Genomic DNA, 126,121 nt, shown 5'->3' on the forward strand with positions numbered 1-126,121 from the left:
AGTGTATTTAGCTGAGAGAACTCCACTCAATATGACAGTATGCCTGAAACATTGGTTTTGACCATTTACACTATTCTAATTATTGTACAACTTATAAGAAAACATCTATCTATACATACAATTAGTAAGGTAAAGTAATCCAATGATATAGATTGACTTCAACATTATATCAGCCACTGTTTTACTTGATTCCTATGTATGATAAAAAATGAATTATTCATAAACAAAATATTGGTACAATAAAATACTGAAAAGGGAACAAACTAGTGCTAGATTTTATAAATTTGATATTGTGAATTCATGCACCTAACCTAAAGTATGTTAAATTAATCAATGGCAATATAGTAATCCAGATATATTTACATATTTGTACAATATGTATTGGAAAACATTTCTAAAACTTATATAATTCATCTAGCATCATCCAGTACCTGAGTTAGTTAAATTTCTTACCTAATATTCTCTCCAAAATCGCAGATAGGTTAACGATAAAGCAAATTTGTGTAATTTCCATTAGAAGTTCCTGTTCCAATAGTTGCCCTTTGAACTCCAGCTTTATTTGTAGGGTTAATCAATGAGCAAAGTCTAAGTGATAAACTTAGTAAATACATTTGGAGTACCTACCATAATGAATGCTGTAGATAGATATAGATCATTTTCAACAACAAAAAAATGTGTTAAAGATAACTGAAATAACTGAATGTTTTTACTGCTAACTAATCTACCAAACAAACAGCCATCAGAACCCAACCCAACTAAAGTAAACAAATGTAGGCAATCCACAAGCAACATCAACCAATAACAATATCTAAAAAACTGCTCAAATCAGGTTGGAGAAAATATATCATGCTGTTTTATTATTACACTTTTTATGTATTTTTTTACATGTTTTTACACGCAATTTGGCCACGAGATGTAAATTGGTTAGTATTTTTGAAATAAATATCAGGCAAATAAATACATTAGAAATTAAACACTGATCAGATAAGTTGCATAAAATGATGGAAAAATAAAAAAAATATATATGAATGAACGTACATGAAGTAAACAAGAAGCATGCAGTAACAGTTTATGATACATTATCATATGGTTTAACAATTTGTATTCTTGCAAACAATTTTGAGCTATTGAAGCAAAATAACTGTTTAGATTAAATAAAACAGGGATAACTCCAAATATATAGACAAGAATTCAATGTATTGAACTATTTGATCAATTTGAAGAATCTGATGAGTGCGGTTCAACTCTTTTGATTTGCAAACCTAGAACTAAATGTTAATTCTTTATGTGCATGCATGGACATTGAGACAGACGCTTCCACAGTCAAGACAATGACGCGCATATAGGTTCTAGGGCAATGCAAATCAAAAGCTTCGTAATACAGTCAACTATCCCAATGGCGGACACTTTTGGGCTGGACAAATATGTCTGGTTTTCTGGAAAGTCTGGAATTCAGAATGTGCTTTAGATGGTAAAGAGGTATTTGGGACATTTTGGACTTTGAGAAAATTCTGGTTTGGGGAGAGTTTCTGGTTTTCAGAGAGTCCGGTATTTGGAGAGTTGACACTATAGGCCTATTTATAAATATATAATATAATACACAAAAATGACAAATTAATTTTGAATTTGAATACCGCAAATTTGAATACCGCAACATTATATATAAAGAAGATATTCATGTAAGCAACTTTGTAATTTCAACAAAGAAAAAATATAAACTGCAATTTAATATGAATGACTTTGTAACTTTATTCAAACTGAATCAGATTGTCATTAAAATCATTGTCAGTACAAAAATCAACAAGTGTTAGTAAAACAAATACAAAATATTATGAATTAAACAGAACAGCAGACCTGTTAACCAAGACTTTTTAAAAGGGTTCCCTGAGAACTACTGTAAGGACAGGATATAACAGTATAGAAGGCTTACAATATTTGCAATACATTAAAGTCACCAAAAACTTTTTGGATTGCCTCCTTGTTCTTGATTACAAGCCTAAAAAACATGTTATTATTCTTTTAAAGATGTATTGCCCTCAACAAAACATGAAAAATGATAAATAAAATCTATAAAAATAGGCCATTTTGCAGTTTTAATAAAGTTTTCATTTCCATAGGAAAAAACCCAACTAAAACAAGGATTTCACGTATAAAAAGTCTAAACACACGGTTACATTTATCAGACAATTTAAAAAAATTAAAATTGCAGTTTTATTAAGTTAAATAACTTTTTTTTTAAACCAATTTTTGATCAAAATAAATAACTGTTATGTGACATTAAAATGGCATATTCAATTCAACCAAATTTTATATTTTTCAGGGGACAATATATCTTTAATAAAACTCCAATTATGGACATAAAATATGAGAGTGCAATATTGATTTACTTCGTCCACTATATTACCTTCACTCAAAGCTTAATTATAAAATTCTATATTTTATTTAGTCAAATCTTTATTGATTCCCTCATTTGGTATTCTCTGTTTCTCTGTCTATTCATAAATAGTTAATTATGATCATTATTTGTTGATCAAAAATAATTTTGAAACAATATTAAGTTATAAATGATTTATTATTTGAAAACAAAATTCTTTCCTTTTTTAATCTATAAACCACCAACAAGTTGTGAAAGTGTGCTGACATGAGAAGGTTTGATTTTACACATGCATAATTTTATGGTGCTGTTTGTACCAAGTAAATGGAATAATAACATTTTTTACCTTAAACCATAAACTTTAATGACAAGAGAAGAACATGCATTGAAAAATGGAGAGAATTTTAGGGTAAATAATGTGGTAATTTCAATGATAAAACCAGAACTTTTGAATTTTAATATGCATCTTAAAGTGTCAATTATTTTCAATCAACAATTAAGTATTTTATATAAAAAAAAGATACTTCAAGTCCTCTAGTACTTAAGTGAAGAGGATAACACACAGAATAACTTACGGTTATATGTGTTGGTATCTGGACTATTAATTATTGTGATTGGGACAGAGGTACAACGGTTCTCGTCAGACCACCGAAGTTAAGCAACGTTGGGCCCGGTCGTTCTGGATGGGAGACCGTCTAGAAATAGCGGCGGGTGCTGTATATACCGGAGAGTGATGGTGTAATTATAATTTCAGACTAACATGTGATAGGTTATCAGTACCATACTAATTGCATCATTAGACAAGATGCTTTACTCTCATTGCCTTACCCATATGATCAGCAATTGCTGGATGGATCACCCTTATTAAATATGGTAAAAAAAAAAAAAGAGGAGAAAAGTGAAATCAATAACCTTAAGGACCTATAGTTATATGTGTTGGTATCTCAGACTATTAAGTATTGTGATTGGGACAGAGATACACACAAGCAGGAGAAAAAGAAGTGCAATCAATAATGCTGTTTGAGATTACAAGACTTTTACAAGCCTGCACTGTAAACACAATTATATAATGCTGCTGTGGCTGAAGTACTAGAGTTCACACTCTGATATACAGTAGGTCATATTCTTAAAATAGTATATTTTCTGTTATTACAGTAATTTGTTTTATGCTGATACAGACAGAAGGTCCCAAGTAATTATCAAGTACAGGTTTGTTTGTTTGTTTTGTTTGTTTGTTTTGTTTGTTTTATCTTTATACTGGGTGACCTCTTCAGTCAAAGACTGATCTCCCAGAGGGCCCAGTTGGTGATCAGTGGCTGTGATGTACTAATACACCGGGGTAACCCCCTACTCGTCTCGAAAGATGTACTAGGTTCTTTAAAGTGCACACGAGCAAGTTGTGTACACTGGACCTACGGTTTATAGTCCTTATCCGAGAAGACCCGTTCTACCACCAGAACCATGGAGTGAGTGAGCCTCGAACCCCTGCCGATGTTATGGCTACGTGATTACGGTTCCACTGTCTTAACCGCTCGGCCACTCACTCATTCAAGTAAGTAAGTAAGGTAAGTATGATAATATAAGTATACCAGTGTTAACTAACTTTTTTGGGATGTACTGTAGTACATTCTACTAATGTAGGCCTATATTAAAATGGCTTTCCACTCCAAAATCTCCAGGGCCGTAGCCAGCATGAGGCAAAAGAGAGACTTGCCTTGTCTGAAATGTTCACTACCCACCTCAATTCTCCAACAGAGATCAGAGTCATGTTTTATATTAATAATTATAATTAAAGCATCTTTGACTTGTCTGTTTTTGACTTGTCTGTTTTTAACCTCTCGCTACGGCCTTGGTCACTCATCACATGTAACAACATAACTCAAGTGGTTATCGAACTTGACTATCATAAAGAAATACCTGGGTTTATCTCATGATAATAATGACTTCCTGTCTGCTTGTGTGTGAATGAGTACCTGGTTGAAAAATACTGAGAAGGTGGGGAAAATGATCTAGCCCCCCTCCTCCACCCCCTCAAATTCCAAAGTTTAATTTGCTTCTAACATTCCCCTACAAGACTCACATTTACTTTACAACAAATAAAGTTACATGACAGTCTATGAATAAACTTTTAACCCTAATAATACTTAAACTAAAATTAATAGTAACCATTATCAATTATAAATTCATAAAAAGGCTTATGTATTTAACTCATATTTCTTTTTATCTACACTATATTTAAACTTTTTACAATTCCACATTTTTACAATCTCAAAATATTACAATATAAATATTTATATCTTCATATACTTGTAAGTTTAATTTGTAGGAGCAATATTTTAAAATACAGGGAAACTGTGAGTACAAAAAGTAGAAGCAGACATACATCCCTCCTAACTATATCCCAACAAACAAATACTATCTAATTAGTACTAATTAATTAATTGCATCTTTTAGTCATTATTTAATAAAGAAGTCTGTGGTCAAAATAAAAATCTGTTATAAAATATTGATACATTTTTTTAAAAACATTTTCTTTTACAATAATAAGTTTTTTTTATTGTATTTTAAAAGATAAAGGTGTCCTTAGGGAGATATTAGGGACTTTACGAAACATGACGGGAAGCCATAGGATGGCCTTAACAAAGTGGGTGGAACTTAGCGTGAAATTTCATCGTCTTAACTTTTTGAGAACGATAAAGTTGCCATTGCCAACGACTAGAAAGAATGTATCTAATTAAAACCTTAAATATACAGTTCAAATTACACTTAAACGTGGAATTTTCAAAACTCTAAATAATATTTGAACTTCTATTTTATTTGTTTAATGAAATAACATTTTTATAGGGTTAAAATGGCTGTGTTAAAAGCGGCGTTTAAATGCGAGGCCCTAGCTAGGAAGGCTATATGCCTATATGCTGTATCACCAGAGCCAAGCGATTCAGAAGGGCCCCGCGCCACGAGAAAGGGGAGGGATCGGAGAGATATACTGTCGATCGTCGTCTTCACGCAAGGGTGCGTAACTAATAAAACAGCTATGTTGACTGTTTATGATTTTACACTCTAGTGAACACAGGATATTCGTCGTCCTCCCATCGTGTTTCGTAAGTCCCTAATTGTATTAACGTTAACATGGATGTTTATAACGCTTACAAATATTTTTTTTTAAAACAAAAATATCAGCAGGCTTTATGAAAGAATGTGGTGAAGCAAAACAACATACTGCAAATTTCAGTTAAAAATAATGTGAAATATAATAATTTTAATTAATTATTTACAAAATTAAATATGCAAATAATATTATTCAAATATGAAATACAATTAATAAATTGACTATAAAATTTGGAAACATACAAAATTTGGATATAAAAATTGCATAGCTATTTTTTGATGCATAGATTTCAATCCCGTAACATTTTCCATTTAAAATTCATATCAATAACGGTCAGAATTATCCTGTTACTAACTTTCCATGTCAATATAACAAAATTAAGAAACTTGAATAATATAATATTAAAACTAAACATCTATAGGCTGCCTAAGGCCTATCAATGTGCAATTTTGGATCCAGGATTAATGCAATAGTTGCAGTTCACATCCCTGGTTTGGGAGTGGGGTCCTGGGGTAGAATCATGGGCAATTAAAGTCTTCTTTTGTCTCATTACACCCTTGACCTGTCACCATGCATACAGACAGAAGTGATGAGTTAATAACAGGGTATATCAGCGAAATTACAATTTTCATTTATTCATTTGTGCCTCCATTTGAAATGAAATTGAAATTTACGTCTCCAATACACATAACACAAAAATAACATTTATAAAATTAGGTCATTTTCGTTTGAAAAATTTACCAAACTTTGCCATGGGAGACTTAGCTGGTTCATTCTGTTTATTGATCTTCTTGCGCACATTCTCTCGATATTGATCATACCTATGAAGAGAAAGCCAATTATTATTATTAAACGATTGACTTGTATCAACAGATTTTAGCCAGGAAGTTCAGGATCTTTATCAGTGGCCCCCGGTATACCAATCCTAAGCCCTCCAACCCTGGGTAGTTGCTCATGCTCTGGGGCCCCTTAAGCCTTGGGGCCTCTGGGTTTAGCCAGTCAGCCACGACACTGATGATATGAGTCTTTACGCTATGTTATAAAATACACCATCTAAGTCATTGGTTTTTGTCACAGACATTTAAATATTAGTAAACAGAGTACAATAACCATCACCTCCTAAGAGAAGACCAATTGAAAAGGTAATAATAAATACTGGTTTAGTTAAATACAGTTTTTGTAGGTATAGATTTCATAAACTTTAAATCATAATAATTTAAGTTTCAACTCATTTACATATGAATTGGTGTCAATCAGTTTTAACAGTTAGGCTCGATTGTCTACAAACTTTATGTGACAAAAACAGGGGATGTGCCCACATATATAGATATGATGATGTAATATTACTACCATATTTGAGCATATCACTACCATATTTGGTCACAAACTAGTTTGATAGTGTATGTAGACCTTTAAATAAGTGTCACCTGCCCTCACATTTTGTATTTGTGTCCCATGGGATTATTCTAGATAAAGAGCTTACCTGTGCTTAATTTTCTTGACCTCATTCTCCTCTTCTTCTTCGAATTTGTTTAGAATACCTTTTAAAACCACTTCAGAGAGATTCACATACTGCGCAACCTGACAAAACAAATCATTCAAACATGACTGTTGTAATGCAAACAAAGGGGATCTTGGTGATGTGACGAAAGGGACAAATAATGACGTCCAAAATTAGTTGCGAGTGTACAACATTTCCTAGTCATCATATCATTCTGTTTAAAACCTATGTGAACTGTCTCTACAACTGTAAAATGATCATCACCAAAATATATAATCTTTTATTTCTAGACTACTGCTAATAAACTTGTAACAAACAAAATTCTGTTTGAAATAAGTTTTACTTTAACTGTGAAATAACAAATATTAGTTAATGAGAAAATTTTAGAAAGAGCCTTACTTCGGGGGAAACTTCATCACTTGAGCTGAGGATGAAAATTTTGGCCACAGTCTCATCAGGTCCTAGCTTCACCCGTTGTATCAGAGGATAGTCTGTGGGTTTTAACTCTGTTGCTTCTACAAAAACAAAAATGATGACAATTAATATTAAAAGAATATCTTATAGATATATTTTCTTTATCTTTCCGTGCATTATTCATATTTTTTACATACAATTTTACTTTTCTTCCCAATGCTGCAGGCCTCCGAAGACTGACCTCTCTAAAGCACTTATGTCTACACTATCAAACTTTCTGTGACAAAAAATGTGATGTGCCCATATATGGACATGATGATGTCATATCACTATCATATTTAAGCATATCACTACCATATTTGGTAAACTAGTTTTATAGTGTAGACAGAGCTTTAAGAATAATAGCAAAAAGAGAAGCTAAAAACAGAATATCAGTTGTTAAACATACTATATGTTTAAACTTGGGATGTGTGAATATCAAGAATGGAGACACAAATGTCCATGTTGAGGCAAGTTTTTCTCTTCCGCTGACTTTTACTTTACTTTCACTGCAAATTAACAATTGCACAACATATTTCTCTCCTTCTTTTTAAATTCATTGATTATTTTGATTTTTAAAGTACAACTTACCACCACTTTGCCGTAAAACGTACAGATGGAAATCTGACGTTGGATCTACGATGCAAAATTTTCTTAACAGCAGATCCAATACATCAGTAGTTTGCATTAAACTTGTAATCGTTACACTTGATTGCGTTCCATACTTGGGTCTGAAAACAGCAGTCTAAAATAGACAAAATTAAATATTACTTTTGGTTTCATAAAGTCAATTAAACTAATTTAATTAATGTACAGTATTTATATACTGTAATAAATAAATATTCACAAACAGAGTGTATGGCAGCTTCATCTGCAATGCAAGATCATGTCTAAAAAAAGGGTCAAATCTCTCTATATGAATTGTCCTCAACATACTGGCTAAACCAAGGGCCTATGGGGACCCCTGAGCAGATCCCAGGGGAAGAAAAAAAAGGCATTAAAATATGTCAGTATAATTAAAGTGCTCACTGGCTAAACCAGGGAGGTATAAAAATAATAATTATTTTTATACCTCCCTGGCTAAACTATCCTGGAGCTTATGGAGGAAGAAAATGGCATTAAAATATGTTGAAAAGGCTAAAACCGCCTGAGGCCTCCAGCGTTAAGGGCCATTCAGTATAATTCAAGATTTAACTACCAATTATTGCAATGTCTTTCTTAATAAAACAAACCTTTCTTTTGTACATATGACCACTGAAAGAGGATGTCCTTCCACTTCTTCTCATATTCCGACGTCTTTCAACAACTTGTTGCCTTGTTTCTTTTTCATCTTCGTGATCATGTCCATTTGTTTTCTCATCCTCTCTGTTATCCGTAATTCTTCCATTCTTGTTTCTTTCTACTTCTTCATTAAAGACCTCTAGTCCATTATCACTTGAGTCAATAATCAACGAGTTGTACATTCGTGCGTTGCGATTCGAATCAACTGCCTTTGATCTCTTACGATCATCCAAATTATCAATTCCTGGACGAAGACTCATTCGTTTCCAACTATGATCTTCCTCCTGTTTTAAATGGATGAGTTTTTGAACACCCCAATACAAGCGAAGTACTCCACTCAAGATTTTAACTCCATTTTGCTAGAAGAAAATATAATGTTAATTTAATTAACATAATTGTATGCATTAATTTCATATCTGTTAAACTACAGTATCATTGTGTTAGTACACTAGTAGTAGTCTATCAGTGTGGACATCAACAGATTACTCTTAGAAGAGATGAAAAAGAAATTTTCTAAACATTCCTATAATTAAATGGTACAATCCACAAATCCTTCTAGATATTTCCATAAATAGTATGTTTTATTGTCTATAATACTTTCATAATCTTATTACAGTGCATCAATTCTATGATTATTGTTGAAAGAAAACGACCCTTTGGTCGACCTTTCTGTAATTTTAGAAATCAAAAATATGTCTTTCAATTATATTTCCATTTCAAATAGAATCATTTTTGTATAATTATCTTCAAGCATGTGAAAATGTATGCAGAAATCATTGTAAACCTCTACAGTCACTTTTCCAAAAACGCATGCCAGTCAGTATAGCGTACCATACAAGAGTAATGTGACACTTTGTATTGTAGTTTTATTTATCTGTTTTTGTATACAGTATCTCAGAGCAAACATAATTTCTATGTATATTTTATATGCAAATGACTGTTGACAATAAATGGAAATAATTTCCCACTGATGAATGAATGCCTATAGTTTTTCTGAAAGCTTACATATACACATTTTTTTTAAAAACAGCCAATACAGTACCTCAGTAACCGTTATACGTGAACTTGAGAGTGTGTTTGATTGGTACTGTTCATACACCTTCAGCTGAGATGCAAATATTTGACTATAAAATGAAATAGAAAATTATATTTAAAATCACTTTATTTGATATATCAGCTACAGTTAATTGAGACTATTATTATAAATATCAGACATACTGATATTTTATATTAAAGTCTGTCTCAAATGTGTCTTTTTTAGAGTATTCCTACTCACTAAAGATACATTCACACTTCTGCGAAACGGAACAAGTGTGAATGCAGTTTAAGGCAATACTGTATTGTACTATATAGTACATTCGTATTATTTATACTGGGTCGATGAATGAATACTTTCTTTCACCTGTAGCTTTTATTTATATAGTATTTCTTTATACTGGTTGACCTCTTTCAGTCAAAGACTGGTCTCACAGGGCCCAGTTATGATCAGTGGCTCAGTTATGATCAGTGGCTGTGATGTACTACTGTGGTAAACCGGGGTCACCCCCTTCTTGTCTCGAACGATGTACTAGGTTCTTTAAAGTGCACATGAGCAAGATGTGTACACTGGACCTATGGTTTATGATCCTTATCTGAGAAGACTCGTTCTACCACCAGAACTATAGAGCGAGTGAGCCTCGAACCCTTGCTGATGTTATGGCTACGTAATTATCGTTTGACTCGGCCACTCGTTCACTTTTTAATAGAGTTTGCAATAAAATAGGTAGTGTTATACAGTACCTGCCCACAAGGTCCTGATACCTTTGATCCATTGTTTCAATCTCTTATCACCATGTTATAATGTGTCCATCTATAAAATAAAACATAGAGGAGCATAGTAAGATATACTTATTACAATATAATATATTGCAAAAATCTGTTATGGAATACTGCAAATATAGGTACAGCAAGCATACACTAGAAAAAAGTCTACTTCAAGTCATGTTAATTGAAAATGTTCATCTGGTTTGGAGATACGTTTCTATTTTGTCAAAATATAATTTGTATAATAAGGTATACATGTTTATTGATTTTTTTAGACTTCTCCATTACAGGCCTATTATTATTATTATTATATTGTTATATGAGGCAATATTATACAAGGACAATGAGTCCCAAGTGCGACACTGTCATAATAAAACTTTACAATCAGTGTGAGCTCCACAACATGTTTGTTAATTCATTATACAGTAAATTACTCACAATATTGTAGATATGTACAGAAGCCTTCTAACTTCCAAAATGAACAAAGAATGAATTCATCAATTTTTTCTATATCAATGTATGATTCAAAACTGCTTTTATAACCACAACTGAGGAAGGATGTGTTGCATTGAAGTGCCATTTATAATCCCTTAACTGTGAAGTTCAGTCACCTCTGATACTTAAAAAATGTGTAGGTCTATTCATTTTGCTTCTGGTGATCTGAGTGCTTTTAAATGAAATTATTTTGTTATGCCTTTACTTACATTCAATCTAAATCTTTTTTTATTAACTTTTTTTAATTCATTTTATACTGTAACAGAAAAATCCTTCTAATAGGAAATTTACTAGGGTAATCAAAATTTCTGAATCAGTAAATCAACTAAACTGATTTGTCTTCTATCTTTGTATTTTTAGTTTTGTTCTACCGTAAAACAAATGATTAAATCATTTTTTTAATGTACTGTATGTATATATTATCATTTCTCTAGACTTGCCCCAAGTATGTAGTTAGTGTCTTTTTTATGTTAGTCCACCAGCAGTCGACTGTATTTCTATTTTTGTAAGTAATTGTGAGCATTATATTATAAATATGAAACGCCATACTGTATGTGCTAAAATATTTATCATTACTAATAGTAAATACATGCTAGAACCGAATATAGTCTTGTCATTTCTCGAAAAGAAATTTTAGGATCCTAGTGCATCCATGGAAATGAAGGACTAATACATTTGGTCATGGTAAAAATTATCTGCTGGGAAATATAACATATAACAATAATATGGCACGGAAATAAAAACCTTGTATGGTTATACTGGTACACAAAAGCATAGGCATATATTAATTAGAGGAATATGGTACTATTTACATAACACAGCTAAAACTATGACACAATAGTCTACTTCTAGGCCTCTTTGGACAATACTGTAAAACTTCTTGACCTTTATAATTACAAAAATAGTACTAACTATATCTACCTTGAAATACTACTTGCCTACCGACATTAATACAGTACATCTGTATATTTCCAATGATAATTATATTTTGATTAAGGAAGTAACATAAATAATTATTACTGTTGTTGGCACATATCATTCAATATACAAAAGATTAATTCATTTTCATTTCATTCATTTTTATGGCAAACTGGTACAATTAAAGATATTGTCATTCTTTTATTAATCAAAAATACTCTCATACTTTTGTTTTGTAAAGTTAAGGGTAGAATTGTGTTAATTCTTATTCATTATAGACTGAGACTGTATAAAAAGATACTATACAGTAGTTGGTATAGTAAGTATTGCATACAAAAGATTTGGAAAGTTAATACAATGTACAGTACAGTACCTATTCTTTTGCATACAATAGATACTTGCTTAGTTAGGGTTCAGTAAGTTCTGAATACAGCAACTTCAAAGAGGAAAATTGTATTAAATTCCCATTTACTGTATGTGTATTTCCTTAAGATAAAAAATTAAAATATCATTACCAACTAATTTAAATCACATCCTCAGGAAACAAAATATAAAGTTATTTAGAAATTACTGAAGTAAAGTGTTTAATGCATGATTTGTACTAAAATGAAAGGAATTTAAAAATATTTTAAGCTGACATCAGCAAAAAAAAAAAATATTTAATAGTCTCCAGTAAAAGTATATTTGTAGTACAGGTACAGTAGATATATTATCAGGATTTTGAGCCCCTTCCAGATGGTTTTGGAATTGGTACACTACACCACTTCCGTTGTGGGGGTGGGTTAAACAAAGTTCACTGATACAGTATACTACAGTAGACATGAAATATAATAACCATATGTCCATTATTTAGTAGTTTAAGTAGGTTCAACTTCTTAAATTTCATATAGTAGTAGTCATTTAACCTATGAAAATATTAAGACAGTAGGCCTACAAATTTGTTCTACAGTACTTTAAGCATCCTGTGTTATTTTTCATCTTCATAGGATCAATTTCAGACTGAATGCGTCAATGCTCGATGCAGTCTCCAGACAGACTCATTGAAGACAGAAGAAGAATCCTCATAAAGTATTCTAAGGTGGTAGAAGGCATCTACAATTGTTTTTATCATGTACTGTACCAAATACTAAAGAAACAAATAACTTGTACAGTACTTTACAGCATGCACTGTACCAAATACTAAAGAAACAAATAACTTGTACAGTACTTTACAGCATTTACCGTACAGTAGATGCTAACTTAATTACGGATATTATTATTATTGGCAGCCAATATAAAAAACCATTAACATTGGTGAGGGCGTGTGGCGCAGTGTGTTGGACGTTGGACTACTGATTGTGAGACCGAGGTTCAAATCTAAACTCTCGCCGCATTGCTTGTATCTGTAGGCAAGATACTTTACTTACGTTTGGTTGCCTGTCTCCACCCAGGTGTATAAATGGGTACCCGGTTAGATTAAGACACAACTTTGCACTGATAACTAGCTGCGTATGTTTCCATACGTGTTTGATACAAAAAAATGACCAGGGTAAAAATGAGGGGTAATAATGTTCAGTGCTTAGAGGTTTCACAACATTAGGCGCTATATAAATCCAGGATATTATTATTCAACTAATGTATTGAAATAGTATAAAATAATATATATAAACAAAAATATAAATTTTTTTTTAAATTATTGATCTGTTAAGAGAATAGGGAGTAAGACTACACATTTGATTTAACAACAGGCCTTGTCTTTTAAGGCGAGTGAGTGCGATCACTCGCCTAACACACTCCTAAACTGCTCTTGAGGAGTGCGATTTACAACACGCCTAAATTTGGTAAACTTCTACACATCAAAATACAAACAGCACACCTACAGCACCCCTGAATGTATTGAGGAGTGCAATTTGTAGCACACCTATAATTTTTAAAAGACAAAGCCTGTAACAACAACATTTTTAGTTTACATTACATCTTAAAATGTTGCCACACTGTGTGTCTATTGATTTTACATTGTGTGACACAATCAATAGAACATTATGGTATGTTAGCCATACAGGTAGTTTTACACTGTTATATTTCTATGGATACCAATGTAATATAATCAGTAATAACCTAAGGATATAGACACAACATCAATTAATTATTATAGTGATGTACAGTAAAAGGCTTTGTCTTTAACATTAAAGCAAAAATCATCAGTGTACTTTACCCTCTGTGTCATATTATATCATGGTGGACCTCCATGATTTCTTTTCACCACCAGTATGAAAAATATTGTACAAAAAGGTTTTATTTATGAGGCAGTAGGAGAGGATTCCAGTGGGAAAAGATGGACACTTTCTATTTTAAGCCTAATTAATAATATCCCACAATCTGCAATAATAAAGTAATTGAGTGACTAAAATTCACACATTAGAAAACAAGCAATCCAATTAAATGGCACTTCCAAATGTCTACAGGGTCAGGGGTTCCTTAAGGGTAAGGTTATATACAACAAATGATGTAATTATCAAGCATTATCAAAATATCCAAATAACACATCATCTAATTAAAAACATGAAATACAAATTGGCCATACTGTACAGTAGGCTACAGTGGCAGATCCAGATTTTGTATTATAGTAGGAGAGAGGGGATAGGAAATAACATTTTACAATGAATTGCTGAATTACTGTATCATCATAATATCATAATGCTGTCATTTTCAACCATTTGAATCTGCATATGAACTGTCTGACATGGTCTACTCAATCCAAAGGCTACAGTAGTGACAGTAGACAAACACTAAATTCATCTTTAATTTATATATTTCTGTTTTTGTTGGGTGCATCAGTTATTTGTGCTATAAATCCATTAAAAATAATATTACTGTACTGATATTATTTTTTTTCTCATATTATACTAAATTATTGCAATGGCCTCTGTAACATTAATGCAATTTCATAATAAAATTACCGATTAATATGAAAAAAGACCTCATGAGAATTTGTCTGTCCCACAAAATTACTCAGAAAATTAATTTAAATTTTTAACTTATTAAGTTCATCAAAACACAAGATCAAATTCTATGATACATTTCCTTCAAATTAGTATTTTCAATGTCTAGTAAACAACAGAACAATATTACTCATCCTACAAAAAATTTATAAACACAAATGAAATAATATTAATATTTCTTATAAAATTATTTTTTTTTAAATAGAGAATATTGTTCATAAAATGGAAAAGAATTTTTTTTTTTAAAGACAAAATGAATTGACAAAAGCATGAGATGAATGTACTCAAGTTTAGCACATGGGTTGTCGAGAATGGCTTTATGGTGATGGATTTTATCATAGATACAGTATTATTATATAATATCTTTTAGAACATGGAGGGAGGTACTGTAAAGGCTTTCATCTTCTGGTAATACAGAAATGGCTGCTGCAATCAAAGTTAAATCAAAATCTGATGAAAATATCTATAATCTAAATGTTGTTGAATATCTTTGGTATGACATTAAATAATATAATATCCCTAATACAAATTATAGTATCCAGTTAGGTCCATCACTTTCAGCAGGCCGCAAACAAATTGATTGCAACTTAGGCCTATTCCTACAGGTACCAACGGTGTCCACATATCACCCGCTAGGCTGGCTGTCAACTAATTAATCAATCAAGTAAATAAATACTGGACTGGTGGACCCCTGGCCTGGCTTGTGACGTCTGGTTGGGCCAGCCTGAGGTGAGTGCCAGTGTATCTGTACTGCCTGAAACTGTTACTATTTAATATAATAAAATGTATTAACTATGTACATACCTATAAATACGAATAACAACTAAGTTTGCTTCTTGTAGGCCTCAAATTTTGTGGAAACCACTGCCAGCTTCCAACACGCAAGTTCACTTCCGTGTTGACTTTATACCGGTTGGCTTCACACACGTACTTAAATCGCAGTTTCCGTAGTAAAATCAATATACAGCAAAGCTACTGGCTTTTGAATATTCATAAGATTACGTCACAGAGAAAGATACATCATTTGCGTTTGCCCCCTCATTACTTGAAACTTCTCGCCAACCACAATTATTTTAATCCAAAATGCCAATTTTGAACTAAAAACTCTTTTGCTTGGATAAGGTTGCTCCAGTAATAAAAATTATGTCAAAGTCAGGAAATAATAGAAAAACGCATTTTATCAGCACAAGCCAAATAACGAAACATTTTTTCAGCTTTGTAGGGAACTTACGGTTTGCGACGAGGTGAGAAGCGAGGACACACATGCCAATATCTGCAGATGCTCACAATGAACTAGCATGACTTAGTTTGGTCGTCGCAAATCGAAAGCGCCCTAATATCTTGTATCAAACATCTTTCAGTAGCTAGCAGTATCATTCAAAAACAAAAAATTAAGACAATACATTTTTTTTTTCAAAAATCTTTTATATATTTAACTTATTCATAATTTTTGACAAGATAAACACATTCTATTTATTTTTATTTTATTTTATTCAGTTGTCATAATAATCCTTTCATACATAAAGTATTATCATCAACATTACACTTATTTGACAGGCTATATCTGCCTATTCACTGAGGTTAAGTACTGAGGCAAAATGTACACCCAACATTATTTGGATTATTACCAGAATAAATAACTGGTAGTATTGTTGTGAATACATTTTTTAAATTTTTTTGGAAACAATTTTATACCATAATATAACATATTGTTACAAGTTCCCCAGAAGCCATAACAATCAAACAGATTGTAACCCAAATAAATAATTATATTTCAATTTTGGTATTTTCGCTTATATCCTGCCAATAACTTGTTATAAATAGAAGGCACAGTGGCATACAAATTATTTTAAACTAGCTAAATTAAATACACCGTTAGAATACACCATAATATAGTTATAATACTTTAGTATTTTTAAGTTATAAATTGTATAGAACAAGTACACAGTCGAGATAGCTCACACTGCACATGTGCCAAATTCATACCAGGAATTAGGAATTGTTTAGACATGATTTTACTTTTCCATATTAGGGAGGTTTCGCAACCTTACGAATACGATAACGAAAACGGATACGTCATACATTTGTGAAACTTTTGAGCTGATCCCCATTTCATATTCGTAAAGCGTATTCGTGTTGACGAATATCACCAGTCATATTCGTAACTACAAAACGAGTATAGTTTTTGATCTATTTTGCACATTTTGCATTTGAATCAGGAATTATTCATGATTATAATATAATTATAGATTTATTGAAAGTAATTTACTAAAGTAATTTACTAAAATGCCAGGTCAATTTTGATAAATAGCAGTTTTTAAAGTCCTCACTCGCTTTGATGTTACGCTAGGCCTAGGCAGCCAAGCAACACGTACCTACGCTTCGCTCAAATTTACCGCAGTCATATTTTGGACGCGCCTCAATATTTCGTTGCCATGCGAAACAGATTTTTACTGGCTTACGAAAACGAATACGTGCGCGTGACGTATCCGTTTTCGTTATCGTATTCGTAAGATTGAGAAACCTCTCTATTAGTATACTAATGAACATGAATGTTTTATACTTGATTATCAATCTACAGACATATTTAGCAATCATCAGAACTAATAAAATACATGTTTTTCTTATGTTGAACAGAAAATTGATGGAAAAATCAATCTTTGAATCTAAACATTCTTTACCTAAAATAATTATACAAACAAACTGTATTATTTTAAAGGGGTGTAATGAGTTTATATAGAGTTGTATGACATTAAATTTAGAGTATCATTTTAGTCTAAATACGACAAAAAACTTTTTTATTCTATATTTGGACGTTTTAATTACTATTATGCTGTTTATTGAATATTTAAAATATGTGACAAGTGTTCACAAATACTGTACAAATCAACAATTATTGCACAAAATCAAGAAAATAAACCGCCTAGCTATTAACTAAAAATCAAACTTAATTCAATGATTTAATTGATGATATCGTTGATTCACACAACTTGTTAAGTTCTGTCTACACTATCAAACTAGTTGACAAAATATATGATATGCCCAAATATGGTAGTGATATGACATCATCATGCCCATATATGGGCACCTCACATTTTGTAGTCATATAAAGTTTGATAATGTAAACATAGCTTTAGGCCATGGCAAATAGATCACATGTGCATGAAATGCTGCCCCACATCATAAAAGTTCATCATCAGTCATTTTTTTTTTTTTTTTAAATAAATTCCGAGATCGATGGTGACAATATTTAACAAATACATATCCTTCTGTTTAAATATTTCAGAAAGAATTTTTAAAAATTGCAGTGTATATATGTAGTGTTAAAAGGGTGCATGCCAATTTTGAGAGGGGCTGACGAGAACCATACAATGTATTTTCCCTGGCCTTAACAGCTAGTGAAAAAGTAAGTAGTACACACAGAAATATTTTCATAATTTCAAACAGTTGTAAATACATATCTTTTTCATATTTTGTATTGTATTGTTTTTACCAGGTTCAATCAATAATTGAACATAAGACTGTGTAATAATAATATTTTAGGATACGTGTGATTAAAACCCTAATAATTCTGTGTAAAAGTTTGATTAGGGTATTTTTGGTTTAATAACTACAGTAATATGTTTGATATTTCATCAATCCTAAAGACAGAAATATACCACTATTTTCTGAATACTCTAAAAGAATATAAAGAACGAAAAATGTGAAATTAGTAAATCTTAAAATACACTTAAATTTCATAAACATAATTCTAATTAATTAATAATTAGTCTTTTAGAAGAACAATGAAATCTTAATTGCCTGCAATTAAGATGCCACTATTAGTTAAATCTATCTGTTGCTTTGCAAGTTTAATAAATCGCCACTCGGTCAAATAACATAAATCGCTAGGGTCTAGGTGTCTTATCTACATGACAGACAAAACCAAGAAGAGAATGCTAGCAAACACTTATTTATAATATTTGTGAGGAAAACAGTTATATAGGATTGCAGCAATTGTTTTATTGAATAATAATGAATATTCAGAAGCACATCATTAATATTCATAATCATATTCTGATTATAGACCTGGTTTATTTTTTTGTACTTCATGTTATGCAATACTAACTGCCGTTCAGGTCAACTTGATTGTCATCTAATGGACAATACTCAGATGTTTAAAAAAATGCTTGGGTAGTTAGCCAGATTTACATCAAGGCAGCCAGATTGACACAAAGGTAGATTACTTCAATTATTTGCGATCTTAAACGCCAGATAATTTTGGTAAGTTGATCGGCAGCAGAAACTTGGCATAATATACAGTAAGTTTATTATTTCCTCCATAATTTTCTTGCTTTCTTTAAAAATTATCCCTGAGATTCTTCGGTAGTTGATGATGGTTGAACCTGTTGCTGCTGGTTCGAGCTCCACGTTCTGCAGTGATGTTCATAGACAATGTGGGATGAGTGAACACCAGAGACGGATAGAAGAAGAGGTATATCACTTTGGTCTATTGCAAGTCGGCTTTGTATCTCGTCAATGCCTGCCTTGCAGTTACTTTTCAGGTAGTCTGTTAACAATGTACTTTTGAAGTAGATTTCTTGCAGACGATCTTCAAGATGCATTAGACACTGAGAATATAAAAATTACAAAATAAGAAAAGGCAAATATAGAAATATACAAGTGAAAGCACTCAGAAACTGAGTGAAGCACTCAGAAACTTAGTGAAACACTCAGAAACTGAGTGAAGTACTTGCCAAGATAAAAAAAAAAATAAATGGTAATATGGTAGTAATAAAAAAGGAACTTTCATTTCAGTGATGAGCAAATGAGACTAAATTGGGTGTAGTTAATAATATTATAAAATTGAATAATAATAATTTTATATATTATTCTTGCGTACTTAAATTTGATTGGTGAAATACACTTACAGAATCTGGGGCTAACTTTAACTGCCATAACTCCTGGATGGACTTTAGCAGGTTAGAAACTAGCTTAGAGGGCGGTAAAACAGCTGGCGCTCTATTCTCCATATCACTGGATAACAATTCCACTGTCCATTTATCGGTATCAGCCACGATACACATACTGCTAGCAATGGGCTCATCCAGCACAGAATTCTATAAAAAAATAACACAGTATGAAATCAATTATTAGTCATGTAAAGACTGAGCCGTTTTAAAAATATATTTTCTCCCTTCCTCTGAAAAAATAAGTGCACATTTTGATGTCACATAAAAGTTATTCACTTTCAACAAATGCTGGGTAAAATAAAAAATCATTTACCTAAAAAAACGTAACCTAAAGAATAAAATAAAACTGAAAGCACTTTGTCTGGAAATTTATGGGTTTTTGTCAAAATTTAACTGTATTTATTATGTCTTTAATAAGCAAAATCATTACTGCTTCTAAATATCAACAATACTTTAACTTCTATCTGAAACTTATCAGTATAAATTTATTTCAGCAGCATAATAGATAAAACTAGAGGGTACTCCGAGAGTACAAACCTCCGCCTACTGTAAAATTCCCCTACATAAAATGCCCCCTGAATATTTTTTTTAAACATTTATTTTTATTAGTTCCAAGTGTAAATATGTTAACTGCACACTACAAAGTTGTGGATGACAGTGTGGTGTAATGGTTATGTATCCAGCCTCTCACAGTTGAGATTGCTGGTTCAAGTCCCACTGAGGGGTTTTTTTTTTTTATTATTTTTTTATTTTATTTATTTTTTTTTTGTGGACCTTGATCTTTGACCCTGACCCTTCAAAATTTAACCACAATTATATGATGTGTCATTGATCATTGTGGCTAAGTTTGATGAGAATCGGATCAAAACTGTGGTCTCTATAGGCAGTAAAATAGTTTTTTGTTAGTTGTGACCTTTCCCCCTCAAATTCGAACTCGTCCGAGCTTTTTGGGCATAGATCATTGTGTCCAAATTTGGTTAGAATCGGATAAAAACTGTGGCCTCCAGGCTGTTCACAGACACACACACAAACACACACACAAATATACAGGGGTGAAAACATAACCTCCTTGGCGGAGGTAATAATTGAACATAAGTGGTGTGGTGGAAAAACGAATGTATACCTGTGTGCTTAACTTGATTTCACTTCTCAACTTTGATTTATCTAGCTCTGGTAGGCCTTGAAGTGCAAAGTCTGGGAGGTAGTTTGGAGAGTAACCTCCAAGTAAAGAACGACCAAAATTCTCCAAATGACTACACTGAGGGGTAATTGAATTTCCAATAGACAATGTCCTGAAAAAAAAACACCAAAAGTAGTGAGCATACCTGTAGTAATAATAGTATGGGTTAAAAAAAGTGACAAAAAAAGAATGAAAATGAATGTACTGTAGTTGAAAGATTTGTATGCTTATTACACCATTTTCATCCAGCACAATAACACAAAGGTCCAAAACTTCTCCAAAAACAATTAGTCAAGAGGTTTCAAACTCACAACATATAAAATAGGATGTGCACATTTAAAAAAAAATTTGTATAGAAAATAAATGTTGGTATTAGCCAAATACCAAATACAAGTTGTTTCAAAAAGGAATTCCTCTATGGCAACACTGGTATATTTCAAAACATTTGAACTTTATTGACAAATATTAACTTACGGCATAAACGGGAGTTCTTCTGGGTCCATATTGCTGCTTCCGTTGGATATTGTTGATTTATTCGACAACAAAGAAATATCAGATATTACTGAATTCCCACGCTCAACTAATCTTGGATCGTAACCGCAATTCTCACTATAACTTCGATGCAAATGAACCTTTGGTGTCGTCAGACTTTCGGTTACTGGTGTCAAATTATCGCCAGTAAATTTATCAAGGGTGGGAGTAGAGTTCCCAGAAGTAATTTCATTAGTATCTTTATCTACAACAGTATCCTTGTCCACGTTAGCTTGGCTTGCACATGAAAGTGTTTCTTCTACAGGACTGTTAATAACATCTGGTTTTAATACCAGTTTTGAATGGTCTACCATAGGAATATCAATTTTATTTACATCTCCACTGTCAACCGCATTAGTAAGATCAGGATAAAGTTTAACTGACTTTGACAGGCTATTTGGTGGTGGTACATACCCAGATTTTAATAAATGTTTATTTAGTTTTAACGCCTCAAAATTTAATGTTTTAGTTCTTACTGGAGCTCGACCAACAGCGACAACATTTTCACATTTCACTTCCAAAGGCATTTCACTGTGTGTGCAAACAACAGATGAGTCTTTCGTTGTAGTGTTTCTTGTATTTACGCATTGCACGGAAATTTCATTTTCAGTTTTTTCTGGAAAATTAACAACTGGCAAGCATTGAACAATTTCAGTTAGTTTACGATTAGAAATTGGTGATGTGTGTTTGGAATCATCACTACTACTAGAGTAATCACCCTCACCTACAGTGTATCTACGATCTTGTTTAAAGTTCTTTAACTTTGCGTTTGAATTACTCTGTTCCCATTGCACATCAAAATCGTCTGCGTGATCAAAGCAGTCCGAGCTATGTTCTATAGAGGACGCTATACCTGAATCTCGCGTTTTGGTTTTTACAGAACTTGATCTATATAGATTATTAGAATCGTGGCTGTCAGTCTCAAGATCATTAGATTCTGTATTTGACAGATAACCGGATCCTTCTGCATGATCTCCAATTGCACTGGCCGCCAACACTTCATCGCTCATTGTACAACCATCCAGATGACTGTTCCGTGACTCGTAATCCTGATCTGATGGCATCAGGACAAACTCTGCAACATCATCAAAGCTGAAGACTCTTTTATATTCCATTGCTATCTCCTCTCTCTTCTCTTGTTTCTCATACACTTCGCTGCAACGGATGAAATAACTCAGAATAAACAAAAACCGACAGACAGTCTCTGCCTTTTTGCCCACTATCACAGTTTTCGATATGTTTACAGGATAGCCAATCGAACCATACAAGTCGCTGTATAAAAAAAAAAAATTAGGAATTCATATTAGATGTGACAAATTATACATGCACATTAAATAATAAATAATGGTTTGGATTATAAAGTATTGTCTTTTTCTTTAAACATTAAAATTAAGCATAATCTCCATAATAAACAGCAAACCATTCTTCTTCTTATGAAGTTAATAAAATCAGTTTTTATGCACACAGGTAATAAAGTATATTTCATATAATAGATAGCTTACCCAAGCTGTGCCCAGAGTGGGTTGTATGGATGGGACTTGGCAAGGGTGTCAAGAAAAGTAGACGAGTGCTTGTCAAGGTAGGCCCTGTTTGGTGTTACTCCAGCTGGCATCACTGTTGGTACCCAGGCAAGATGGTGGGTTAGCACACCAGTTAATAGACAACTAACAAAACTGAAAAAGAAGAAGTTTTAATATATTTAAAGTCTTTTACAAGTGTGCATCAATACCAAAATATGCTACACGTTTGTGCCGGGAATACAACCAATTTATACCAACTACCAAGTAAAGTAGGCCTAAAATCTGCACCAAAGACATTTGATACACTTGATCAGAAAAAGTACGATGAGTAGACTGGGATCTACCAAGAGTGGCTGTTAATGAATTATGCCTTGCACTGCAGAGGATATTCCTTACAATATTCCTTGAGCGGCCTAGCAGATATGATGGCATGACAAATTCACTTACAAGTTTGTGTTAAGTGTATTATGCTGATCCAATTCTGACATCAATTCCTTGAGGAAATGTTGGCAGAGATGACTTCTTTGACTGGGATAGCTCATCAGATCCAACCAGATTGGTTTTTGAATACGTGGAGCTAGGTATAAATTACAAATAGAATTCCGGAACTCCTCCAGGCCCTGGATGAAGAAATATATAAATTTTCATGTAACTTTTAAAACAGTCTAAATTTTCATTAAATGCCTTATGCTATTGATTCTCACTCGTAAATTTTAGTGGTATTATACATGATTAAATCATTCCATTTCCATTTGAGAATGAATATTACTTACTTCAAATAAAGGTGTTATGTAAGTTCTTCTTTGGAGTGTTAATGCCTTTTCAACGACCAGCGTTAACTTTTGAAAGTGTGATTCAAAAAGTGAGAAATGCGAGAAGAAAAATCGCTCAAACTTGTCAGCTTGTTCTTCACTGCCATCCTTGCCTTGACCAATAACAATCGCTAACCCAATCTTTGGATTTCTTCTCCTGGATACAGGCTAAGTATAATAGAAAACAAAATAACATTAACAGCACAATACACATGTATGATAATTTAACATGACATTAATTGAGAACTACTTTGTGTATATACAGTATATATTTTAACAAAAGAACTTTTTATATTACATACTACTTTAAAAAAAAACATTAGCAGATCTGGTGTACAGTAACAATCTGAATACTTACAGCATTTAACAAACATAATAATAGAATAGAAAAATAATCATTGGCTATATAAATATTTGTTTTAAATTTCAAAATTCATGTGTAAACTATCTTTAATAATTAATCATTTCAAGTTGTTATTTTTCGATAATCCATAAAGCTCAAGAATTAAATCTATTTGATTTTCAAAAGTTTCAACCACGGCAAACTTACAAGGACACGGTAGAACAAGGATCTGATTAATCCTAGCAGCGCCATCACAAACAGGAAAAACAAGGAGTGTATCAAAATGACAGAGGAAATAATGTTCATATCTCCTGTCACAATCACCTAACCTATTTAAGTTAATATTTTAAAATTGTGTGGGATTTTAGTCCTATATTTTCAGAAATGTGTTCAGTATGTTTTGAGTTTATTCCACAATGAAACCAATTTAGGTTAGAATATAGTTATAGGATATTCTAGTAATCAAAATAATATAGTCAAGATAATAGAGTCAATTGCAATATAATTGGGTCATTATTAAAGATCAGAGTTTATCAATATAATGCTAAGCTCTGTCTACACTATCAAACTATATGTGACAAAAAGATGAGATTTGCTAATATATGGACATGATGATGTCATATCACTACCATATTTGGGCATATCACAACCATATCTGGGCACATCACACTTTTTTTCCAAACTAGTTTAATAGTGTAGACCGAGATCTAAACTTTGTATGAAATAGAATACATGCCTCATCCTGGGTGGTATGTCCACTATCCATAGATGATCGTCTCCGACCCAGATCGATGTCCATTCTCATTGTCTGACTGCGCAATACTCTTCTAGAGAAGCTAGATGAGGTACTGGACACACTGCTACACGGTGATGGAAAGGGTGTAAAAAAGCTACTTGATGATCCTAGTATTAAAAAATAATAGTATAGAAAGTGAGTGCGATTTGCATCAATCTATAATTTATTATATTTTTATCAAACTTTACAGTCCAGATTTATACAAACTCTGCACCATGCTCAAATTTATTATTGATCGAAATGTCGAGAAACTCAACAGTTCATTTCAGTATAACTATATATGCGGTGTACCGCAAACTTTGTATCAACATTTGATTTCGCTATTGCTAATCTCCAAACAACAAATTTATTTAACAATACAGTGAATTTTATTTGATGTCAGCACGCCCAAATCATGAATTGATGCATGACATACGACATGTCCATCACATCAAAAAAGCACATTAATTTTATAGTAGTACTGTATAGTAAACTTTATTAAAAAGATCCCAAACAAAAAGTGATTTGCATTGCATTGATAAAAACTCAGATAATATCTCTTTATTAATTTAATAAACTTATTTATAGACAACATTTCAGAATAACACTTTTAGAATAGAGAAATTAGCAAACAATAAATCCAAAAAATTCATGGACTATACCATTTGTGGAAAGGGCATTCAATGAAAACTTCTACTTTTCGAGTTATATCTCGCTCTTCGAGGAGAAAGGGCTATTGATGGTTTATCCGGGTAAGCTAGGCACGAAATAGACTAGCAAACAATAAATCAAAAAAGGGAGATTCCATTATTCATATTTGATCTGTATTTGCAATTATATGAAATATTTGATGTCGTCATATTTGGTTGCAGAAGATAGGCTGACTAATCCTCAAAGATGATTCCAAATCATGTGCTTATGACAAGTCAGTTAGACAAGTCAGTCGCTATAGGTTCAAGGCGCTGCACTCTACGCATATGTGCTGTTACAACTTATCAGTTAACAGGTGCAATTTGATCACTTTAAATTATTAGACAACCTAGTTCAGTGACCTTGTGTTGCATGACACCGTAAAGATCTCTATGACACGCAACCGAACCTAGCCAAGCATAAATCCTTGTACGCAGCCATACAGATTAATTTAACCTCTTATCACGTAATCTTTACTATTGTGTTAATTCTATATATATAAACAAAACTATTAGGATAAGCTGAAGACATCCATTAAACAACAAATAAATCCAAGTTTAAACATCAACCAATGTTTATAAGTTCTTTGGTACATCTCCAACTGAATGTTTACAAAAAGGAAATAAAATTGACAATGTCTCAGTTGTTGCACTACAATACCGAGAATGTTTGGCAAGAGATGAGTCGAATTTAAGTAGCACAGTCTAAGGTGAAGTCATCACAAGGGAATATACTGCCAGGGTGTAAGTTAACAATGTCTTAATGTTTAAAATGTAATTCCATATTAATAAAAACTCCAATTTTGAAAAGATGGGCAAATAGTTGGCAAAATGCCATATGAACAACCAAACTGCTATCTTATTCATTTCCTGAATGTTATACTTTCCAATTCCTGGTCTCCCTTGTTAATAAATGTGTCTAGAGTACAACAATGGTTTTAATAACTTAGCGTGTTAACATACCTTGAAATAGTCTATTATTTGAGGGCTTTGTTTTTAATAACCTAATAAACAAAATCTGTAGGCCACTTCACTTTAATTTTCTATATATAGTACCTGTGTTACATGCACTATTTTCATCAGAAAGATGGCCTTCTATTTATTCACTCTTAATAGCAACTATTAATATAGTGCTAACTACCATGAAGCAACAGAGAGAAATTAAGTGCATCTTACACCAATTTTCTGGTAATTGTGATAGTTGATGCAACTACCTCAATTTCAGAATTTGAAATTGTTTTAGAAGAACTGGGAATTTATCAGAATTGTGGTTGGTTTGTAAGCATTTGTAGAAGTTGTTCACTCTTCATTGATTTGTTTTTATTTTGGTTTTAAATCATGATGTGCCACAATACACAAATCAACAGTGGTGTTAATAGTATAAGTGCCGCATACCTGGATAAACCGACATTAGCCTCGCTCTTCGAAGAGCGGAATACTTAAATAAGAACATTTGTATACATTAAAATATCACACCCCTGTCGGATAATGGTATAGTTCGTATTTATTTACCTGACATCCCTGCAATGCCACTTTCTGAATCTTTACTTCTGGAAGGTGAGTTTGGAATCGCCATTGGAAGACTATGGGCTGCACAAATAAAAATCACATTTACATAAATTTATATATAGATTTGAAAAAATCCATTTAAAATTGGAACAAAGAAAACTTTAGCTAATTATTGTGGCTATATTTAGTAAATGATTAGTTTCCTATCTGTGTAAATCCTGGTAAATGTTGTTCAACTGTATATTATATTACTCTTTCTCACAGTTATTTTCGGCATACACTGTAGACAGTATAAACCTACTTTAAAGCCTTACTTACTACCAAACATTTTATTTACAATGTTCATAATGTATTATATTACATAGCCTATGTAAATACGTAAACGTGATTGGTTGAAACTGCATCACATGACTACCGCTGCGAGGATCGTAAATCGTATCCTCGAGAACTCGAGAACGATGATATTGATTGAGTAATTTTCGTGTGACAATGCTCGCGATTGCCGATAGATAAACAAAAGTCATCCACTGGGTCTTGAACTCGCGATGCAATTGTCACTCCATCACAAGACAATGCTTCATGCGCTGCGCTACGGAACTTGCTTGAAGAAATTAATCATCTAAACTATTTAAACTCTGCATATATAGCGCCCTCATTTGTTATTAGTCCTCCCTAGATGTGATGAAAGACCGTTTGTGATTGGTTAATACTCACAGTATATTATATGTTTCTGGGTTTATCCCATTATGTATTATTATTATTTTAGTGTCTGCAGCAAGAACCTGTAATAGCTATGTAATTGTACTACTTTCTATGTATTTCATTAGTACTATACTACTAATACTGTCTACACTAACAAAATTCATGTGACAACAAATGTGTTGTGCTCATCATGATGATGTCATATCACTAGCATATTTGGGCATATTACTACCATATTTGGGCACATCACACATTTTTATTGTCAAACTAGTTTAATAGTGTAGACAGAGCTTAAGAGTAGTTCTTATGTTCAGACTACTTAACTGTATGTAGCAAAAAATGTGATATGCTCATATATGGACATGATGATGTCATATCACTAGCATATTTGGGCATATTACTACCATATTTGGGCACATCACACTTTTTTGTCAAACTAGTTTAATAGTGTAAACAGAGCTTAAGAGTAGTTCAGAGACTACTGAACTGTTTGCATTTCTTAGTATTTGCTAAGCAAACCATTAAGCAGTTCAACGACCGTGGCGGGTATTATCAAATAATAAGTGATATGACACTATATCATCCAATCAAATTACAAGATTCTACTCTTTATTAAAGGCATTTAAAAAATAAATATTAAATGATAAGTTATAATCCACTTACCTACTGCACTTTGATTTTTGGTAGATGAATCTATAGTCTTTGGTGAGCTAAGATCCACCATTGATGAATTATGTTCAATACTATCCTGATCTCTGTTGATACAAAACATAATTCAATTAGTAAATAAGTATTTACTGTACTGTACCTCATTCTCAATCATGTTAAATATTGCCTGATTTAAATACAACTGTGTAATTGGTACATAAGGGTGTGTGGTACAGTGTGTTGGACTACTGATCGTGAGATCGTGGTTCAGACACAACTCTCGCCGCATTGCTTGTATCCTTTAGGCAAGATACTTTGCTTATGTTTGCCTCGCTCCACCCAGGTGTATAAATGGCTACCCGGTTAGATCAAGACACAACTTTGAGCTGATTACTAGTTGCATTATGGGAGTATGTTTCCATACTTGTTTGATGCAAAAAATGACCAGGGCAATAATGTTCAGCGCTTAGAGGTTTCACAACATTAGGCGCTATATAAATAAATAAATAAAATCCAAAAAATAAATCCAGGATATTATTATTACAAGTATTCAAGGCATTGATTTGAGTTCAGTATTCTTGAAACATGTCACGGTATTTTAAGGCAGTTTGCCCGTTCATTAAATACTTTACTATTTTGATTTTAAATAAGTATTAATAAAAAAATTATTTTACAGTAGGTACACTTTTATATAATAGAACACAATTTGAAATGTTATATTTAATTGAGAAATTACATCTTGTTTGAAGCTGGAAACATTATTTAACATAATATAAATTAACAGGCACAGAGTGATATACTGAATATTAATTAATTCATTTTGAAGCTATAAAGAATGATGACATCTGTGAGAATAAAGTATTCTAACCATTAGACCAGTGGGGTTTTCATAGTATTGTTCAAATTTGATTTTGACAGCGACCCTTTGACATACTATAAACATTATCTGTGATTTGGAAATAAATGTCAGATCAGGGTTTTCTTTGTCAAGTAGAATAGCGCACAGAATTGCGACAGAACAATCTAATGTATCATAATGTAATACACCCCACCTGTTTTGTCACATGTTAATTCCTTATAGCCTTTTTATCATACTCAGTTTAGCTAATTAACATAACGTATGTTGCAATTGTATTATGTAAATAATGACATTATGAAAATGAATGCAATGCCAAATAGAATTTTTTATTTACAATCCTGCCATATTCAAACAATATATTTTAGGGTGTGTGTGTGTGTGTCTGATCATGTGATTCTGTCATTATCTTAATAGATATATTTAATTATTACAGTAGTAGTTATTAACTATATTAGTAATTTAGCTTTGGAGAAATGTTGACTTATCCACGCGTGACAGAGATAAAAATCAATGCAAGTCAGCACTGTGATTCAAATTTATAACACAATCTCAGTCATGTGACGCTCTCTTGAAGGAATATTCTCTGTTTAACAAGGACAGGAACTGTACACTGCATCACATGATATTTATTCAATTGTCTATTTAAAGGTCAGCTTTTAAAATGAGTGAATGACTGTAGTTGTTTCAGTAACAAGTGTTGCAATAAATTAATTTTACCTACCACCCTAAACTTAATCTTAATGCAATTATGTTAATGTTTAGTAGTTGCATGTATAACTAAGTGCATCATTTATACTGAAGTACAGTATTAAACAAACAAAATATCTTTACTAACAAGCTAAAAAGAACTCAATGAAATTACTGTAAAAGTTCAATTACTATATCATACAAAATTCACAACTTTTAAAAAAAAAACAGTAAATTAAGAAACATTTGTTAATTACCTACCACCCTAAACTTAATCTTTATGAAATTATGTTAATGTTTAGTAGTTGCATGTATAACTAAGTGCATCATTTATACTGAAGTACAGTATTAAACAAACAAAATATCTTTACTAACAAGCTAAAAAGAACTCAATGAAATTACTGTAAAAGCTCATTTACTATATCATACAAAATTCACAACTTTTTAAAAAAAAACAGTAAATTAAGAAACATTTGTTAATTATATTTCAGTAGGATTTATCCTATTTTTCTTCCATTCAAAATTAAAATAAAATGTTTTTTTCGTGTCAGCCAATCCTAAGATTGATTGAATACAATACTGTATGTATTTGTATTTTATTCAATGCACAGTCAATAGCAACTACAAAACCTTCACTAATAATAACAGACAGATTTACACTGGTACTGATTCAAATAACTGTCTCACAGAGACATCTGGTAGCCATTGACTTAAAGTTGGCATTTGGATGTGTTACTTTTAAATGTACAGTATCGGCCCGTTCGGACGGGGCTGAAACTACCGTGTACTTCCAACTGTGAGGTCGCGTGTAGCAATTAACTTACGCCTCTGGCTATAAAAAATTAGAAAACCATCTGGACGAAAAATCCACCAACTTTACTGGTTATTTCAATCCCATTCCAATTACACGCTGCCTCGGGGTATAATTAATCAAGCGTTAACGGGGTCATGTCAAATTGCGACCTCAAATAAGCTTTCTGATTGTTTAGCAATTATTGTTTAAAATGTTCTTTTTCGTTAATGCGAATGTATATCTATTGTTTTGTAAAATTATATATAAATAATCAACTCGTTGGTTTTTTTCCGGTGACCTGAACTTGCGAATCGGTGGCTTATAATGTACATGTATGTATGTATGTATGTATTGTGGTAGCCTGGTGTCTGTGAATTACCACATCAACCGTTCGGCTCGCACGATAAGAGGGGTACAGTGCGTGTTAAATGGAATTTTTACAATAGTTCGGCTCGCACGATGAATACACGTGGTGATTTTTACAAGAGGGGTACAGTGCGTGTACATTAAATGGAATTTTCACAACAATAGTTCGGCTCGCACGATAAATACACGTGGTGATTTTTACAAGAGGGGTACAGTGCGTGTACATTAAATGGAATTTCCACAACAATAGTTCGGCTCGCACGATAAATACACGTGGTCAACAAACAACATACGTTAGCAGGATTTTCGATCATTATTTATTTAAAAAGTAAATTGTATTCGATGTATTATAAATATATAGGTAATACCGTCTGGTTGTCGATTGAAAAATAATAATTGAAGGATTCGCGCGCGAAACGACATGCAATATCCAGTTGAATGTGTCAACACGCCATGTCAATTGATATGGGTCGACGCACAGAGGGCGCTTTTTGACCTAAGAATTCCGATTTTAATTGGTTTCGTGTCAGCTTACCGGTACTTTGTTTATTCGTACGAACGTCGTATGGGTTTTACCCCAAGGGTAAAAACCAAATAAACGTGTATTTCAATCGCCGTACGAACACGGTCTATGAGAGTGACTACTACCAAATTACACAGTCACAAAACAACTTATAAAACAGTTCATATATACAGTTAAAACATTGCTGGGAATTATACATTTCTGTTGAAGCAGGCTCCAATGAAGTTGCATCTAGTAAAGTTGACTTTGTTGTACAACTCTATCAAGTATTGATGGTATCTTCCGACCTCTTCGTTTACTTTGCGTTGTGTGAAAAGTAAGAATTTTTGTAGGATCTTCATTTACAGGTGGGATTTAAAGTATTCTAACTAATTAACAATTGTTAAACAATGCACTGGATCCATCGTGATAAGTCTAATTACATTCAGAGAAAATAGTTTAATTTGCTTATCTAACACCAATTCACCATAGATGAAAAAGCATTATAAATTTGATATATTCTGATGCAGTAGTACTTTTCCTATTCAGCTTATCACAATAAGAAAGAAAGATTAGTATGCAAACAGATTTTAACATACGGTAAACTGAAGCCCTAACTAATCTAAAGCCTTGTCTACACTATCAAACTTTCATGTGACAAAAACATGTGATTTGCCCATATATGGACATGATGATGTCATATCACTACCATATTTGGGAATATCACTACCATATTTGGGCACATCACACTGAAAATGGTCATAGCATAATGATTTATTTATTTATGAAAAACTTTAAATTTATTTACTATTTTCACTTGCAGATTTATTTTTCATAAATAATGTTACTATTGTAAATAATAGAAGGACTTACAACTGTGAATCCTTGACTGATTTTAGAATGAATATTCTTGTGAGCATCAGTTGTGGTGGGTACCTGAGTGTATGAACTTTGAGCGTCGAGCCACGGTAAGAAATCGCAACAGAACCAAACATCATCTCTCCAAGCAACTTTACGTCAGATCCCGGTCTTTGAAACTGCAATAAAGTTAATTATTATTTTGTATGGATCTCTTATTTTTAAGTGTTATTTGTGATATGATAATTGATACTTTTGTATAGCGCCATTCAATGATAAATCCTTGCTCTAGGTGCTGTGGATTTAAATGTTAAACATTTTAACTAACACGCTTCTCCTCTACAGGTCATGTACATCAGTGCATCAAATTAAAGTTGTTTATTGGTCTATTAAAAAAGGCATGGGATAGATAAGATTTTTAATTACTTTGAACTTTAATCTTTTAAGAGAATAATTGCAGGAGTGTTTATTTACCTGGTATTTTCCATTTTCCCCATTGTCCAAGCATGGATTGCTGGAATTACGTGGCAATGGGGTGCTGCATCTCCCCTTGGGGGAAGGAGCATAAAAATGTGAACGAATTGATGAGCAGTCATGCTTGCGTGCCTATAAACAGATACATTGAATGAAGTACAGTCAAATGAACATTTAAAATATATATACAGGTATATATGATTGCACAGCAACTAAGTCTAAACTAAAAGATATAACCAGTAAATTGTTCAGCGATATTGATGAAATACCAAAATGCCCTAAACTGTGAGTTTGTGCAATTTTAGTCTTAATTATGCCACGCAAAATGAATTTCCATTTTATGTGAACCAATCACATTTTGAAAAAATAAAATCTTGTACTGTAGATCCTATTGTTAGTTTTGTTTACCATGTTTGAGTAAACTGGTTATGTTTACTGCTTTGAATAATAGTGAGAGATCCCCTGAACTTTTTCAAAATACGTAAAATGTTTGATATAAACATGTAGATCACAAGTCGATAAAATAATCTAATAGTCAGATAGAGAAATAGTTAAAACATGTGATATTCAGTCACTTGGTACAATGCCAATACAACTATACTACTATCACCATTGTAAACATTTGACAGATAAGCATTCAGTCTCATTTAAATGTGATATAAAAGGTCAATAATGAACGGTCAAATGATTGGTCAATTGTGTATTTATAATTTTCATGAACAGCTGGACCTTTCTACAAGTCATGATGTACTATTTTAGTTATTTTTGATTTAACAGAGCCAAGTAAAATTAATTGGTTTTTTTAAGAAACATGAAAGCTCCTTTTGTTTTTTTTAAATTATGATTAATATTAATTTTTGGCAGTACATTCACATTGTTCTGTCTGTGCTATAATAAAATATATTATTTTCTTTTTAAGATATATCTCCATAAAATACAACAGAATGCTAGTATTGGAGGATGCTATATTTATAAATGTCTAGTGTACAATTCAACAGTGTTACATAGCAACAGAGCATGTAATCTTAAATTGGTGAAACTGTAAATAAAAAAATAATTACAAATTAGATTAATACTAATTACTTAAATACTTACACGAGGTTTTTCTTCTACTTTCTTAATGGACTTTGAATCAAACAATAATTTCTTCCCTTTTGTGTCAGATTCTTGAAACACAAGGAGACGGATTTGTTTCGGATCGAAGTCAGGTGGTTTCCAACTGGAATATGATGTACATAAGATTAGACTACTTTAGTCAGTAAATTGTATATTGTATAATTCAAAAGCCGATGTTAATGGGATGTTTATTCAATCAAAATCAACTAAGTCATGGTATTAGACATTACATGCAATTCAAATTGATTGATTGGCATGAAAACCCCTTTATGATAATTAGGTTCTGTGTTGGATAGACATATTTGGACAGTAAAGCAATGGAACACTACACCCTACACCTGTACACAAACATTTCATGCACATTTGACAGAAATAAACATTATATGTCCATCCAATTATTAATCAATTAAATATAATAAATGGTTACTATAGCATAATAAACATGCGCAGAGTCGAATAATGGACTCTGATGACAATCATAAAGCCTGCTATGCTGAGTGAGAGCCAATAACCATGTGAACAAATGTTATACTCAACACAAAAATAATGGTTATTTGATTGACCGAAGTTGACCTTGAGTGAACTACAGCATTTTGGGTATTTGTTAATGTTTTTTTCATCAACGTCCAGCCACTGAATTAATTAAGAGCAGATATGCAAGTGACGTACATTTATTATTTTTCTTAAAAACTTATTTTCAAATAAAACGATTATTCAACAAAATAATCCCATAAATAAACTAACTAAGCCTAGGCCTAGAGAAATCAAATTCGGGATTCTGCTGTTATTAGTTAATATAAACGCCGTTGCTAAAGATACGGTACCGTATCCATGCTTTTAAAAACTAAAGATACGGTAAATATAGAGGGCGCTTCCGTTTGCTAAAAGTACGGTAAAATTGCATTCCTAAAACTCGTACCTAAATATAAAACTCATTCCTAAATATAAAACTCGTTCCTAAATATTAAACTCCTTCCTAAATATTAAAAACCTAACACTCAAAATAATCTCTCTTAAATTAAAAACTAAAAAAAAAAATTTAAAAAAGACGTCAAGAAGAGTATCGAACCCCCAACCCCTTAACACGTTCACTGCCACGGCGTATTTATACGTCAAAAATTGCGTGTCGCTACTTGCCAAGACGTAATACTACGTCAAAATCGTAGCACTTTTGTATTGTATGTAGAATCACTGGCAGTGGTGATTGGAACAGGAATTATCGCATGGCAGTTTATGAATGATGTACGTAAACGATAATCTAAAAATAAATGTCATATGTTTGTTTGTGTTTATTCCCTCATGCATTGAATATGGTTGATACGATGGCGCCCTCACACTCAATATAATCATCTCAAACATGTCATAAATTGCGCTAATAGTAAATAAAAATAATAAAGGATGAAATGATTCAGTGTGGTTTACTGTTTTTATATCTCGATGATAGGTTTGACCGATTTTAGCGCGGAAAATCCCCGACGTATATTTACGTTCCTGGCAAAGTCAATAAAATTGTTGGAACATTGCCAGTGACGTATTTATACGTCTCAACGGTTTTTCCCGCCATCGTATTTTGAATGACATCATGATAGTCTGTGACCAGATGTTACACTTTCAAACTGTAATTTAATATGTAAACGGGACTTGGCACTGGGACAGAAATTACGGAAAATGCCTTGGCAGTCAATGTGTTAAGCCAAAGCCTCATCACATGCCCACTAGGCTACACAGCTGGCTTGCAGAAAACCAATGCAATAACCTATTTGATTAACATCCACATTACATAGCGCCCTCTATAATTACCGTACCTTTAGTTTTTTAAAGTATGGATACGGTAGCGTATCTTTAGACATAACGTAATATAAAAGGCTACAATCATTGACATGAAGCTACATATGACATGTAGTATAACTCCCTGATATAGCTACCTAAAGTATGTGAATTTAACCTGGCTAGGCCTAATTTGACATCGATTCAAATTAGAATAGAACTAGCCTAGCCTAAACTAGGGCCAGGCCTAACTAAAAAGGCCTAGGCCTAGGCCCTACCAGAGGGCCAGGCCTACCTCATCATATAATAATAATATTAATAAGAAAACATTGTTTCATCATGGAGATATTATAGACCTATAGCTCCGTGGTTTTATTTTAAAATAATTGTACACTGTCGCAAGTATTGCCTGGTGACAATCTACCAGTTATTTATACATGTTATTGTCAAGTTAGGCCTATAATTGTCTCCAGGCTCTCTGTTTCGTCAACAAAACCCCCCAAAAAAGCGATTCTTTCGTTGACTTACCATTTGTACGAGGTCAAGCTTTCGGGAGACCTGTGTGGAAAAAGACAGCAATTTACAATAATATTTAGACTTAAAATGAAAGAAAAAAACAACTCACTACCAAATTGAATCAAGTGTATACTTACTCTGCATTAAAACCACATTTTCTGTCTCTATGAAACATACGATGGAGTACTTTAGCCATTGTTTCTAACGTGTTATACTACATACATATTGCATATTGACAACCACTATTTTTCTCCAATGGCTATCACATGATTCACTACAGAAAGGAATTTGTCATCATCGTCGACGACCACTGAATAAAACGCATAATCTCATTGGTCACATTCTTACTAGACTCAGAATCAGTCATGTGAAAAACTCGTGAACTCCAGTCACCCTTTCATAAACTGGGTTTGTTTACTTTTACCTTCAATTGGGCGGTACGCGGGCGGTACGTACCAGAGCCATTGGTACGTTCTGTGATCTATTTTATATTATAATTTATATCAAGATTCGAAGTTTTTTCTTTGTCTAATTATGTTGAATATTCCTAATTATTCCTATTCTAAACAAATCCCAAGAATGGAATAAATTTATGATTTTTTTAACCCGGTACTTAATTTATAAAATATTGGAATTTTCTATAATAAAAATAGTATGTGTTTCTGTGTAAAAAAATTAGTTGTTCTTCTGATTTATTACTTTTTAAAATGCTTCAAAATATAAAAATTGCATAAACCAGGGAGTTGTATAAAACAACTCCCTATATTATTAACCAAATGGTTTGTTGTATGCCAATTTTTTACAACTCCCTGGTATTTATAAAAAAATGTTTTAAGTAAAAAAAAGCCCTTATTTCACGGCGCTTGTTATTCTTACCGCTGAAAAAAAAAAATTAAAGTGGGGTTATATGCAATTGCAAGGCTTTCATGAATAATATATTGTAGATTTTAAACACGGAGAACCCTTTAACCACCTCTATGAGAGTACACCGTATTTATTCAAATAAGGGGTCCTGTAATTTATTTTTGGGGGGTATGAAATGGTAACATACCCAAGTAAATGGTATTATATAGTAATTTAATTTACATGGTGCTTGTTTTTTTTTTTTGGGTTTAATACAATAGGCCTACACTAGCATAGTTTTAAAGTTTGTTTGTTTGTTTTTTTTTGTAGTATTTTGAATTTAGGCCAACCTTCTACTTCTCTTGATGATTGACGCAAAATGTTAAATTAAACATCAATAAATCAATTTATTTGGAAATTACACCATTACACAAAACTGACTTCCGAAAAAAATTAATAGGCTACAATATATTGACAAAATGATGTTAAACGGCTTGTTAAAAAAGTAAGTATAAACTTGTCATATTGTAAAGAGACTGATGTATTTTTTTTCTATAATATACCTCTGTTTCGTACTAGGACTGTATTTTTATCCATAATTAATATATGATAATCATTTTATATGTCCTTTGCGTTTAGATCGAGAGAGTGCGCGGGCTTCTAATCTTTCGATGTTAAAAATAACTTGCTTGCTGCCCTCAATTTTTACAGACTGTTAATTAACTAGTTTAGGCTTTCTCTTTGGTCACACAAGAGTGCAGTGGGTGGAAAAGACGTCTGGAATGGAATTAGCACTTCCTGGATAAACAAAGATTGTCGAGAAAGAAAGTGTACTCGAGCAGCAGACACCGTCGTTATAAAATTGATTTTCAAGTGTGTTAATTGTTTAGTTTACGGTGGATTTTTTGTCTTTGCAATCCGTAGGATGTCAAACTAAAAAGTGAGCTTGTTTATACGGTTATTGTGGTATATAATGATTGACAATTCGTAGGCCTACGAGTCCCTGCACCACACTCACCCGGACCCCACTCACACCCAATCCAGCCTACTCGATCGTTTGCTGTTGTAGAATAGAGGCCAATATATAGTAATACTCTTTCTACTACTAATCATCTCTACTTTTTCTAATCAAGTTTAATAAAAAACATATTTTCACTTTTTAGGGTATTGCCTAACGGTCGCAAAAATCGTCTAGGATTTTCACCCAGACGTCGGTATCCAGGTAAGGTCATACAATTTTACAAATCTATTAGTATTAGTAAATTACTCATTCATTGCCTTTTTTGTCCTTCGGATGGGATGTAAAGCCGTTGGTCCTGTTTACATCACATACCTGTTTAGTGCATTTTAGATAAAGAATTGAAGTTGTTGACCAGAATTATTGGGCATATAGGCCTATAACAAAATATGCCCATTTATTTTCAGAAACATTTATATATTGGTGACATCACAAAACTTATGTGGTTTTTTTTTGTATTTCGTATTTCGCTCAGTTTCTGAGCGCTTAATTTATTTATGTTGTTAGTATGTTCCCTCTACTGTCAGGAAGAGCCTAGTTAGTTTTCATTTAAATGTTTTAATCTGATGTTTGTGGTTAATGATGACTAATCATTCATGTATCGCTATCGGTAATGTTTGAAATCAGACGCATTTTATTTAGGTCGCGATACAGATAAATCCAACTTCCGATATTTAGTATAGCATCAACATCACTAGCTAATAAATGTACTAATTTCCCCACCCCCCCCCCCCCCAAAAAAAAAGATTTGTCTAGGAAATGGTGACTGAGTTAATTTTTTCCCCGCCATTGGTTTTTACAGTAAACCTATTTTAGAGAATCAACATGAAAAAGTTGTATCCAACCTGATTAATTGCGTCTAATAATTTTTCATGAAAAAGGGGTAAAGGAAGTGAAACCATAAATAAATGGCGGAAGCCTGTCAAAAAACCAACCAGGCCCCAGACAACTTGGCCCCAAGTCAACTCGGCCACATGTAATTTCTTGACCTCAAAATAGGGGTAACCATACAGTACAATAACCGTAATATAAAAATTGGCTTAAAAACTGTTTTAATTGTTATACTTAAAAAATAAAAGTACTGTAAAGTACTGTAAGTGATGATGTACAGTAAATACTGTATTAGGTGTAATTTATAGTCTGGTGAACTAATTTGATCAAAAATAGATACTTATACAATACAGAAGATAAAGATCTATTGTGTGTCTGATTTTACATCCTATAGAATAGGTTTTCCTTTGGCCTGAAGCTTTATTGTATAGTACCTACAGTGTGATGAGGTTGCACTTTTTAAACCCTCAATAATGTCATAGACCACAAAGAAGCTTGTTGTGTACACAAATAACTGGATGTGTTTACATTAGAGGAACCTTTAATATCCTTTTGTGTCTTACTTTACTGTGAAAGTGGCTATCGGCTAATACATAATATCAATAATAGGTTTTCTATGGTGGACTGTGCAAAACCATACCGTGCCAACAAGACTTTCAACTATATGCACAGGAGATTGACCATGTCAATAGCCTCATACATTATTTTTTGTAATAAATAATTTCCTTTAAGCTCTGTCTACACTATCACTTTATGCGTAAAACACATGATGTGCCTATATATATTATGATGATGTTATAACACTACCATATTTGGGTATATCACTACCATATTTAGGTATATCACTACCATATTTGGGCACATAACACTTTTTTGTCAAACTAAATTGACAGTGTAGACGGAGCTTTATTCCATTCTAATGTTACAGCCTATGTATTAAACATTAATCATTCCAAACATGGTATTTTTATACCTCCATGTTCCAAAGCTGTGACTGTAAATATAACACACCTGTGTATCCTTGTAATTTGATTGGTTGATTTTGTATCACATCTCAATATCTGGTTTCCACCCTTTTTCGTAATTTAACACAAATATCACAATATATTAAAGGTGTTTTGCCGAAACTAAAATAAATGATCAGTCTATTTCATGCCTAACTTAGCCTACAGTAACTTGGACCAAACATTATCGCATTATCAGCTACAGTGATTAAGTTCACTTAGGTTGACCCTGGTCTCCCCAATTTCATTTTTTTCATTTTGTATTATACTGAAATAGACCGAATAATGATTAAAAAACAAATTAAATATCCTTCATCATGCATTTTTTCATACCAAATTATTCAAAGCCATTTTTCATTAGAATTTTTAATAATAACACTTAGTATCATGGTTATTAGTATTTAGTTTAGGTACATGCTTGAGTTTCTACTTTATACAGTATTCGTTTTCAAGGATTTTATTATCTATCAGAAAAAAGCTTCTTAATGAATTTTAAGTGGTAATATCTTATAAAATCAGTCAAGTGTGACAGCAAATAAAACAAAAATTATATTACAATTTTTTCATTAAATACCAGTAATTTACTGTACTGTATATGCCATTTTTCATTTAATGTAAATCATAAAATATGATTAAGCCAATACTTAATTATTAACAATATTAAGGTGAGTCCTGTGTTCTCTGAACGTAGGGGAATGAGCTGTTAGGAGCTCATTGTACTAAGCCTCGGCATTATGTGGTAGGGTGGCCAGTTCCTTTTTTTTTTTTTTTATCTTTATACTGGGTGACCTCTTCAGTCAAAGACTGATCTCCCAGAGGGCCCAGTTAGTGATCAGTGGCTGTGATGTACTAATACACCGGGGTAACCCCCTACTCGTCTTGAAAGATGTACTAGGTTCTTTAAAGTGCACACGAGCAAGTTGTGTACACTGGACCTACGGTTTATAGTCCTTATCCGAGAAGACTCGTTCTACCACCAGAACCATGGAGTGAGTGAGCCTCGAACCCCTGCCGATGTTATGGCTACGTGATTACGGTTCCACTGTCTTAACCGCTCGGCCACTCACTCACTAGTATTTTCAACCAGGTACTCATTTACAGCTGAGTGGACCGGGAGTTGTCGGGAATGGAACCCAGGTCTATCTGTATGACAGTCAAGTGTCCTAACCACTCGGCTATCCAACTCCTTAATATAGAAATGTTTATTACACACTGTATCATCATCAAACCAGGACTAAACATCTTTTGTTTTCAGTAAATTACTATAGGAAATTAATGAACAATATTGTATTAAATTCTAAATTGGTTAAATTGTGTGTTTTTGTTTAGTTTACGTAGGAAAGAAACATAGTACTTTAGGTTGCTAATTGCAGATGTTTAAATACATATTAGTAGTATTGCAGTTTGGTAATTAAAAAGAAAAAAAAAATGTTATGGTGCGTCCACATGGAGCGTTGCCACTAACAACATTCACGTCAGTTCATTTGATTTGGTTTTACCTTTTTTTCTTATGTATTATTTAACTTAATGTTGACAAATATAATTTGTGTTGTTTCACTCCTCTCACCCCAAAAAAGTATGGTATATTTATTAATTTCTTTATGAAAATGGAACTCTTTTTACACTGATTTTAATTGTCTAATTGGTCTTAATTATTGTTTATATTATTGATATTCACGTTGGTATCAGTATCATGTATATATATATATATAAATCATACTGTAAATTATAGAAACACTGCTCATATTCGGAACATGATCTCATATATATATGTATATGTACAGTATACTGTAGTACTTTAAATACTACTTAACATTTTCTTTAACCTCTAACCTTATGAACTTAATACAGTTTGTTATACTTAAATTATTGATTGTTTTCTTCTAGAATCCAATTAATTGTATTGTTTAGATGAACTGTTGTATAATGAATTAGACATGTGTTATGTAAGCAGGAAAAATGGCAGTTTATTTGTCATCTTTCAACCACTGTAAAAGTCTTTGTTCAAGTCCTAATGGTGACAGACACAGGGCAGGGATTATTCAAATGTATTCTAGGAAACGTAATACAGTCAACTCTCCAAATACTGACACCTTTAGACTGGCCTAAAGCCTTGTCCACACTATCAAAATTTATGTGTCAAAAAGTGTGGTGACCATTTAATGACATGATGATGTAATATCGCTACCATTTAAGCATAGCAATACATACTGTATGGGTACATCAAATTTTTTTACACATAGATTTTGATAGTGTAGACAAGCCTTTATATGGCTTGTATTCTGGAAAGTATGTTGTTCTGATGTGTTTTTAGGGTTAAAAAAAATAATTTACTTTACTTTTCAGAAAAGTCTGGTTTTGGAGGAGAGTTGACTTTTTACAATTCTCTATGGAAGTACAGTACATGCATAATTGTTTCTAAAATTCATCTCCAAGCTGTAATTCATCACCCTTATTATGTGTTACTGTAGCACTCAGGCTCTTGTTTGAAAAATCCAAAATCCTTCCTTGCTATTGTAGCCCATTGAAAACATAATCCTGTTAAAAAATGCAAATATATATATATTTTTAGGACGGCTAACAATGCCAGTTCACCAAATCAGTGTTGCTCCTCTAGCATCAGAAGAATCTATACCTAGCAGTTTGCAAGTTTCAAAAGATGAATCTCCAGTGGAAAATGTAAGTACGGTACACAAAATATAGCTGTATTGCGGTTGTATTTGAAGCTCTGGCTATAGTATCAAACTTATGTGACAAAAAAATGTGATGTGCCCATATATGAACATGTCATGTCATCATCATTACTATTGGGCTTATCACTACCATATACAGTATAGGCACATCACAATTTGTTTGTCACATAAAGTTTGATAGTATAGATTAAATAAGGGTACAGTATCATGGGTGGTGCTCAGAAAGATTGGAGCAAAAGACACTTTGGATACTGAGGACATACTGTACATTCCTCAATGAAAATGTTAAGAGAAACATGTGGTACTACTGTTATGTGTAGTATGTTCATGTATTATGTCTAATAATAGCAAACATTGTTTCTGAGGTTTAATAAGCTGTATAGTTTAATTTAAACCATTATTTTCTAAATGTGTTGTGTAATCCATATTGTAAATAATCTCAATTGGGCAAACTGTATTTACCCGCTTCTCTTTAAAGTAAAGTACAGTAATTTAACGCTGTATCCATGATTACTATTCATCTACCTGTACAATTACTTAAATGTCATATTGCGCATAACTAGTTTATTAACATTACAGTAGACCTCCATTCCTCATCCATGCTAATGAGACCTTGCCACGATTTTGATTATATTCGTATGATGGCCATCATGTATGTACTATGCGTTTATTGATTGTCATCAGTGATAAGTTTACTCTACATGTGCTATGCAACTTCATCGATCTTAATTTGAATCTAGAGTAGAAATTACTGAGATGTCCAATCAGAAATACATTAGTTATTAACTTATTGATTTTAATTATACTATTTCTATAACAAGTCTGCTTAAATTTCCAATAACAAGGTTGAAATTTCAGATGCAATAGTAGCCTTATACTTTATTTAACTTAGCTTTTGATAGATACTTAATTTGTTCTGTTTTTAAGCATTTTGTTCTATACAATATGGTAGCCATTTGTTTCTCTTGCATTATGACAAAAAAGTGTTTAATGAAAATGTTTTATATATTAAAACCACAGAACATTTTTTTCTCAAATAAACTGTGGTTGATATTATAATAAAAATAATATTTAATAATAAAAACCTTAATCTTAAAAATCATTGTGTAGCGTCAGAATCTGGCCAAAAAAATGTGTTACAATGATTTATTCTTTTTTGTAATACGTCATTCGTTTCAGAGACAATAATGTTCTTAGAATTTTTTTTGGCCGAATATGCAAATGAACTCACGATATCTAATCAAAATAAATTGTTATTATTATCGCTATTCTCCATCTCAGTTATTAAAACTGTATGTGATGAACAGGCAATATTTTTTAATGTACAATGTTGTATTGACTTTTAATTTTTATTACATGTCATAAATAATATTTCAATAATACAGCACAGGTACACTATCAATAAAAATGAGTTTATGATTATCTTTGTCAATATCATGTTTCCATCCAAATCAATATTAATATCAATGTACATCATTGATCAGTCGTCATAATACAGTACATTATTGTGTGCGGACATATAGTAGGTTAAAATAATGGCTTAATTTTAACCATTATTTTTACCATACATTGAGCGCCATTTGGATGTTAACAGCTTAAACGATGAATCCCGAGCCGACCGAACAGGCTCACGCAGGACATAATTTTGGATTTTTCAAAGGAGGTCAGATACAGAGGTCGTATAGCTGATTACATATACACAGTTTATAATAATCTAATATATCATACAGTACTGTACATGACAAAACCCATCATCCATTTTAATATTTATATTTTAAACCGAATATGCCGTTGATAATTACGCTTTTTAATCACAAAAGCGTTTACCTACGTCCACTACTAAATGTTTATTCATATTCAGTATTAACATTGGATAAAATTAAAATGCTAATAAAAAGAGTGAGTGAGTGGCCGAGCGGTTAAGACAGTGGAACCGTAATCACGTAGCCATAACATCGGCAGGGGTTCGAGGCTCACTCACTCCATGGTTCTGGTGGTAGAACGAGTCTTCTCGGATAAGGACTATAAACCGTAGGTACACAACTTGCTCATGTGCACTTTAAAGAACCTAGTACATCTTTCGAGACGAGTAGGGGGTTACTCCGGTGTATTAGTACATCACAGCCACTGATCATAACTGGGCCCTCTGGGAGATCAGTCTTTGACTGAAGAGGTCACCCAGTATAAAGATAAAACAAACAAACAAACAATCTTAAATACTGACGAATAATGTATGCTATAGCTTAATGTGTAAATATTTCTTTATGGAGAATAGCATTTTATTTTATAATAAGTTCAGTGTTGACTCATTGACGTCAATGTGAATATGTATGAATGTTGTAATGTAAAGGAAGAAAAAAATGTCATACATTTTTCAAATTTATTAGTAGTATAGTAGTATAAAACAGACAGTACTGTTTGTTATTTCCAGAGTATAATAAATAATTTAAGTAAAATGGTAAATTTGTTTTACTGTGCAACCAACTATTATTACCCTGTACACTTTTCAGCAGATTATTTAAACAATTAATGGCCAAGAAAGTAATTGTACGTTGTATGTTATTTCTGATACACTGATATTGATACATTTATATTTTATTTTATTTATTTATTTGGAATTACACTTTTAGCTCGGTGGCAGACTTAGCACAAAAGTGCATCTTTCACAAATATAAAATAACAATTAATTTACATACAGAAAAGTATAAAGGAAAAAAACAGCTATCAACCCCTACCCTGCCCCCCCCCCCCCACCCCTCTGCACCAACCCGACCAATAATCGATACATACCAGTACAGTAGATAATTACTTTACACAAATGAATACAAAACAAAATATAGTAAAAGCGTATTGAATAAAATCAACTGATATTGATAACACAGCTTATATATATATACAGTTAATAGACTTGCACTGATGAAGGGCTAGTGTTGCCCGAAAGCTCTGCTAACTTTTCTGGCTGTTTACTTTATCGTTTTGATTTAGCTTTTCGGTTTTTATTTTTGTATCTCCATTGAGATCCAGCCACTGATACCCACAGCATTGTCATTTTTTTCAGTAATTTGCCTTTGGATTTATATACAGTATATATATATATATATGTTTCATCTTTTAGTTATTGTACATCAGATTTTAATTCATTTTGTGTGTTAACTTCTACTATCCATATTAAAAGAATAGTTACATTAATTTACAAATTGCCTGAGTACAGCAATGGGAATTCTCTACCATTGATTACAATTTAATTCATTTTAATAATAAGATTAGAAAATCAAAATTAACTTTGTACAAATGTTAAATCCTATGTGAATAATATTTTTACATTAATTTCATAGAGATTTGATTTATTGTACGCATTCTAAGTTATTAAAGTACTCTAATATAATTGAAATGTTTAAATGCAAACTAAATGCTACATTAATATAATCAAACATCGTATACTCTATCTCTAACAAAATATTTCAATCTTCGATAAGACGAAGTATAGTCATTGTCTCCTGACCATTCTACTGTATATAATCAACACCAGATAGGCTTTCTTTATCAACAACATGGATGTTGGGAACAGAAACGGTAGTAGACTAAGCCCAGTACGGTTTTGATTACGATCATTCGGGAAATTACCTCACAACAATTTGTTGAAATAGAATTAAATTCTGTAGATGAGCTTCTTATACTTCTTTCCTTCTATTGTGTGTAATGTCAGTTAAAATTCTACATAATTTCTACATACTGTATCTACTTAATCGGTGCTCAACATATTAACATGTTTATTGCGGCAAATATTTAAAAAAATCAAATTTTGTAATATTGGGAAATGATCTTAATGACCTTAATAGTTTGCCGACTATTTTTACGTACAATTTTTACATTCATGTATTAAGATTGATAGAATGCGCCATGTGGTATGACATCTGATATGGAATTGAAATGTAATTCTTTTTATAATTATAATTATTTTATTTATGAAAGATAAACAAAGGATCAGCGAACGTAAGATGATACTGTAATGCCTTCTTTTTTTTCAAATTGTGATTTTATAATTCATGTCGTAAGTTATAATATTGTTATGTTAATGTTCAAGATAATGTAATGCAGAGGCCATCTGTAACGTATATAGCTACAAGCATACATGATTATTGTAATCAGTACATTGATGTTTTCCTTACATATTATAGGTGTAGGAGTAGTTTTAAGTTATTTTGTTATCTCCATTTCTATGCAATATTTATTTATTTGTTTGTATGTGGGTGTGTCTGTTAGCAGGATATTGTCAAAACTAAAAGACGGATCTTTACCAAATTCGAACCACTGAAAGGTATAGGTACAAATGACTCCATTAAAATTTGGAGGCAATCCGGACAAAGATCCTAATTTAATTCATCTAATAATACGAACAAATTTTAAGTTCAAATTTTGAATTAATTCCAGTTTTTATGATAAATAAATAATTAGTTTTTTGTTTTTTTTTTCCAATTTTTCAGAGTTATAAAGTGACCAGTCCTCTATCAAGATCCTTAACAGGGAGTGTGCCCCTCATAAGTGACAAAGGCTCATTGTCTGGTGGGGTCACTCTCTTAAGTCCAAAGCGGTCAATGTCTGAAGGGGTAAACAATATAAGTGACAAAATCAATGATGTTGTGGAAACTGACGAAGTTAAAGATGAAAGTCTGGACAGTAAATTCATAGACTCTGATAAACTGTATGAACAAGCATCCACCGAAACATGGTACACGCCCCCGACTGGGATGTCCAGAGAATCGTCGTGTAATCCATCTCATTGTCCATCACACGCTCAGTCGATGGTTTCTCTAGCGTCCAGTCAAGGTGACATCTGTCGGATATGTCATTGCGGTTCAGAAGAAGACTCGCAACTCATAATGCCATGCATTTGTACAGGGAGTTTAAAGTTTGTTCATCAGCATTGTTTACATCAATGGATCAAAGGCTCAAACGCAAAGGATTGTGAGTTATGTCATTATGCATATCGCATGTACTCAAAATTAAAGCCAGTTGGCAAGGTGAGATATATGTTTTTTCAACAAAGTGTTTACAACTATTTTCAATGTAGTGTAAAATATATTAAAATTATTATATTCTCATAATTCCTCAGCGGCAAAATTCTGCCATGTTCCCAAATATCGCACTATGAATTCTAATTTTACCTATTCTTTGTACATAAATAATTCAACTATGTATACACTACAGTATATATGATACAAATAATTACAACAACAAAATTAAATTGACACACAAAAATATAAATGCTCTTCACTTAAAATGTTATGCTCATAGAATATGATGCTTGATAATTGGACGTGACTTTTGACCTCAACGATATCTCCACAATTATAATATTTGATTTTATGTACACTTTGTACTAAAGTATAATGCAGTCAATAATACGAGCTAGGATGCAATTATGTACTGTATGTGTATCAAGGGAGACTTAACAAGATATTACTATTCTTCCCAGGACTTTCTGATACATGGCTAGGCTATTGTATTTAGTCAGGTCACATGATTGGTTGCATTCGCATAAATGGAAGCTAATTAAGCCTCATCAGCATTAGTAGTACTGTCTTTCGTAGGTCCATAAGTATGTCTCTCAGGAGGTCCTTCTCGCTGTGTTGTGATCCCCTTATATGGTACTGAGCACCCTAGGGAGACGAGCCTTCTTCCTGTGTTAAACATAAATCATGTTGCTTCTTATAGGCCTACCCCAGTGATATTTATACTGTAGGCCTAGTAGTACAATAGTGCAGAAAAAGGACCAATCCATCTCTTTGCCAATCTACTTTATGTTGAATAACTTTTGAATAAACTTATTCTCAACTTTATCTAAATTTATTAAGGCTTATTGTATTTATCACAAAAAGCAACAACAAGATGTCTCACCCAAGGTGCTTGCTTTTACTGAAAACATAAAGGCCATATTTTATTGGCACCCCATAGCGTATGCTATAACAATTAAAGGAAACAAAAAATGTAATAATGTCCCAGCGGTATGCTGAGCTAGACATATTCTGATGGATTTACTCTGTTATTTGCAATTTTTTGCTTATTTGTTATTCATAATTGATGCAACTGTATAGTTCTTGTTAAAATATACATTATAATTCCTAGCTTATTGTTAGTTAAACTTGACTCACATAATTTATAGTTTTGGATTATTCTTTAATCTATATTTATGTTAATGTTATGTTATGAATCTAGTATATAGTGCAAATGTTATAAATGATAATATGCCTGGCTGTTATTTATCATCACACACTTACATTACATTTTTTGAGTTATGCTTTTAAACACTTTTTTTTCAACCTACCATTTCATTTTAATTTCAATATCAGCAATAAAAGATACAAAAATACACAATTTGAGAAGGCAATATAATAACCACAGTTTAAGATACTACTTACTAGGTCTTAGAGAAAGAAATAAAAAAAAAAAATTATACAAAATCAAAAATCAAATCAAAAATAGATCCAGTCTTGGTGTAGTTTTATACTTAATTCGGAATGTTAATTTAAGACCATTTGTTTATAAAATATTTTTGTTTATTCTTCTAGTGGGAAAGTCTGGAGATGTCTGCCAATGAAAAAAGAAAAATTCTTTGTTCGGTTGCCTTCCATTTCATAGCAATAACGTGTGTTGTCTGGTCACTATACGTACTGATAGAAAGAACAACAGACGAGATAGAGAAGGGTAACTTAGAATGGCCTTTCTGGACCAAACTAGTGGTTGTTGCAATTGGTTTCACTGGAGGAGTTGTCTTCATGTACATACAATGTAAAGTATATTTACAACTGTGGAAACGGTTAAAAGCATACAACCGTGTAATATACGTTCAAGATTGTCCGATGGAAGATAGGTTACGTTACAAATTAAATTATGCGAATGAGACTGCGGTGAACATTGATTCGCAAGTTTTAAGTTAAAGAAGATGAATAGCGACATATTCTATCATGTGACAATGTTTTATTACGTTATCAGAATACAAAACTTATTAGTTACGAAGCACCGAGCATTACTCAAGACCACTTTCCTGTCTCGCCATGAGCACAATAGCTGGCCTGTAACTAAGAGGATTCTAGTTTAACAGAAAGCTAAACAACTTGGGTTTCTCCAATTTGAGTGCCATCTATGGACATATATTGTATACATTAGCACTAAATACAGTGTAATTCTGCTGTATTTAATGTATGTCAAAATATGGTTAGAAAATGTGGGTTATGTATCAAGTTGACAATGTGTTTCAGAGAAGGTTTAATTATTTGTAAATTTAAAACACAACCTGGAGTTTTCCAGAATTGAACCTAACACAGTAATTTATTTTGGATAAATGTAGAAAGTACTAATGTTTATATTATTTATGTTAAGGTATATACTTCGGTAAAGTGACGTTTTTGAGGATCTGCTACTAATCGAGGACCAAAGGTGGGCCTATACAGAAACATTCATTAAAAATGATAATGTACATCATGTGGATCAATTAAATTTCAAATTTGAGTTTGGTTCAATATTTGTTGTTAATATAATTTTCCATATTAATACTAATAAGAATAACAAGAATATGTCATTAAAAATTGATTATATTAATTTATAATTAATTACGGACAATTTTTTTGTCAACAATTAATTCACCAATCATGTTCAGTCCAATGATCTAGGCATATTCATTCTAAAAGGCTTATTGATAACATTGGTAAATTCATTTAATATGGAGTACTTATTTGTTTGTATAAAATATACATTAGTTCCAAAAATATTTTCATCATAGTACATACTGTAGTTTGACAAAGACTATTTTTCATTAGTCTGAACATCTCTTTTACAATAAAATTATTCAAAACCTTTTCACTATGTTTGTTTAAAATGATTATTTTTAAATGATGGTGTAAAACTATCAATTTGATTTGACCTCAGCAAATCACCATACCAAATTGAGGGTAAAAATAGTTGTCCATATTTGAACATACAGTACCATTAAAACCGCAGTTGTCCAATTTTCAGCTGCGTAGCCCCGAGAGTATTTTTTCCACTTTATAAATTTCCTTTTTCGTTTGAAGTAGTGCAACGGTTATATTATGTCTATGAATAACTAATGTTCTTATACAAACTGTTTGATATATTAAATGCAATATAAAAAGGAAATGTCAAAAGTTAAAACAAATTCTGTGTTCGCTCACTCATTTTTACTATTATGAAATACAACACGATTTAGGAATATAAAAATTGGTCTAAATAAACAAAAACAATGAATATTGATATGACTGTCCTTGGTTTTAGAGTAGATATAAAAATTGAGATCGCTAGATAACACCTAAACAGAAAACACTTAGAGTAATTTATTCCTTGTTGTTTGTGCCATCTAATCATATATCAGATTGAATATTCAGTTTGATGCTTTGTGTTACAGTTGCTAGGCTGTTCTTATGTTAATTCGCAAATTGCACGTTAAACAGGAAGTTAAAGGTGTTTCTCTGTTTTTATTAATTATGATATTAATGTAAGCTTACAGTTTCTGGCGCGTGTTGAAATTTTACGGTAGAAGAATTTAGATAATTATTATTGTTGCTTTGGAGTTTATCAGATTTACTATTTATGAAAAATATTATGCTAATTTTCATCACCCATATGAGTCATTATCATTAACACAATTGGCATTGTCAACTTTTTTAAAATAATATGATGATGATTCATCACAAAACATCCACAGCCGTTTTGCAGTAGTTAAATCAGTTCATATTAAATATAAGTCAACCTCCCCTCCCCACATGGGACACGTATTCTCTTTAAGGAGATACGTTCCTTTGAAATGAATAAAGGAAAATATTTATTGATTGCTATTCAAGGGACCTCTATTAAGGGGACAATTTGTTGAAGGTGTCCCTTTAATAGCGGTTCTACTGTATAATAACATCAATTTTATTGATAATTATGTATGTTAATTTAACGATTAATAGTATTTTATTATTTTACATTGCATAAAATTATAACAGTCATGAATTATTTATTGAACTTTTTGCAGTGTATTTCATTTCGTAATCTAATCAAAGATTGTACTGTATAGCGCCGCTATGCAGCACAAGATAGATGACTGCGCAAGATATTTGTAATCCCATAGACACAATTCCAGTGTACAAAATTAACTGGATGAATGCAAGAGTTTTGATGAGTTTATAGGCTAGGCCTACAAGTTAGTTTACTGAGACACAATGATTATCATTGATACATTAATACTATAATTGTTAAGAAAATAAATTATTAAACTATCACTATTATAAACACTATTTGTTTTTACTCGTTGGTTTGGCCGCCATTCCGGGGGCCATGGAATTACATGGGAGCGTTGTGTTATAGGATAGGAGCTTAGCAACAGTTATCTATCTTGGGCAGGGTAGCTACGCTATATAATCTTTGATCTAATGTCAATACAGAAAAGAAACTGCATTGTATCATAGATAAAATAACTAGTTTCCTGATTTTAAAATGTGACCATATTTCCAAGAAACAACATAAAGAGGGTCAGTTGATAACAACAACACATTTCACTTAAAGTTCATACAATATAAAAGGTATTGTATGTATAGGATATTAACTTCCTGTATACTATTTTCCAAAAAAATATTAACTAAGTTATGATGTGAAATTTATATGAAAATGGCTGTAATAGTTTCCTGTGTGTTAATAGAGAGCTATTGATTTGCAATAACCGACGAAGTAGGACCTTTGTATTGATGTGTTGTTGGTCGTCACGAAATAGAATTAGGAAATGTATCCCAACTTTCCCGCATGCACACAATGAATTAACATGAGCTAACTTGTTCCTAGGCTGTCGGTTGTCGCAAAAAAAAAGCTTACTAATTTTGTAAACATCAGTAGGCTAAAATTTATTATTTGTTTAATAATACCCACATTTCAACAAAATGACAAAATTACTGTACATTAAATTTTATATGAAACAATAACTATATTTAATTTGTTTCAGTTTTAATTTAAAACTACAGTAATATCTAACAAAATAGTGGATAGCATGTTTTGTATGCTATTACTATGCAGTATTGAGTTAAAATAAGTTATACATATTCTTAGTGAAAGTAATATCATTTTCGATGTACCCATACTACTCTAATGGCTTTTTTCCCCTTGTTTATAATGCAAAGATTATCAGTTGTGTATACCTGTAAAATAATCACTATAAAAATAATGTGTACAGCAGTTTACTATATTACTTTCTATAATTCATGAGTATATTTTATGGTTTGGTTTACGATCACGTTATAAAGTGTACTGAAGCAACATACCTTTAATTATTATAGAGGACTGTATGATATTGAAAGAGGTTTTAACTATTCCACCAGTATATGGCCTCAACAGTTTGTAAAAATGTCTTATAAAACGTAAATTATTATTATTTTTGTACAGAGGTACATAATAAAAAAAAATATATGTATCAAATAATAATGAATAGTTGTGTCCATACTGTATCGACTTGATTGCACTGTAAAGCATATTCATTACAATTTCATGTTCAGTGTAGTCTTTCAGTCTCTCAGTCTCTTCAACAACAACCCAGATTTCGGATTACATGTATATGATAGAAAGCCTTGTAGACATTGACAATGTTTCTTTATCATGTTTTGTTTAACAGAATGACTACTCATTAAAGGTAACAGCTAACTAATTAGTCAGCTTTTTGCCCCACTCTGACATATTGTACTTTATAAAGTACATTTGAGAAACTTGCAAACAAAATTGCTGGTCATTTTTGGATGGGACTTAAACCCACTATATCACTAATCTGCTGTTCATTACACCAGAGTTAATTTCGAGCCCAAGGAAGCAGCGAATACTGCAACAACTATTTTGAAGCAAGTTATACCTTTTACATTTTTTGTTTTGAGATCACAACCACATGCTCTACTTCTTCATTTGCATCTGGAAGCTTATTTGCAAAACATCAATGCTGGTTGAAAAAAGATCAATTTTCATACACTAGTCAAACACCGTACATATAAACCATGGAGAATAGCGTACACCGATCAATATCAGTATACCGTTGTCGGGCACTGGCCTGGAGGATATCGAGTCTCTCATAACTCTCTGTTTACTATACACAGTTCTTGTTATTGACATTGGCTCAGACTGGTGAATATCAAATAAGTAAAACTCAAGATGGAAGTTAAATATCAATAAGTAACTTATGATTGAAGTTGATATAAAACGTGACTTCATTATAAGCCAGTGCAACTACCACTTATTTTTAATTTGATGTAATTGTTAATGGAATCCAATATTTACTTTATTAATCTTTGAAAAGTCCAGGTAAGCATTAATAAAACAAAACGTTCACTAGTGTTTCTATTTACGGATATAGCCTGTCAACATTATACCGTAATACTTGCAAATATTATTAAGTTATGATATTAACTGAAATGTCACTAAAGCCATTATGAATTATTGATGAAATCTTCATAATATAATAAATGGTAGTACATTCAATTTAGGTATACTCTACTGACACAGGCTTAAGGCCCATATTCTGACAAAGAGCAACATATAAAATAAAAAAAAGTGTGTTTTTGGCAGGTTATTTTGTTTTTTTTTTATTTATTTTTTATATTTATTTATTTCGATATAAAAAATATAAAATACAGAGTGGTAGTTGAGCTAAAATTCTTGCATTACAAAATAAGACAAGACCGCTAACAATTACATACAAAAATCATATTATCTTTTTCCCAACATATTTATCATACTGACTCAATACTAAGAGTTTAAACACAGGGAAAAATGTAGTTTGTTGGCCTAAATCCACTTGTTATAGAAAATAAAAACATTCTGCAGTTATTTCATCATGGTAAAAATATGCATTAAAGATCCACACTCTACATTTCTGCCGAGTGCTCATTGGATCTTTGATTTCAGCTAGATGTCTAGCAATCATCTATGTTGTTGCCATTGAACGCAATAAGAGTCTGCACGCTACATGTATGACATTGATTCATGGACATATTCATGAATAATTAAATGCATTAACTTTCATTAAAGTAGATTCTAAAAAAAAAAAACATTTATTACATGCTTTCAATCTTAATTCATATGAAATAAGTACTGTATTGTCTCGGCTTGAGCTACCCTAAATATGGAGCAATTTTATACAAAATGATAAATACAGTAGGCAAAACTACTATTATTTCCTTAAGTGTAAATTCAACCTTTAATGTTGTTCAATTTATTACACCAGCAAGATTTACTATCATAAATTGCAGTAGACAGTACTACTCGTGCCATCAATTTTAATTATTAGAAAAAATAATTACAATTTCAAACTATGAATACCGTAGCTTTAGATTACTTATCTTATGCACCTGCAATTAATTTGTCATTAATGCTGTATTATAATACTGTACTAATAATAGAGCAATTTTCAAGACATCCATCAAATTAAAAACCAATTTAAAGGTTCTTTCTATTTGGTACCATGGCGACTCAAAAAACATAAAATATTACTTTATCCATTAGGTAAAATGAGTCTAATTTAAAAACCCCAAAGGACCCAATTCCAATGGATGTATTTTCATCAAAATCTAGAATTGTCCAGGTGATTATACAAAATTGTCTGTAGGCCTACAAAAACAGTATAACATACCTAATTTATTAATTATTGGTATCTAAGCTTAAATTATACTCTCACAAAACATAAAATTAAAACATCTGGGTAAAAAATATCCTTTTTTTTTTTAAATAGTATATTCTTTTGAAGTCCTGCCAAATACAGCAATTTCTGCAATTACTGAAATACTACATATGTTAATTTTTGTACAATCTTTCAACATAGTCAAACAGTTTGGCCGATTTCTTCTCTCCTGCTAAAATCATCTGTTTTAAAGCAACAGCTTGGTCAAACATACCCCAATAGTCTTCCTTCCATAAAATTGATCTAAAATATAAAGAGATACAAAAGTAAATATTATTTTAAATCAATTGTTCCGCAAAATAAATAACTAGAAATTGAATAGAATGGAAACTAAAATTTATTAATTTATTGAATCGTCTGCTCCTGGTAACTGTAGGTATGCAATGGTTTAAAATTAATACATAATAAATGAACTTGGACCCCAACAAAAACAACTACACTGAAGCTCTGTCTACACTATCAAACTATTTTGACAAAAAGTGTGATGTGCCCAAATATGGTAGTGATATGTGCAAATATGGTAGTGGTATGACATCGTGTCCATACAGTATATTGGCACATCACATTTTTTTGTCAAAATAGTTTGACAGAGCTTGTGTATGTATTTCATTTAGCCATTACCCATCTGCTGAGTCAACAACAAGCTCTTCAAACAAGCCTCCATGTGTCGAGTCTGGTTGAGGGCATCCCATATGATTGTATTTGGCCATGTGCGGGGCTAGCAGAGGCACACTTGGATCAAGAGCGTGTTGTTCTTCCTTTTCGATTCTTTCTCGCAGTTTGTCACATACATGACACTCAAAGCCTATAATAAAATCAACATGATTCGGTTCATTTACTCCCCACGGTCGATTCTCTAAATGAGCAGACAGAAATTGATTAGTTATACCATCTTTTTTGTAACTTAAATACTGCAAGTACATGTCATCGTTTTCATCCAAATTCTTAATAAAATTTGCAAGCATTTCAGGATTTGAAAAGTCATCAACTAAAATCAATGTACGGTTATTTGGCATCCATTTTGTCGGTCTGGATGACCCGTAATATATAGGCACAGATCCCACGTGGAGTGGTCGAAACAGTTTCTCAGTCATGTAATCATCACAAATAGCATTCTCAAATGCTAAGTGAAATTTGTATTGGGATATAAGTTTATAAAAATCCTCATCATTCATTGATTTCACAGGATCTTCTAAGCCTTCCTTCATTTTTTTATTATTTACGCAATCGCCAATTGAATCAATTTCAATATATTTCATTAATTCTTCAACATATCTATCTCTATATGAAGCGACATCACAATGTGACTGTACATACAAAACCGGCGCTAATCCACTTTTTCGTAACCGATTCTTCTCTGCAATTGGAACCGGGGAGCGATGAAGCAAGTAGTCTTTATTAATAATAGATTGCGATGTTAACGGATAATCCGACTCCTCTCTGAAAGTTGCTGTATGATTAAAAAGCTGTAAAGCTGGGAGATGCGATAATAAATAATTATTTAACGGCGACTCTTCATGAAGTAAACACCATTCATGCCAAGGTTGCCGTGGAAGTGGCATATCGTAAGGCCGTATATCTGTGCCGTAAAACATAATTGCACGCGTTCTTTCATTTCCTAATACCTTTTTATTTTTGGTTGCTACACATTGGCCTCCAGGACATTGAATTATGTCAGATTCTTTGTTAAAATGAGGATACAAACTGTCTGTCCACCATAAAATTACAGGAAGCGTATCTTTCAAACTAGAAAATTTTGGGAACTTTGATGATCCCCCTCCAATTCCACCTTCATCTGCAAAATTTACGGTTTCAAATGAACTGATATCACAAAACATACAATTTAAAAGTATACAAAAGGTATAAAACAACAATATATGACGCCTAAAATTCATTTTAGTACAATAGTTGAGCTATATTTTTCATAAGCTGTTTCCTTGTTTTTTAATAACAACATGTTTCACGCTCTAGTACACCGTAAGTGACCTATAAACCCTGTACGTTGAACTTTCAACTTGCCAAATAAAAAATGGCTGCCTCCATGAAGTTTTTACGATGGGTACGGTTTTGTTTATTGGCCGTTTCTTATATATTTAGGGTCTATATAAACATTGCTGATTAGTATCCTAGCCCTAGTTGTATATATTTACTGACAAATGTATGGTATAGGCCTAGGCCCTAGGCCTATATGTTATTTAGCTAGCTAACTAGCCTACCTAGCCTAGGCTAGAAGCTCGGTCACCGCTAGCTCTGCCTGCAGTGTCGACGTGCAAGACGAGGAGCTAAGGAGGGTAAACCCGGCCTGCAGATGAGGATTGGGGAGGGGAGTACAGCTAGGCTAGCTAAGCCCTGCCCATACATAGGTTATAGAATTGAGCTATAATATAGAACATAGTACAATGGTAGACCCACTGTTTATTTAGGATAATCATTAATAAACTTCATATTAATAAATAAAGTGCAGTTTTCTTGTGTTAAAGTATGTAAAAATGGTATTTTTTGTTGGATTTGCTCATTCATATAATAGTTTATTTCAAATGTTTCCTTACATCGATATATTTAGTTGTAATACTTCTGCTATTAATTAATGTTTTTCTTTATACACTGTTGCCTGGATCTTGAATAAATAAAAAAAATATAGGACTAGGCTAGTAGTTACTACTAGTAGAAAGAAAGTATTAAAAAATAGCCTCAAAAGTCAAAACAGTAATAAAATAACTCCATACCATGAATATATATTTAATATGCAGAATCAACGTTTTCCAAAAGAAAAGAAAAAAAACAATAAAATAGTTTATCCATGATGACAGACTCTGTATAAATATAAATCATTCTAAAACCAATTTGTATGACCGGCTGGTTTGCATAGTGGAATGAGGGGTTGTCGGTTCGCTTCAATTTTTTTAAATACATTTTTTTTTTAACTTGAATTTTTTATTTTTATCTTTCCATTGTCTTGAGTTTGAGGATAAGGGTTAGCCCTGTTTTACTCACTATTGTGACTTGGCCTATGGCACTATTATTTCTATTATTAAAAGTTATGAGTCTATCTTCAACCATAACCGTGTAAGCCCAGTGCAATCTTCATCTTCACCCAGTATAAAGAACAAATAAATAAAAAAATAAAATCTTTTTTGAAAGCCCAATTGAGCACTTATGCAAAGAAAGATTCATTTTATTTTTCTTATAGAGAATATTAACAAGAGCACCATTGCAGAAGCATGTTACTAGGCTTTTCCAAACAAGCACTGTTGCTTGCAAAAGCACCGCTGGTAAAGTGAAAGTCAGTAAAGGTGAAAAGCCAATTACATATGAACAAGCGAACCCCCCTTTTAATATCGGAGTACGCAAGGGGTGGAATACTCATCATACAGGTAAGATAATGTGTCATTAATTTTTGGAGATTAAGTAATTAGTAACTCTGAAAACTTAAAGATGTATTGTCCCTTAAAACACAAAAAAATAAAAAAATAAATATTCTAAATATAAATTGGCCATATAAAAGTAATATTAAAGTTATTCACTTTAAGTCGAAAATTCGAGCCAAAAACAACAATTTTACATAATTAACAGGTAAATTAATTTGATTACATTTTGCTGGAAAATTGTCGCTAGCGAAAGTAAACAAATATTTCAAACCATGCGTATGCATGATGCTAATTATGATTGTTTACATCTCCTCACGGTTGAAAAGGTGTTTTCACACAGGTCGCGAAGAAGTTTTATGATTATGCATACAGAGTAGCCAAACAAGCGCGTTGCATTATGAGATATGTTTTGATCGAAAACTTTGACTGGAAGTAAAAGTTATTTTTTGAACAAAAAAACATCCATATTTCGGTTACATTTTAACTAATTTTTTGTGAAAGTTACTAACTATTATGATACTTCAAAATGACCCCCTTTTTTTCGAAATATAAAAAAAAATAAAAATTTTTTTTTTTTAAAGCATTATGTCGTTTTTATCCCAACTTGGAAAAATGAAATATCAGGTTTTTTATGAAAGCATGTCTAAACTATAGAGGGTGCTATACAATTTTGGAAAAAATATCACATCTATCATGGTTATGTCAGGCATGCCAAATGCTGAACATGCTGCGATGCCAACTGTATGTTTTACCTATTAAACTAGTATAAAATCTTCTCATTAATTGTTTTTACTATGACCCCTATGTTGACCAGTATTTATTTTCATTTTACCAATACAGCAAATTTAGACAATGAAGCTGGATCTGCTGAAAGAGTTTTTGAGGATGTATTTCTGCGCAAATTTATATATGGAACATTTCACGGTTGCTTGGCAACAGATATGATTATTAAGAGGCGGGCAAACATGATCATTCTTTCGATGGTGCTGATGAGAGTAATTGCACCACAGAAAATGTATTTCCTCGCTGGGTACACTGAAGAACTATTGTCGCATTGGTTTAAATGTCCAATCAAGTTAGAAATACAAGTGGTAAATGATAAACCGATATATAAATGGATCTAGCACATTTTGAGTTTAACAATACAAATAGAGGTGGAGAGGACATTGTAAAATGAATAAACAAGATTGGCTTTCACACAGAGTACTGTATCTGTTTTGAATTGGAGCATAATGCTGGAAACTAGGACTAGTTCACAGCTAGTGTACTAGACCAATATACAGTACAGTAGTACTATATTGAGAGCAATGGACTACCATGATTGATGGTACACCATAATTAATGACAACGCATTTTGATATGGTAAAATGAATGGTAGACTACTGAATTGAAAATTGGGAAAGTATACCGCCACCAACGTTAACACTGTAAAGTCTGTCGCCACCAACATTCAATATATGCGCATAGTGCGTAAATTATAATTAATGCCTTTTATTAATATTATTATAGACACGCTCACGTTGTATACAAATATAGTGAAGTATCTTTGACATATCGCACTATCAACAAAGAAGTGGCACATACAGTATACTTATACAATTTTTACTATCAATATTGTTCGTTGTATCATTTACGGTGGTGGTACGTACAACGCCCTTTTTAATGCAATAATACTGAATTTTATAGAAACATGTGTGAAATCGGGAGGTAATGTTAAAATTTGGGAGACTCCTGAATAAATCAGGCGGGTTGGAACATATGATGATTGATGATTACTGCCTTTCTGCTGAAAAGTCTGTCGACATTTCCGCTTGGGCTGCTCCGTAAATCTCTTGGTTTTCTTTCTTGGTTTTCAATTGTCCGGGATACTTTATGTTTGTGTTCTGCTTATAAAGGGTGAGTAGGTCGTTGCTGAGAGTTATTGGTAGGGTGGTTCTCGGTCTTCCTCGAAATTTTATATTGGTAGTGTTGCTGAAATAATAGCTTATTGCTGTGTTGGCTGGTGTACATGGGTCTTGTCCAAGTATATGACCCAATAGTCTTGCGTCGACTATTTCTAATGAAATTGGTTTTGTTTTGTTGGATGAGTAAAATGATTTGGAATACAATATGATACAGAAATATAGCACACTGTTTTATTCATCTTACTTTAATTCTTGTTGAAAAAAAAACATTGATTTGTCCAATAAAGGAAGAACCAGATAACATCTACTGCAATACAGTAAATAAAACTCAACTATACAACATTTGGTTTTATGATTTGTTCTACATTAATTACTTAATTATTATAAAGTTAATTAAAATAAATTTTGCTATAAACACATCAACACAGATTTATATAATTTTCAATTGATAATTAGGTTTGTGTGTTGACATATCCACCAAAAATCTTATTTGCTGATCAGAGGTATAATAAATACAGTGTAACCTAGCCAGGTTGCGATATTTCTTTTCGTACATAGGTTGGGGACCCCTCATGAAACATCACAAAATAAACATGAATATTCATTAGTCATATCCATAAGGTGTGACGTAAGAATTAAGCTGACTATAATTCGCTAATGCAAACGCTTTCGTCTGTGTAGTCTAGTGGATTAGATTATAGACTTTGTTGTAATTGTATGGGTGTTTGGGTTCGAATCCCATGAGCAACTTCTTTTTACTTATAGTGAGAGGGATTATTTAGAGGGTTAGGTTTAGTTATATTTAGGAAATAGTTCAGCTATCTTTCACATAAGGGTCCCCAACTTATGTACGAAAAATGAAATCGCAGCCAGGTTATCTTTCAAACTTTAAATAACATAGAGAACACTACTATTTTGTAATCAGTTAAAATGTGTAAATCAATTTCGTTAAATAGTATAAAAAACAATTTTTTTAGAATAGAATATATGATATGAACAAATAAAAATAACTTCTATTATATATAATATTAAATCATATTAGTGTGCTGTATTCAGTAGCCTATTTACAAATGCTGTCTGATCATTAGTTTAATGTTAAATTAAATATATGGCAGTTGATTAAATATATAGACATTAACCATAGCTTATACTACATTTAACTCTCCAAACCAAACACCCATACAATTAAATGCAATGGCTCAAATTGATACTGGCTGTATATATATATACTGTACATTGACACCATATTTTCAGTCATGAAATTGTGGGCCAGCCCAATGGTGTATAGTTTAAAGATTTGTACAAAATGACTAATATACAGTTAAATCAAGATGTAATGTACAGTACTGTACTTATGAGATTGTAGACACTGTTTAACTACATGACGATCTTAATTACAATCTAATCAAATGTTCATTTGGTTGTCTTCGTCCAATCTAAAACAATATCCTGGAAGCATACTCTCCTACTATGCATATCGTGTTGAGATGCATATCGTGTTGAGATGCATCCCATAATGTCAGTTGTCGGTGTAATGTTTTAAAATCAAACATTTATAAACAAATCTCTTGAGTTTTGTAACAGTGTATGTGGTTTTTAAATGATAACATATTTATGAATGTTGATTGGCATTTGTTTTCAAATGATTGCAAAAGACTTTAAAGTGTTACTGTATTTCTCCATTGTACAGTAATTTCTGATACAGTTCTAAAAACCAACTGTGTTTTCCTTTCCGGATGAACAAGGCTGCCGATGAAAGTAGACAAAATGTAAAAAGTAATCATTTGAAACTAGATCATTTTTTTTTAGAACAAGTTACTAGAATAATACACAAGTTAACCCTGAATTTGACTGTCCATACATGCAGCATTTATCTTCAATCAAATTAATAATTTACAAAATAATGGCAGTGTTGAATACTTAATTTACAACCTTATTTATACAAAGTTAATGCCCCAATATTATTAGCCCTACATAACTAATTTTACCACTGTCCCATGCCATCATGCTTGTTAAATGTTCAAACAAAATCAACATTTTCAATTTGATGTTCGAAAATCACAACATGCTCATCATGGACATGATGTCATCATATCACTACCATATTTGGGTATATCACTACCATATTTGGGCACATCACATTTTGTTTGTTGAACTAGTTTGATAGTGTAGACAGAGCTTTACTGTACACTTCTTATTATAACAAAATAAAGTGTGTTCCTTGATGCGTTATACTGGTAGCTTAATGACCATCAAATGAGAACTCTCCACGTCCATTGTAGACCGAATATAATCAAGTAGTAATTGGCATAATAATATTGTCATTTAAAAGGCTAGAAAATCACTGAATTCTAACGTTTTAAAAAGTTATAGGTGCACTTCCTTTTTAAGCACCACTAACTTTTTATAAATCTATCAAAATTATTATTTAATTCATTCAAGGTGGCCCCCTTTAGAGTTATATTTATATAAACAAATCTTATAGCTACTAAAGTAGGGTGTATCAGCAAAGATATGTTACGAGAACATTTCCATCTTTGACTGTAATTAGTTCCTGAGAAAAACTTTCAACAAAAGCAGAAAGTATACAGTAATACACCAATCCCCACAGGATGTCATTTAAACATATGAAATATTTTTAATGTGTTTTACAGTGTAGACAGTTCAGTATTATGTCACTGGTTTTTAATGTTACGAGCATGTCCAGGCAACCTAGAGGAGCAGAATTGTACTAGTCAGTACAGTATAAGAATTGTTGTACAATTACAGAAAATCCCTTTTTTAGGAGTTCCCTGTTATGAGAACACTTTATTCCTAAAGCTGCCCCCCTAATAGGGTTCTATGGTACAACAAAAAGTAAATATTTCTACACACCCTTATCAAAACAGAACAATGTTTAACATTTGCCTATATTCTTAAAACAAATGTATTAATTATTATAGCTGACACAAATTATTTCTATTTTATATATACAATATATGGATTTTGTAAATTTTGTAGTAGTACTCAGTTGAACAGCTTTTGCTTTATTATTATCAAAAGAGTTTTTCGAAAGTCCCAAATTCGGCCAGTAGTAGTAGGATATAGACAGACATCAGTAAATTTGTAATGAGTTTGATAATGATTCAATATGTTTAAAGATTCTAAAATATCTTAATGAAATGTAAAACTGTACATGAGCAAATGGTCATATAAAAAATATTCCTTTTTAACATAAAAAAATGTTAAGTTGTGGATTTAAATATAAAGTTTATTTTAACTTTTTGTACAAAAAAATAAGTATATGTTTTCGTTTCAATTTTATTATTGAATTGTCTAGAATTTTTGGTATTTTCCATTGTTGCTAATTGCTATTGTTCAGCATCATGCAGTGAAGTATCTGAACTTAATTTCAGATAAATTGGAAGATTTTTGGATTTCTTTACTGAAGATAAATTCATGTCTGGTTGGGTTCAAATGGTATTTCATCACACACTTTAGACATCTCCTGAGTGCTGGTGGTTTTACTGTTTGATAATCCAGTCCTGTGATTGGTTGGATTGTGCTCTATATGGTGTGCTGGTTGTAAGTTGGCTTCTGATATAGTACCTTCAGGATTTTCAGGACAAAGAACTTCTTTATGATTGGTCATATCATGCTGTCCGACCTCTGATAAGGTCATTGACGGATTGACTGCTGGGTCAGTGTCAATCACATTAACATCTCCCACTGATGTATCACCAATGGCATCTGGTAATGGTGCCATTTCACTCATAATTGCACCTGATACTGACGCAGTATCTGGTAAAGTTGGCATGACTCTTGCATTGATTTTAGGTACTGATGTTGGAGCATCCTCTGTAGCATCTTGCAATGACGTAGCACTTGTGGTAGGCTCTTCTGCTGTTTTAGTTTGGTCTTTTGATGAACCTGATGTGTTCAATGAATTCTGTTCGCAAGAATCATCTGAGTCACTGTCTGGGTAAACCTCAGCACCATGGAAAATATAGCGATTTGGAGGCAGGAACAGAAATGTTGATGCTGAAAACAAGCACAACATTAACTTTAGTTTGTTTAATAAGGAGTAAAAAAAAAGAACATCTTATGACTATTTATAATCATATAGACAGTGGTTCAGAAAGATGTGTGAATTGAAGTGTAAACTAGGCTATGTTGTGACCAGCACTTTGGGCATAATTGGATATTATTTGCTAAACATTTTTACATTATAAATATATACACATAAACACAGAATATTAATTCTAAACACCAGTAATATACTGAAAATGTATTCATTGATTTGAGTATAGTATAATATAATATAATGTCACCAATACAACAACAGCTTTTGTTTGACGATGTTGGTATGTACAGAAGAAAAAGAAAAGCAACAAATATCATAGCAGATCCAGGATGGTAGAAAAAGAAAGAAAACAAAGGAGGGTCGAAGCCGAGTTGACACCAACTGAATCTGTCAATGAAAAGTTGATTACACTTACGTTTAAGGTGCGTTGCTATACTATCTCTGCTGTATCTCCTTTGTGATTTCTTCTTACCACTTGTTGTCTTTACTGGACTTTCTTCAACAGAACTATTATTGATTTCAAAAGAACTACTAGATGATGCTTTATTCATTAAATTGTTTTCTGTCTCACATGCTATATTAGTTGCAGTAACTAACTCTTCAGAAGAGTTAGTTGCAGTAACTAACTCTTCAGAAGAGTTAGTTGCAGTAACTATCTCTTCAGAAGAACTCTCAGTACTGACATAAACTTTTTCTTCGATTTGCTTTTCAACATCAGTTTCCTGTACATTTTGTTCTGAACTCTTTTCACTCTGATCTTTAGCAGCCATATCAGTTTGTTCAGCCTCTTGAAATACAGAATCTGCTCCTGCCTCTGTTTGTGAGACATCATTGACATCTTGAGAGTTTTCCTCACATTCTCCTTGACTGTATGGAGGTGTTGGCATCGTCTCAAACAACATCTTTGCAGACAAAGGCATGTCTAATGATTCTTCCAATTTGTCATCAGTGTGGCATATTTGATTCCAGCCTACACCAAGTCGACGACATAACTCATTTACAATAATGTCACTGTCACCAAGTAATTCAATGTCAAAGGTCATATGAGGAAGAGGTTCTCGGTTGATTAAAATTTGAGGTATATCATGAGAGAGCATATCTAATAAGAAAAGTAAATATAACTTATTTTAACGTCACTTAAGATATTTGTTCAAGAGGTATAAATTGGCATATCTTATCATGGAGGTAGATCTGATTTGTTGATCAGTTTTTCGAGAGGAAACATTTGTCAGGGTTAGGCTTTGACCTCAGGCTTCAGCTTAGCCATAATAAATGACATACTGTACTTCCAAACAATAAAACGTGTTTTGAAACTGTGAAAATAATGCAAATATCATTTGATTTGAATTTCCTTGAAATAAGATGATAATGCAATGCTGTCAACTCAACTTACTTGGTATAGTTGCCACTGGCCGAACTTTAAGTGACGAACCAATCACAATCAGAAGATCAGCTTGAGTTTTATCATCTTCCAGTGACTCATAAAATGTGTTTGGCAGGCCTTCACCAAAGAATACAATATCTGGTTTCATTACAGCTAAATCTTCACCGTCTTGAGGGCAATTGGGACATACAGGAACAACCTATTTTTTGAATATCATTATTATTTAATAGTAATTATTATCATAATAAAATATGTACTAACATACAGCAATGAATTGAAATGCAGATTGTAATTGATTAATCAACAACCATGGAAATTATGAAATACATGAACTAAACTGATTTCAGTCATCTCAGTCCCCAACCCCAAACAATAACAAACTACTACTACTGTACAGTATATCATGTTTAATCTGGACATTGCGGCCACGTACGCTGCAATTAACTGCGTGAGGTAATTTCCCGATTGATCGTAATCAAAACGGTACTGGGTATGGTCTACTAGCGTTCCTGCTCGCAACTCGTCATCCATTCATAGAAGCCTTGATGAAGTAAGCCTACCTGGTGGTAACCATAGAACGGTCCAGAGATAACGACTATACTTCGGCTTTAGTCGATAGAAGATTGAAAAATTGGTTAGAGAGAGTATATGGTGTTTAATTACATTAGTGTTTTATTTGTTACATTATGTGTGGAAGAGTCTATATAGAATTGATATTCCGCGTTGTTATAGTTAATATGATTAATCCATGTCGTTTTGGTTAAAACCTATATTATTTTATACATATTTAAAATAATTGTTATGATTATATTATTAATAAAAATGATATTTGTTAGTATAAATTTCATAATATAAATAGATATAAAGAAGTGTGTCGACTGCAAATGACTGACAAAACCACCTTCCCACTACACCTTCACAATCCTATTTGCATAAACAACTCACGGCATACCAAACCATGTTGTAAAATTAAGATGAGATATTAATTCTTAAAGCACCTCAGTGGAATAAGTCATTTATGAATCAATACAGTACCTGATTGAATATGTCCTGCCTAATGGCATCTGCATTCACTTTACGTTTACATCTTGTACATGAGGCACTTGCAAAAGAACCTATAATAATAAACTATTGTGTTATACTAAATACAAACAGTATAACTTTATTCTGTAACAATTAATAACAAAAGAAAAAAAATAATAAAATACATTTACAATATACACTCTCAACTTTTAAGTTTGTCATCCTGCCCTGATATTATACTAACTTAAAGATGTATTGTCCCCCAAAAACATGAAAAATAAAGATTAATAAAATGAGACTTTGAATAGATTATTTTGTAGCTTTAATAATGTAGAAAAAAACTGGAAAAAATTTATGTCTTCATTTATAAAATTACAAAATAAATGGTTAAATTCAACCAAAAACCAATTGGCTGGCAGCCAATTTGACTATTTTTTGCTTTAAATTACATTTTTTTAGGTAAATATTTTTTTTTCAATCCAATTTTTGGTCAAAGTGGATAACTATTTGGTGACATTAAAATGGCATAATCAACAGAAACATTGTTAAGAATTAATTTTTCAGGGGGACAATACATCTTTAAGTTTTAATATATTATTGAATTCCATTCAGCAATATTACTGTTCTATTTAGTGCAGAACAGCTTTCAACTCATACAGTATTCTCCCTATTCAACTTTTAAACATGTATTATTTGTATATGTGACCACAACTATTACTTTTTCTTACCATGACATTGGATGACTTTAGTAATACCAGCTACTTGTTCCAATGTATCAATATTCTGTGTATAGTTACGTAAAAGCTTCCCTTTCTGCTCCAACACTGAGATGAATTGATGGTTAACTGATGGTTTAAACTGACCTGGGTAAATTTCCTGAAAAAGATAGATAACATGGATGTACTGACATAGTTAAACTCCAGTAGTGATGTAAGGCTTCTTTTAAGAAAAATAAATGTATAAATAATCATGTTAGAAAAACTCTATCGCTTTATGGTGATGAACAACTCTAAAATGTATATAGGAAATACTTTTTTTTATTTTATATCTATTATGTTGTGTTTATTGTTTTATGTTTTCTATGTAAAAGGGTCCTGCGAAAACAGAAGTGTAAACTTCTCTATGCAGGATCCTTGCCATCATATATGCTAAGAATATATTTATAAACGATGAGTAAATAAATGTGAATTGAATCAAGTTTCTTTTTAGACTTTGGTTCTCTTTTCTTATTTAGTTCATTATGAAAAGCGAATTTGATTACCAATTAAAAGATGAAAAATAAAACCCTAAGTTAATAAGTTTTGTTAGGTAGTGCACTGTTTTTCGTTAAAAAAACAAATATGAGAAAAAAAATTAAAAATAAATTTGTAACTGTTTGTGTTGGTTTCTTTAACCAAAATCACCTTTAGCTTAGAGGAATTAAGTTGATATTTTTGTCAATAAATAAAAAAATATTTTTTTTATAAAGCTCACATATCCACTATTAAAGTGCACAATCATCTTATGATTACAACTAAAGGACTCTGTATGTGTACCTTAGCAAACTTAAAAAATGGCCTAGGGTCTCTCCTGAAGTAATGTATATCAAACATAGACTGTGGATCAGGAAGGTCAGGAAAGTCTTGGCTGAGTCGTGCATAGATGCCATCCCTTGATCTGAAGTCAGGAATACCACAAGAAACAGACACCTACAACACGAAAAAACATGATGTAGCAGATATTTTAATGATAATAAATGTACTATGTATGATGTATAATAGTGCCATTCCAACGAATGGATCATTGCTTGTGGATCTTCCACGTTTCAATTACATGGTTCACACAAAGGTCACGTCCTATCAGGGCAGCCAATTAAGGTGCTCTCTTCCCTGTCTACTGCAGTGGCAGTGTATGAACTAGCACAGAGGCTAACTGTACAAGATGTACTAAGTTTTTAAAAGTGCATATGAATGTCTTGTTCTACCACCAGTAACCATGGAGCGAGTGAGCTGCAAACTCATGCCGATATCTTAACTATAACTAACTATACTCATATACTGGAAATATGTCTTTCTTTTTTAACATTATTAATAATTTTTTTTTCTTCCAGTTTGCAAGCAGCAAATCTAGGCCAGTAGCATACTGTAGTTGATAATCTGTTAATTTACTGCTAAGTTTTAGACAGTAGGTTACATAATACTATCTGAACATGCATTTAATTTTAAAATGTTTTAAACAAAGTAAATTGAATTGTTACCCCTGCTCCTGTAAGTACAAGAACCTTAGTGCATGTCTGCAACAGACGTATTACATCATCCATAGTATTAAAGGCATCAAGTTTTGAACGTCGTTTCGGCTCACTCAAACACTCAAAATACTCAACAAGCAATGCCCACAGTTGACATTCCTCCATTTCGCTAGGAAGGTTTGTACCAGGTAAAACTCTGGATAAGATGGATCTAGGGTTCACTCCCATGATCATCTGCTGCTGAAGCCAACCAAATGGACCTAAAGTTTTGAAATTTTAATTTATCTTTAATTCTTATAGTGTGGATGGTTATTTCAGAAAAAGAATAAGAAAAGCGAAAACAGAATGTTAATTTGTATTTATATAAATATTTCTTGATGGATTCAAACATGTACTACAAATGGAGAGAGGCATTATATACCAATAGATAAAAGTTTTGGTCCTCTCTCCATCATCTTTTTTTTGTAATGTATTATACCATATGGACAATTGTCTAAAATAAAAGTTGAATTGAATTGAATTAAATACACAATTGGCTTGCTTATACCAGATGTTACAATCGACCATCAAGTATATTTCAATTTAATTCACATTATTTAGTCATCGTTTATAAATACAATTTCAGTATATAATTGAAGGCAAGGGTCCTGCATAAAGAAGTTTACAATTCTGTTTTCGCAGGACCCTTTTACATAAAAACATAAAACAATAAAACACAACATAAATTAAGTAAACTAGATGGTACGCTCGCGTACCATCTAGGTCGTGCCCACAGATGGTTCTCGAATACATAAAAATTCCAGCGTTAAAAAACTGGCGATTTCAAATGTACGTACCGCAGGACAATAATACATGTCGTTTACAGGAACGAATAAATAGACACTGTGATTTATGTACTCAACTAAAATTAGCACCCATGGAATTACTTCCGAAAGAGAAACTTGTCACAAAAAAATGAGACCAATTGTTTAAGTCAAATTTAAACAAACTTAATTTGTGTTTTGTATGTAACATTAGGGTTGAGGGATGGGGAAGAGGATGGGTGCAAAGAGGATATAAATATATTCTTTATCCATTTAGTAACGAAATATTAATTGTTTTCATGTTTTACAAATAATATACCACTACACACAGTAGTAAAACATTGCGATTTAATACTTTGTTGAAACTATCACCGTCATAGTCGATTGAAATAGTACAGTACATGTAACGATACATCACTACGACGTGTATATGTTTATACTGTATAATGTAAAACAATTTGTGAAAACCACTTCTATTTTGGAATGTTCCATTCATCGCAAATCACTACATTTATATAATTATAAACGTATATATAAATCTATCAAAATAGTATTTTTTAAAGAAAATCGGCCTGTCTTCAACATTATGATGCTGTACTCGAGCTGTTCAACCGGTTTTCAGCCATTAAAAACAATTATCGTAGGAGGAGATAGGAAAATGCGAAGCATCCTCGCATTATTGTCTGCGGGTATTTTTCAAGACGAACATCCATTAGACAGTGTATACCACGATCGAAAAACACCCCTATTTGGGGCAAATCGTTGAACCTAAATTCGTTTTAATCGTCAATAACTAATTATCGAACTCAATTTAATTAGTAAACAGGGTTACATCAGGTGGTTAAAATCAGTACCGAAAGTACGAAACAACTTTATATACCATTGAGTAAACATTTTAGAAATAACGCGCGATTTACCGAATTTTGCCCTTACGTAAATTTATATATAGAAGTTAGAAATAAACAACATTTCCTTCATATTACTCACCTTTGGCTGGTTGTGGTGACCAGTCTCCTAGATTTAAGTCCAAGTCTTCATCACTATCTTCATCATCATTTTCATTATCAATATGTTGATTGACATCTACTGTAGCAGAAGATGATGACGGTTCATTATCTGTAGTCATGTTACCTACAGTATGTGTAAATATTGATAAAAATAATAAAAATAATTGTACAGAACGAAATTGTCGTATTCGATTGGGAACTTTCGTTGTCAACGTAATAATTGTACAGAATGAAATGCAAGTCATCTTTTTATGCACAACCATAGGACCAATGTCAGGGCTGCAAATTAAGTGGTATTTTTCTGGTTGCGACAAAAGAATTAGAATAGGTCGCGACTAGTGCGACAAGATCGTCTGCTTGTGCGAGTTGTTTCAAATTAAAGTCCAGTGTGTTTTCCCTATTTCAACACTGTTGAAATTTAATCTGTCTCTCTACTAACGGAAGGCCCATGCATCAAGGAGTTTCCACACGACGTACAGTACGTCACCACTACAGAGTCAGATTCATTCAAGCGTGCAAAGCCGCTATGTAGCTAAACATTTCCTGAATATAAATATCCCACAAGTAAAATGCTTAAAAAAAATTGACAAAATGCCATAGACAGCATCTATATTGTAAATATGAATATAGATACCACAATATAATTTCAAATTAATCTTTCATTAAATTAACTGGTTCATATCTAAATGTAATGAAAAATCAAGATGGTTTAGTTTGGTCATTTAGCTCACTACTGTAGGTTTGCAACAAATACTATAAATAAGTTTAAGGGTATTTAATAGATAAAAAAGAAAAAAAAAGAAATATAAATTTAAATAGTTTTAAAATTAGATACTTTAGAATATTTATATACCTTAAAAACCTTAGTGTATTAATGTTATTGATTTTTAAATGTTTTGTAGAATATGCTGTAACTTTATCAAAAATAAATTTGTTTTCTGAAAGTTAATAATAATTAGCCTAATATAATAAAATAATACATTATTTTTACCTACAGTAATATGACATTACACAAGTATATTGTATTAATAAAATATTAATTATTATGATCCAAAAGGTCACACAATAATTGTTATCATTTAATTTATCACATTTCGGAAAACTATAAAAACAACTGGCGCTAGTTCCGTTTCGCACCTGTCGTTTATTTTGACTCAAAATTGGTTAAGTAACTTTATCGTGAGTACCACACCTTAGAATTAGGCATCAAAAATACTTTTACGAAGGAGATCACACAAAAAGTAAAAAATAAATCCTTTAAATTGATGAATTTACTGACATGTTTTTCTCGCACATTGGTTCGTAAATTTCGCATACTCCATGTTCAATGTTGTTGTTTCTATGGAGCGCCAAAAGAGCAATCATAATAGAAGGCTAAAAACTCAGTAAATTGGGTATATTTAATGCATTTATTGGTGAAAATTACGTTCAATCATATTGAATTATCATATTTTGTCAATGTCAATGCAACAAAAATATTACTGTTGATACTGTACATGATTTTTGCAGGAACTTTTAGGAATGAAAATCGACAAATTCATCATCATATTACATGTACTGTAGGGGGTATACCTGATCTAAATATTAATATTCGTCTTAGTCTTACTCTTAGGTCTAGGGTTGGTTGCTATTTGAAAACAGCAAATTATTAGCAGTAAAATGTTACAGCATTTTTATTGACAAAATCAGGGATGTCACCAGCTTTTTGGAGTGCCGGTCGTCAAATTTCCCGGGGGGGGGGGGGGGGGGGGGGGGAATAACCCCGGGTATCCCCCCCCCCCCCCCGGGTTTTTTTTCGTTATTTCAGCGAAACATAAAGAATTATGAAAATAAATAACAACAAATTGCGTCAGGTCTTGGCCTAACCTTGTACCACCGGGGAGTCGCCGTTATTATTCGCGAAAACAAAAAAACGCTCACGAAATGAATAGCAATAGATCGCGTCAGGCTTAGGCCTAGCCTTGTAGACACTAGGCCTAGCCAAGGCTTGGATAGATGCCCCAAAACCCAAAATCTGAATTCCAAAAAAACGGGCGCTTCTTTATTTAGGCCTAATCCCTAATCAAATAATGTAGATAAATTATTAGCCTAGACCTTACTACTTGTTGCTCGATATAATGTTCGTGTTCTTTTGAGCGAGAGTATTGCGTATTCGCGAATTCCGGATTTTTTGTTTCACAACTGTGCAAGAAGAACAGAGACACGTGTTTATGGGTTAACTGAAGTTCAGCAACCTGAAGTTATCCCAGGGACGTGTAATTATTGTACCATGCTCGGCGATCATAAACGAACGAACTTGCCCGGTCTCACTGAACCATGCGCATGTTTTTTTATTTTTTTTAATAGTTCGTAGAGTACAAAAATGTAAAACTAGTAACATAATATAATTAAAGCAGGGTGACAAAACATTCAGCAATTAAAAATGATTTTGTTTGGGTCTATGTAGTTGTACATTTTTAATTACTGCGTACTTGTTTGTATTTTTAATCTGTGCAAAATAAAACGCTTGAATGGTCGCTATGTGAACTTTAAACTTGTACACTGTGCTGTGTAGCACGTTGTTCGCCATGACTCACAAGCTGTAACAATGAATACCAGGGCAGGGTAGGCCTGGTATTGTGTTACAAATAAAGTAACGTACGTAACATTTGCTGTAGTCTTTTGTCTTATCTATATGAGGCTAGCTTGTCTGTTATTAACGATGTGCTAGGTAAAATGTTTTAGTACAAATTTTAGTTAGGCCTAGGCCTAATATAAATATCGTAATGATTAATAAATAATAGTGGTGGTCGGCAGCCTGTAAATCCTGGTCGGAAATGCTGAGTGCTGGTCGGGGCCGACCAGCGCCGACCAGCGTGGTGACATCCCTGCAAAATATATTAAAATTAAACGTGTATTTCAATAATAAAATTCATTAAAAGAAGACGCATTCCACTGAGTTTTTAACCATCTATTCTTGTTGCTCTTTTGGCGCTCCATAGAAACGAAAATATTGAACTTCGAGTATGCTAAATTCGCGAACGGTATGCGAGAAACATGTCTGTAAAATCATCAATTTAAGGATTTATTTGTTACTTTTTATGTGATTCTTCTTCATAAAAGTACTTATGAGGCCCAATTTTAAGGTGTGGTATTCACAATAAGTTGCTTTTAACAATTTGGAGTCAAAAGGAAGTCGAAATAAAAACAGGTGCGAAACGAAACTAGCGCCAAACAACTCCCTCCCAGTTCAACAAATTAAAAAAGATTACCCTACTAACTAGTACTAGCCTAGTAGTAGTAGTACTAAACTATCTAGCCTAGGCCTAGTCTAGGGCCTCTAGGCCTAGCCTATACAGCTAGCTAGGCCCATCCATTTGAACATTTTAAAATACAAAAGAATAAAGTAGAGCAAATGTTTTAGCTCCCACCTTGCAAAATTGGCACAGTCGAGCTAAGCTCGGAAAGGTCTTCAGAGCTAGGCCTAGGCCTACTGCTGCTGCACAACGGCGATGCTTCCTCCAGGGATGAACGTGCTCGATCGCCGGATGAGCCAGCTTCATGAATTGGTCTGACATCATCGATGGTTGATGAACAATTTTCTAATGAATTGTTTATAGATGGTCCTAAATTAGCACTTTCATACTGAGTATTTACAATTGGTACATTACAAGACGTTGAAGATGATGAAATATGCTCATCCTGTTCAAGCCGAGGACGTTTTGTTTGTACCGCTGAAATCTCAGACTGAGAGTTGTCAGCCATTTTTGTTGACACTGATTTCCGAGAAATTAAAATTCCCTAAAAGTATTTATTATGCAACATATTTTAGTCATGAATTCAACATTTAAAAATAGTTTTCGGTTGTATAATATACTTTACACCCTTTTAAATTATTTTTTTTTTAGTTTTGAAATTGAAAAGTACCTGTTTATATCTATTTTCAACAAGTTTTAGCAGATAAATGTTGATTTTTAAAAATCTTATAGCGCCGCCTTTCGATCTTCTTCGTGACAAACAAAGGGGGAGAGTGTAGTGTCAACAAAAATAGAGATACAAAGATCAGGAAAGGAGGATACCACCATGGAACTATAATATAATGTATTATAGTTCCATGATACCACAGAGAGCAGCATCTCAGAAACAGTAAAACACAAAAAGGATGTTTTTAGACATCCCAACTGATTACATGTGATATGCCGCATTTATTAGAGCAGGGAGGGTACTCCTACTCAGGGAGTTACAACTCCCTGCTACTACTACTACTACTGTATTATTAATTTTTATAGGCTATAAATTATGAATTTTTTTTTAAAGAATATTATTTTTCCAGGTGCAGTCAGTACTGTAAAGTGTAATACAGCCTAATATCTGGTCAAAACCATTCATATAGAGTCATACTAAAATGTACATGAATTTCGTCTTAATTAATGCCTTGTTTAAAGTCATCGAGTGTCCTTAATTCGAATACAGATCACTCCGGCCACGCTTCAGTCCGGCCGCGCTTCAATCCGGCAGCGATTCATTCCGGCTGCAGCTATGGAGCGCCCAATGAGTCTTTTACAACCGAGACACGTTTTTTGTAGAGAATCAAAATAAACATTTGTAATCACATAGTATATTTTTTCTCTTTCAGGATCACAACAACAAGTGTTTTAAATTAGGTCTAATGCTAAAACAAAATAATTTATGTGTTTTATCCAATAGGCTAGTATATTAATTGTAATGTGATTAATTAATGTAATTTATTGCAATGTATCCTATATGTCATATTATTTTTATCATATATAAATTAAAATATAAAATCATTGTAAATTGGACTGTACAAAAATGATATATTAATTCTTGCTACAATTCCAGGTAACATTAATTAGACGGATATTTGATTATTTGAAATAAATTAATTAATATTGTAAATATTGTTATTAACTATAACAAACATCAATAATAATTGATTATTTGAAATAAATTAATTAATATTTTACATATTGTTATTAACTATAATTAGTAAGTATGGGTACTGGCAAGTGTTATAAAAATAAGGGTTTTAACTAATTTTTGATGTTAATAAATGTAAAGCTATAAAATAAATGTACATTTATACAAAAATTAAATATTGTTATTCAAGCATTAATTAGACGGGTATTTGATTATTATTTTATTATTGAATTTATTTAAGTTAAGTTTAGTTTGAAAGAAAAAGCAGTTCCAACTTCTTTGAATGTTATTGTTAATGAAAAAAGTAAAATTGTTGCTAATAAATATTCAACTAGTTCCATTTAAATTCACCAAGAATTTGTTATACACTGAACAGTATAGAAAACGTAGATATGGGCGCTCCATACTAACGGCCCCTTTGCACAAGAAGTCGAATTGAATAGCGGCCGGAGTGCATAACATCGCGCTAAACTGATACGGCGGCCAGAGTGAAGCGCGGCCGGAGTGATCGGCCACCCTTAATTCTGGTTATATCTGCACAGGGCACCAAGATGATAGAAACAATTTTAAATTTGCCGGACAGTATTGACGGTTCCAATAGTCTCCAAAAAAACATGAAAAGATGATTAGATAAATCAGACTTTGAATAGCCCATTTTGCACTTTTTTAAAATAAAGTTCGTATTCGCTTCTGTAGAAAAAAAATGGCATACTCAACAAATTTATTTTTTAAGGGAATATATATCTTTAAAAAGATACAACAGTATAATTTATTGTTAAATAATCTCCCATTCCCTTCACTCATATTTCTGTAAATACAGTAGGACAGCAGTGGTGGATTGGTATTACTATTGGTCATGGTTTGCTAAGCAGTGTTGTATTAAATGACCCTCTTTGTACAATTTATAGGGTCATTAAATCAAATTGTGAGGTGTGGCTTTATTCATCTGTAAATTATTTATTTTATAACTGTATTTTGCTGGTATCATTCCTTAGAAACCTCTAACTGATTGGAATGGATGCCATTTTACAATATGATCCAAATAAAGAAGAAACTTTATATGATATACTTGGTTGTGACCAACTATCAACAGTGAGTTGTCAATTACTATTACAATTTCTAGCATAATGATTATATAACTTTACAGTATTTAGACCATAATCAAACTACTACAGTACTACTATTTATAAAAATAATATGTTAATGGTATATTGTAGAACATACACAGTTCTTATGGTCCTCTATAATTACAAAATCAAACCTTCGGATCCCGAAAAAGAACGCTAGCCTACCTTAATCATTTACTATTTTGACCCGGACCTCAAGTTTTGCGCTGCCTGCGCCCCTGGATAACGAAATATGTCCAAAAAAGTGGTAAAACCACACATCATTTTTTTTATACTTACCTACTACAGTAACTTTTTTGTTATTAAGTTTGAACAGATAAATGTTGAATACAAGATTAGAGCATTAAAATATCATCCCGATAAAAATCCAGGAGATGCGACAGCTGCCGAGGAATTTAGCAAACTTCAGCAAGCACGAGATATTCTAGTTCACCCCAAAAAACGCAAGCAGTATGACACATGGCTTTCTTCTGGATTGCATATACCGTACGCTGAATGGGCACGGATGAAGGAGTCTGTAAAAACGGTGAGATTTACAATACACATAAGCACCCTGTTCAAATGAATTATTGCATTGCCAATTCAAGAGCCTACACCACATTGAATAAATTGATACCACATCACTTATAAACTAAATCAATTCATTAAAATATTAAAAGTTTAAAGCAATATTTACAAGCACCTTAAAATTATATGATTAAAAGTTCATTTGGCTGGTTATAGCATAAACAATTTTTATTTAGTTGATTGATATTGACTGTATTATTATTATTTTTTTTATGCTTCTGTTTTTGGGATTCAGTTTTTAGGCCTTAATACTCATGCAGCACATAATCTACATGTCATTCTAATCCTGTTTTCCTATTTTTGCTTTTCAGTCAATGCATTGGTCAGTCGTTAAAACTGACCCTATGATTGAAAGTACAACTAAAGAGAGTCAACCGGAGGATTTTGCTGATAAAATGAGTGTTAATGATCAAGGTATTGAATATATGTATTTATTTGAGTGCCCATCCAGGGAGGGAGGGAGGGAAGACCCTTGGGTAGGACTCTTATAAGGTGTACGTTTTGTTTTAGTCTGTGTGGGTTTAAAGTCCTCCAAGATAATCTTTTTGTATATTATTACGATCTACATTGGTTTTCTAGGTTCAGCTGCTGGGTGGAGAAGACAAACAAAGAATGATATTATCAAGAAATTCAGAAATTATGATATATAATCCTAAAATATGGAGTTGCTGCTTTTTTAAGATGAAACTCCTTTAGGATAATACACAGCATAATCATTATCTGTCATACTTACTGTATTTTTGGTAGGTGAAAAAGGGATGGCGATTACTTACTTGGCACCGGCTAGGCCAAATATTACAATAAATTCTTATCAGCCTCCCACTCTGCCAATTCCGATCATTCTTTATACTCTAGACTTGCCCCAAGTCCTTTATGTTGTTGGCATTTTGATTTTTGTCTGGGAACTATCAAGCTGAAGTATTGACACAAGATACACCATGTGTGGCAAAATATTTATCGTTTTACCAATATTAAGTTGAAATACAGTCTAGAACTTAGAATATTTATAATCCTACCTATTGATAACAAACTTTATAAGGTGAGTCTATTGCTTGAGAAAGAGATAATCTCTTAACATTCTAGTCTAGTCTGTGAACTGAACTTTATTGTATCTCTTTTAAATCAGAGGCACAACAAGTTTACAGTGAATAATACACACACACATAAAAAAAAATTAGACATAAAAACATTAAAAACTAAAAAAAATGTATAAATTAAGTTTGAGAAGGAATTGTATTATAGATATCATTTTGTGTGTAAAACTAGTATACATACCATTAAAATAGATATTATCAAAGATTTCCAGAAATAGGAATAAAGTATTAAAAAAGGTAAATGTCCAATCTGGAGTGTTCTGAAGTCATTCTGCCATTTGCAATGTATAAGAGCAAACAATGTACAATAGATTGTATTATAATTTTATTTATTGTATGTAACTGTGGTGTATCAGTATATAAATTGTATAATAATTATTATTGCCAAATAAATCAAAATATATATACACATACATTTTGTTTGAACAGTGTAAATTATGAACAGGCAACCTTAGAAGTAGATGTAGACATCTTTTATTATAACCCTATTCACAAATTTGACTTGCAGTATTTCCCCCATGGGTTTGTATGGGCCTGTGCTATGTACATGACTTGCAGTCCTAAAACACACAATTTTACAGTTTAATACTTTAAAAAAACACTTTCAATGTCTGAGAGCATCTAGATGTACCATATTCCTGTAGTATCTCTTAGGACAGTATTCAACAAAGCAATTTTTGATACATATCATTTCCAAAAATATAATAGTAAGCATTGAAAAGAATTAAGAGACAACCGAACAACTGTTTTGTCATCCACTCAAACAAACCTAATTTTAAAGCAGTTTGAGTTACTGTATAGTGAGTTAAGCGTGGTTCCCACTAGCGACGGAACGAAACGTAAGAAAATGCCCTCCCGATAATTGTGTTTGCCCCCACCTGCGTGAAATCAAACCTGTGACTTTGCAGCACTGTTGCGTCATCGGTTCCCACTTGTGATTATGCAATATGTCGTTGCGTTGTAGTGGGAACCACACTTTAGTGTATGTAACAGAGGGTTGAACTTGTGCTTGTTGGCTTGTACAAAACATTTCTAAAAAGCTATAACAAGAGTTTTTATTTCTGATGAATCAAAATCAACATCCACACTATTTGTCTTCTTCTTCACATGAGCCAGGAACATATGATTCATATTCAAATTGATGACCATCTAATAAGAAAGCGCTGACTGTTGCTTTTCGAATTAAAGGACCTGAAAGAAAAAGGCAAATGAAATGATCAAAACTTAAACCACTCGTGATTGTTTAAGCTTGGAAAAAATTTATTTCAAGGATTATCATACATAACCTTATTCAGGAGTACGGTAGTGACCAAATAAGCAAGGTGCAATGTGCGTTTATATTTGTATCTATGGGTACGTACGTTTATTCGTTATACACATTTGTCTTACTCCACATCCATACACATATGGTATCAAAATGGGTATATTTCGAAGGTTTTAAACTATTTGAATTAACCCAGGAAGGGGTTAGGAGAAGCAATGGAGGGGTTGTGAGTAATGGGATAACAACATGACCAGAATTTGTACTGGGATGGTTTTAAAATGGAGTGGGTTAGGTATTTCTTTTAGTAGTAGATAATATGAATATCTCCCTGTAGTATAATTGGCTAGGAACTTACCAGCTGCTGGTGGTTTATGAGTACATACTGCTTCTATTAAACTTTTTACATTCTCTTCTATTTGTGTATTACTAAGACTTAACTGAAATGGACAAAAAAATGTTGAGACTTTCAGTAAGTTTTACGGTTAGATAATATTGATTTTTACTTTTAAACATCTAAGAAATGATTGTATTAAAAGATAATCACACCACTTAGTTAGGCTCGATTTTCATCCTATCTGAGGAGATGCAGGATTTGGCAGGAGGGGTGGCAAGGTTTCCAGAGCAGCCTTTTAAATTTGTAATTCTTTGAAGTATACTCGATCCAATAAGGTAGTACTGTAGTACTTTCCAATTAATACCACTCTAACACAATTAAATACCCTCAAAAGATTACAAGAGAGTTTATGGTGAGGGCGTGTGGTGCAGTGTGTTGGACGTTCGACTACTGATCATGAGATCGAGGTTCGAATCCAACTCTCGTCACATTGCTTGTATTTTTAGGCAGGATACTTTACTTACATTTGCCTCTCTCCACCCAGGTGTATAAATGGGACCCGGGTTGGATCAAGACACAGCTTTGCGCTGATTACTAGCTGCATTATAAGAGTATGTTGCCATACGTGTTTGATCCAACAAAATGAGTGGGGTAATAATGTTCAGCGCTTAGCAGCAACATTAGGCGCTATATAAATCTAGGATTATATAATGACAGTATTGTTGAGTGACCTCTGTGACCTGCCCACAAAAGGAAATCTGCATCTAACTTTACTGGTTTCCAAAAGAATTGTTTACCTTTCCTACAGCTACATTAACATGTGGAATTTTTGTTTGTACTTTATAAGCAATTCCATTTAAATACAAAGCAAGCATCTTCTTCATGTCAACGCCAACAGAACCTTTTACGATGTAAAATATAAACATGTGTAAATATTGTGATTCTTAACATTGGTAGAAATGGCAATAGTTAGTTTCATTACAGTTCTGTAAGAATATCATATTCAACATATACCTTAATCTCTCAGTAATTGTCATTTCATTAATGTGTTAAAACTACTGAAACTTTTACTGTAAAAACATAGAACAAATTTCTACAGAGATTGTATTTTTAATTATATATCAGTGTCATCAATTTCATACATTGTCTCACCTCTTTTTGAGCTTGGAAACGTTTTCCTAAGTTTTTTCTTTAATGGCAACAGACCTGCCATCATGGATGGACTTGCTACTATGTAGTCATAATCAGTAAACTCATCATTCAGTATTTGATTTATCAAGGCTTCATCACCTATCATGTGAGCGTCGCAATTCATCGCTTCAATCACTTGATCACCCTGTAAATTAATAGTGAATGATGACGGGTTCAAATTAATAAGTACGCCTATTGTTTTTTTTTTATATTTGGGCAAATTGCCAAGTTCACCATCCTTCTTTAATCATCCTGTTCAAAGGAAACAATATCACTACACAAGACACTCTACATACACAACGTCTTAAGCACTTTCTACACTATCAAACTAGTTTGACAAAAAAAGTGTGATGTACCCAAATATGGTAGTGATATGACATCATCATGTCCATATATGGGCACATCACATTTTTTTGTCACATAAAGTTTGATAGTTTAGACAGGGCTTAAACAAGTCTTTAGAATTGAAGTTGTTTTATGGATTAAGAAAAGTATACTGTACCTCCGCAAAGCAAATCACTTTATTAGATGCTTTAAATTTATGTGGTATTGCAGCCATACCTATAAACGGCTCTACTTGTTTCTGCAAGATAAAATCATAAATACTATACAATGTTTAGGATTTGATGGTGAAAATAATTTTTCTTTTTGTATTTGTTGAATGGTGATGAATATTTCTTTATGCGTCGAAAGAGACTGCTATATAGCAGTCAATCTTTCAACTCATGAAATATTCTCCACCATCCAACTAATAAACATTCATTATTTGTATAAAACTAACATTAGCATTCCATAGAAATATTGAAAACAACAATTTATATCTTAAATTGTATACAAACCTTTTTTAATGGTATAGTCAAGTCAAGAAGCAAACTCAAATTAACAGTTCTGTCACTGTAAATTTCTGGTTTTCGACAATATGCCCATTTATCTTGCGCCCTCAAATCATCAAGACATTCACTGATATGTCGAATTTTTGGTGGATAGCGATCAATACGATAAACATCATCGACAGGTTCCCATCCATCGAAACCTTTAGGAACATCCTGAAGATCTGCACTTGCTCTGAAGGGGAAAACAAATATTCAAATGAATATAGTATTCTAATCACATCAGTTGAATTTTACCACAGAACATTTAACCCCTGAAAAATGTTTGTATCTGGTTTTATGGATATAATATAAAATGTCTATGTATTGTTAAACCACATTTGCGACGTATATATAATATTGGTTTAACATTTTACTGTGTAAAAAATATAATCTAATAATCGGAAATTCTAATGTGTTTGACGAGATGTGCACAGTAGCCAGGTACAATACATCTTTCGTTAATGTTAGACATTATAAACACCACAATTGCATAGTACATGTGCTACAGTACACAAACAAAAATACAGCACAGTAGGTGAAGCCAAATATAGGGGTCTTCATGACAAATTCAAATTTTCAAAATTTGTACAAGGTGTAGATTAAGCTCAACCAAATCTGCGACCTCTTCAGTCAAAGACTGGTCTCCCAGAGGGCCCAGTTATGATCAGTGGCTGTGATGTACTATTATACACCGAGGTAACCCTCTACTCGTCTCGAAAGATGTACTAGGTTCTTTAAAGTGCACACGAGCTAGATGTGTACACTAGACCTACGGTTTATAGTCCTTATCCGAGAAGATCCGTTCTACCACCAGAACCATGGAGTGAGTGAGCCTCGAACCCCTGCCGATGTTATGGCTACGTAATTACGGTTCTGCTGTCTTAACCGCTCAGCCACTCACTCTACTCTGTGGCAGCAAGGGCAGAGGAAAACAATAAATATGGGGTCCTCCTCAAAATGAGCCTTTGTTTGGCTGGAGCAACTCTGCCGCACTCTGAATCCGAGAGTGCGACTCACCCACTTCTTTATCTAAGTGAAAATCTGTAACAGATTTATTCACGGAACGAAAGCATCATAATAAAATCTAAACAAATCTTACATATTTGTAAATGGTCGGCATAACGTTCTCGCTAACGGTTTGCAGTGGGTTTTTTCTGTAGTAATTTTAATCACTCTGAACAGGCACTCAAGGTATCTCGCTTTTGCCAAGACCATTTCTAGGTTTAAGAATACAACATTTGATGATTATTGTAACAGTAAAAGTTCATAAAGTTCAGTTATTATACCTGCGAGTTAATCAAAAGGTTACAGGTAGCCTATAGTTATTGCGATACTCTACAATCAACTGATCAACTGATTTCCATGCACCTGCAGATGATTGCAAAAATGTCTATTATATGGAATGCACTGTCCAATTTAGTAATTAAAAACGATAATAGATGTTTTGTGAATTTCAATTTTAAAAAGTAGGACAAAAAGTCAGGATGTTTTTTATTTCCTCGAGCAATAAAAAATAACACTTTTTAACCATTTTAATAAAATTTCAAATGACGTCATTATAATTCCTTTTAAAATGCAGCGTGTTAAAAACAATATTTTTAAAACTTAATTTGGATAAATTTTATAAAAATTTCAAATGCTAAATTTATGAATTCATTTCAAAATGTTTATCAATGTTTCCTGAAAACCCGGATGTTTAGCTTAATGTTTGACGTCATTCTAAGAATTATTTATAAATTAAAAAATAAGAAGACATTGTAAAATTAGAAATGTAAACCGGATTTAACTGGATAATGATGTGTTTATTAATAATATACTGTATAATATATGAGAAAATTTCCATTTGAGCTGATCCCCCTTTCATATTTTGTAAAGCATGTTGACAAATACTGTACCAGCATTCATTGTAAGTCAAAAACTATATAGTTTTTGATTTATTTTATCAGCCTTTTTGTATTGAATCAAAAATGATTATATAAACATAGAAGTTACCGTATTAAATTTACTAAAAATTCAAGGTTAATTTTGATAAATAGCTTGTTTATGTTCTTGCTCGCTCTGATCTTATGGTAGGCCTAAGCAGCCAAGCAACATGCAACTGCACTTTGTGGCCATGCTAAAACAGAGCTTTACTGACTTTTGTTTTATTTATTCGTTTTCATTATCATATTTGTAAGGTACATCTCTGTCAGTTTTAGTTACATGCACATTTAGTTAAAAAAAGGTTAATGATCAACAAGATTTTTGTTATTATATTATGTATTGTAACAATTATGTACAGAATGAACAGGATGACCTTTAAAAATCTCAATAAGAAATAAATTATAGAAATAATGAGATCAAAGAAGGCCAAACATGATTTACAATTGACATCCTGCATTATTTACACAATATATGGCTGTATTTACATTACAGTTGAATTTTTAAAAAATGCATTAACAAAATTTAAAAAGGGAAGGTAGAATCAAAAATGGTACTGTACATTCAGTAATTAATAATAATATCCTGGATTTATAAAGCGACTAATGTTGTGAAACCCCTAAGCGCTGAACATTATTACCCCAGTAATTTTTTGCATTAAACACATACTGTATATGGAAACATACTCCCATAATGCAGCTATTAATCAGCGCAAAGTTGTGTCTTGATCTAAACCGGGTTCCCATTTATACACCTGGGTGGAGAGAGACAAACGTAAGCAAAGTATCTTGCCTAAGGATACAAGCAATGCGGCAGAGTTGGATTCAAACCGCGATGTCACGATCAGTAGTCCAACGTCGAACACACTGCGCTACACACCCTGGACTGTAATAGGGTCACACTAAAGCCTGCCAAAACCCTGGAGAGTGTCTGAAAGGTCCAGTGAACAACTGCATAGTATTAGTAATAAATGCCCGAATACCGATAAGTTTTTGTTCAAAAGATAGGTCTACGTCATTTTTCAAATAAGTTAATTGGATTGGACAGTTCCAGTTTTAAATGTTGCATTTTATCTTTTTTTTCAACAACAACTGTTTAGGCCTATTTCATATTTTTATAATTGATTGCAAATAATGATGATATATGACTGTAATAAATGAATGTATTGTAATAAAGTAATAAAATGATCTAAACAAGTGCAGTTTGTATTTTTTTTAAACTGATGATAAGTTGAATACTATTAAAGCCCCATTCCCTACGTTTTTTAGATCTAATTTAAGATCACAAACTATATTTAATGTAAAAATAATACTATATGGTCCTATTGCGATAACTTTTTTCGTCTTTAAACGGTTAAAAAGGTGAAAAATAAGTCGATTCTAATAATTATAGCGGCCCGCTATAAATCCCAAAATGCATTGCGCGCGGATTGATATTTTTGTTTTTCACCTGTAATTCGCCCACTTTTCGATCGATCGTGAGGCCAAAACAAATGGAAGGCTCCTAACTTTTCAGCGAAAATACCGGGTTTTCCCCAATTTGTATCAACGGAGTCTGGCAAAAATAGAAATACAATTAATGCAGCAACTATACAACGTCAGGCTAGGTATATAGGTAGCGTACGATGTTCGTACGTTACCGATGTTTACCAGCTAGGCCTACAAAACTAAGCCTAGCTAGGCTAGGCCTAAGACCGTCCACGAGAGGTCGATCGCCGCGAGCTACTTAGGTAGTGCATTGTTTCTCACTTTTTATCATAATTTACCATAAAACGTACATTTAAGACAAGGAATGACATGGTTTAATGTTTTTAAAGTGATATATATGTATTATTTTCCAAAAAACGTCCAAAATTGCAGGGAAGGGGTCTTTAACAAAATACAGTAAACACGATCAAATCATCTATCTAGCTCTAGATATTTACCTGTAATTCCATACTAAACACAACGTTTTAACTTAAAAATGAATTCAGGATTGTTAATTCTTAATTAATAAAAATGGTCTTTAAAAAGTTATAATTTAGTCACATAATCCTTCGGCGCTTTTTTCAGTACCTCGAGCGGCCCACCCAGGCGCTCCCTATGATCTAGGCATACCAAGAACTTTACCTAGATAGAAAAGGCCTACTCTAGTTACTAGGTTAGGCCTACTTAGTACTTGCCTCGCCTCTAGGTAGCCTAGGTAGGCCCTACTCTACTACTAGACCAGAATAGAAGTGACTAGAGGCTACTAGCCATACATAGCCTAGGCTAGGCCTAGGCTAGTATTATTAGTAATGCATTAGTAGCTAGTTCTCTAGGCCTAGCTAGGACCCTATGGGTATTTATGTCTATGTCAGCATGAAAAAACCCTTCAACTACTAAAATGCGGAAAAAACATATATATATATATATATAAAGTATATTTAAAAGAAAGAAAAAAATCTAAGTTACTTTTTTTGTTTATTTTAGACTTCGTCTCGCATGTGTGTGTTTTTATATGGATGATGCGTGTTTACATTGTGTGTCGTGTCGTGCGCCACCTACCGTCGTCAAACAAGATATTAAAGCTGCATTCACACTTGTTCTGTTTCACCATAGAGATATTATAGTGAACTATAATATATCTCTATGGTTTCACGGAACGGAACCACGGTGCCGTGTTCAATTGTTAATAGATATGGGAGAAATCATCCAATTTGATATAGGATACATAAACCAAGAAATTCTAATGAATGCTCGTCTCTCTGTGGATGGAGTCAATTTTAACAGAGAGAAATAATATTAAGCTTCTCAAAACCCGGTTATTGATTTTAATTTTGAATGCCCGTGGTTTTTGTTAAAGACGATCAGCACCTGTCTTAATGGTATTTATCATTCTTAATTGATTGGTTTGCAGGAATTACCGTTTACAGTTTACCTTTCATATTTATTTTTGAAAACCAAAATGTTAAAACGGTATTGAATCTAATGTAGATCATCAGTCTAGCATTCATGATGTAGGCCTATATATCATAATTTTCAATCATTCATAAAGTAGGCCCGTGGCGTTCCTTGTGTATAATTATTAGATTGGTTTCTTTGAGAAACATATACAAATCCATGTGCAGCCACAGTGGCTCGATCTAGTAAACAGAGACACGGAGCGGATTAAGATATCGACCTGTCGCCATATAATCCATTTCGTGTATATCAGGAAAGTCTCTTCTATAAACTCTCGTTAAAGTGATCTATATTTCACATTTTTAGTTATAATATTTGCCGTTATAAAATCTCTTTTTCGTTAAAAATACAAGTAAATATACTGTTGTACATTAAATAAATATATATGACTCGACAATGTTAGGCATAGCGTACAAATCGGCTTAGTTATCAGTAAACAAAATAAATACCGTTTAGTTAGATCAAAGTAAGCCTAAAGCGTGGTTCCCACTAGCGACGCAACACAAGGACGTAACGCAACGCAAGTGAATTGACCAATCACAAGCGATGGCTTATTTGCTTGTGATTGCTAACTGTCTATAAAGCTTGGTTCTCACTAGAACGTAACGCAAGGACGTAAACGCAACGCAAGTGTTTTAACCAATGACAAGCGAAGTTAAGCGTGGTTCCCACTAGCGACGCAACACAAGTACGTAACACAACGCAAGTGAATTGACCAATCACAATCGATGGCTTATTCGCTTGTGATTGCTAACTGTCTATAACTTCGCTTGTCATTGGTTAAAACGCTTGCGTTGCGTTTACGTCCTTGCGTTACGTTCTAGTGAGAACCAAGCTTTATAGACAGTTAGCAATCACAAGCGAATAAGCCATCGCTTGTGATTGGTCAATTCACTTGCGTTGCGTTACGTCGTTGTGTTGCGTCGCTAGTGGGAACCACGCTTATCAAGTCCTACAAGGTAGGCCTAGTAACAATATAGGTGGTAGGTAGAGATGTTCTTTCATCTTTACCACCACCAGTTGCTGCTGTGGACAAAGAAGTCTACTGTGAGCAGCACAGTTCAGTTATAAAGTAGGCCCTAAAAACTAGTCGTTTATTATTATAAAGTCCTATGTTAATAAACGTTATAAATAAAATATTGAATAACATGAGTTAATATATATGCCATACGTATGTAGATTTCCCATACTAATTAGTTAGGCCTAATGATAAATATTTATTATGTGCATCTGCTCCAAAAGGCATTTTGAAATAGGTTTGTCACTCGATATCCTTTTTTAAAAAGACATTAGGCCTATCTATCATCTTTTTTTATATAAAACATATCTGACAATAATGAAAACACATTAGATAAATATTTCGCTTCGTTTATTACATTTATCATAACACAAACAATACCAACTTGTATACATAGTCATAAACACCACAAAATGTGGCCACGGAGGTATAAAAATAACTCCGTTACGAAAGTGTATGTTGATACACATTTTACAAAGAATATCAAAGAATTATATTTTGTATAAAATTTACAATGTAAACTACAATGAGATGATTTTCATATTTTGTCTGACATCAAACAATGTTTCGATGATGAAATGTGATATATATTACATCATTATCATAGGCCTATTATTAATTTTGTCTTTTTTAGTAAAAAATGTTCCATGGTTGTCTTGATTTATTTTTATTCTTTGCATGAATTGGAATCAAATATCAATCAATCAATAACTTAGGCTCTCTCTATACTATCAACAGTTTGACCAAAAAAAGTGTGATGCGCCCAAATATAGTAGTCACATGCGCAAATATCATAGTGATATGACATCATCATATCTTATATAGCCTAAGGGCACATCACATTTTTTGTCATATACGGTTTGATAGTGTAGACAGAGCCTACTATATTTGATGAGGCGTTATCTGTCAATTATAGTATTTGATTAGGCTATTATATATATAATAATATTTAAACGGCCAATTAGATAGTTAGAGTTAATTAATACAATCCGCATATGTCTACTGTCATATGCAATATTTTACTTTTAAGCGTATTATTTTTATGACAGCTCATCCAGGAGCTTCATAACTTTAAGCCCTTGTTCTTAGATACGTCGACATTCATTCATATTGACTAATCCAATCAAACGCAAATTATCCTACAAATATCTTAATCTGTAAGATTGTATTTTTATTCATTATTTTCTATTATGTTAATCCGTGGATAAAATACAGTTTAACTTAAAAGTTCAACTGAAACGCTTAAATAATATGAAATATATGGTACCGTATGGTATAGCACAATACATATGCAATACTATGATTTTAAAATAAACTTGACAATAATATATTTAACTATCATACACAGTGGAAAGTTGAGAATATCGATCATGGATTATAATAATCTTTTGAATCTATACCCGACAATCCCTATTTAGTACACGCTATTACTATAGGCAACCTGCGAATCTGGCATATTTATTAGGCTTACATACTTATTGTAATTTTGGCGAACAGGTAATATGTTGTGTGGAGCAGCAATATTCGTTTACGAGAGAGCATGTCCAGTGTAACCTATGAACTTACGTTAAATATTAACAACCCTAGCAAACTCAATTAATTATTTGTATTGAATGACATCATATTGTATGCATACTAATATTATATTCTATTAAAGCATAAGCTTACAAAATTCATTGCGTTGATCAATTGTTTACATTAGCAATATATACATATTACAGAAGCATATATTTTATATATTATTTACAGTATTATGCGTCAAAAAGTCTAGTCCGTGCAGCGACTCCTTTGTCATAGTCAGTACCAGTTATTCAACCTTTGATGCCTTCCTGAAATGTCCATGGTATTAGAAACAAGTTCCAAAACTTTTACTGTGTAGGCCTTGCATCTTCTCGGTTTAACCCCTTGGCATAACTAATCGTCTTAAATTTAGTTGGGGCTATTATGCCAGCATTTAAGTCACATTGGTCTAAATTATCAAAATAAACTCTATGTATTTCATTGTATTATAGGCACAAGTATCAGATATCATCTTCATTTTGGCAAATAATGTTTAATTTTAATCTGATTATTATCCGATTATGAAAACAAAAAGAACTTGCATTCTTATGACTTATTTGGCTGGTTAATTTTTGAATTACAAACTGTCGAATTTTCTATTCATAATTTATTTGTTTACTTTTATTTTGTCATTTTTATCATTATTACTTTATTCTATTATCATTTACAATTTAAAAATGTTTCAGCTGTTTTCAATTTAAATATTTATTAGAAACATTAATTTTAAGTGATTTAATTTTCCGATTATTTTTGTTATGATGTCAAACATAAACTACGTCCAGCCAGAGTGTCCAGTAAACGGTCAACTGTGTCCAAGTTCGTGAAATGAAATTATAAAGACAGATCAGTCGTCGGTGGCCGTCAAAGAATGTATTTTCTTTAAGAACATGGAAATAAAGATGAGTAAAATCAACCTTTAAGTTTTAACAATTATTCACTTTTTTTCCAGAAACAAAATAATGATTTCGCTTATTTAAAAACAAAAACACATGGCTTCTGGTTTACTGTTTTATTCTTTAAATTACGATTTTATTAGGTAAATGTTGTTTTTTTTATCCAATTTGTTTGGTCAAAGTGAATAATCGATGTGACATTAAAATGACATATTCAAAAAAATATTATTATAAAATTATTTTTTTTCAGAGGATAATTCTGTTTTCCTGCACTTTATGTATTGTAGTCAGGAGAGGTTTTCTTTTAGAAAATCATTTCTGTATAAAAATCAGATTGGAATTTATTTAAAACGGAACTAGCCATCTTAGAATTAATTGTTGTTATGATAGAGACACTGGAGGTAATTTAAACAATACCGTAGAGTATTCGGCTTTTGGGCCTAAACAAATGATTCTTTTTGTGAAATTAAGGGGAACACACGAATACTCTCACAATGAAAGAGATTCTATGTGGTAAGTATTCCTGTTCAAGATGTTATACAACGTGTTTTTATTTTACTAAGTAGTATAACAACACGATGCGTATAATGACATAAATTCATGGATTGTGATAAAACGTTACATTTTTCCATTTGTAACGTGTTCCTTATGTCACATTGCGTTGTCGTCGGCAAGGATAGAATCCTGGCATTCATACATTGTAGTTGTTGTCATAAAAGAACTGTTTCTGGACGCATTGCGTTTTCCTGATGACGTACTGTGCATACTCATCATTGTAAAGTTTCCAGTTCTACTTCGAATGACAGATTTGGAGGTTTCTGGTGGTTGAACTAGATGCACACAGGGGAGCCATCTGAAAACATACTGAAATCCCTTTCGAAATCTGGAAAAATGTAAGTAAATAACTTGATAGATAGTCATATGGAACACATATTATACATGGACATATATTATTGTAAGATTAAATATAATATATGACACTATTGGCCAATCGGTTTTAGGCCTATTCTGTAATATTAGGGAGCTTTCGATTTGCGAAGACTGACGACCAAACTACGTGTTAATTGGGAATAAAGAGTTTTTATACGTTTTGAAATAAAATTTGGTATCACCGACATATTCGGTTTATATCCCAGTAAGTATTGTTGATTTTTTTCGATACTTGTGCGCAAGTGGAGATATTGGGATGTGTGTCCTCGCTCCCCACCTCGACAAAGGTTTGATGGTTTAGGCCCAGACGACGATCGACTATTAATCGATTGACATTACCAGTCATCGCAAATCCAAAGTTCACTAATCCCTAATCAACAACTTGACAAGAATTTTAAATACGATTTTACCTGTCATTTAACCAGCAATATATAAACGGATTACACATTGAGTTACTCATAGACAGCCACCATATAAAATAGAACAGCTTATCTATGTGCGGTACTAAATATAATTCTTTGTACGTATAAACAAGTACATAGTAAACATGTATAGGAAGCCAACACAATGCGAATATTGTGATCACTACAACTATCATCTTAACAACCTGTAAGAAAGAGAAATACCAAAATTGGGATTATATTTATAAAAAGCTTTAGAGGATGTTTCAGTAGTTGAAAATAAAGGATACGACATGGTTCAGTTTCATGCAATGTTTCATTGAAAGCTAACGATTTCATTTCGGAAGTTATTGTCAAGATTTGATCATTAAAGAAGAATAAGAGTTATTGTCAGGAGAGTTGTCCAGAAAGATTTTCTAATAATGGACTGTATCAGATAAATGATACTATGAAACTATCAATAAAATGGTGAAAATTGAAAACAACGTAAGAGTATTTTATGATAGATAAATTACGATTTAATGCTAGGTTAAATAGTCTATTAGGCACACAAACTGACTGAATCTGAATACGATATTTTTCTGCATGATAAATAACAAAGTATTCATAAAAAGGCCTGATCTTACATCAATATTGTGCAACATACATTTACCCGCATTGTTTTAATTGAGAATAAAACAGACAGATGTAGGTCAATAACAAGTAGTTTTCGGACTTTATAAAGAACTTTTAGATTGTGATATGATGGAAAGATAGAAATCGTAGTTGACACTAATGGAGCGCTTGACGACGCGACCATTACGTTAAGAAAACGAAGATTATTTTTTATACTGAAAACGACCATTTATACAACACAAATAAAAAATAAAAATAGCTAATAGTAAACGTTTTGTGAGAAATGAAATGTTGAAAACAATTTTTTTTTATTTTGACCTCATTTTAAATGTTAAGTTGTAACTGACTGATGGTTATTCCTTTAAGTTATAATTTAGGTACCTACTCTTCTTTTAGCTTCAAGGTGAGGTCTAGGCCTATTAGGAACAGATTCTCCAGGCATCTGACTTCTCCAAAGCTTTACTCCAATGACGCTGTAACAGGCAGCCATTACACATAATGGTAGCACGTACGTAAAAACCGCAAAGCACATATGATATCTGTTAAAAAAAGGAACACAATTATTATAAAAGTCTTTGAATTCATTTCAAAACTGTTTAAAACGTCCCGATCAATTAGGTAACGCGTTTTAAAATGGAAACAAATCATGGAAAGCGTAATGTCAATTAGAAAGAAGTTTGAAATAATAAAATATAGAACATTTCAATCTGATTAGTATTATTGCTAGTTAGGCCTATAGAACATTTGACATGGCCTCATATTCTATGTATTTATCTATAGAACTCAATGGAACAAGTAACACTTTTTTTTATTATGGTAAATAAATTATAATCCACCGTCCTCTTTTAGCAGGTAGATGCGGCCTCGCTTTCAACCTACTGTATATCTTTTAATACAATCGTCAAGGGAAATTCAGACGGTCCATGTTCGTGGATAAATATCCCTAATAATACTTGTATTAGAAAGGAATATAATATTTACATAAAGTTATCCAATCCCCAGAACTCAGCTCCGTCTGGCCATTTGACATAACATATTCTTATCTTTGTATTACTTATTTGGTAAAATAATGTCTCTACAGTGGTGAAGAGAACAACCGGATAAGCAAAGCATGCAGACAGGCTCCAAATTACGACTACTACTCCAATAGTTGTCAACCTTGAGAGTCTCGGTTTTAGCGGATAAACAATCGCTCTATAACGGTCCAAAGTTATAGCCACAAGTGAGAGAACTGTTGCCATTACGCAAAAGTATCCATTTGCGAGACATATTTTACACATTGTTCTGCCAAATATCCAATCCTGTGCTATATTCTGGTAGGATGCAGGAATCATGTTAAAGGTCGTGTTCAATACATCTGCAACAGCCAGATTGACAAGAAAACAATTGGTGACAGTTCGCATACGTGGATTGGTCAAAACGATCCAAATGACTATGATGTTTCCGCCGGCTGCTGTTACAATCGTTGCTATGAAAAGAACTGCCCAGAGGTAAGAGTAGGTGTCTGGTATGAACAGCACTGTTCTATTATATACAGCATAGTCTCCCGATTGCCACAGCAAATGCGGATCAGAATAGTCATTAGAGTAGTCAATGTCTGACATCATTGAGCTGGTCAAGTATCAGATAACCCATACAATAACTCAGTGGCACATTCTGAGAAGAGAATGACAAAACAACGTATAAGTGGAAAAGCAATCACTGACATAGGCCTATATTTGTTTCTTTTTTCTAATGTAATTTTTTAATGTAAGTGTTTATAATATAAATTCAGAGCACTGGGCAGAAATCACATTGCGTCAATGCCATGGTTGCGGACGTCGCAATGCTTTGTTTTAATTAGACAGTCGGATTCCCCGTGTCCGGGGATACTATATAATATATATTATTGTTTTAAAAAATGGTTTTGAATTAACATATTATGTTAATTCAAAACCATTTTTTAAAACAATAATAAGAAGACAATTAGTCTTCAACAATTACATTAATTACAACATTCTTGAATGTACTACCTTTTGCTGATGAATTTCCTAAACTCAGCATATGAGACGATTTTACTGTAAGGCCTATTTATTGAAAGTTGATAACTTTAAAATTTAACATTAGTGTGTATAAGATTAAAACGTTAAATAAATAAGATATTTTATTGAATTAGCGTGAATGTGTTTCTAATGAATAAATATCTCTCGTTGAGTACACACATCCTTCTGCATTAAATTTTATTGCAATGAACGAATAACATTCAACTACTTTATCTTAATCATTTAATTTATAGTGTTCATACTATAATTTGCGTTTATATAAAAATACAGAAGCTGTCGGTTTGATTATAACGTATGGTTTTGGTTTCATACCATTGCATTGTCCTTCTTTGGTTTGTAATGTTTAATTCAATTTACCAGAGGAACTTTGAAAAGCAAAGTTCACAAAAAAAAATGGAAAAAACATATTTCCATTTCAAAAGCAACAATATGCATCTGCACGAAAGCTTCACGTGTTTCATTTCATACTTTAATATTTTATTTTCAATTTTGAAAGGTTACTTTTCTTTTTTAAACATTTTTCAAATCATTGTTTTTATATGTACGATTCATGTGAATAAAGTGATTGATTGACCTCTAGGCCTAATCCCCCTGATCAATGAACGTGGAATAACTTATCTATAACATTATGAAGGAATATAGGCCTAAAACAGGATATTGTTAAAATTAAATCGGGGTTTCTTTCTCGTAATATGCTGCTTATATATTCCTTAAATCTTAAATCTAATGTAAAAAACGAAAACTGACAAATTGTATTAGGAAATTACAACCTTGTTAGGTCTGGAAATATGTTTGGTGTGAAAAAGCATTGAAAGAAATTGTTCGCTTACAATTTTTCAACTATCTAAAACGTCATGTAAATAGCTCCTCGCCAGTTCACATGCTCTAACGATCATTTTACATATTTATATACATTTCATAATCCGTGGATCAATAAAATCCTTCTTTTCTGGAATATTGCTTTTATCGAAATAAGACAAGAAACCCTCCGGAGACCTGGAATTGCAGGCCAAACTGTGATGTGGGGTACTAGTATTAACCCGATCATTCAGCTTAAGATGGCCAACCTTTGCAGAGTGACCCAGCTTAGAGTTATGCATGATGATATCTCAGATTATCTGTGTAAAAATCGCCTAAAATCCACTGAGTAGTTAAAATATATTTTTTCTTTAATGTGTAGATTCCACATTAAAGCGATAGATTATTTGCTTATGTGATGTCTAATCATGCTTTTTGCTATCTTTCCCTATGTTATTGAAAATGCATCGAGTTTTTAGTCGCGTGCAACGCGAATCTATAGCTCAATATGTCGGTCGGTTGGTCGGTTGATCGGCAAACACTAACTTGAGCACGCGAATGCAGCCATATATATGGCCTTGTTATATAAAGTGTGTGGTTTGTTTGAGGAACTGACCCAGGAATGATGGGATAGGTATGATACTGTACGTCGATTAAACTATCACTGGCGCTGAACCGACTCTTATGAAGATATTCCCAGCTGTTTATTTTTCCAGGTTGTCCACTTTGTATTTCTTAGTTTATTGACACGGTTAAAGGAAATGTTTTCAGGTTTCAAATACAGAGTTTGTGTTAATTTATGGACCGTTTCGTTTTGACAAGAATATTCTATCAGTTACCGTATGTATTTTCGTTATCGTCTAGATAGATTGTTAAATATATGATCAAATACATGATTTTATTTCATAAAATAAATAAGTTATTCTATAGAATGCAGAAAAGAAGACACAATGGTTAACTTTAAGAATTGCCAGTTGCCAGTTAACACATCAAACGAAAACTCGTTGCTAACGTTGACGACCAATAAAAGCCGTTAAATAGAAATGTACGTCACGCTATATTGCCTATTTGAACGAGCTTACACAGTCTAATAGAGCGGTACTATCTTATGACATTCGATTGATCAGAATACATCGGTCTTGGGAATCGATGATGTTACTTATATGTTATAATGAAATGTAAAATGTGTTGAAACAACTTCTATGCCAACATTGTTTAAAGAAGATAGACGACAGCTTTTAACGTGAACGCAGCAGTGCGACACAAAAAGCTCTGGCAAACTTACTGAAGTTTGTCGGACTACACCATACCCGGATGGCCATTAAGTAATGTTATTACGTGAAGCATTGATTGTTAGCCGATTTAGCCTACAGTATCAATTAACTCTATATATGTTTTCTATTCATTTATTTTATTCAATTTCGTCCATTTAAATTTAGTAATAGTTTAATGTTTCTTAACTGGTATAGGCCTACATTATGATTTTTAGTCGGCGCGTGGAAGCGACTCTATAGTTCACTATGTCGGTCGGTCGGTCTGTCGGTCTGTCTGTCGGTCTGTCGGTCTGTCGGTCTGTCGGTCCGGTATCACTATGCGTTTTATTGCTTTCTGACCTTATCTTGATATCAGTTTAATCTAGCTAGGTCAATTTTTCACAGTATATTCCTTATGGCCAGGAATCGATGTGGTTATGTTTTCACGGTGCGCAATAAAAAAGTACGTGGTCTACGCACGATTTAACGAAATCACGTTTGTAATCATATCTTCACAACCATGAATCACAATTAAATAAAATTTGGTATTCATAAATTTCAGGGCATAAATCATCATATGGCAATACAATTACGTGCGTAGCGCATGTAACGCATGCGTACGCGCGCTTAAAATTTTCAAAATTTATTTTCGATGAAATAAGAGTACGTTTCAAGCAATTTTAAGCGTTTACAAAATTGCCATGAGTGCGCATATTTTTGCGCGCGCACTACGCGTTAAATGTTATTGCGCACTCTTTTTGCCCGATTTCTGTTTTCTTGACTTACTTTTCAACTCGAAATTACGTTATACGAGCACGTCAAAAGTGACAGGCTATGCACGTGTAAATTAAAAAAATATAAATGTTTTTAAACATTTTCAACATTTTTAAACATGTTTAGTAATTTCGGTTAGTATAGTTCACTATGTCGGTCGGTCGGTATGTCTGTCGGTCTGTCGGTCTGTCTGTCGGTCTGTCTGTCGGTCTGTCGGTCTGTCTGTCGGTCCGGTATCACTATGCATTGTAGCACGCGACTTAATGGCTGTTGGCCTTGTTTTTTATAAAATAAATGTTGATAATCTATCCATCCATCAGTCTATGCATTTATCAAATGCCATTCAATCTTTTTATCCTTTCGTTCATATCCAACTATGTCTCCACTTTTTTTCACTAGCCATTTTTCATTCATAATTTCATATTCTCTAGTTAATTAGTATTGCTATCATTTAACGTTGGAATGCAAATAACAAAATCAAGAGCCTACAAATTTAGAAATTATGACATTGAAAAACATGGTTATTAAAACAACCAACAACATGAAGTGATCACATATTTCTGATGCATATTACGTAATTGATATTAAACCGTATAATTGATTGGATGCTTTTACGTAAGGAAATTTGTACCGTGACGTCACGAATGTCATTTAGTTGTTCGTTACATATTACAAATTGAATTGCATGAACTATGCATTATTGTTTTATTGAAGCACTAGTTTTAATAAACCACTTTTACATTCCTGATTCAGTGTCGCTTTCTTCAAATACTTAAAGATCCCCCGCAAAAAATTAAATGAGTATTTGGTTACAGTATCTATAAGAAAGATGAACATGCTATTAATTCAATCTTTAATAATCATTTTCAGCGAAATTAAAATAATTACGGGGTCTTGTAACATGTATCTATTTATCTATATCTTTGGTTTCTGTGCAACCAAACATTGTGTTATATACAAACAATATTGCGTGCAAAACATTTCAAGTAGGCCTAACAGTTTTCAAAATATTTTATGGTTTCTTTTCAACGTTTATACTTTTCTTTTATATTATTTTTCACTACTTCTTTCTGTATTTTACGTTACCCGTAAAAACAATCATATATAAGAATAGTTAGTTTCAGAGTTCACGACATCAATCCAACTTTGCTTCTTTTAGTTACAAAACTAAAGTTACTGGTTGCTACCGTAATAGTCAGACGTAATGTTTTATACTCGAAATTAAGTTTCTACTTGTTAAGCCCTACATCGTTTCGATCTTCCACATTTCACCATTTGCTTCCCTGTATACTTGAACTCGAAATGTAAGTTTCTGCTTGTTAAGCCATTTGCTTTGTTTAGCCACATGTCACAGTTTGCTACTCTTATAGTTATACTTGTACATCGAACGGTAAGTTTTTTTCTTGCTAACTCACAAAACACACTTATAAGTTTGCTCTCCTTGAGGTATCCGATCCGTATCCGATCCGTATCCGATCCGTATCCGCAAGGCGTGTATACACAATCTTTATTCATTCATTTTTTTACTAATATTCAGATATTATTCTGAGCCATATTTCACATTTGTATGATTTTGTAATTTAAAAGTTGTCTATGTCAGTATAGTCAATTTGTTGAATTGAAAAGTTTAATTAATTGCCATTATATCATTCTTTAGTCGAATTGCTTAGACAAAATTTAAAGATTAACAAACATTGTGAAGGTATTGTTAATCAGTTTTATTCGTGTAATTAATTTATTGATACGATATTGAATGTTGTATAAGAATCAATTCCATGAATTAAGACCGTTCTAAGTGCATTGTATACATTACAAACGTCGTAAATTCAGTTACTGTATTTGAAAGGATTAAGGCTATAATGTTATAGTTTTTAAATTGAAACGCATAAAAGGGCGATGACGAATTAATGTATTTCAAAACGCGATGGTACTGGCCTTGTTCGTAAACACAAAAACATTTTCTACAGTTGATAACTTGGATTACATTTGTCATTTAATATATACGTGATGCCAATCAGCTTAGCCCCAACGTGCCTTTGAAAACGCCAAAAAGATTCTAACTCGACGATTTATTGTAAAACTGTTTTAATAATCGTGATATTTCTCAAAGCGTGTAGATTACAACGATTACACTTGTTTTTTAATAGATACATTAAATGTAATATCATAAAGTGATTTGACAGGTATTGGCAATATAAGGGATAATAGACTTCATTTAGATTTAATGTGAATTAGGATATCATTGAAAAATACGAACTACATAAATCAGGACGGCAACCTTTCAGAAACGTTAAATGATTGCTTATAGAATTAGTTAAATTATTTGCCAATTGCTGTCGAATTGTTTAATCGTCTGCCGATATACTATCGAATATTGTTTACAACTAGAGTATGAAATAATAATGTATATAACACGCAACATTGCATTAATGGCAGTGGAACTGAATGATATGAAATATGCGTCACATTGAAATATTTTTTACATGGTTACAACCAATTCCCCCAAAACAACCCTATTCCTTTCCAGAATCAATTCTCTTGGTAAACAAAATTATATAGACCTAGTGGAGAAACTTTTTGAACACAATAACATATAACGGAATAGATAAAAACCAAACAGTCCACTTCCATTCTTTTCTTCCTATAATAAACACTAAATAAACAAAAATACAATCTTCATTATTCTAAAATGTATGATCATTATTTACCTTTCATAGGCGTGTGTTATTGTTGCTTTGATATACTTCCAAGTTGAAAGACAGAAATAGTCAATCAATATGTGTACGTACATGTATGTGTGTGTTTCGTTTATAATCATTATGTAGTATTTTCTGGTTTTTTTTTCAAATATGATGAAAATACAGTGATGACTATGGTGATATTAATAAAGATACATTAATGTCTACACGGATAAAGACAAAGATACGGTAAAGAAAGATGTTGATAAGATGTGGTAATGATTGTGAACAAGTTGATAAAGATGTGGTAATGTTATGAAGATTGATAAGATGTGGTAATGTTGTGGAAATGTTGGTAAAGATGTGGTGATGTTATGAAGATATTGATAAGATGTGGCAATGTTGTGGAAATGTTGATAAAGATGTGGTAATGTTATGAAGATATTGATAAGATGGGATAATGTTGTGGAAATGTTGGTAAAGATGTGGTAATGTTATGAAGATATTGATAAGATGTGGTAATGTCATGAGGTAATGTTGATAAAGATGTGGTAATGTTATGAAGATATTGATAAGATATGGTAATGTTGTGGAAATGTTGGTAAATTTGTGGTAATGTTATGAAGATATTGATAAGATGTGGTAATGATTGTGGAAATGTTGGTAAGATGCTGTAATAATTGTGGAAATGTTGATAAAGATGTGGTAAATGTTACGAAGATATTGATATGATGTGATAATGTTGTGGACATATTGGTAAAGATGTGGTAATGATTGTGGAGCTGATACCACAAACAAGAATCGTCCAAGAAGACGTTGATGAAGATGGTTAAAAGAATTAGTATTAGACCTAATAAAGATGTAAACATCTTATGGAAAGAGAAAATACCAAAAGAATAAAACACTTTTCACAGCCAAGATACCATGGAATCCATGTGGACGCTCTATACACTTAAGCAGGTTTGACTCAGATAAGCAGATGTTAATATTCCTACTTGCTTCATCGTTATTATCCTTTATCTATGAGCTTATACAGTATAAACGGCAAAATTTACATTTATCTATATATACGTATATACCGGGTAATACCTGGATTACATTAGCAGAACTAATTGCAATGTAATTTCATGTTCATTTTAACATAGTTCAACGCACCGATGCTCTCCAATGTCTTTCGCAGAAGACATAACTAGAACAACCGTTGATAAATGCTCTTTTATTATCATTGAGCTCACATTTTCAAAAATCGTCCGAAACGATCGTCATATATATGAACAAGGCTTACTGCTTCAGTCGAATGGTGTGAGAGCAACAAGCCAACAGATTGGACCAAGAATTGTAATGACTCAACTATATGACGATTTAGCAACGATCAATTTCTACGTGATATTAATTAAGCTTCGTTTCGACTATTTTGCGTGCCATAGCACGTGTTGAAGATTAAGGGCGCATCTGCTCTTCGTTCAGTTAAACTTACCTTAAGACAGGCAGCGTTGCATACTTAATGTTATATGGGACAGATGATTGAACTTAGTACATTGAGTACATTATCTTATATAAACAAAAGTCAAGTGAGAAATTGTGGTAACAGTGTATAATGCAAAACTAATTTCATCGGTGTCTAAAACGTATATAGCGACTGATGGAAACATAGGGGAACTCTGCGCGTACCTTTTCATATTTTAACTCGCGATATAAAACAGTCCCACAATACATGCCAAAGATATTTATTTTTATCTGTAACCATAATCTATTAATTAAACTAAAACATTAAACATTAACAATAACTTGCATATTATATGTCGATAAATATTCCGTCTACGTCACGTAATATAAGAACCTTGCCAACAAATTACATTTTTCCATTTTTAGTATCACAAATCTTAGCATTACTTATTATAGGCTTTTACTTTTATTTGTTTACATTTGGTGGTAGGCATATTATTATTGAGAAATAATCTTAAACTAAAAAATGTTATTTGTGCAGACTCGGGATTTGGACACAGAATCCATGTTGGTGTTTAACTAACCAACTGATATGACAAATATTATGACTTGTTTGAATTGAATTCTAGTTAGATTCTATGTCAATTACTTTACTTTAAGTGGTCTTGTTCTGTTGATATATGTACATGACGTAAGTATTAAATTGAGAGGCTTTCAAACGTCACGTAAACATTACCATTGATGAAAAAAAATGTGTACTTTTAATTTTAGGATATCCTGGTTCAATCTGGTTTCATGTTGATTTTAATTGTAGTATATCTTTCCTCCTTGCAATACTTCTTTTGCATTACTTAGATGTACTATGATTTAGAGGAGTAATGCACTTAATGTACTTACATACCGGTAGTTAAATATAAAGTGATGATAAAAAATGGTGATTTAACAGACGGACAGAGGAAAAACTTGATATAAGATAACACAAAAAGGGCCCTCTAGATATAGATGTGCTTTACGTCATCACCATTGACATATGCAACATTTAAATATTCAATTCAATTCAATGTGTTCTTTGTGGTTCAATTGCCGTGTATCTAATTACTAAATTGGACATCTTTGTGTGGCGTACATTTCTAATAGCTATTTAATAGGTAGTTCTATTACTGTATTATTGTGTTAACGACTCATTAAGGGCGTCGGTGCCGTTGGGGCTCTCATTGACAAATAGGTCACAGCAACTGCTAATGTTCTTCCTGTGAGCTGGAGGAAGAGAACACAAAATAAGACCATCAAAAGTGCGTTGAGACAATAATCCTAAATGATATGTTTAAAGTAGCAGTGATATGTAGATTAATAACAGCCATTTTTATTTCTAAGACGTATCTCTTTAATCACGTTAATTCTACCGTATAGGATCTATTGAAAATACGACTACAATATCTCTTTTTTGTTGGATGACTCTTGATAGATGATACGAAACATAAACTGATTTCTAATGTTATAATTGCTCCCGGCCAACATAACAAACAGGATGAATGTTGAAAGATAATCTATAACACGTAATTATACGAAAAAAATTGTTACAATATGAGGAACATCACACACGTACTATACGCGCGCTTTAATATGTCCCACTCTTTCAGTCTATTGTAATGAATTATCTAAAACGAATACAATAAACACAAATACAAAAACATGCCATAAATGATTATATAATAATACAAAACGTACCATAACACTATTTTTAAAATAGAAGCAAGACAAATCATAATGTTGTTGGCATGATAGAAAATCACATCAATTCAAGATTAGTAAGCTGATTGGAACCTTAAAACGTCTCTTATTACACACCATACAGGCAATAATACGTTTTCATAATGCTCTTTAATGACCGTTTAGCTATATGATTTATCGGTTAAAAGCATTTTATGTGTATTATTGTGTTCATTATACTAATCCATTTTAAACTAATTTCTTAAAAGGGTATCACTGTAGGGCATAAGTTTATATATGTATAAATTACTTAAACGGTCACTGCTTATCTAATTCTAGTCTTTATATAATTTTTTTAAGGAACATTAATTTTCCCCACTTTTCTAAATAATGAATAGGTGTCAATCACACTTCGAAAAACTTACACTTAAACATTCAGAAATGATCCTATCCAAGTGAATAGACCTACCACTTAATGTAAACCCTTAAATACATGATTGCTGTGACATAATTGTGTATTGAAGAAAATATCTCACTTAAGATATTAATTGATGTATACGGCCATGGGCTAGTTTCCTCAAAATAAACACCTAATTCTATAATATTATTTAGTACAGTCAGACACGTATCTAGATGACTTGCGATCATCAGTTAGACTCTATCTAGTGACAGCTACAGAATCGGTTAAATTAAACGCCACTTTGTGTATTGGTGTTGTTATTCAATAATATTATCTGTTCCGACTAAAGGTGACATGTGTTTATGTTGGATTGACAGGAATTATTGTTCTACTTTATTCTTATTTCAATATCTTTTTATTCGATCCGTTTTATTTTGCCTAAATATTATATTAAGTCATGAGTATATTTTTTAGGTGAAAATGATTTCCCTCTTTAACTAAGGCTTATCTTATACACTGAATATCCACGCTGTCTGATAATAGAGATATTATTTGTGAACGTTCTGATCTATTACAGTTTTATGATGTCATTTATCACTTAACACGGATTGTAACATCATATACTCAACAACATTCAGTCGGTATCTGACACAAAGTAATGCTTCCTATATGTCCGGGTTTCTATATTTATACGTTTTTAAAACATCCACTCAAGTGTATTATGCAGACTATACTATTAAGTCCTGAATAAGAAGACTAATTATATTGGTAATACACGATGGTATACTCTCTAGTACATACACTGCACTTAAAAAAAGAAAATGCTTTTTTTAATTCGTTCGTTACCTCAACAGACTATATCACCGTTCTAGTTTGAATCTGTCAATATTGTTGCGATCAATACTAATATAATATAAATATTTTACTGTTCGTTTTAATCACATTGGTATTTCAATCGATACCGATAATTAATCAATAGCATTGACTTAACACAATGTTGACAAATGATAAGAATGATGTACACTTACATAAACGTTATCGCTCATTTGATGCGTACTACGGTCGTGTTCTGTTTACTAATATTATAATCTCAAAAGGGTATTAGGCCTAATATGAATTAATACACCAGATTCATCTTCTTCAGGCTTACTGATGAGCATTCAACTTGCGTCGATCATAACCTAGCCTAATGATTACACCGTCGCCAAATTCTAATATTTCACCCATTGGATTTCCTCATTGAAAGATGTCCCGTTGCCTTTTTTAACTCCTCTCAAAATCTGCCTATACGTGAAATTTTTAAATATTAAAAAAAAAACTTTGAAAATGTAAGTTACGTTTACAGAACATATTAGCTTTACATAAACATGATAAGAAGACACTGTACAGGCATAGGGACCTTATTTATTTATTTATTTTATTTTATGTCTTTAGGCAATGTGGCCAAGGATTACCAATAGTGAATAAATCACTGTCCTATCAGATAGGTGGTAATCCCCCTGGTACAAGGGCTATTTTGTGAACCAGTTCACCGGGGTAACCCCCTACTCTTTTCGAATAATGAACTGGGTTCTTTAGAGTGCACACAGGTTATAACTGTGTACACTGGACCTACGGTTTATAGTCCTTATCCGAGAAGACTTGTTCCACCACCAGAACTAGGAGCGAGTCGGCCTTGTTGGCTCTTTAGGTACGGTAAACGGCGCCCCTGCCTTAACCGCTCGGCCATTTGACTCGCTTAGCGACCCCAACTATTTATTGAGATTTTATACTGATAGCAGACGTCTATGAACCATTTCCCTCTTTATTAAATGTGGAAGCGCACCCAATTTTTAGGTTATATGCATTATCATGCATATAACCTATTAATTCTGTCAGGATCTTTATTTCCAATTGTATTGGCATGGCAAAAATCCACTCACCTACGACACTCACATACGACTTATTTTTAATTGATGTAATTATTATTACACATTATATAACACCTAAATAAATTCCTGTCATTTGATTGGACGATTGTGGGTCACATGGCGTGCAATAGTACGCACTATTAAACGATCGTTTAATAGTACTTTTTAAACATTTTTGTGTACGAAAAAAAAACCGTTTCGCGGATGGAAAACAAATCTAGTGTACACATTAAATACCCACAGCATTGTCATTTTTTTCAGTAATTTGATTTGGATTTATATATATTTAGATATTATATAAAACAAATAATGAATGTTTTATATTCGTGTAATGGTTCAAATAATGGCGCATTTGGTGAATGATGAAAGTGAAGTGTATTCATTCACCTCATGCCATTATTTGTACCATTACACTTATAAACATTCATTATTTGTATATTATTGTTGTTTCAAACGTACCTGATTGTTGTTAGGTATTGTGATCTAAGCATAGAAAACACAAATAACTGACAAACGAAGATTCGACAAAGATTACTCTAATTGGCTATTCTAATAGTACAAAGCAATCGTACGTAAACTCACTTTTTGACCTCCATTTCTTGGCATTAGTTGAGATACGCAATTTAGTATTCAATTATGTTAAAGTATGCATCTACTAGTTCTGAGAAGTAGTGATTAATAAACCATGAATATTTGTTCATAAAAGATTTACAATAGTTATTATCTTTAACCAACTATAAAGATAAAGCATTTCTTTGGTTGATTTACTGTTAGCTTAGAAAGTATAATTACAATTTGATCAATTAACATTTTCATTTCATTGAGTCATGTTTTACAGTCAAACGAGTGGCAATAAATCTTAACAAAAATTAATATATATTAATTGAAGATTCTATTCCTTATTTGTGGGTTCGTTCCACATGTTTGTAGTTGTGGAGTAAATAGTGAAAACAGGTAATTTAAATACAGATAAATCGAAGAAGGTGATGATGCAGATAATGGAATGTAAGATACTTTATTTAATTTATTTGCTGCAACCTTTGTCACACATAATACTTTACAATGTTCTTGTGAACAACGGTTGTCTCTCGGTTGGGCAAAACAAAAATTATTTCTTCCTCTGGTATCTGTTAATATTCCACTTTACTGGTAATACTCTTAAAGTGTACTTAAGTTTCGTACTATTATATACGGTAGCAAGTCAAGTACTCCTTATTTTACTAATTTGTTCTTGATAATCGGTGGTCAAGCAAATGGTTGATAATGGTAAATTGTATATCATTAGGACGAGGTTGTAAGAATTTGGCTAAGTAGTGTCCCTGTTAAATGTATATAAACGACATCAAAAACTATTGAACCCACGATCAATGACAAAACGGATCGTTTCTTTTATCTTTGATGCAATTAATTTAGATACGACAGAGGGAAATGTATGTATATATTACTCTTAAATTACTGTGTTCATTCTATTTAGGCGCGGCGTATTTATAGTATTCTTGACAAATTAATCTGTACGTCTGTGTTGACAATATGAAGCTTTCGATGTTGCAATTACCAGGACATAAGACTGAATGATTTAGGAACACTGGGAACTTTTTGATGTTACGTCAAACAAGTCTGAAGCTTGGTTCCCACTAGAACGTAACGCAAGGACTTAAACGCAACGCAAGCGTTTTAACCAATGACAAGCGAAGTTATAGACAGTTCACAAGCGAATAAGCCATCGCTTGTGATTGCGTTACGTCCTTGTGTTGCGTCGCTAGTGGGAACCACGCTTTATGCAAATAAGGTTCTCAATAAGTCTTCGCCTACACATAGAATCGGCAAAGTGTTTTCAAAAATTCCAAACACAGTGTCCATGATGTTTGCTAATGGGATCACTGTATACCATGTACAGTAACTGTCAAATTAATTGTCTTTAAAACAGTCGCGTGCTCAATTTAGTGTTTACCGACCAACCGACCGACATAGTAAGCTGTAGATTCGCGTTGCACGCTGTCTGTCTCATTCTTAGCTGTTTTTACTCTGCTGTATATTGCTTTGTATTTTGTCAGCCATCTTATGAAGATGTGATTTGTAAATTATAAATCTCTGTAAAGTGTATATTAAATAATTAATTAGAACAGTTATCAATTAAACTTAATCACCTTTCGACGGTTACTATGATGCAAAATAAACAGTTGTAATTTTCTATTCAACATGCAGGAAAACATTAATTTAAATGTTTTTTTTTCTTTTGATATAACGAATGCCTAAATTTGCCATTATTGCCGTCATTTTTAACTTTGAAACGTCAAACTGTCAGTTTTATTTGGAAATTGAGATTGATTTATTTAATTTCTAGCAATCATTACATTAAAAAAAACATTCAATTCAAAATTTCTATTGAACTTGACAAATTGTTACGTCTCATTGCAAATTTGAATGATTTATATAAAATTTTGTATGATGATAATTAATTCATTGGCGTAATTATATGATGTAAACTAATCTAGCAAAGGTAACAAGGTGAAAATTAAGGTTAACGCAAAATTGTTACATTTTCCGCGTCACATTAAACGCTTTAATGTGACAGGCAGGTTGCAACAATTGATTAGATATACTGTGCAGCCTAATTATCTACTTGGTTTCTATGACAAAGCTATTCACTATATACGGTACAAAATTCATATTAAATTGGTTTGCTTTTCAAATAACTTACTTTACTTCGCTTACTTTGATTTAATGTTTAAAATTTGGCATGATGTATAGTTATTTCATGCTAGAACATTCGCCCGATCTCTGACTGTAAAAACTCTGAGTTGTATATGACAAGATTTTTTTTCCTCCAAGGTTAATCTTGTTATGACTCAAAGATGGTCTCCAACAATTTCCAGACGCCGAAGATATTTAGAGAGGGCACCAGTGGACTATTTAGAAATTAGAAAGTCGTATCGGTATATAAATTGTAATATTTCTTATATTTCCGTTAATTCTGAAAAGGGAATTCAAGATTCCTCTCTTTCCAAAGAGTTGTCTATACTTCTTCCAATTCCAAAGATATTTATGTAGGCTGTGGTACTATATTGTTGTCAAATAGCGAAGTGGTTGTTTAATGTGACTCGTTAGTTTGTCGGATAAGACTTTGATAAAGTTACAGAAAGAATCAAATCAGGCAAATAGATTTGAAAAGAGAAAATAATTTTATGGTAGCGTTAAGTGGCCATTATCGTACTATGCATGGTGTTTAATGCTTAATGTATTTAACAACTTGATGGCGTATATGTGCTTATCGTGACAGTAACGCATCTTGGTTGATGTTGAAGTTTTCATCACTTTGTTTTGAGAAAAAGACACAAATGTTTTTAAAATCGGTCAGCAATCAATATTCATTTCAATAAAATGTTGTTGGTTAGCCCGAATTTTAATCTTAATAGTTGTCATTGGTAATCAGCAATGTTCTGAATCGGTTCTAGGTTTTAAAAAATATACACTATTCAAAAAGTATTATCTTATTTGTTTCAAAGAAATAGGCTTTCGTATCTATTTGTTGAAAGTGAATTATATCATTCTTTATGCTTGTATTGGTAGACCTACCGGTATAGATGATGCCAATTGTTATAAGCATGTAACATACTTTGTATACACATAACATAAAGAAATTTAGTTAGTAATTCATGTTTAATTTTTAAATCTGCCTATTTTTGATTATATTTTTAATAAAACAGTTACAATTTCGAGTTTGTTTTTACTGAAGAAACATTTCTTTGGTTATTTGAAATGACAGCAACACACCGTATATAGAAAGGAGGTCAGCTTAAAAGGTCACGTTGAATAATAAAATCTGCTTTTTTATGAACCAACTAGTCAAATCGTTTGAAATGAATCCGACATAACGAGATTTCCAATTGTAATGTAGATTTTACGTATCGAAATTAACAGAAATTGGGATATATGGACACATTGATTACATATTCATACATACAGTAAATTTGTTTATAATGGTTCCATTGATTAAAAACAGATAGGTTAACTCTATTAGGCCTAAATCAATAAGATAATAAAGATCGAGGTCCTTTACTTTTGGTGCGCCTTATTTTAGGGAACAAAATATTTTTGTTTTCTTCATGGTATACTGAACGTGAATAAGGATAAAACAATTGCGCAACTTGCAGACGAATTTAAGATGACTTATTGCAATTTTTTAAGTTAGGATTATAGGTATAGATAACAGAAAGTGGAATAGAACACCGACATGGGTAAGGTTAAAAGAAACATCAATTACGTTTTAAAAAGATAACAATATACTGTATAATACTATCTACTGCCGGAACGGTTGAATTTAAGTATCAAAGATATTGTATTGCATGCCATAGGAACATTGACCAAGAGGCATAGTAAGTCTAGTTTACACTAGCAAACTTTACCCAAATGTTGTGTTTGCAAGCTCTGTGTTTGGAGATGTTTGTGATTCTTCTAAACCAGTTACTGGAAACTCTATACCTGGTGATTCACATGAATATTAAAAGCAACCACATGAAAGTTTTATTTTGAACGCTGAGTTCACAAACCTAAACATGTTTGTTAGGAAGGTGCACGGCCTAACTTTTTTTTTCTCTTTTGTGGCGTTAACCACTATTTATTCATTTCATTTCATCAACAGATTAATACAATTATTTCTAATAATAATAATAATAACTATTCATTGTTATTCTTACTTTTGTTTGGTTTATATATATATATATATATATATATATATATATATATATATATATATATATATATATATATATATATATATATATATATATATATATATATATATATATATATATATATATATATATATATATATATTTTATTTTTTTTTATTTTATCAACGTTACTGTTCTTGGAATCAGAACATTATTATTTCTTTTCTGTTATCCACCTTTTTTCATAATTTTAAATAATTAAATTTAAAATTGTGAATACTTAACTAATAAATGTACTGTAGGAGATACATTTACTAACGTTGTATAGTTATTTTCGGTAGTATTTTTGACATATAATTCATTTATACCCTATATACAGATTATATACATTATTTTAAAATACGAATATAAAAAAAAACAAAAACAAAAATATTAAAAATGTTTTTCTTACTCCTGTGTCTAGTTTTATGTCTCATGGTTATATTTGTTTGCTTATCTTCTCATGCGTTACTTATGTTGCGTTACGTTTCTTTTTTGTTTTCAATATTAATTTATACAATTTTTTTTTAAATTGATATTTCATATAAGATAAAATGAAACTGCCTATTTGTATTATACAACATTATTATGTAATATATTTTAAATAATCAGATTCACATCAATATAAATTATAATAGGTGGTTAAGGTAAGATCTTTTGGTTTTTTTTCGCCATAAAAAGACGAGACAATGATCCGGTCCATTTGTTTACATTTTTCAAAGTATGTGTCTTGTAAACGCAGAAGCATCCAATAGAGAACATGTGGTCTACATATTTATTTCCTGTACCTAGTACAATGTTTCGATAATTTGCCTCGATCCCAAATTTGTGCATGGTGTAAACGTTAATATATTCCCATAAGGGTTTTACTTCATGGCATTCATAAAAGAAATGGGCATCATCCTCTACTACGTTGCATTGTAGGCAAGTATCTGTGTTGCTTATTTTCCATTTTAACAGCCTTCTTTTGGTAGGTGTTATACAATGCAATAGTTTGATGTTCAACTGTTTAAGTTTATTATCTTTAATATCTTTAATTTTTCTTTTCCATGTTAGAGACCAATCGTTCTCCATGTTAAAATATGTTTCCCATTTTGTTTTACTTTTGGATGGTTCTAGACTCATATTCAAACATCGAACGTGTGTTGTTTTTGAGTGCTTTTGGTTTTTATCCCTTAAAAAGATTTTCTCTTTCCATTCTTTTGGAATTGCGTTTAATACAATTTGCCATTCAGCAATCCAGTTTGATTTATACCTAAGCATATCAAGTAATTCATTTGCGTTAATGAACCTATTCTCAATTACAATATCCTTAATATTTCGCACACCTGACCAGAGTTGTTGATGCAATATATCATCATAACATAATTGACGTTAAGTCATACCACTATTAAGTTTGACTAAAATACATAGTATAGATTTATAGAAATCGGGTATGGCTTTAAAACTAGCATTTTTCTTATCAATATATGATATGTTTTCAATAATATCTTTTGGGCCTATTCTATTAAAATATGTGTTTGGCAGACATTTCCACTTTGAATACTCATTGTTATACAATCTTTTAAGCCAAGATATTTTTAAAGATTTAACCTGTGACCTGAAATCAGGCGCTTTAACACCACCACTTTCATATTCGTTTATAAGAACTACTCTTTTAACCTTTTCTCTTTTTCCATCCCACAAAAAGGCCTGCACGGCCTAACTTTTGCAAACTTTTCTGTAATTTTCCATAGTTTATTATTGTGCCCTAACAAACTTTGTTGCAGACTTGACGTACACTGTGATGCTTCTATCCTTTAACTGAATATAATGTCACTTGGGCTAAATGTACGCTGGTTTAGTCATGCATGAAGTTTCGGCGTTTAACTTGTCAGAAGAGGGACAACTTTAACTTAATATCCAAGAAGAAAACAAACCATAGTGATGTACAAAGCATGGTTACCTTTCTACTACTCCAGACACAAACAAAATAAAAAATGAACAAAATAGTTTTAGTTGATGAGGTACGTCATACTTTATATTTTGTGTTATATATAACACGGTAAACAAGACGATTCATCAAACTATCACAAATATTAAATGCGTTCAGATACATTGCAATTAATTAAGATTTATAATTAGTCACTTTACTCAAATATCTTGCTTACTGAGAGCAGATGACATGCTCTGATATATTTAGACGGATTGAACAGATGTGACGTCTACGAGGATTATGCTGGCCTAGATGTGCTTCAAACCGTTTGAAAACATGGCGGATCCTGAACATTGAAAAGGAGAATACAGCTCTAACAGTATCAATAACACATGACAAATATAAAGCAATCGAAATACGTTACGCTCTTTGTTGTGCAAAACATAATGTTATAGCGAAATATGCAAGAAAACTATGAAACCTTATTTATCAGTGCTGTAAAACAAACATGATTATTGTCATAAGAACCGAAGACAAGAGCAAATGAATGGGACACCTGGGAGAGCGCATGATAAATGCAAAAAACAAACACACAGAGAATGAAGCATACATGACAGAAATACAATTATTCAGATTCAAATTCCTGCGACTTGAACTCCCGCTAACTACATCTGGTGTTTTACAGTAGGCCTACAATTCCCAAATGAAATGGATTTGATGGAATGGTAGTAGATCTAATACTATTCCGGTCTCAGAGAACTCATGCTGTTATGATTACATATTTTAACATTTACCAAATACTTTAACATCGACAAAAGCATAAAGTTCACATTAATTGACCCTATGTACATGTACACTTCAGATGACTGACTAACCAATGTGTCGCACTTTATAAATATCCTGTGTATTTGTTAAGTATAATTGGACAAAATTAGAACTTTGCCTGGCAATCCGACAAGTGTGTTTATTCTTCTGGAGAGCGAGGTCTTATGTCGGATATCTGAACTCATTTGGAGAAAGATAGTTCAACTAATGAATTAAACATGAAACGCAATCACGAACAATATTTCGACTGAGATTAAAACAAACACTATAGCCTAGTCTTAGAGAAACATTCTAAATTAACGCACATGGTTAAATTCAACTACTTCAAGTTGTTGTCAAGCAATTACATCCGAATTCGTAAGTAAATGAAAAGCAAATGAGGAACTATGATTAATCTAACCTGGTAGCACGATGTACAGCAACTTACCTAGTTAGGTACCTAACCTGGTAGTAGCAACTTACCTAGTAAGACATGCATGCTTGAACTTACTTATACATAATAAACCACTTTCTAACAGTTTGGCAGTAACTAAATATATTAATTTGCAAACTAAATTACCATACTAAAAAGAAAAAGCAACGCTTCATAGATTAGAACCATTATTCAGTCACCACAATACTATAAGAATAACTGAAAAATAACCCAACATCCAATGTTTGTTTCCTGAAGTTGATATTCGATGGGACCATATAGAAAATGGTATTCGATATTATATGCCTATGTTATTTACGGAATGCTTGCTTGGTAGAGGATATTTTTCAGAAACTCTCTTATATCTATCTCTATATCTATTTTTTTTTCTGATTATCTTCAATGGCATTTTTTTTAAACTGAATTGTGGTACGTTCTACCAGAGTCCAAGGAAGCCTGATCACTAGACTAGATTGAGAAGTGTACTAAAGAAAATATATCTATTTTTAAAATACATAAAAGCTTGCCTTGCTAGTTTTTTTTTCCAATTTTGTTTTCAGATGTGATCGATTTACATTCGACATAGAACATTCTGAAGCAGGTGTTTGTAAAATAAACTACGCTATATTTGTATCTACTTGTTATTGATAAGTATTATTATATAACATGGTAGATTACAAGTTTCCATCATTTTAAAAGGTCCTGTTTCTTTAAGAAAATTTGTAATTTCCTTTTTTGTCCAGACAAAACAATTTAATCTTGTCTCACATGACACGCAAGAACCGGATAGTTGTTATATAAAACTGTAAATGCAACTTCACCCCCAACCTGTGTAATAAAAAATACACTATGAACTGTTAGATTAAGATTTTTTTTCTCTCTTTTGCTATGGATATAATATGTCACCATGATATTCCGAAATAAAAAGATGAATGAATGAATATGTTTGCTTCTAATGGCGCCCCGTGTTACAGAAGAGCTTTTTAACAATACTCAAAATTACACTGATCTTTTAAACTCGCTTTCTAATCGCAGTTTCCTGCGTCTTCTTTCCAACATTCTAATTGGTTAACGTAGCCATCATACTTTTGTTTACAAGGAAGACTGAACGTTTACCCTTGCGGATTCATTAGCGTAATACCAATAAATGTCTCAAGTAGACTTTGAATTGATTGAAATTAATACGTTAAACTTGAACTTACGGTGTATCTACATGTTTAATTTTATATGCGACGATTAATATAAGCAAGTTAATAATAATAATAATACTAATAATAATCAACAATAACATATTTATTCTCTATTAAAATTATATCATATAACATAAATCATTTTCTGACCAAATTAGGCATGTTTATTTTCAGAAGCTTTGTTTTGCTAGAACGCTACGCTGATTGACTATATTGCTACCGTATTTCGTTTTGATAAGTAGACTTTGAATTGATTGAAATTAATACGTTAAACTTGAACTTACTGTGTATCTACATGTTTAATTGTATATGCGACGATTAATATAAGCAAGTTAATAATAATAATAATACTAATAATAATCAACAATAACATATTTATTCTCTATTAAAATTATATCATATAACATAAATCATTTTCTGACCAAATTAGGCATGTTTATTTTCAGAAGCTTTGTTTTGCTAGAACGCTACACTGATTGACTATATTGCTACCGTATTTCGTTTTGATAAGTCCGGCTGCATTAGCAGAAAATCCTGCTTCGGGCTAATAGTTTGAACTTATGGGTTTTCGGAAGTCATCGGTAATGTACAGCCAATGTATCTTCGTTGCTGACATTAAAATAATTACTTGGGTTGAGATTACAGAGTAAAGTTAGCCCAGTGGAAATTGGATTTTGTCAATAAATCTCCTGTATAGTTTTATCAACAGACCCAACGTAATGATGTTAAGGCAGGGATTTATTAACAACTCATATTACCTATTCTGTTTAAGTGTGGACAAATGTTGTTAGCAATAAAGTTATACTAGCCTACACAACATACAGTAGTGCCTAAATTATCGAACATGATTTCGTTACCTCCAGTGTATCAATTTATTTATTAATCCAAAGGCAAATTACTGAAAAAATGACAATGCTTTAGGTTTCAGTGGCTGGATCTCAAAATAAAATAAGCAAAAAGCTAAATAAAAACGATAAAGTAAAACAGCCAGAAAAGTTAGCAGAGCTTTCGGACAACACTAGCCCTTCATCAGTGAAATTGTTTTATTTGATTATAGAGTTGCATTGCTTTTAAAATCTGTACTAAATAATACTATGAAGATGTAGACGTCAATCGGTTACCTTTACACAAAAGCTGTGTCGAGTAGAAATGATTGATTTACAAAGTCGTGTTCCAGATTCAGTAATTGTTTATTCGTTCCTGCATATTGATGTGGGGGCATTGTTCTTTAAAGAAGTATATTGACGGTGATAAATCCACAAAGGCAAGTGGGAAATGCCACAGGTCCCGCTCTATATGCCTACAGAAAAACCTGATAATTCATTCTTCTAAAATACATAGATTATCCACATAATGAATGAGGTAAATTTGTAGAAATGTTTATGTCATCGAGCAATAAAAAAACAGGAAATCTCTTTTTTTTTATAAAAAGGAACAATTATCAATCTTTCTCCTGAACTTTAATTTATAAATACATTTATATAAGTTCGATACAGAGGCGCACAAGGTGAAAAGGATCAGCATTCATTTTTCAATAATACTGTAAGTATTAAGTATTAGTGAGCTTTCGATTTGCTATGAAGTTGTGCGCATGCGGAGACTTAAGATACTCGATCACTGGACTCTGTGTTAATGGACTTGATGTCCAGGAGACGAAAAATGACAATATACCTAAGCCGTTATATAATTTTAATTTTTTGTAAAAATGTTTGTATGTATATACCTAAATCAATAATACCTTTTTATTGTTAATCAATTAGATTGAATTAGTTTTCTTTATATTCTTACGCATACACATTAATTTGTTATCACACTATTATATTGAATGCCTTGGACAGAAATGGCATCTAATGAATTTAACTTACTAGGCCTACATATTCATTTACAGTGCATTTCTTCTTTTCCCCCTCAATTGTTTCAATTATAAATGAAGAACAAATCATCGTGGTTTATTATGAACATCTATCATTCTGAGGTATATAAAATGTCAATGTATTTATGGTCAGATTAGGATTCTGTCTGAAAGCCAATTTAATGACTACAAACATACTATTTTTTTTCTCTCGACATCACACGCAAGTTACGTTGCTGAATTACGGACAAGACTATGGTTTGTAGAATAGAATAGGTAGTGTGTCAAACGGCGCCCCATACAAAAATCCAGCTAATGTACAACTACCGTGGCTTCCTCTTGTTCCTGTCGTGTTATAAGTGTGCTACAATACAGCTATTAGATTTATTTAACTTATTTTATAAGAGATCTATAAAGGTGCTTTACATAAACAATTATTTCAAACTCGATGTACACATGGAATTCAAGAAGCCTACCACTCATTTACAAATTAATAATAGGAAAATCAGTCATTTACTTTACATTGCAAATGTCTTTCAAATGACGAATTTCCTCTTCCAAGATTCCTATCTTTGTTTAAAACAACGTTCTTATAAGATGTTTAATTTATTCCTATATATTACATACAACATTTAGAACTATAGGTTTAAATGTTAACAATTATCATACTATCCAGTAAAAACATACACATATTCTTTACCGTATTGTGTCCTTTTATTTGTCAAGTAAAACATGGCGAAAGAAAATTGTTTCTATATACAAAGCAGGGATTAAAAATGGGGTGGGATTTGAACTTACGCCATCGAAATGACTGGTGACTTAGTCCAGCATATGGACTATAAACTAACATAATGACATCCGTGGATAAATGATATTGCATTGAATTGATTTGTTAACAATACAAATTATTTTGGGAATGAAAATACAGTATCCATACGTTTATAATTTTTTGCAGGAGATAGAGAGAGGTAATAATAATACACCATTATAGCAAGTTGGTATTGGTTCAATACTTTCTAATTTGTGCTATTATCCAAACATCCCTACTCAACATATTGACAGTTATTTTAGCCTCCGGTGCCTATTTTAGGAGAGTGTTCACATTGTAGTAATTCATGGTGGGCACGTCCTTAATGGCATTACGAGCGCGTTTAAACGATAATAATCGTAATGGCGCGCATCACTTTATTGTCTTTTTTCACAATAATCCACGCCAACGCGAAATTAACTATTGTGGATAAAACCAGAGCAACATTCATCATCAGAACTCATTATATGTGATACCACATGAAACCATTTATTTATTTTATATCCTTATTTGTTTATTTACTTGTACGTTATACGCTTTTCTTTCTGCATTTAATTTGAACATTATATTGACTGAATTCTGAGTAGCAATTTTATTTAGATAATGCATCAAGTAACCACTTCGGTTGAGAGTGTCTCAGAGTTGCTGGCATATATAAAGATCAGATCTCAATTAAGAGATCGTTTTTGCCATTCCAATAAGTCGGCGTATTTGTCGGTTCATTATGAGGAATAAAGATGCACTGTAGTAATAACAAATACGTTGTACCACTAAGATAACGTGTAATGTGTGTTGAAGGTGTAATTCAATGATAATATGGTAACATGGTTAGTAAGTACGGTATTACAAATGTAAATAATCGATCCTGATCACGATGTTGTTGATGATCTTGATCACGATGATGATGATTATGATCAGGATGATGTTGATGATCCTGACCACAAGATGTCGATGATTATGATCAGGATGATGTTGATGAATACTATAATCACAATGATGATTATGATCACAATTATATTGATGAACCTCATCACGATGATTATGTTTATAATGATTATAATCAGGAGGATGTTGATGATCCTGATCACGATGGTGTTAATGATCTTAATCATGATGGCGTTAAAGATGTTGATGTAGACGTTGATGAGGATGCTGCCAATGAAATTTCAGACAATTATGATGATGACGGTTGTTGCTATTATGCTGATGAAGATTGAGAGATGATCATGATAATGAATGTGCGGAAGACGCTTATGATGATTAAATTAACATTTATACTATAAAGATTAATACGTTTATTTCCATAACTTGTGGATATTGATGACGATGGACAGTGGAATTGGCGGTAAATATAACGATGTCAACGATAGTAAGGATAACAACAATAATAATGAAAATAAATAATACTTTGTCAAAAAGAATGCTAAATACATCACAATATTAGTAACTATTAATACTATCGGTAATGTCGATTAAAAAACTATATCAACGTATTTGTCTGGCCATGCTCGCTATCTTCAAATTACCGATTTCTATTTCTTCAATATAAATTATGGAATTAAAGTTTACTGTCCAAACAACGTTATGTATAAACATTGTTAATATGTGTCTCCATAATGGCTATCTGGAGATTTTCAGTTACACCTGAGGCCAAGAAAGTAAATGTCAATCAGATCATAGCATTCAAGATACACTGTCACTTAAATGCTGCTATCAGTATCACTAAAACAAATTTGAACTAAAACAAGTTATCAACAACAAAACAGAAGAAAATGCAGTTAATGTTAATTTGTCAGATGTTAATTACGTCAGAATAAGACAAAACATTTGACCAATTAACTTAGCTCTCTGACTCTATACTATACTATATACTCTCTGACTCTATACTCCATGGAGTAGTACAATTATCTTCTGTCAATTAGTGTTTTGTTGTGTTGCTTTTTTATTGACAGTTACTACCATGTCTGTTTAAAACATGTTCATTTATTGTGTCCACTACGTTAATGCATCTCAACAACGTCACCGTCAACGAAAATGCTTGTCTTGTCATTTATTGAACATTATGGAGTGCCAAGCTAATACTATACGTTTGGAAAGCAAATTAATATATTCTTCGTTCTGATAAGCGAAATGTAGATTTATGAACTTACCTTGTTGCCTTTTCTTTGAATATCTTCTAATGTTGACACATACGCAAATAACCATCAATAAAATCTATTAATAGCACTTCTCCCTTCCCGTAAAAAACAAGATATCCTCAGAAAAAAATTATTTTGAATTATTTATCATCAAGATCTGTTATCAAAAATTCGTGACAATACACCTTTATATATCTAAGGCACGATAGGAAGGTACGGTACAGGTATACGTATATCTGTGTTGAGTACCATTCTGTTGCGGTCTTATATACCATAACCTATTAGCCTATGATGGACTATTCCATTATGCTTGATGTTTCTCTCGAGTGACGTCGCGTCGTACGCGCATCATCGGTGTCCTTGTATGGCTCTCTCTGTACGAACATTTAGTCGTAAAAATATTAAATCGATTGTTATATTTTACTATAAGCGATAAATTCACAACTAAAAAAAGGATACTTTAATTAAAATGACTTTATTGAATTTTATTGGTGTGAATTGGTCATAGGTTGTTTGAAATAATGATTTGCATACATAACAAGGCCATATAGATGGCTGCAGTCGCATACTCAAACTTGAGTTAGTGTTTACCGACCGACCGACATAGTGAGCTGTAGAGTCGCGTTGCACGCGACTAAAAATGAACAAAAAGAAACAAAATAGAACAAACATCACAAAAAGAATATTCGGGATGAAGTGAGCTGTAGAGTCGACTTAGTCGACTAAAAATAGATGATTCTATGAATTCTTTATTTTACGTGACTGAATTAATGTTGACTTCCGATGACAGAAGCGGTCTGTTTTCTCAATTCTGTATGTTTCATTCTTTAGGCCTATATTTCCGGACTTACTTTTTAAACGTATAGTACTGTATCGATAAATTGATATAACATTTAACATTTTGTTTTCAAGGATTGGAAGATTTACATGGTAGAAAAATTATCCCTTCGTAAAAGATGACATTTTAATCATTGGTTGTATGTAAACAACGTGTCTATGCCTACAAATGAGAAATATTTCATCTAACACAATTAATGTCAAACATTTAATTTATATGAGGCAGGACATTTGATCTATGTTACGCTTGCGCACACAGTTCTGTTCCACCGCCGTGCCTGCAATGCCCAGAGTATTGAAAGTCGCTACCCAATCGGTTTTGAACATACTATGAAAGTCGTGGTCTTATGGTAGAATGGAATATTAAGAAGAATATTTGGTTTGGCGGCATAATTCTCATTTAGTCATCTTCACCGTTTATTAATTAATTTACAGTAGATCTATAGGCCTATTTATATATTCAGTTCCGGTGTTAATTTTAATCATTAACTATACAGAATGATAATTAAAGCCATGCCTTAAATATCTTCATAATATATATTGATATCAGTATACAAAGCATGTCAGGGTTTCTTTTTTATTTGCAAAGGAAACAGTTCAAGTATATAGAAATTGTGTATTATCTACATCAACTATAAATCGGAAGTTATTCAGTTTATTTTTGTACAAATTTTTTTAACATCAGTGATAATAAAAGTGAAGAATGAGCTGAGTAACATTTCCCAGCAGAGGGCAAATGACACTTTTGGTAATCAATCAAATACACTAATATGGAGAGTAGCATTAATATACACAGTTCTAATAATAACAGATTTATTGCACTGATAATATGGATAAAATACTACAAATTGAATGGTTTGTAGAAACTATCATGCGTATTGGTTACACTATCACAATGTTTCATAGTATAGCAAAAATGGCGCAAAAACACGATATTGGCCACCTTTCGCCTCTGATGTTTTCTTATGTTTAAATTGTACATACTGTACTATCACTTGGACTAGTAAATTTTCCATGAAAAAGTATAGCAAGCTAATGCCGAAAAAACACGATATTTCTCTGGAGTCTCTGATTCTTTATTTTTTATAATTATTATATTTCTGTTCATGCTGTATGGTACATCATGTTTAATAACCTTTTTTCAGACAATCCAGACATTTCATCATGAACATTAGTATAAACTATCATTTCTTTTACTGACGTTTTACTGTTTTCTTGTAATTTATCAACTTAAATTACGTTTACTGACGTTACTATCTTCCACACAACACTATGCGCTGTGGTCATTTTATTTGAGATAATCCAACACTATAGTATAGCTTTACATAAAAACATAAAGCGTTAGCAAAAGCAACACATGCGACCCAAAGTCGTAACCTGACCTAAATTTTACATTCTATTAAAGAGAGCAACTGCTGGGGATTAATGATACTGTACGTAGAAAGGATCCTATCATATCTCGAATTAGCATTAATCAAACAGGGATGGACACCAAAGACAATATAGGTGTAATTCAATACGTGGATACGATATTTTGGCTTTAAGATAATATGGTAATTTAGGTTTTATGTGTTTCGTAATTACTCGTTTTCAGAAAATCGTGTTAGATTGGCTATTTAAAGTAGTTGGACCTTCTATTTTACATTAAGCCTACGTCTAATTATTTGGATAACAGATAGACACTAGTAACTATATTGATTACCGTATCGATGACCAATCAATGAATCAATCAATGAATCAATCAATATTAATAACCCTGGTATTATTATGAGTGTTGCGTCGTAGATGACAACGAAGATTAGGGTGACAATTAGTAGGACAAAGATTAGCAGAATAGTAAAAAGAAGGTGATAATCAGGATGATTATGATAATAATGTCCAGATAATGATGACAGCGGTAATGGTGGTGATGATTAATACAATGGTAATTTTAAAATTTCGAATATTGTTGGAAATATAAAGTAAAACATTTCAAATAAATTGCTGGGTGCTGGTAATGTATATATACTTCAACACATGGCCACATGTATATTATTTTAAGGTCTATATATTAATAGGCCTATATAAAATGGAAATCTATAGATGGTTGTATGTTAATTACATTGGAATTAGATCATCATTGAATGTAAATAACCTAGTATTACTATCAGTAATTATATCATTACTAAGTGTGTCGTGAGATTCAAAACCAATCAACGACGTACAATCATATTGTGATTGCTATAGTTAAATATACATTGTATGCAGGTTGTTGTCTGCGACGGGTTGTGATAAATTACCCCTGTATAGGGTTTGGTTATTCATAGTTACCGTACTATTCAAGTGTTTCAACCTCTGTCTATTCGCTAAAAATATATACATACTTTTGCAGCCGTGTACCTTTAAATGATGATTATTCACCAAAAATACAATAGTTTTAGATATTGCGAAATTATTATTTTCAATTTTAAAAATATAGAAATTACATAGAAAAAGTGTTGTAGTCCACTCCCTTATAATTTCAACCGTACACTAGGCTTTTATAGCTGTTTAAGTGATGGTATATTTGAGGAGTTTATTTTGTTTTTGTTTTTTTATTCCTTAAAAATCACAATTAAAGATAGAATTGCAGTAAAGCGTCACAAAATGTCCCAGATCTCATTTCAACATTCATTAGGCATAATCTCATGGGTGTACAATAATGTGTAATGGTCTGTATGGAATGAATCGCTGTATATGAGGAATGTATGTGTCTGGGTGATGAGGCGAAGGGGGAATTTAGTCTTGTTGTGCGTTTCCAGTTATTGTTTCCTACGTTACTACTAGCAAGAAGAATGAAATGCAAAGACTCATTCCAGCTGTCAGTTATCATTGGTCAATACTTGCATAATAACTAATGATTGGAAACACTGACCATTCATCATATTTGCCAAATGCTTGCTCAAAAGCAAACATTTATTTAAGCCGTGTTCCGAACACTTTCATTGTAATTACATCGTTGTCGGCAATCTCTTTACAAAGGGACATTCGTTAAAACATGGAAATAATTAATAATATCTACAGACAGGTATAAAGTAACATTACCAGTTCATTATTGTCAACAAAATGATTGATATACCGACAGATGTATTAGCCGAGTATTCTCATTCATTCACCATTAACAAAAACCATAACCGAAACAAATTATGAGAACAAAATGACAATCCGCTGTAACCATGACGTACGGTACCGTAGTATTCCAATTGTCGAAAAAGAACACACCCCATTAATCTATAGAATGATAATTTACATTGCCAAAAGATTGTTTTATTTTGATCCACAATCAACAGTTAATCTTCATTCAATAAATGAAAATGTGAATTTATCATAATTGTAATTTATCGATATTAGTTATTATTAAGTTAATCATTTTATATATTCGTGTCAGATGATTTTAGATCTGGAAAATAAAATGGCTAATAATTACTCATTTACAATTCAGCTGAGTAATTTATTTTATATCTTTTAGGCTCTGTCCCCACCCCCAATTTAAAAAATCCTGGATCCTCCACTGGAAACTGTTTTAATACACAAGATAAATACAATATTCAACCTTTAACACCACATAGCAAAATACACTGTCGTTTTAATTCTTATTTGAGTTCAGCATTTTCCTTCCAACAAGTCAATACAATAGCATGTTGTGCTTGTTAACAAGAGAAACTTGATTTAGAAAAAATCTAAATTAATTAAAAATATTCATAAGGTTGCAGAATTTTGTCGTCATTGATTAATTCTTTTAATCCGATATTGTAAATATTGTATAAGTATCAAATGTTAAATTAATTGTATATGATAATTCCATGATATGTGGAGATAAAGTACAGAGAATCGTGAGGTCAGTCACAAACGCGTACAAAATGTAGTTGCAACTCTTTGCCTGCATTTCTTTCCCATTCCCTTCCACTTAGGCGTACACTGGATAACACTTTCTAGGACTAAGCTTAGTGGAATAAATAACCTAATTACAGAAAAATATACATATTCCAAAACGGATGTATTTGTAATGATATTAATGCTGAACGGGAGATTTGCAGAAAAAGGTGGTAAGAAAATGGAAATGTTGTTATTGTATCCAACTCGAAAGTTACGTGTCGTCCTTGGCATTGTAATGGGTGTTTAAGTAATTCCATAGTTTCACAAATGGGGGTTATGAACCAGTTATTGGTATGCATTTGCGCTTGAGTCCATTTCTTCGCATTATCTGTGCATCAAAGCTTCCTATTAATTACCAAAAGCAAATAAAACAGGTATTATTGTGTTCATTAAATTCTCATTATTCGCTTCGCCTTTAGATTATTTCCGTTTTTAATTCGAGAGTAAACGATGCTCTATTCTGTATAAATCTCCTTGTATTTCTCGGAGTTTTATTATTAGAATCAACAAAACAATGTATTTACAGCGACTCTATAGTTTCCGTGATACACATGCTTCTTTAATAGAATGTATATTTTTAGTTTTAACAAAAATGCGTTTATAAACTTGCAATGTATTTACGGTACCTTTGGGATCTAGGCCTGCTGACAGCATGCGGAAGGCGGAACTCAGAACAAAGAGAGAGGGATCTCTGGAAAAAAGTTCTGTAATCTGTAATGTTTTATTAGCGATTCCATTGTATGGAGTATAGCTGTAAAACATGTAACCATCATGCTTATGCATGGCAATGACAATTTGTAGGCCCTATCATTGCCATTGTCTGTTGCGTAAAGCACCAATGTAGTCGATTTAAATAATATTTATTCTTTACATATCCGAATTTATCCTTATGAACCACGGTACGCTCTTTTCTGCTCCTATATTCCTACTTTCTTCATTTCTTGCCGAAATTGCCCACATGATAAACAGATCAATTAGGGCCTAACTAGTCAATATCGATAAACCTAAATTAAGAGAAGAATAAACTTGTGTATCTATGATAAGGGAGTCGTTCAGAAAGTGGTTTAGAAAACTAAGTCTTAGTCAAGGCTTCAATCTCGTAAATGACTATAGAAACTTAGAGAAAAGATTTCGTTATCTTGCGATTTCTCAAAATGTATGGAGAACCAATTAGAATGGTAACGATATGTTTGGGACTCATTTGGAAATACGTTGGGAAAGCGTACACTCTCATCACGAGATAATGCATGTGTAGTGCATTGTTCTACACGAAGGCTTCCATGGTTAAGGTTGTGATCTTTCATTAACAGAAATTGATGATTTTTTTAAAAAAAAGTGAGAAGCTGCTAGGCTTTCCACACAGCTGTGAATCCCCTCATCCACCAACAATCTTGCCAGACAAACATGCCAGTCTTTCCTGAAATAAAAATCATGGATGAATAGTAGGCCTACGCTTTTCACAGAATTGGTAACAACAACAACTATATCAGTCAATTAAATGAGCAACATAATCTTATA

The 126,121-nt window shown here is 32.3% G+C and overlaps 8 protein-coding genes across 10 annotated transcripts; 3 read left to right on the plus strand and 5 right to left on the minus strand.

Annotated features, from left to right (window-relative positions):
- Nucleotides 1–1,724: 1,724 nt before the first annotated feature.
- On the minus strand, nucleotides 1,725–15,845 carry LOC140051562 (ras association domain-containing protein 2-like). Its single transcript, XM_072096814.1, has 8 exons — nucleotides 15,720–15,845; nucleotides 10,498–10,567; nucleotides 9,761–9,842; nucleotides 8,670–9,077; nucleotides 8,029–8,182; nucleotides 7,384–7,499; nucleotides 6,967–7,064; nucleotides 1,725–6,304 (listed from the first exon to the last, which is right to left on the minus strand). Exons 2-8 carry the CDS (start codon nucleotides 10,527–10,529, stop codon nucleotides 6,202–6,204), a joined length of 993 nt encoding a protein of 330 aa, XP_071952915.1. The 5' UTR covers nucleotides 10,530–10,567; nucleotides 15,720–15,845; the 3' UTR covers nucleotides 1,725–6,201.
- A 3,296-nt stretch (nucleotides 15,846–19,141) lies between these two features.
- On the minus strand, nucleotides 19,142–36,799 carry LOC140050915 (folliculin-interacting protein 1-like). Its single transcript, XM_072095917.1, has 15 exons — nucleotides 36,652–36,799; nucleotides 36,527–36,556; nucleotides 34,211–34,334; nucleotides 33,116–33,247; nucleotides 32,657–32,820; nucleotides 28,592–28,683; nucleotides 27,230–27,307; nucleotides 24,990–25,156; nucleotides 23,872–24,078; nucleotides 23,546–23,718; nucleotides 23,081–23,251; nucleotides 21,522–22,850; nucleotides 20,991–21,159; nucleotides 19,826–20,014; nucleotides 19,142–19,525 (listed from the first exon to the last, which is right to left on the minus strand). The coding sequence occupies exons 1-15, from the start codon at nucleotides 36,708–36,710 to the stop codon at nucleotides 19,262–19,264; spliced, it is 3,348 nt and encodes a 1,115-aa protein (XP_071952018.1). The 5' UTR covers nucleotides 36,711–36,799; the 3' UTR covers nucleotides 19,142–19,261.
- Nucleotides 36,800–38,051: 1,252 nt separating this feature from the next.
- On the plus strand, nucleotides 38,052–52,739 carry LOC140051388 (E3 ubiquitin-protein ligase MARCHF8-like). Its single transcript, XM_072096589.1, has 5 exons — nucleotides 38,052–38,297; nucleotides 38,521–38,579; nucleotides 42,783–42,889; nucleotides 47,388–47,924; nucleotides 49,473–52,739. Exons 3-5 carry the CDS (start codon nucleotides 42,794–42,796, stop codon nucleotides 49,839–49,841), a joined length of 1,002 nt encoding a protein of 333 aa, XP_071952690.1. The 5' UTR covers nucleotides 38,052–38,297; nucleotides 38,521–38,579; nucleotides 42,783–42,793; the 3' UTR covers nucleotides 49,842–52,739.
- Nucleotides 52,740–54,479: 1,740 nt separating this feature from the next.
- LOC140051877 (uncharacterized) lies at nucleotides 54,480–75,135 on the minus strand. Its single transcript, XM_072097208.1, has 11 exons — nucleotides 74,796–75,135; nucleotides 71,366–71,509; nucleotides 69,585–69,835; nucleotides 68,884–69,036; nucleotides 68,077–68,224; nucleotides 67,361–67,440; nucleotides 66,335–66,524; nucleotides 65,357–66,040; nucleotides 64,318–64,898; nucleotides 56,228–57,519; nucleotides 54,480–55,849 (listed from the first exon to the last, which is right to left on the minus strand). Exons 1-11 carry the CDS (start codon nucleotides 75,127–75,129, stop codon nucleotides 55,720–55,722), a joined length of 3,987 nt encoding a protein of 1,328 aa, XP_071953309.1. The 5' UTR covers nucleotides 75,130–75,135; the 3' UTR covers nucleotides 54,480–55,719.
- On the plus strand, nucleotides 57,609–60,171 carry LOC140052676 (small ribosomal subunit protein uS3mA-like). The gene is made up of 3 exons (XM_072098352.1): nucleotides 57,609–57,665; nucleotides 58,797–58,980; nucleotides 59,815–60,171. The coding sequence occupies exons 1-3, from the start codon at nucleotides 57,636–57,638 to the stop codon at nucleotides 60,096–60,098; spliced, it is 498 nt and encodes a 165-aa protein (XP_071954453.1). The 5' UTR covers nucleotides 57,609–57,635; the 3' UTR covers nucleotides 60,099–60,171.
- Nucleotides 75,136–75,369: 234 nt separating the features above from the next.
- LOC140051883 (J domain-containing protein-like) lies at nucleotides 75,370–79,049 on the plus strand. 3 transcript variants are annotated; one of them, XM_072097214.1, is made up of 5 exons: nucleotides 75,370–75,586; nucleotides 77,298–77,394; nucleotides 77,737–77,955; nucleotides 78,308–78,410; nucleotides 78,576–79,049. In XM_072097214.1, the coding sequence occupies exons 2-5, from the start codon at nucleotides 77,317–77,319 to the stop codon at nucleotides 78,644–78,646; spliced, it is 471 nt and encodes a 156-aa protein (XP_071953315.1). In that variant the 5' UTR covers nucleotides 75,370–75,586; nucleotides 77,298–77,316; the 3' UTR covers nucleotides 78,647–79,049. The 3 variants fall into 3 exon arrangements, with proteins under 3 accessions (XP_071953315.1, XP_071953316.1, XP_071953314.1); XM_072097215.1 differs by having other exon boundaries at nucleotides 75,370–75,555; XM_072097213.1 differs by having other exon boundaries at nucleotides 75,370–75,510.
- A 419-nt stretch (nucleotides 79,050–79,468) lies between these two features.
- Nucleotides 79,469–87,175, minus strand: LOC140051881 (large ribosomal subunit protein uL1-like). The gene is made up of 8 exons (XM_072097212.1): nucleotides 87,104–87,175; nucleotides 83,851–83,968; nucleotides 82,719–82,944; nucleotides 82,382–82,462; nucleotides 81,841–82,024; nucleotides 81,486–81,589; nucleotides 80,710–80,791; nucleotides 79,469–80,281 (listed from the first exon to the last, which is right to left on the minus strand). Exons 2-8 carry the CDS (start codon nucleotides 83,964–83,966, stop codon nucleotides 80,178–80,180), a joined length of 897 nt encoding a protein of 298 aa, XP_071953313.1. The 5' UTR covers nucleotides 83,967–83,968; nucleotides 87,104–87,175; the 3' UTR covers nucleotides 79,469–80,177.
- A 1,790-nt stretch (nucleotides 87,176–88,965) lies between these two features.
- LOC140051257 (tachykinin-like peptides receptor 99D) lies at nucleotides 88,966–120,060 on the minus strand. The gene is made up of 5 exons (XM_072096404.1): nucleotides 119,885–120,060; nucleotides 93,991–94,665; nucleotides 93,395–93,548; nucleotides 92,404–92,600; nucleotides 88,966–91,946 (listed from the first exon to the last, which is right to left on the minus strand). Exons 2-5 carry the CDS (start codon nucleotides 94,614–94,616, stop codon nucleotides 91,715–91,717), a joined length of 1,209 nt encoding a protein of 402 aa, XP_071952505.1. The 5' UTR covers nucleotides 94,617–94,665; nucleotides 119,885–120,060; the 3' UTR covers nucleotides 88,966–91,714.
- Nucleotides 120,061–126,121: the final 6,061 nt, after the last annotated feature.

Source organism: Antedon mediterranea, chromosome 6 (genome assembly GCF_964355755.1).
Source record: "Antedon mediterranea chromosome 6, ecAntMedi1.1, whole genome shotgun sequence".
Lineage (NCBI taxonomy): Eukaryota > Metazoa > Echinodermata > Crinoidea > Comatulida > Antedonidae > Antedon > Antedon mediterranea.

What these genes read in the sequence shown, in the direction of transcription:
- LOC140052676 (XM_072098352.1), top strand. Translation starts at nt 57,636, where the DNA reads ATGGCTGCCTCCATGAAGTTTTTACGATGG. An exon ending in CCATGAAGTTTTTACGATGG is followed by an intron (nt 57,666 to 58,796) that starts GTACGGTTTTGT and finishes TTTTTCTTATAG; the next exon opens with AGAATATTAACAAGAGCACC. An exon ending in GTGGAATACTCATCATACAG is followed by an intron (nt 58,981 to 59,814) that starts GTAAGATAATGT and finishes TTACCAATACAG; the next exon opens with CAAATTTAGACAATGAAGCT.
- LOC140050915 (XM_072095917.1), bottom strand. Translation starts at nt 36,710, where the DNA reads ATGGCTAAAGTACTCCATCGTATGTTTCATAGAGACAGAAAATGTGGT. An exon ending in ACATAACACCTTTATTTGAA is followed by an intron (nt 23,719 to 23,871) that starts GTAAGTAATATT and finishes TTCTTCATCCAG; the next exon opens with GGCCTGGAGGAGTTCCGGAA. An exon ending in CCACTCTGGGCACAGCTTGG is followed by an intron (nt 22,851 to 23,080) that starts GTAAGCTATCTA and finishes TTTTTTATACAG; the next exon opens with CGACTTGTATGGTTCGATTG.
- LOC140051562 (XM_072096814.1), bottom strand. Translation starts at nt 10,529, where the DNA reads ATGGATCAAAGGTATCAGGACCTTGTGGGCAG. An exon ending in CACGTATAACGGTTACTGAG is followed by an intron (nt 9,078 to 9,760) that starts GTACTGTATTGG and finishes ATTTTCTTCTAG; the next exon opens with CAAAATGGAGTTAAAATCTT. An exon ending in GTCATATGTACAAAAGAAAG is followed by an intron (nt 8,183 to 8,669) that starts GTTTGTTTTATT and finishes TGTCTATTTTAG; the next exon opens with ACTGCTGTTTTCAGACCCAA.
- LOC140051877 (XM_072097208.1), bottom strand. Translation starts at nt 75,129, where the DNA reads ATGGCTGACAACTCTCAGTCTGAGATTTCAGCGGTACAAACAAAACGT. An exon ending in TAAAGTCATCCAATGTCATG is followed by an intron (nt 67,441 to 68,076) that starts GTAAGAAAAAGT and finishes TTATTATTATAG; the next exon opens with GTTCTTTTGCAAGTGCCTCA. An exon ending in GTTGTTGACTCAGCAGATGG is followed by an intron (nt 55,850 to 56,227) that starts GTAATGGCTAAA and finishes TTTATATTTTAG; the next exon opens with ATCAATTTTATGGAAGGAAG.
- LOC140051883 (XM_072097214.1), top strand. Translation starts at nt 77,317, where the DNA reads ATGGATGCCATTTTACAATATGATCCAAATAAAGAAGAAACTTTATAT. An exon ending in TGAAGGAGTCTGTAAAAACG is followed by an intron (nt 77,956 to 78,307) that starts GTGAGATTTACA and finishes TTTGCTTTTCAG; the next exon opens with TCAATGCATTGGTCAGTCGT. An exon ending in AATGAGTGTTAATGATCAAG is followed by an intron (nt 78,411 to 78,575) that starts GTATTGAATATA and finishes TTGGTTTTCTAG; the next exon opens with GTTCAGCTGCTGGGTGGAGA.
- LOC140051881 (XM_072097212.1), bottom strand. Translation starts at nt 83,966, where the DNA reads ATGGTCTTGGCAAAAGCGAGATACCTTGAGTGCCTGTTCAGAGTGATT. An exon ending in TGACTATACCATTAAAAAAG is followed by an intron (nt 82,463 to 82,718) that starts GTTTGTATACAA and finishes TTTATCTTGCAG; the next exon opens with AAACAAGTAGAGCCGTTTAT. An exon ending in TTAATGTAGCTGTAGGAAAG is followed by an intron (nt 80,792 to 81,485) that starts GTAAACAATTCT and finishes TGTCCATTTCAG; the next exon opens with TTAAGTCTTAGTAATACACA.
- LOC140051388 (XM_072096589.1), top strand. Translation starts at nt 42,794, where the DNA reads ATGCCAGTTCACCAAATCAGTGTTGCTCCTCTAGCATCAGAAGAATCT. An exon ending in ATGAATCTCCAGTGGAAAAT is followed by an intron (nt 42,890 to 47,387) that starts GTAAGTACGGTA and finishes CCAATTTTTCAG; the next exon opens with AGTTATAAAGTGACCAGTCC. An exon ending in AATTAAAGCCAGTTGGCAAG is followed by an intron (nt 47,925 to 49,472) that starts GTGAGATATATG and finishes TTATTCTTCTAG; the next exon opens with TGGGAAAGTCTGGAGATGTC.
- LOC140051257 (XM_072096404.1), bottom strand. Translation starts at nt 94,616, where the DNA reads ATGATGTCAGACATTGACTACTCTAATGACTATTCTGATCCGCATTTG. An exon ending in TGGGGATTGGATAACTTTAT is followed by an intron (nt 93,549 to 93,990) that starts GTAAATATTATA and finishes TTTTTTTAACAG; the next exon opens with ATATCATATGTGCTTTGCGG. An exon ending in ACCTTGAAGCTAAAAGAAGA is followed by an intron (nt 92,601 to 93,394) that starts GTAGGTACCTAA and finishes TCTTTCTTACAG; the next exon opens with GTTGTTAAGATGATAGTTGT.